This window comes from Mustela nigripes, chromosome 8, assembly GCF_022355385.1.
Source record: "Mustela nigripes isolate SB6536 chromosome 8, MUSNIG.SB6536, whole genome shotgun sequence".
Classification (NCBI taxonomy): Eukaryota; Metazoa; Chordata; class Mammalia; order Carnivora; family Mustelidae; genus Mustela; species Mustela nigripes.
Window position 1 is genome coordinate 13,222,864 of NC_081564.1, and position 142,934 is coordinate 13,365,797.

At 48.0% G+C, this 142,934-nt stretch overlaps 2 protein-coding genes across 7 annotated transcripts in view; both read right to left on the reverse strand.

The window, feature by feature from the left end:
• Positions 1-16,887: 16,887 nt before the first annotated feature.
• FBXO21 (F-box protein 21) lies at positions 16,888-71,154 on the reverse strand. Of its 2 annotated transcripts, none has more exons than XM_059408518.1 (12): positions 70,879-71,154; positions 69,843-69,978; positions 67,642-67,736; positions 60,360-60,481; positions 56,956-57,102; positions 56,514-56,650; positions 55,439-55,575; positions 46,526-46,705; positions 45,307-45,439; positions 38,158-38,348; positions 36,507-36,664; positions 16,888-21,034 (listed from the first exon to the last, which is right to left on the reverse strand). In XM_059408518.1, the coding sequence occupies exons 1-12, from the start codon at positions 71,115-71,117 to the stop codon at positions 20,850-20,852; spliced, it is 1,860 nt and encodes a 619-aa protein (XP_059264501.1). In that variant the 5' UTR covers positions 71,118-71,154; the 3' UTR covers positions 16,888-20,849. The 2 variants fall into 2 exon arrangements, with proteins under 2 accessions (XP_059264501.1, XP_059264500.1); XM_059408517.1 differs by having other exon boundaries at positions 38,158-38,369.
• A 16,830-nt stretch (positions 71,155-87,984) lies between these two features.
• Positions 87,985-142,934, reverse strand: part of NOS1 (nitric oxide synthase 1) — a 106,754-nt gene continuing 51,804 nt past the window's right edge. For 4 of the 5 annotated variants that reach the window (XM_059408519.1, XM_059408523.1, XM_059408521.1 and 1 more), the window contains exons 4-29: positions 140,776-140,904; positions 139,273-139,418; positions 137,122-137,284; positions 136,251-136,342; positions 133,393-133,534; positions 130,726-130,865; positions 128,905-129,079; positions 125,367-125,468; positions 123,912-124,106; positions 123,414-123,499; positions 120,924-121,068; positions 119,538-119,642; positions 118,910-118,968; positions 115,974-116,090; positions 111,229-111,403; positions 107,113-107,251; positions 106,593-106,671; positions 100,005-100,198; positions 98,431-98,600; positions 95,346-95,556; positions 94,664-94,751; positions 92,785-92,906; positions 91,546-91,694; positions 89,969-90,163; positions 89,227-89,345; positions 87,985-88,247 (exon numbers count right to left, since the gene is read on the reverse strand). In XM_059408519.1, the coding sequence (XP_059264502.1) occupies positions 88,232-88,247; positions 89,227-89,345; positions 89,969-90,163; positions 91,546-91,694; positions 92,785-92,906; positions 94,664-94,751; positions 95,346-95,556; positions 98,431-98,600; positions 100,005-100,198; positions 106,593-106,671; positions 107,113-107,251; positions 111,229-111,403; positions 115,974-116,090; positions 118,910-118,968; positions 119,538-119,642; positions 120,924-121,068; positions 123,414-123,499; positions 123,912-124,106; positions 125,367-125,468; positions 128,905-129,079; positions 130,726-130,865; positions 133,393-133,534; positions 136,251-136,342; positions 137,122-137,284; positions 139,273-139,418; positions 140,776-140,904 (3,453 nt within the window). In that variant the 3' untranslated portion in view covers positions 87,985-88,231. Of the gene's footprint in view, positions 88,248-89,226; positions 89,346-89,968; positions 90,164-91,545; positions 91,695-92,784; positions 92,907-94,663; positions 94,752-95,345; positions 95,557-98,430; positions 98,601-100,004; positions 100,199-106,592; positions 106,672-107,112; positions 107,252-111,228; positions 111,404-115,973; positions 116,091-117,855; positions 117,958-118,909; positions 118,969-119,537; positions 119,643-120,923; positions 121,069-123,413; positions 123,500-123,911; positions 124,107-125,366; positions 125,469-128,904; positions 129,080-130,725; positions 130,866-133,392; positions 133,535-136,250; positions 136,343-137,121; positions 137,285-139,272; positions 139,419-140,775; positions 140,905-142,934 lie in introns of all 5 variants that reach the window. The other variant, XM_059408524.1, reaches the window with a different exon arrangement.

A 142,934-nucleotide genomic window follows, 5' to 3' on the forward strand; every position in this document is an offset into this window, starting at 1 on the left:
GGGGCCCCTGTGGCCTTGCAGGTCAACAGGAACAGGAATGTGTATGTGAGGAACGGGTCCCAGAAGCAGGGGCATCCAGAAGGAGGCATCCCTCCCCGGGGACCTCCGACAGGCCAGGGCAGAATTTGAGAGCACAAAGGAGACAGCTCTAGGACTGCCCGGAAACACCCAGGGGAACCTGGTGGGCTCAGATCCTGCAGTGTGCACTCGGGGGCCGAGGAACCAGGACCCTCCAGAGAGGAAGAGTGAGGCCTGGGGGTTGGATTACAGCAAAGGCTCCCTTCCCTCTGTCTCCGTGCACAAAGCGTGGCAGAACGGGGCAGCTTTCATGCCGCTCACGCGGAGCATTTATATCCTATTCAGGAAGGTACAGCCAAAAGACCTATTACTTTGGATTGGTTTCTTGACATTCAGAAGTCAAGAACAGAATTTTCTGGAGATGCTTATCTATACCCAAGCAGCAACATGGGACTAAAATCTCTTTTTGGGAAGGGCAGGGCGGCCTTGTCTTTTGGGGGCAGGGGTGGGGCCCAGAGTCCAGGTGCAGAATGAACCAGACCAGTGTTCTCAAATTTGAATCACCTGGGGGAGCAGGTGACGATCCTAATTCCCAGGCTACACCCCAGACCGCAATTAAAGCAGGCTGGGCAGGGTGGGCAGTGCTTTCAGCCCTCAGATGATTCCAGTACACAAGGGGGTTTGAAAACCACGGTCTCCTTCCTCCCTAGCTGCAAGCTACCCACCTGGGGAGCTCTTCAGCAAACACTGGCAGGCTCCAGCCCAGGGGCTCGGAACAAGAAGCTCCAGGGGTGGGAGTCTTGGTATTGATGTTTTCCATAAGGTGCCCCCAGGGTGGAGAATCGCAAATCATGTCAACGCAGCGGCGGGATTCCTCTGCCACTGGGTACCGCGGGTGCATGGCTGTGCATGTGCGAGAATTTTCTTGGCGAGTTCTAGTAGTGTGACCTTGGACCAGCTGCTTGGCAGCTGTGCTGCAATGTAGCTCATTAACCCCATATCCCAGAGAGGTGAGTGGCACACCAGCCGTGAGGGCTGTATGACCAGCGCACCCAGGACAGCTCACAGGTGGCCTCCTATCTTTCCACTCGGGGAGCCTGTGCGGCTTGTACCGTAGGGACAGTCCTGGTAAAGGGAGCCCAAGGAATCTGGGAAGAAGGTCAGTGTGACTTTGGGCAAGTAGCTTCTCTTCTCAGGCTTTGTTTAGTAGTTTAAAAAAAAAAAAAGCAGGGAGATGAGGAAAAGCGGGGTGGGGTGGGGGGAGATGGAGGAGGAGGAAGAGGAGGTTGGAGAAGGAAAAGGAAAGATAAGGAGCACCTGGGTGGCTCTGACTTTGGCTCAGGTCATGATCCTGGGATCATGGGATCGAGCCCCGCATCGGGTTCTCTGCTCAGTAGCCAGCTTGCCCCCCCCCCCCCCCCCCCCGGTGATCTCTGGCTGACAAAAAAAAAAAAAAAATTAAAAAAAAAAAAAAAAAAAAAAAAAAAAAAAAAACCCCCCCCCCCCCCTTGGTCCTTCCTGGAAGAGTGGGTGAACACTCTGGGCTCTCTCAAAGTCAGATGTGTTGAGTTTTGAAAAGATGATGTCAGACAGCAAAACCACCCTGGTGAAGGGGAAACTGAGGCTTGGGGGCTAAGTTGCGGGGAGCCTGGATGGAAGGTCAGAGTCACGTCCAGCCACAATCACTCTTTAAATTAAATCCCCCTAAGGACCGTGACAGCATCAGGTGCCAGCCCTGTGTAGTAAGCATGTATCATGTGTCAACCGAAACCAGGAATTCCGGTGGGGCCCTGACCGAGAACTTGCAAATGGCCAGGCATAACCTGCGACAGAGTGTTAAGTCTTGTTAAAACTGTTCCCTTCTCCTTCCTCTCCCCCAGGTCCCCCAAGCCCTCCAATACCTCCAGTAAAACTCCCAGCCCTGGCAAGGGGAACCACAATTTAACCGTAGGTTGGCTTCATCTTTGTACTCTATCCCCAGAATTTACTTTGACTTCAGAAAAAGCGAGTGGTCACCCCACTGGGGCTCGGAGTACGTTCCAAGCTCAGGTGTGCATTGAGAAGAAGCGTCTGGTGCAGTGGACGGAGGTGGGGGCCTGGGTCCTTCTGTGTTAGAAGCCCCCAGGGAGGATGGACAGGCAGGGGTGAGGAGGGAGGAGCCTGTGGTCCAAATCTAAGGACCCTCCAGGGACCTGCCCTGTGCCCTCCCCTGCTGCTCCCCGCTCTTTGCCCCCATCCTGCTGGTCTGACCACCGCAGGATGGTGAGGGAGGGGAGACAGGGAAACGTTACAGACCCTCAGACAGATGGAAACTCTATTTGCCTCCGGTGTCACCGGGCCCTTTGCAGCCCCTTCGTCCAACTCTCTCTGGAGGACCGGGTGAGCCTGCACGGGGCACTGTTGCTGAGCTGGAGACAACCACAGCCCCCACCCCCAAGCTGCTGCTGTGCTCTGATGTCACCAGAAAGCTTCTCCTGTCAGCTATTCTTAGTCTGCAGAACACACCTCCGCCCGTTAGAAGTCTCTAGATTTCAGCTGCCTTTTTATAAATAACTTAGAAACTTGTAGTGTGCCGGGCCCCCATCGGTTAAGTACTTACTTCTTTTCTGCAAGATGTTCTGAGAGTCTGCGTGGGGCGCACCGACTCCGCAACCCCACCCCGCGAACCTGGTAAATACCGTGCGTGTATCAGGACGGCTCCCTCCCACTTGTGCTCAGCGTGGAACTACCCCGGCAGGACTAAGGGCTAACCGAGGGGGGCGCTGTGTGCCCAGCAGGGAGCTGGGGAAGCCCTGAGCCAGCTGGAGGCCGTTCTCGTCGGCCCGATGACCTGGGTTCCAATCCCGACTCCGACGCTCACGGGGCATGGGACCTGGGAAAGCCCCTTCGCTTCCCTTTGCCTCCAGTGTCTGCATCTGTGAAACCAGGAGGCAGGGCTGCCGTGCAGACGACAAGAACCGGAACACACAGCGGCGCTTGGAGCCGCAGAGGGGAAGCCCTCCGAGGGTCTGTGTTGCTCCTAGAAGGAGGGACTGTTCTCCCCGTTCGCACACAGGAGTCAGAGACCCCTGCCTGCAGATTACGTGATTTGCCCACACTAACTCGGTTAAGTACCGAAGTCGGATTTGAACCTGAGGCTGAGGCACACAGTCAGTTATGAAGTGCTGCTGCCCCCTAGGGCGGGAGGCGGAATCAGACCCAACCAAGTGTAGTGGGGAAGGAACTCCCGATCTGTTCCTTTCCCCTTGAGACCTTGGGCAACTCAGTACCCTCCCTGAGCCTCAGCTTCTCCATCTATAGAATGGGTTTATGCCAGTAGCATCCACTCTGCACAGGAACGTGAGGACGTTGTAGGGGGGCACCCTCTTCAGCTTCCTGGATAGGCCAGCCCCCTCATCCCCCCACCCCCGCAAGACCAACTGACCTCCAAGATGCTCTAAGGCTGGCATGTTCCGGCATCCCTCCACATCTTCCTAGAAACCTTTCAGGGCTTCCTCTTCAGTACGGATCCTGGGGACCTGAGTTGGTCGTTTGTGGGCGTCAGCATCTCCCTCGGTGGACCCCGAGGTCCTGTTGATGTCCTCGGCAGGGAGCAGGTGCCCAGGAAAGTCGGAGGGAGGCTGCTTCCCCACCTGCTCCCACTCACCACCCGCCCCCCGGGGCATTACGTACTAGCTCACTTCGTGTGGTGAAACACCATCTGGTGTTGCTCTAGGCTTGCCCACATTTCCCCACATTTGTGATGGAACACCGCAAGGCCAGTGCCCCTCCTGCAGCCACAGGGCATGGTGACAGGACCCCCAGGGGGTCCCTCGCCCCCTCCAGCGGGGCCGGCTCAATGAGCAAGGAGCTGCTCACCCCCTTTCTAGCTTTGCCAGTCCCTTGCTAGCAGCTCCCCCTCCACCAGACTGATGGGAGGGGGGGTGCTCCAAGGTGATGCACTCCGTGGGGCAAAGCCCCGTTCACAAGGTGGGGGTGAGGAGGGGCACCTGGGTGGCTCAGTGGGTTAAGTCTCTGCCTTTGGCTCAGGTCATGATCCCAAGGTCCTGGAATCGAGTCCCTCATTGGGCTCTTTGCTCAGCAGGGAGCCTGCTTCCCTCTCTCTCTGCCTACTTGTGCTCTCTCTCTCTCTCTCTGTCAAACAAAACCTTAAAAAAAAACCCCAAAACACCAAGGTGGGTGTGAGGAAAGAATGTGCCCAGCTGATATTGTGCTTATCAGACTAGAATGCATTCCCTTCACCTCGCAAGCTTTCCTTCTCCTGGTGGCTCATTGTCCAAAGACTGGTTGTCCATTTTCCCTTCTGGAAAATCCTCCTTTTATTCAGTCTGCTGCCCTTGACTCATGCTATCCTCTCCCCTCTCTGGAAATCTACAGGAGAGTCAGGAGGAACCCGGGGTGCAGAATCAGCAGAGCGTGTTGAAAGCTCCCAGTAGAGCCATGACCCTGGCAGGTGGGAAGAATCAGTAAGGGAGGAAGCTGTACTGACGGATCTGGGGATGGGGGATTGGAGATTCGAATGGGGGGGGTGAATTTTAGGGTATCCGCCGTTGGATCCAGGGAATCCAGGCTTTGAGACCACCACCCCATGTGGAGAGTAAAGGGGGCCTGGAATCTTCCATTGGCAGAGTGACTACAATTAGGATTCAGCTACGGTCCCTGGAAAAAAATCAATTCCTTCTTCCTGACCAAAGAGCACTGTGTAGGGTCCTTTCCTAGCCGGGGACCACCAGCTTGCTGCCGATGGCACAGCACTCTCCTTGTTGGGGTCTTAACGCCCCAGAAGGGTTACTGCTTGGTACAGAGAGGGTGAAGTAAAGCAAAGCTGTGGTTAGTTTGTGTTTGTTTTCTCCTATATTATATTGGAACATAATCTATGTATATTTCAAGTAAGCTCTGTGCCCAAAGTGGGGCTAGAACTCACAACCCTGAGATGAAGAGTCCCGTGCTCTACCAATTGAGCCAGCCAGGGGCCCCCTATGTGTGTGTGTGTGTGTGTGTGTGTGTGTGTGTGTGTGTATTTAAAGATTTTATTTATTTATTTGACAGACAGAGATCACAAGCAGGTAGAAGCGGGGGAAGGCAGGGGTGGGGAAGCTCCCTGAGAAGGGAGCCCAATGTGGGGCTCGAACTCAGGACCCTGAGATCATGACCCGAGCCGAAGGCAGAGGCTTAACCCACTGAGCCAGGCAGGCGCCCCAACCCTATGTATATTTTGTATTTCAAGTGCTTGAAACATTTAAGAGAATTCGGCATCCTCAAACAGGAAGGCTTTGTGATTCCCATTTTTAAATGTACTGCGTAATCCATTGTGGTCAGATCCATTTTTCCTAAATGTGGTAAAATACACATTAACGTAAAACTGATTGTTAACCATTTTTTTAAGTGCACGGTTCAGTGGTATTAAGTACACTCACGTTGTAACTGGACAGATTTTTAATTTGAAAGTTATAAGAGGCTTTTACTAAGTTTGCAAACAGTACGCTACTGTTTACGAGGACTGAGAGCTGCCATATTTAAAAGTTCAACTTAGTGGCTGCCTAAGCATTCATGAAAGACCTGGAAGGTTCTGAAAAGCGTTTAAGAGGAAATTAAATATATTAAATTCATTACTGCACTTACAGTATTTATGGGAAATCAATTACATTAAAAAAACACTTTAAAAGTGATCGTAAAATACAGTCAATTTTATAAGCAAAGTAGTGAGATTCATAAATTCAACACAAAGTTTTAGATAAGAACTGTGTTTTGAATTTGTAGTTGTAATACATAGAATATTAATTGAAAAAAAAAAACCAACCAAGAGGTCTCTGAATAACCTTTCACAAAAGACTTTCAAGAGGCCATGTTGACAGAGTGCTTTGCAGCCCTCAAGCTGTTTGTGCATAAAATATCTCCTTGCATCGAGGTTCCCTAACTTGAGTGTGCCTCAAAACCCCTCAGGAGGCCCGTTCAGATGCAGAGTTCCTGATTCAGTGGGTCTGGTCCCCACATCCTGCATTTCTAACCCAGGGGATGCTGAAGCTGCTGGCCGGGGGACAGGACTTTGAGACCCAGCACGCTAGATCCGCGCGATACCCAGAGGGGCCGGGCACCCGTGCCCTCAGCTGCTCGCCCTTCTCTTAGCTTGTTACCACTGTTCTTCGAGCCTTGATTCCGCTGGCTCTAGGACGAAAAGAACAGGTCAGTGCTGCCCCTACAGGGTAAGGTTGGGGAGGGGTGGGCTTGCAGAGTATGGTACAGAGGATTCTAACATGACCCCAATCCCCGCATGCCTTCTATGTCCTCTGTGCACCTAGCATAGTGCTGTGCACACAGTAGGTACTCAAGAAATGCTGATGTCAGCGATGCTGACTGGCCCCTGCCCATATACTAGGAACAATCAAGGGCTGGCTTATGGGGGCGCTACTTACCCACAACCCCCAGTGGCCGCGCAGAAAGCGGCTGGTCTCAGGGACTGGTTTCTCCATGAAGGTGAGGGAAATGGAGGTGCCTAGTGACAGGAGCCGGCGAGGCTGCCCCGTCTGTGCCGTTTCCCCACTCGCGGCTTGTGGAGACGTGGGATTACGGATTCTCTGCGGCATGCTGAGGGAACGGAAAGGCAGCGCCGGCCGGGTAGCCTGGTTGAGAGCACCAGCCCCGATCTGGTCCCCAGGACGGGGCTAATCAGTCCCACCATACAGGGTGCTGAGGAACATGGCCACAAGCCCATAAGCCCCGTGCCTGCCGCAGGGGACACTAGACTTGGAGTTAACAACAGCTCATCGTTGGAGGGAAGAGTCCCTTGGAAGGTGGCCTGGTGACTTTTGCAGTACGTGCTGCCAGATTAGGGACTCCTGTTCTGCTGGTGTGGCTGTCAGCCCGGTGAGGATGGGGACATAGTGGGCTCCGGGGCCTGCTAGAGGTCACTCAGAAGAGAGCACCGGAGTTTTCGTCCCCGACTGTTCTTGGGTCTTTCGTCCCCCATGGCTCCTGCCATGCTTGCTTCAGCCAGTTTCTGGAGCTAAACGCAGAGGGATTATGTGAGACGGGCTTCTCTGACACTGATAGGAGGACACAGATGGCTCTCCCCAGCTGGGGCTTGTTGGGCCCCTGGTATCTAGGTTTTTGCCACAAAACTTCTCCTTGGGGATTCTGCACATTTGGTTGGAAAGTGAACAGGGAAAGATTCAGGATTGGGCAGCCAGAGTAGGAGGAAATGTATTAAGCTGCCTTCTCTTTGTAGGAATGAACATTTATTGATATAGTAAAAACGCATTATTTCTGTTATTTAGGACCTGTGAAGGCTGCCAAGTGAATGAAGAACGCTTGCTTAATATAAACATCACAGACAAATATATGACCTCTCTTACCAAGAAGCTGGAGTTGAGCATTTCCAGGATTGGAAAATTTGGGGCTCTGGGCTGGTACTTCTGTAAATTCTTTGGGCCCTTCCCTCATGGCTGCAATGTGGCTGCCGCAGTGCAGGACATCACATCCTCTCAAACTGGTATTCAAATCAGGAAGGGAGGAGGCAGAAAGGAAAGCTCCTATCATGAGGGAGCAAATGTCTTACCAAACTCTTTTACACACGGGAACTGTGTCGGACTGAGACGCACGGCCTCTCCCAGACCAATTGCTGGCAATTGGGTTAGCTGGACTTGGCTTTAACCACCCGTAGTGAGTGCACATCCAAGGAGGGGAGGGAGGGACACTGCTGCCAGAACAAAGCTTGGGTTCTGTTTGTAAGAATGAAGCAAAAATCAGCTGTCGAGCAGGGAGTGACGTGTGAACCGTCTCGAGGGTCCTACTGGATCCTTGGTTTCATGTGACGTACGTTTAACCAACCACCAGCTCTCTCCCGAGTGTCTGGTACGCCCTGGGCATTCTGCGAAGCACACGGGGACAACCTGGGAAGGGGAGGGACTCGAAGCGGCCCAGGTGACCGGGTGTGTCATCACTGCAGGTGTGGGCAGCGCACAGCTGGCCCCTATTCTTGTAAATCATGGTTTGCTGGGACACCGCCATGCCCGTTTGTGTCGGGGTCTCTGGCTGTTTCCATCCTACAACAGCAGAGCTAAGGAGCTGCGTCAGAGGTGCTCAGGCCTGTGAAGTCTACAGTATTAACTCTCCGGCCATTCCTTTACAGAAAACATGTGTCAGTCCGTGCCTTATTGTGACAAACCTCATTATCTAAAATGCAGAGGCAGACGCCATGCAGTCGGTTAAGTGTCTTGACTCTCGGTTTTGGTGCAGGTCATGATCTCCAGGTCCTGGGATCAAGTTCCCTGCTGGACTCTGGGCTCAGCGCAAAGTAGGCTTGAGATTCTCATTCCCTCCCCTGCTCCCCACCCCTGCTCCCTCACACGCACTCCCTCTCTTTCTCTGAAATAAATAAAATCTTTTAAAAAGAAAATAATGAAATAAAATTCAGAGGCGTGCCTGCCCTCGGGGTGGCGCCCCTCTGGCTGGGAAGAGGACATGTGCAAGTAGAGGGAACAGGAGACACCCCCCATCAATACAGTCTCTGTGTCTGCAAAAGTTGGGGCCCCTCCTGGGATGGATAGCTTCTTCCCTTTTTCTTCTAAAATTATGTCTTCCACCTGATGCCAGCTTCTTCCAAAACATCATGAAGGCATTCCCCACTCAGTGCAGCAAATCCCTAGCAGCAGGGAATGCACAGATAACAGGGATCCAGCCCCTCTGTCTGCCCGTAAGGAGCTCAAAGCATTTTGGGGCCCGCAGGCAAGAGACAAAATTTCCTGCAGGTGCCCCGACAGGGTTAGGCACAGGATGCCACGGGAGCGTAGACGTGCCCTACCCAGCGGGGTCAGAGGGCACAAGGAAACGTGGAGTGGAGTCAGCAGGAGAATGTGAAACTGTGAGGTTGAAGCCGCCCTGAGGTTGATGATGCTGGGGGTAGGGGGTTCCTGGCAGAGGAACAGCCCGTGAGTGGCCCCGAGGCGGGAGCTTGTAGGGACGTCAGGGAGCCTGTAATTTAGGGCCGCTGCAGGGTCTGTGTGCTGGAGGAAGGTAAGTTGCCTGATCTCAGGAGCTGGGACCTTATCCTGCAGGCAACGGGGAAGCCACTGAGCAAAGGAGCAACTCCAGGAGATACGCTTTTCAGGAAGACCAGGTTGGACGGGGTTGAACTTGCTTAAGGCAGAGGCGGTGGCGGCCTGGACCAGGGTGGCAGCAGTGGGGACGTACACAGGACACTGGTCCCCTCGGCAGGACGCGTTGGATGACATGTGGCGGAGACAGGGGTGTGAGTTCTCCACCCATTTCAGGACTCAGCGGACCCTTCCTGAAAAGGAGGGTCCGAGTCCCCGCATAGGGTGGGAGACAGGACAGGATGTCTCTCCTGAGACCCCTCTGATTTACTCAGCGACTGAATGGCCTCTGCGTGCCTGAGACAGCCCCCGATGGGGACATGGCAAGTTGTTTCCAACACGTGGATGGTTCCAGGCCTAGGTGAGAATCAGCCAGTTTGGTCCGTAGAGGACGGGAGGAGCAGAACAGTGTCCTGAGTCTCTGAGGCACTTGCTGGAGCCGACGGAGTCCCGGTTTGCTCAGCAAACCCGCTCCCAGGACAGCATATCCGAAGGCCGGGCCTCTCTCCTGAGACTCCTCCCAGCCTGCTGCGTTCTTGTGCATCTGGGGTGCATTCCACAGAGGCAGCGATGCATGGCCCAAACCTCACAGCGGAGCCTCCTGAGTGTCCCTGGGCCACCAAAGGCTGGTGGCATCTTCACCTAAAATAAAATGAGGACAGCGAGACGGCGCACCCAGGCAAGCAGGTGGCCCCCCGGCACCTGGGGGCACCTAAAGATGGGAGACGGAAGCAGATCGTGGGGAGAACTTGTGGTCGGAAGGTAGGGCGGGGGCAGACAAAGCTCTCCAGCTGTTGATCTGCGAGGCTCCCCCAGAGAAACGACAGAAGGAGTAAACCAAGCTGGGAACCGATCTGGTTTTCTTCCGAGTCACCCAGGGCAGGAACGTGGAGCATTCCCAGTCTCCCTCTCTCTCCTTCCCAAACGGGAACACAGGTTCCCTGGAGGGGCTGGCAGAGCCTGGGGTGTGAACCAGCTGGCAGGACACGGGGCCATGGTGTGTGGTGGCTGGCCCCTTTCTGGCTCTCCGGGCGCTCCCTGTTCAGCAGAGTCCTCTCCTGGCAGGTCTCAACATGCCAGAACCCTCCATGGGATCTTAAGGTTGGTGATGCTGATTGTTTGGGGCCGCTGCCTGGCAGGGCTGACTCATGCTGAATGCACCTTACCAGGACAGTGACACGTAGCAGAGTCCGTCACGGCCAGAGGAAACTACACAGGCCGGGCCCCTCACCACGGAACCATCTGTTTGTCTCTATTACCACGTGCGCGACACTGCGGGAGACGTCGGCCGCCCCGCGGCCCGCTGCGGAACTGCTGCTCCATGCAGCACAGACTGGCAGATCTGAGACTGGGAACCGGCCCTTCTGTTTGGCCGCAACATGTCAGCCCCTGGCCCCGCACCCCCACTCCGCCCTGCCCCAAGAGGACAGCGACACCAAGTGAGGCCCCGGCCATCTCAGTGGATACCTAAGAGAAAAGGCAGAAGTCCTAACACCACATAGAGGAAACCTGAGCTGCTAAGTAACATACCCATATGCACAGAGGACGGGGTGGCATCCTGAGAAACCAGGAAATCAACAGGTGGTCCTCTGAACACCTGCGCCTGGCAGCTTCTAATCCCTGGAAAGGCAAGACGACATAGGTCCTAACGCACGCCCGGAGTCTGCCCTCAGGAGTTGAACTAACTCAGCCAAACCGTACTCACGGCGATTTTGTCACCATTTCATGGAAAGCCGTAGACATTTTTACACAAGAAGGTTGCCTTATTCCATGTGTTTCCGGGAGGATAAGGAGTTCAGCTCTACCCGGGGAGTTATCTTAATCCATTCAGGCCGCTACACCAAAATACCACAGACTGGGCTGTGGGGGCTGACACAGCAAACACTCATTTCTCACGTGCTGGAGGCTGGGAGTCCAAGGTCAAGGTGCCTGCGGATGGGGTGTCTGGTGGGAGCTGCGTCTGGCTTCACAGATGAGGTCTTCCCGCTGGGTCTTCGCATGGCGGAAGGGGCGAGGGAACTCTCTGGGGTCCCCTTTATCAGGCCACTAGTTCCTTCGTCACCTAGTCACCTCCTGAGGACCTCGCCTGCAAATACCATCACACTGGGGTTCGTGTTTCAACACACAGACTTGACGGGAGGGACTCAAACATTCCGTCTGCGGGGTCTGCGAGGAGCATGTCGGGTTCTCTGGTCAGTAGAGCTGGGAAGGGATGTGAGCCCCGGCACTCAGGAGCTGCGCCGACTTGGACGAGTTACTCAGCTTCGCTGAGCCTTACTTTCCTTGTGTATGAAACTGGGGTCATTCCAAGGACACCCAGGCATGGCGCAGAATCCAGGTTCCACGGAGCATGAGCTTTGACAGGTGGGATGTTTGTGCAAAGAGTGCTCTATCACGGGAAGGTAAAGGGACTTTGGCAAATGGTCTTGAAGCATTTGCTTGCCAGGTGTGGTGGCCACTGCGGACACAGACGGGAGTCAGTGTGAAAGGGAGTCAGGAGCTCACGCTTGACACCCCCGTGAGGTCTCCGCTCCCTGCCCAAGCAGAAGGTCAGGCTGCTTCCCTGCATAGTGGGAGGAAAGATGCCAGCCAGACTGGGCTGAATGGAGCCTCTGCTCCCCAGAGGCAGGTGTGGTCTACGCAGCTAGGACAGCGCACCTGGGGCCACTGTGAGTCTAAATCACCCACACCCCGAACCAGGTCATTCCAGGTTTGCGAGGATGGTTCCATGGGGTTTGAACCTCTGCTAGCTGTATCTTCCACATCATGAGTCCAGGCCCTGAAGGCAGATGAACAGACTCACCGAGGAGGAGGACAGTGGTCCCGTGCCCAGCCACCCACGCCAAGCACTAGAAGACAAGTGGCCCAGCTGGGTGCAGGCGTGCATGAGCAAAGCTGGAGATTTCGGGAATAATGTCCGCTTAGACCAAGGGGCTCGGCTGAGCCCCAGCACACACAGTATCCCCAGTTCTCACAAGACTCTGGGCTGGCCCTCTCAAGATGAATGCTGGGAGGAGGTCTCTAAAGTCCGGAAGCCCTCCCTTTGTCAAAGACTGTCTCTATTTTCCAAGGCTCAGAAAAACAAAAATCTCCCAAGTCTGGAAGAGGACAAGTGAAGGGAGTTGTGCTAAAGACGCATTTGCAGACGGGGGCGGGGGGGGGGGGGGGGGAAGGCATAACTGGGGGGCATGCTTAGAAAAAAACAGCCATCGGGGGGACCATACCAATGGCAGTACATCCCGAGTGCGCCGAGAAGGGTAGAAACTGAAGGCCCAGGAGAGCTAAGAGGCAAGAACATGGGAATGTCAGTGCCTCAGTTCCTCACTGGCTCATTCACATAATGGGCCGACTCAGAAGATGACAGGCTGTCAGGTTCTCTGCATCTGCAAATGGAATTGCCGAGAACCCCCCTGTCCCACCCAGAAAGAGGGCACAGCCCCAGACTGGCATTAGATGGGTCATGTTATTATACCCCAGCCTCGATCATTGCTCTTAGCCAATGCAGTCCACGGAAGCAGGGTCTTAGCTGCCGCTAATGGAATAAACAAGCCACAAGGTAGTGAATGGGCTGCCTTTAGACGGGAACTCTGCCCCCTGCGGTCTGCAGAGCTTTCCGGCTGAGGCCAGAGGACACAGCACTCCTTCTGCAGGCTCCCACTGACCCTGCTTCCAAAAACCTGCCAAAAACCTGCTTCCACTGAATTTTCTACCCCTTAGTCAAAGAAAGAACCTTTCAGAGCCCAAGTCTACAGTCACTTCGCTGTCAAGGTCACCTGGGGCAATCGGGGAGCGATTTTTAACTGTTTCTCTTGGAGAACCTCTACCTACCGGCTCGAGCTGCGGGCCAGGGTGCTCCCGGGAAACCCCAGTGGTGACACGGGTTGGTCCTCAAGGTCCAGTCTCGTCATCTTGAGGATGTGATTGTTTGTTTCTTCTCTTTTTTAAGAGAGGGAGAGGGGAAGGGGCAGAAGGAGAGAGAGAATCTTAAGCAGGCTCTTAAGTGAGGGACTTGATCTCACGACCCTGAGGTCACGACCTGAGCCGTCACACCAGTCAGAGCCTCAAACGAGGGAGTCACCCAGGCGCCCCTGATCATCACATCATGACTGGTCATCTTTTTTAAGTACTCGTGGCCCTGTGGTCGTGGAGGAAAGTGTTCTCATTCTTAGGAAAGACACGCCAGAAGAATTTAGGGAGAGGTTCCGGGTTGTCTCAGGCACCTTCATATGGTTCATGGGGGAAAAGTGGAAAGGGAAGGAAATAAAACATATGAACTGTTGAAACTTGGTGTAGGGTATATGGGTTTCCATTACCCTGTTTCACCCTTTTTTTTTTTTTTTTTAAGTTAATTTACTTCTTAGTCACCTCTATGCCCAACACAGGGCTTGAACTCACCACCCCGAGATCAAGAGTCACACGCTTTCCTGACTGAGCCAGCCAGGCTCCCCTACCCTGTTTCAACTTTTTGATGTTGCTTTTGCTTAGACTTCGGTTTAAACAAAACCGGCCAAGTGGACTGAGCAGTAGGATCAACAGGGGACAGCCCGTGGGCCTGACCCAGCCCGCACTTGTTTTTGTAAATAAAGTTTTATTGGCACACAGCCATGTTCCCTTGTTCACCAGCCGCCTGTGGCTGCTTTCTCTGCTACAATGGCAGGCCTGAGTGGTCGTGAAGAGCCGAAAAGTGCAAAATACTTACTCCCTGGCCCTTTCCAGGAGAAGTCTGCCGACCCACGCTTGAGGACAGATCATATAAGAAGTTACAGTTACACCAGATGAGTAAGTTTCCAAGATCAACTACACCTCCATAAAGCTGGAGAGGGACAAAGAAACTTCCTTTAAAAAGTCTTTGCAGGGGCGCCACCTGGGTGGCTCAGTGGTTTAAAGCCTCTGCCTTCAGCTCAGGTCATGATTCCAGGGTCCTGGGATGGAGCCCCGCATCGGGCTCTCTGCTCAGTGGGGAGCCTGCTTCCGCCTCTCTCTCTGCCTGCCTCTCTGCCTCCTTGTGATCTCTAATAGGTGGAAACTTTAAAAAATAATAATAATAAATTCATTAATTAAATGAAAAGTCTTCATGGGTTTTGGATATCTCCCCAAACTTCAAGAGGACAAAGTGCTGAAATGGTGAGGGATGAAGAACACCGGCTCGTTTTCTGTCCAAGTAAATGTATGAGGTCAGAGGATGTTTGCTGCTGGCTGGGAGGTTGCCACAGCACAGCCACGGAGAAATAACAAGGTTTTGAATGCCGAGGAATAAGGGCTGATGTTATTAGCGAGACTCTCTGTAGGGCAGGAAAAACCCTCAGAGGAAGCAATTTGGGGGTGAGAGAAACAGCAGTGCAGTCGAGTCCAAAGGCCCAGGCTCGAGTACCTGCTCAGAGCCACCTGCCAGATCAAGGCACGTAACCTCCATGGGCCTCATTATTTCCTTTTGTAGAATGTAGGGAACAATGGTCTAACACTAGCTAACTGTTCAGGAGGCCTTTAGCTTTCAAATGCTCTAATCCTGTGGGAATAGTTTCATACAAAGGTAGCTATTACCCAGAATGTCTGGCAACTGTACTTTCTTTTATTCTGCATTTGTAAGAGGCAGATGAGGGCAAAGACTGTGTAATATGTAACCAGAAAGGCCTTGAAAATATGCAGATTAGCACTTACAGGGGACAGACACATACGTCTCTTGGCACAGCACCTGGCACTAAGGTGGGCACATTAAAAGACACTCAAGGGGGCACATAGGTGGCTCGGTTGGTTAAGCGTCTGCCTTTGGCTCAGATCATGATCCCAGCGTCCTGGGATGGAGCCCCACTCCCTGCTCGGCAGGGAGTCTGCTTCTCCCTCTGTCCCTCACCCTGCTCGTGCTCTCTCTCAAGTACGTTTTTTATTTTAAAATTTTACCGAAATTAAAATTATTTCTAAAATTTTATTTATTTAAGCTTATTTTAAAATTTATTTAAATTTATTTAAAATTTTTATTTATTTTATTTGAGAGAGAGAGAGAGAGACAGCGCGGGCCTGAGCGGGAGGGAGGGGCAGAGGGAGAAGCAGGCTTCCCGCACAGCAGGGAGCCCGATGCAGGGCTCAATCCCAGGACCGTGGGATCATGATCCGAGCCGAAGGCAGACACCCAATGACTGAGCCCCCAGGCACCCTGAGTTGTACATCCAGGCGGCCCAAGATTTCTGTCATTCTAAGGGAAGTAGATGGAAAACCTGACCACGCAAGGATTCTGTAATGCATGCTCTTCCCACTGGTTCTCCCCCAAATTTCTTTCCTTTATTCTGTCAACTCCTTAAGTTCACTAAACAACTTGCTTTTAGCTCTTTCCTGTCGCCAGAAAACCCGCCATCATTGTCCTCCCCCACCCCCATCCCGCACAGCCCAACAAAGGAGAACTTCCCATGGAAACATTAGCCCACTTGAAACTCAACCACCCTCGCCACCACCCCGGCCACAACAAAAACCTAGACTGTACGGAGTCCGTTTGGCAGCCGGGCACACACACAGCAGGTTGGGAGGTGGGAGGGCTGTGTTTGGGCTGCACGGGGTAAAATGTGGGCTTATGGTCTGCAAGGTGGACCCCCTGGTGCTGCAGCTGGTCTAGGGGAAGCAGGTGAAGAGGGAGAGGGCTGACTGCCCTTTGCGGCTTACAGCAAGGTACGACATGGGGTGGGGACAGGCACGGGGCAGAGCCGCGAAGGAAATAAAGCAGACCCGTTCAAGTTCTGGAAAAGAACTTGGGCTACGATCACAGGCAGATAGGTTAATAGCCTGCTAAGTGTCCGAAGGAATCGTTGCCAGAAGATTCACAAGCTTGTAAAGATAAACAGAAGTCTGGGGCTGGCCCCCAAACCCTGCAGCAGGCGGAAGTACACGGTGCAAGATGCCCACTTCCCAGGGAGGATGCACCCCCAACCCGTCCTAGTGAGGGGACCAGGGAGGCACAGCAACCACTCTCCCCACAGGATGGTGGTGGGGGTGAAGATGTCTTCACAGTGCCTGCCCGGCAGGATCTCATCACTGCGGCTGCCAGGTCTCCGAATCCCCACCAAATGGGTACTGGGGAGGATGGGTCAAAACTTCTGGGTCATGGGGCTGGTCCCCAAGGAGCCACGCTGGATTGACCCTGGGCAGGACGCAGGCAGTGAGTAGGAGAGGCTTGGGGTGAGAGGCACAGACCAGGCAGAGCCCCCAACCTTTCCTTTTCCTCCTGGGCACAGGGGAGGCCATTCTCCAGCCTCATCTGGAGTTAGGTTGTGGGTCTGTGACTTGTCTGGTTACCGAGGCAGAAGTGACATATGTGGCTTGGCATGGGACCTCCTCTTTCCCTCCCATGGTCACCTGCTGCGGTGACTATGGACAGTGGCTAGCAGCAGGACCTGTGAGGACTCACTCCCACCGCCTGGGGGCCGTGGGGTGGCAGGAGCAAGCGGTATGTTTCTAGTCTGGGCCACTGACGCGGGCAATGTTTGCCGCCACAGCTTGACCTCACAGAGGCTGTCTCCCTGGGAAGGGGGCACGTCCTGCTGCGACGAGCGCACACCCAGAGTGGACTGGCCACTGGGTTTCTGGGTCTTCATTCCCAGCCTCCTTTGCGAGATGTGAGTGGCAGTGCCAAGGGCCATCCCCAGCCTCTGTGCTTTGACCCCTCCCGGACATGTCCCTCCATGCTCGCTCCCACACAGCCTCCAGCAGACAGACAGCCGTCTCCCCCCAACCCCATTCCCCTGCCTGGTGGCAGGTGAGCAAGAAAGTTCTTTTGTGTTCGAGCCAGAGGAAATTTTTGGGTCTATTTATTATAGAACTAGCATTACCCTAATACAATCATCGCTAAATGGCCATAATACATTTGTTCTATAATTGCACAGAATTTTATTCACCAAAGGAATGTCCTTTCCTCTCAAGAGTCTAAGTGTTAAAGAACGGAAACGTTTAGAAGTTAAAGTGGCTGCAAGGCAGAAGGTCAAACCGGTGCGAGGTAGTTGCTCAAGTTGGCAGTGGTGACCTTGCCTAGAGCGGGAGCTTGGAGATCACACACCCAGGCGTCCCACCAGCCGTGCCGCCTCCAAGCAGTACACTCCCGACCTCCCGGCCGGAGAGTGGGATGCGGGCAGGCCTACACCTCGGCGGGGACTGGCAAACTGCGGCCCATGGGCCAGACCCAGCCCACGGCCGGTTTCTTTACAGCCCTCACGCTGAGAAGGTCTTCTACGTTTATGAAAACAAAGAACATGTGACCTTCCGTGGCCCGCAGAAACACTGACGACCTGGCCCTGCCTTAGAGGGTTGCTGTGAAGAGTCTAGCTGAAGCCAGTGGCGGCTCCAGAGAAGCTTGAATACAAAAGCACAAGCGCAACACAACTGCTGACGTCTCCAGAAAGAAACCAGCACTCAGCCAAATGCTGCATTTTGTCTAGGAGAACATTCTCTCCTTTCCTCCAAAAAACTACAAACAGTAAGACATGAAGAGCTACATCTTGATTATTACGGCCACAGGATACCTCTAAATTAAAAAGTTGCTGGTAATCCAATTTTAGTTACTTAGAATATGGAGGAAGGAAAAAAGAGCATTTCGCCTTCGGATGGTAGAAGAAAGCCTAGAACGTGAACGTTTGACTCAATTTAATACGTTAGGAAAGACTGAGACATTTTAAAATTAGAGCAAGACTTCGAGTAGATATAGAAAATGTACAACTGACGGAGCAACAGTATTAATGCTGGTTTTCATGATTAAACAATTTTGCTGTGTAAATGCACTTATAAAGAGATCTATTATGAGGTTTGGGTGGAGACCACATGAAGCCGGCTGTCCGAAATCCGGTTAGACGAAGTTGTTCACACGAGACACTTGGCCAAACTGGTCTGAGGCAAACGGAGACTAGTTTTGGACATAACTGATGACACAGTGTTTCCCAAAGTACGTCCACAAACACTGGACCTTGGGGCTGCTTTGTGTGTGTGTGTGTCTGTGTGTGCGTGTGTGTTGGGGAGGAAGGTTCTAGGGGCCAAGAAGTAGGTAAGTCACGGCACAGGACATTCTCCTCTCACAAAGTCACAACGCACGACAGTATGTTCCAGGTCTGAGACCCACTGCAGCGCAGATACTGGGGACTGGCCTGTTCCTGGTCCTCTCTGCACAGCACACAGAGCATCGCTGTGGGGACGGGCGCCCTGCGTCCCGCAGCTACCACACCAGTGCTAACAACGCACCGAGAACCCGCACGTCCCGAAGTACCTGCCCTTTGCACAACACAGACTGTAACAACCGACAAGCTGCACTGGACAAGCTGCGCTGTTCGCGTGACAACCAGGGGCTCCGCCTCTCCCAGCCGGCTGACGGGAACTGGCGTCTGGGAGGAGCCGGCGGAATAAAGGTGCCCTGTGCACTCACCGACGTTATGAAAAATTCGGTAGAGCAAATGTTTGGATGTTTGGAGCAGAAGAGAAGCCAGGGACATTCTGCTGTTGTCAAGGCCGGACTTTCTGTTCCGAAACGAAATTGGGCAGGCCGCTTGTGTGGTTTCTCTGGGTAAGTTCCATTTTATTAATCATTGTACAAAAAAATCTTGGCATTCATTTGAAGAGAAAAGAAGTGACTATATCCAAATATTTAATATTTTAACATCGTGAAAGTCCTACTTTGTTGTAACAGGGCTTTTTAAAATGGAGAAAACTTTTGGAAAAAATTTTAAAAAGAAACTTATGATTTATTAGAGTACAGGAGATCCAAAACACGTTTTTAGAAAAATATAAAGTGCCCAAATACCAACTTACACAGGTGACACAGGCTTCCTGGAGCCGAATGAAGCATTCATGAAGAAACACATTTAAAAACAGTCTACATACATATTTACATTGGGTCAGTAAAGTAAAACCATCCTTCTTGGCTTCGATGTTACTCTAAGAAAAAAAGGAAATCAAACCAGAAAACCAATGGTTATAACTCAGCATGCTCCACAGTTTCTTAGTAACGCATCTGGTTAGTATTACCTCTGGATTAACTAGTTTCTCACCTTTAAACGAGAGTAGTGTTAGATCCCCGGCCTCAGCAGGCGGGGTGCTGTGAGTGGTCACGTTGCCCAGGCAGATCTAACCCATCGGGCTCTAGATCTGACTGCCGAGGGACGCCGACACTGGCGAGCGTGAACTCGGGCTGGCAGGCGCCGGCCCGCCAGACCCTCACCTCTAGTAACTGCTTACCAGCCGCCAGGTACCATGACATGGTCTCAGGTGGCTTCCCCAAACCTCGGTCATCCCAGGGCTTCCCAGGGCGAAACGAGAGGCAGTCATCAAACACGGCGTGGAAAAACAGCATGCAAATGCACGGATGGGCGGCGAGGCGGGGCCGGATCCCAGCCCCCAGAGCCTCACTCACCAGAACAACTGGGTTCTTCTCAACTCAGAGAGGAAAGTAACTAGGTCCTAACTCCAGAAGTTAGCTTCTACTGGTTAACTACGAATTAGCTAGCTTGCTTGAGAACAGGCAGGTGGAGAGTGGCGGCGTTTGGAGCTGTGCAGGAACTCGGTGCCCTCACACTCAGGGACGGAGGGCACGGAGCAAGAGCCAGTGGTATCTCCGGGACAGCAGTGCTTCGAGAAAGCAGAAGGACACCCCGCCTCCTTCCCCATGGATCAGACATTCTTTAAGACGTTTTACTTGTCTCCACCCCGCCACACTCAAAAGGGTCTTAGAGTGATTCTTATGGATGACAGGGGGCATGGAACCTCCTCTTTCCTTTTTAAAAAACGTATAAGGTTCATTATTTCTTTTTTCCGGTTACCAAAGTGAAACCTCCTTTTTAGGTTTTTGGAGACCACCGTGTGTGATTTCTAAAAGTAAACATTTTAACACCAGATTAATACTTCCTACAATAAAGAGAACCCATCACTGACTTAAGATCTAGTCATGATACTGGAACAATTCTTAAAAGGAAACAAAAAGTAGTTATTTTAAAGGGAGGAACAGTGGATGAATGTGGGAAAACCCATCCATAATGGCCATTATTATGTACTTTCTTTAGAAGATTTTATGTAATGGAACAGAAAACTAAGAATTCACAGAGAGATGAGCATAAGTGTGAGAGGAACACGGAAGGAAAAGCTATGCCATTCTCCCAAGTCAAATCAGGGAGAAGATAAAATGCCTGAAATCTGTTTCAAATATTAGAAAAAATAAATGCGGATGACTCTGATTACATTAGTCTGTTAACGTCCCCATCTCTCAGATGCTGCCACCATCACTCACCGCTTCCCCTCTGGACAAGCAACTAAATTCACGGTGAAAAGACAAGCCGCCCCGGTGTTCCGCAGAGAAATCAGAGAGAAAGTATGGCCAACACAGGACCACCCCCTTCCTGCCTGGCAAATGAAATGTTCTGAGACAGGTGGGAGACAGACGTAGGGGAAGTGAGCAGGAAGAATGACTCTAAGAGCGTCGACTGTGAGACCTCATGAAGACAGAATGTCACGAACTGTCACCACAGGACAAGCACACAAGCCATGCCACTGAACACAGTGCCGTCAAATGAATTCACTAGTGTAGGCGGAGAGCAACATTGTCTTTGCAGCTGGAGGAGAGCACACGTGATTTAGACTTGGTAGGAGGCAACCAGCACTACTGGTTAAGTGGCTTTCCTGGTGGTGTGAATCCAGAGGGATCCGTGGAGACGTCTTCTTCCGGAATCCTGTTCTCCTGGAGGACAGCAGCAGCGGCAAAGGCGCAGTGTCCTCGACCAGACGTTACTCGGCGTCCTTCTTTGCGCTGTAAATATTCTGCACCGTCTCATACACAGACTCCAGATCCTCTGGATACCGGATTTCTAGCTCTGCGTTCGGGATGTAGTGTGTGCCGGTAAACTCTGAGAAATAGCGTCCGACATCGGGGTGTGAGATTTCTTGAGGCTCCACGTTATACTCCAAGTTTTCTGTTGGTAAAGAGGCACATGGACAATTGCCGTTAAAACGGACATGGCTGTAGCATCTTCCTCTCTCTCACCCCTTTCATGTGGCATTTTGACATGGCGGAAAAAGAGAGACATGTTTATGGAATCTGGAAGAGGTAAGAGGACAATGGCAGCGGGGGGCTGGGGACGGTGGAATGGGCCCCCGCAGCTCCGCACTCAACAGAACGTTCTCCTATTCTCTGAGCAAGAGGTCGGCCCCAGCAAATCTCCAGCTGTCTCTGGAGGGCCAGCGAGCTACAGATTCGTCACGTTCCTCTGACTTGATCGCACTGACAGCCAAGTGTACGGGACCAGGACATCTGAGCCTGCCCTTTGTCTACCAGAGGTTCGACCTGGGAAGCCTCCACACTGTATGGCTCCAAGTCTTGCACCTGCCACCGTTCTTGTCTGCTAATGGAGTGCTCCCGCACAGACGGCACTCCTCCCCCTGGCTCCCTTCAATCCTGGCCAGTGTTGAGAGCCCGTGGGAGGAGCTGACGAGCGGCTCGCACCTCCAACCTGTGCATGGATGTGGCTTATCACTACTTGTCCGGTCTCCTAGGAAACCATGCTACCTCCTCTCCCTGCTAGCCATTCTGCCACCAGAGAAATAGCAAGATTCCTCTCAAATGGAATGATTACAACAAACAGATGACAATACAGGCAAGGTATTTAGAAGGCTGAAATCCTTTCACACCACTTCTCCCCTGCAAAACTTTGAAAAACAGCTCCCCCTCGGGGCGCCTGGGTGGCTCAGTGGGTTAAGCCTCTGCCTTCTGCTCGGGTCAGGATCCCAGGGTGCTGGGATCCAGCCCCTCATCAGGCTTTCTGCTTGGCAGGGAGCCTGCTTCCCCCACTCTCTCTGCCTGCCTCTCTGCCTACTTGTGATCTCTCTCTGACAAATAAATGAATAAATAAAAGAAAAACCGCTCCCCAAAGGCCCAATGAAAAGATGGTCTTGAGCCCCCGACCCAGGAGTCACTTAGCCTCGTCCCCCATGACTTGGCACCACGAGGAGCTGGGCCAGGCGGATCCTCCCGCTCTGACCCCCCGGGTGGTGTTGGTTCTGGCCAACACACAGCCACAGCCCGCACAGCTCTTCACTCGGATTCATTCCAGCGAGCCTAACACACGCAGTGCAGCCCTCGACAGCTTGGTTAAACAGGCTGACATGCCAGTCCAGGGCACAGCCCCGTCCACGCAGAGGCCATGAGTCCCCAGTCACCACAGGAACATCTCTGGGGAACACTGACTTGCCCTGATGTTGGGAGAGCCGGAAGGAATTGCATGATTCAATCTAACTTTTTTTTCCCCACAGGACAGGGAGGGATTTACAGACATTTTATGCTAACAGACTGCGGGTCATGGAACCTGCTCAGGTATTCCGGGAGCTCCTGAGGGACATGCACACAAACCTGGTGTAAAGAACACCGCACGACCGCCTTACCCTCACTTAGGAGAGCGCGTGAGAGCGGTCAGACTGCCCAATGCAGTTCCTGGGGCTCACGACGGCACATGCACTCCTCGGAAGACGAGGCAGCCCAAAGAACAAGTGACCGGTTTCCCACACGCTGAGGGAAGGGGCAGTAACGCACCACACTGCTGGACGGCGAGCCTGGAGGCCACACGTCGGGGCCGCCCTGTCCGCAGCACAACTACAGATTGCCTGCGGGGTTTGCCCCGGGGTGGAGTGGGGGGGCTCCTGCCCCACCGGCCACTGTGGCACATGACCGGGCTCCCGCTCCCAGTGCACGCACACACGCGGCCTTCCCCACGGGGTCCCTGCCAACTGAGTGAACCGTGACACGCACCAAAAGCCCTGGCCCAGGAGGCAGCCGGGACTCGAATCCCGACAGCCCGGGGCAGAGCGGAGGGCATCAGAGTAGGAGACGCACCAGAGCAGGGGCAGGGATGCAGGAGAGGGGACTGACTCAAGAGCCCACCGTGGTCCTGGCAGGGCAGGCTCTATCTGACAGTGCTCTGTGCACACAGAAGCCCGAGGTTCTTCAAAAGGGAGACGGAGTAGCCTGCAAACCCTGACTGCTACTGCAGACGACAAGATCTCTGTAGAGAACTTAAGCTCCTCATTTAGGGGTTACAGGTTTCTAACCTTCCTGCATCTGCCCCTGGCGCCCCTCCCTGAGGGCAGCACTGCAGGCGCACAGGTTGGAACCATGGCCAGTGCCGTAGCCAGGGAAGCGGCTGAGGGCCTCAGAGTCCCCTGCAGAAGAACGCAGAAGTATGGGGGGCTGGGCTCAAGTCTCTGGAGGAACTACCATTACCTGTCATCAGCAGGCAGGATGGAAATATTTAAAAAGAACTCAAGTCAGTAATTCCGAACAACAGCTCTGTTGCCAGTCTATGGAGAGCAGTGCTTCTCAACAGGGGGCTATTCTGCCCCTAGCAGAACAAAGAAATATCTGAAGCCAGATCCGGTTGTCACCGCTGGGGGCTGCCACTGACATCAGGTGGGAAGAGGCTAGGGTCACTGCGAAAGAAATGCACAGAACGGTCCCCACCACAAAGAACTGTCTAGACTAACATGCTGACAGCAACCGTTCAAAAGAATTCAGACGTATGCTTTAGCATTGTCTCTCCCGCCCCGTTTTTGTGTGTATTAAGTAGCAGCTCGAGTACTGGGAGGAGAGCAAAGTCAAGGTCAGATTTTGATCGTGGATCTGGAAGGATAATGTGAGCCAGTTCTGTGTGTGGGCCCGAGAGGCACAGACAGATCGTCTGGGAAGTCCCATGAGGGGTCAGCGGCAGCCCAAGGCAGTGGTCGTGGCCCCATGTCTGGCTGGTAAGAGGGACAGGGGCTGGGTTCTGTGCATTTATTTACCTGCCCAGGCTCCTAGCAAAACAGGAAAGAGGTAATAATAATAATAATAACATTGTTTATTTATTTATTTTTAAGATTTTATTTATTTATTTGACAGACAGAGATCACAAGTAGGCAGAGAGGCAGGCAGAGAGAGAGGGGAAAGCAGGCTCCGTGCTGAGCAGAGAGCACGAGGCAGGGCTTGATTCCAGGACCCTGAGATCATGACCTGAGCTGAAGGCAGAGGCTTAACTCATTGAGCCTCCTAGGTGCCCCAATAAAAACATTTAAAAAAAGATTTATTTGGGGGGCGCCTGGGTGGCTCAGATAATTAAGCATCTGCCTCCGGCTCAGGTTATGATCTCAGGGTCCTGGGATCAAGCCCTACAGCAGGCTCCCAGCTCAGTGGGGAGTCTGCTTCTCCCTCTCCCTCTTCCTCCCTGCTGCTCCTTCTCTCTCTCTGTCTCAAATGAATAAATAAAATCTTAAAAAGAAAAAGACTTTTTAGGCAAGAGAGCATGAGCAGGGGCAAGGGGAGTGGCAGAGGGAAACAGAGAGGGAGAGAGAATCTCAAGCAGACCCCTCGCTGAGTGCAGAGCCCAATGCGGGGTTCAATCCCAGGACCCTGAAATCATGAGATGAAATCAAGAGTTGGATGTTTAACTGACTGAGCCACCCAGGCGCCTTGATAAGAACATTTCTGAGAAGAAAAGATAATGAAGATGGTTGACTATGTATTAAGAGGGGGAAATTCACTAAATAAAGTTTAAAAAAAAATTTACCTGAAGGGGAATGAAAAAACTAAGCAATATAAAACTTTCGTGAGAAAATATCAAACAGGGCCTACTTAAAAATCCTGGAGAAATCCTAAGACCTTCCCCATTTCCTTGACATTTTTACAGAAATGCGTCTCCTTATCTTATTTTAAATATTCAGCTACCCCAGGGCTGGCTGGCTGGCTGGCTGAGCTAGTACAGCATGCGACTCAATCTCAGGGTCATGAGTTTGAACCCCAGGCTAGGCATGGAGCCTACTTAAGAAAAAAAAAAATAAAAAACTTCAGCCACTGGGTACACAAATACAGTTCTATACAACTATGGCAATACCACGTAGAGTCATCCCCTCCTGAGAAGAAACCACCAACTGTGAGTGTATCCTTCTAGACCCTCTTTTGTGAACACAAACAGAAGGAGCTAAACATAACTGCATATAAAGAGAATCTGGATTGTTTTCGGTGTACAGCGTAACTGCACACATGTACACATGCGTGTGTGCAGTATGTATGCCACACGGGAAGCATTTATCAGCAACGGGACTGACTGCAGCTTAGCATTCCAGGATTTGGACAGACCCCAGTTTACCAGGGGAGTCGCACGAATGACACCTTTGTCCTAGTATAACAAGAACACAGAGACCTGTGTCACTGTATCTCCAGTGGAAGGACCCAGGGGTGGAACTGCTGGGACATGGCAGAATGGGCACTTGAGACAGTCACAGTTTAAAACCAACAGCCATACCCCGCTCGGCAGTGGCTGGAAATGGATACTCCACGCGCACGCCGCATGTGCGGACTGCCACCGACGGCTCACGGTGGAAACCCGTTCTGAAGCGTCAGACGAAGGACAGATAGGGGAGCTGATGCTTGGCGAGGCCTACCATGCATCAAGCATCCTCTGAGGCACGTGCTCATTCTTACACAAGACACACGTAAGGACTGGGTTCTCACACTGCAGGGAATGACGGGCCTTCCAACACGGGCAGCTGACTTGATTCTGACCACCTGTGATGTTCACTTTCTGCAGTAGCTAAGAAGTACAGAGGGAAGCTGAGATAGGATGTGCTGCTCCCCGCTGGTCTCCAGAAAGTACTAAAGCATGCCCCCTAGTGGGAACAAAAGTTAAACACACGCAAGATGCTATCTCCCCCCATTTGGATTTAAGTACAATCTAACATATGAGAGGAAAATTCTCTTAATTATGTAGACTAAAACTACTTGAGGATCTCATGCATGCACGTGGCTTATAATCCACTCTCTCAACTCTCTGTGAAGGGCTTATAATTAGGGAGGCATTCATCAGTGGGCTCTACACAAGTTAAAAGGATTTCCTGACTCACAGGCTGAAAATTTAAATCAAGAAAAAATTTAAGAGCAAAATAATTTGATGCAAATAAATTAACCCAGAAATGTTCAAAAACATATTGAAGTAAGTTGGGTTTTTAAAAATATTTTATTTTTGGGGCGCCTGGGTGGCTCAGTGGGTTAAGCCGCTGCCTTTGGCTCAGGTCATAATCTCAGGGTCCTAGGATCGAGTCCCACATCGGGCTCTCTGCTCAGCGCGAAGCCTGCTCCCCCCCTCCCTCTCTCTGCCTGCCTCTCCATCTACTTGTGATCTCTCTCTGTCAAATAAATAAATAAAATCTTAAAAAAAAAAATAAAAAAATAAAAATATTTTATTTTTAAGTAATCTCTATACCCGAGATGGGGCTCGAACTCAGGACCCCGAGGTTAAGAGCTGCATTAGCAACTGAGCCAGCCAGGTGCCCCAGTATTTTTTAAATTTAAATTTAGCCTCTCAAGGTTTACGTTTGGCTAAACATGGGTTAATCTGAGCACAATTTGTCCCAAATGATTTTAACACATTGACTAAATAAAAATCTAGGAATTTATGGGAGGAGAGGCACAGAGACAGAAAACAGAAGGATAAGTGGGGAGGGAGAAAGGGGAAGGGGATGGGGGGACAGGAGGCAGGAAAGCTCTTGTTGACGGAAGCAGGGAAAACAACAGCAGTAAAAATCATCATTCTGCAGCTCTCCTATAATAATTTAGGCAAGGAGATTCAACAGATGCTACAACAAAATGAGAGACTGTGGTCATTGGGGAATAGGATATTCACAGGACGTCACAGTGTTAGTTGCAAAGGGAAAACTCCCTTACAGGATCTTAGCCAAGTGGCCAAACTCCACCTACTGACAGTGGGACATCAGACAGCAGGGGCTCTGGAGAAGATGCACGTGACAGACATGCATCTGACAAGAAGCATTCTAGCTCAAAAATATTAACCTGATCTAATCAAGCCTCAGACCTGATCGGCTTCCGGTTTACAGACAATACAGATAAGGAAACAGTGAGACAGATCCAGAATGTTAGGCAATTCCTATGACAACCGGCCTGGAGAGTTCAAAAAATGAAAGTCACATGAAAAAGGAAGAAAACAAGGTGAGGAATAAGGACCTAACGGGTTTTATTAAGAGAGGACTATGCCTTTAGAGAGACAACAGAAACCGAGTGCAGAATCATTTGTGTGAATCCTGGCTGGATCATGGCGTGAAAACAAACCAATAGCTATCAAAGTTACACTGTGATAACCGGGATGAGACAGGAGGTCAATGTTACTTGCTCTGTGTGGTGATGTAACTACAGTAACGCAGAGAAGCATCTTATTCTTAGAAGATGCGTGATTCAGTATTTAAGTCCTGATGTCTGTAAGAGTCTTCAATGGTTCAGCAAAAACCTGAAATCTCTATCTATAGATAAAACACAGACGCTAAATGCTAGTTGTTGTATCTAATGGAAGGTGTATAGGGTGCTTGAGGTTTTAACCATATTTTAAGCATATTTGAAAAATATGCTTAACTTTAAAAAAGTCATAAAAAAAGCTAGCACCTGATTAGTGACCTGCTACTTACATGCATCTCATTATCATGCACTTCCATTTGTAGGCCACTCTGTCAGAGATGTGAACATCTACGGGACTCATCACGGGACAGGCAGACTGGGCTCTGGTTGTGCTCTCATGGAGCTTACTGGGCTGAGAGCCAGATGGTTCGATGAGAAACACTGCAACTTTCCCAAAGGTGTGAGGACTCAGGAGGGGAGTGTGTCAGGGAGCTCAGGGCAGGGACAGATGACTCGATCTGAGCCCGTGGGGGAGTGGCAGTGGGGAGAAAAGAGCCTGTTCACAAGGGACAATCACCCGTGTGAAAAACATTCAAGTAGGATGGTCTCAAGGAACCACAAAGGTTGAGGGGCTGGGAACAGAGATGAGGCTGTGAGGGAGGGTCCAGGTCACCTCTGGGCCCTGCAGGGGAGTCTGGGGTATACCACTGAGAAAGTTAGCATGGTGCAGACAGGAATACCTGTAGCCCTGTGGGGAGAAGTGCCAGGAATAGCCACTAGTGGACGGAAACACAAGGGACAGACACCGAGGAGATGGAGTTGGTGTCATCTGCGGACTACCATGACCACAGAGGAGGGTGAAAGACAGAGAAGTCAGAGATGCTGCAACCAGAACTTGAGACCCCTCAGGGACTCCTGAGCATGTCCAAGTGCACAGGACCAGGGTGCTGCCTGGACACGTGATGCCGCACCAACCTGGCACACAGCAGATTCCGGGGAAACCGCAGGCCGTTGGGAGCCCTGGGAGAAGACGGACCACTCTCATAGGGGAATTCCAGCTGTTCACGTCCAAAATGTTCTGAAAGTCTCAGAATTTAAAACTAAAAAAGGCAACTTGCTGACATTACCCACAATCACTTTGCTCAATCTCAGTTTTAGAATGTAAAACTGTGGGAGAGGAGTCAAGATGGCGGAGAAGTAGCAGGCTAATAAGACTACTTCAGCTAGCAGGAGATCAGCTAGATAGCTTATCTAAAGATTGCAAACACCTGCAAATCCATCGGCAGATCGGCAGATCGAAGAGAAGAAGATAAGCAATTCTAGAAACAGAAAAACAACCACTTTCTGAAAGGTGGTACCACGGGAGAAGTGAATCCAAAGCCAGGGGAAGATAGACCCCGGGGGGAGGGGCCGGCTCCCGGCAAGCGGAGGAGCAACGGAGCACAAAATCAGGACTTTTAAAAATCTGTTCCGCTGAGGGACATCGCTCCAGAGGCTAAACCGGGGCGAAGCCCACGCGGGGGCAGTGTGGCCTCAGGTCCCGCAGGGTCACAGAAGGATCGGGGGTGTCTGAGTGTCGCAGAGCTTGCGGGTATTGGAACGGGAGAGCCGCCTACAGAGACAGAGCCGACAGTAAGCTCACAGCTGGGGGTTACCCTGAACCGGTCGCAGGCTCGGTGAGCTCGGAGCGCGGCCGGAGGTCAGGCAGACGGGAGTTACTGGGCGCTGTTCTCTGAGGGCGCACTGAGGAGTGGGACCCCGGGCTCTCGGCTCCTCCAGGCCGGAGACCAGGAGGCCGCCATTTGTATTCCCATCCTCTGGAACTCTAAGGAAAGCGCTCAGGAACAAAAGCTCCTGAAAGCAAACCGAGCTGATTACTCAGCCCGGCCCCTGGTAAGGGCGGTGCAATTCCGCCTGGGGCAAAGACACTTGAGAATCACTACAACAGGCTGCTCCCCCAGAAGATCAACAAGAAATCCAGCCGAGACCAAGTTCACCTACCAAGGAGTGCGGTTTCAATACCAAGGAGAACAGCAGAATTCCAGAGGAGGAGAAAGCCAAGCACGGAACTCATGGCTTTCTCCCTGTGATTTTTTAGTCTTGCAGTTAATTTAATTTTTTTCTTTTTCATTTCTTTTTTCTCTTCTTCTGCTAAAATTTTTTTTAACTTTTACCCTTTTCTTTTTTAACGTTTTTTAACTAGTTTATCTAATATATATATTTTTTCTTTTTTATACTTTTCTTTATTTGTTTTCTTTTTTTAATTCTTTTCTTTTTTTTCTTTTGTTTTTTCTTTCTTTCTTTTTGAACCTCTTTTTATCCCCTTTCTCCCCCCTCACGATTTGGGATCTCTTCTGATTTGGTTAAAGCATATTTTCCTGGGGTTGTTGCCACCCTTTTAGTATTTTACTTGCTCCTTCATATCCTCTTATCTGGACAAAATGACAAGGCGGAAAAATTCACCACAAAAAACAGAACAAGAGGCAGTACCGAAGGCTAGGGACCTAATCAATACAGACATTGGTAATATGTCAGATCTAGAGTTCAGAATGACAATTCTCAAGGTTCTAGCCAGGCTCGAAAAAGGCATGGAAGATATTAGAGAAACCCTCTCGAGAGATGTAAAAGCCCTTTCTGGAGAAATAAAAGAACTAAAATCTAACCAAGTTGAAATCAAAAAAGCTATTAATGAGGTGCAATAAAAAATGGAGGCTCTCACTGCTATGATAAATGAGGCAGAAGAAAGAATTAGCAATATAGAAGACCAAATGACAGAGAATAAAGAAGCTGAGCAAAAGAGGGACAAACAGCTACTGGACCACGAGGGGAGAATTCGAGAGATAAGTGACACCATAAGACAAAACAACATTAGAATAATTGGGATTCCAGAAGAAGAAGAAAGAGAGAAGGGAGCAGAAGGTATACTGGAGAGAATTATTGGGGAGAATTTCCCCAATATGGCAAAGGGAACAAGCATCAAAATTCAGGAGGTACAGAGAATGCCCCTCAAAATCAATAAGAATAGGCCCACACCCCGTCACCTAACAGTAAAATTTACAAGTCTTATTGACAAGAGAAAATCCTGAAAGCAGCCCGGGAAAAGAAGTCTGTAACATACAATGGTAAAAATATTAGATTTCCAGCAGACTTATCCACAGAGACCTGGCAGGCCAGAAAGAGATGGCATGATATATTCAGAGCACTAAATGAGAAAAACATGCAGCCAAGAATACTATACCCAGCTAGGCTATCACTGAAAATAGGAGAGATTAAAAGCTTCCAGGACAAACAAAAACTGAAAGAATTTGCAAACACCAAACCAGCTCTACAGGAAATATTGAAAGGGGTCCTCTAAGCAAAGAGAGAGCCTACAAGTGGTAGATCAAAAAGGAACAGAGACCATATACAGTAACAGTCACCTTACAGGCAAAATACAATGGCACTAAATTCATATCTCTCAATAGTTACCCTGAATGTTAATGGGCTAAATGCCCCAATCAAAAGACACAGAGTTTCAGAATGGATAAAAAAACAAAACCCATCTATATGTTGCCTCCAAGAAACTCATTTTAAGCCCGAAGACACCTCCAGATTTAAAGTGAGGGGGTGGAAAAGAATTTACCATGCTAATGGACATCGGAAGAAAGCAGGAGTGGCAATCCTTATATCAGATCAATTAGATTTTAAGCCAAAGATTATAATAAGAGATGAGGAAGGACACTATATCATACTCAAAGGGTCTGTCCAACAAGAAGATCTAACAATTTTAAATGTCTATGCCCCAAACGTGGGAGCAGCCAACTATATAAACCAATTAATAACAAAATCAAAAAAACACATCGGCAATCATACAATAATAGTAGGGACTTTAACAATCCCCTCACTGAAATGGACAGATCATCCAAGCAAAAGATCAACAAGGAAATAAAAGCCTTAAACGACACACTGGACCAGATGGACATCACAGATATATTCAGAACATTTGATCCCAAAGCAACAGAATACACATTCTTCTCTAGTGCACATTGGACATTCTCCAGAATAGATCACATCCTCGGTCCTAAATCAGGACTCAGCCGGTATCAAAAGATTGGGATCATTCCCTGCATATTTTCAGACCACAGTGCTCGGAAGCTAGAACTCAACCACAAGAGGAAGTTTGGAAAGAACCCAAATACATGGAGACTAAACAGCATCCTTCTAAAGAATGAATGGGTCAACCGGGAAATTAAAGAATTGAAAAAAATCATGGAAACAAATGATAACGAAAATACAACGGTTCAAAATCTGTGGGACACAACAAAGGCAGTCCTGAGAGGAAAATATATAGCAGTACAAGCCTTTCTCAAGAAACAAGAAAAGTCTCAGGTACACAACTTAACCCTACACCTAAAGGAGCTGGAGAAAGAACAAGAAAGAGGGGTGCCTGGGTGGCTCAGTGGGTTAAGCATCTACCTTCGGCTAAGGTCATGATCTCAGGATCCTGGCATCGAGCCCCGCATCGAGCTCCCTGCTCAGTGGGGAGTCTGCTTCCCCTCTCTGCCTGCCTCTCTGCCTACTTGTGATCTCTGTCTGTCAAATAAATAAATAAAATCTTAAAAAAAAAAAAAAAAAAAGAACAAGAAAGAAACCCTAAGCCCAGCAGGAGAAGAGAAATCATAAAGATCAGAGCAGAAATCAATGAAATAGAAACCAAAAAAACAATAGAACAAATCAACGAAACTAGGAGCTGGTTCTTTGAAAGAATTAATAAAATTGATAAACCCTTGGCCAGACTTATCAAAAAGAGGAAAAGAGAAAGGACCCAAATAAATAAAATCATGAATGAAAGAGGAGAGATCACAACTAACACCAAAGAAATACAAACTATTATAAGAACATACTATGAGCAACTCTACGCCAACAAATTTGACAATCTGGAAGAAATGGATGCATTCCTAGAAACATATAAACTACCACAACTGAACCAGGAAGAAATAGAAAGCCTGAACAGACCCATAACCAGTAAGGAGATTGAAACAATCATTAAAAATCTCCAAACAAACAAAAGCCCAGGGCCAGACGGCTTCCTGGGGGAATTCTACCAAACATTTAAAGAAGAACTAATTCCTATTCTCCTGAAACTGTTCCAAAAAATAGAAATGGAAGGAAAACTTCCAAACTCATTTTATGAGGCCAGCATCACCTTGATCCCAAAACCAGACAAGGATCCCATCAAAAAAGAGAGCTATAGACCAATATCCTTGATGAACACAGATGCAAAAATTCTCATCAAAATACTAGCCAACAGGATTCAACAGAACATTAAAAGGATTATTCACCACGACCAAGTGGGATTTATTCCAGGGCTGCAAGGTTGGTTCAACATCCGCAAATCAGTCAATGTGATACAACACATCAATAAAAGAAAGAACAAGAACCATATGATACTCTCAATAGATACCGAAAAAGCATTTGACAAAGTACAGCATCCCTTCCTGATCAAAACTCTTCAAAGTGTAGGGATAGAGGGCACATACCTTAACATCATCAAAGCCATCTATGAAAAACCCACCGCAAATATCATTCTCAATGGAGAAAAACTGAAAACTTTCCTGCTAAGGTCAGGAACACGGCAGGGATGTCCATTATCACCACTGCTATTCAACATAGTACTAGAAGTCCTAGCCTCAGCAATCAGACAACAAAAGGAAATTAAAGGCATCCAAATCGGCAAAGAAGAAGTCAAATTATCACTCTTCGCAGATGATATGATACTATATGTGGAAACCCAAAAGACTCCACTCCAAAACTGCTAGAACTCGTACAGGAATTCAGTAAAGTGTCAGGATATAAAATCAATGCACAGAAATCAGTTGCATTTCTCTACACCAACAACAAGACAGAAGAAAGAGAAATTAAGGAGTTAATCCCATTTACAATTGCACCCCAAACCATAAGATACCTAGGAATAAACCTAACCAAAGAGGCTAAGAATCTATACTCAGAAAACTATAAAGTACTCATGAAAGAAATTGAGGAAGACCCAAAGAAATGGAAAAATGTTCCATGCTCCTGGATTGGAAGAATAAATATTGTGAAAATGTCTATGCTACCTAAAGCAATCTACACATTTAATGCAATTCCTATCAAAGTACCATCCATCTTTTTCAAAGAAATGGAACAAATAATCCTAAAATTTATATGGAACCAGAAAAGACCTTGAATAGCCAAAGGGATATTGAAAAAGAAAGCCAACGTTGGTGGCATCACAATTCCGGACTTCAAGCTCTATTACAAAGCTGTCATCATCAAGACAGCATGGTACTGGCACAAAAACAGACACATAGATCAATGGAACAGAATAGAGAGCCCAGAAATAGACCCTCAACTCTATGGTCATCTAATCTTCGACAAAACAGGAAAAAATGTCCAATGGAAAAAGGACAGCTTCTTCAATAAATGGTGTTGGGAAAATTGGACAGCCACATGCAGAAAAATGAAATTGGACCATTTCCTTACAGCACACACGAAAACAGACTCAAAATAGATGAAGGACCTCAATGTGAGAAAGGAATCCATCAAAATCCTTGATGAGAAAACAGGCAGCACCTCTTCGACCTCAACTGCAGCAACATCTTCCTAGGAACAACGCCAAAGGCAAGGGAAGCAAGGGCAAAAATGAACTATTGGGCTTTCATCAAGATCAAAAGCTTTTGCACAGCAAAGGAAACAATTAACAAAATCAGAAGACAACTGACAGAATGGGAGAAGATATTTGCAAACGACATATCAGATAAAGGACTAGTGTCCAAAATCTATAAAGAACTTAGCAAACTCAATACCCAAAGAACAAATAATCCAATCAAGAAATGGGCAGAGGACATGAACAGACATTTCTGCAAAGAAGACATCCAGATGGCCAACAGACACATGAAAAAGTGCTCCATATCACTCGGCATCAGGGAAATACAAATCAAAACCACAATGAGATATCACCTCACACCAGTCAGAATGGCTAAAATCAACAAGTCAGGAAATGACAGATGCTGGCGAGGAAGCGGAGAAAGGGGAACCCTCCTACACTGTTGGTAGGAATGCAAGCTGGTGCAACCACTCTGGAAAACAGCATGGAGGTTCCTCAAAGTGTTGAAAATACTATTGCCCTATGACCCAGCAATTGCACTACTGGGTATTTACCCTAAAGATACAAACGTAGTGATCTGAAGGGGCACGTGCACCCGATTGTTTATAGCAGCAATGTCCACAATAGCCAAACTATGGAAAGCACCTAGATGTCCATCAACAGATGAATGGATAAAGAAGATGTGGTATATATACACAATGGAATACTATGCAGCCATCAAAAGAAATGAAATCTTGCCATTTGCGACAACATGGATGGAACTAGAGCATATCATGCTTAGTGAAATAAGTCAAGCGGAGAAAGACAACTATCATATGATCTCCCTGATATGAGGAAGTGGTGATGCAACATGGGGGCTTAAGTGGGTAGGAGAAGAATAAATGAAACAAGATGGGATTGGGAGGGAGACAAACCATAAGTGACTCTTAATCTCACAAAACAAACTGAGGGTTGCTGGGGGGAAGGGGTTTGGGAGAAGCGGGGTGGGGTTATAGACATTGGGGGTGTGTGTGCTTTGGTGAGTGCTGTGGGGTGTGTGGACCTGGCGATTAACGGACCTGTACCCCTGGGGATAAAAATATATGTTTATAAAAAATTAAAAATTAAAAAAAAAAAAGAATGTAAAACTGCAACCAGATATCAAGGGTACTATTTGTTTTTTGCAAAGTCATTACCATATCATAACTCTAAATTTTACATTGCATGTTTACTTAGATCTGTTAGAGATGCATTCCTGAATCTTCAACAGACACCAAATTCAGAACACCTAAAACCAAATACCCCGTTTTATCGACTCTGAAAAGCCCATTTCATTTTATGTTATATTTTCACTTTTAAATTTCTTTAAAAGATTTTATTTATTTATGAGAGAGAGAGTTAGTGAGAGAGGCAACGCAAGCAGGGGGAGTGGGAGAGGGTTCCCACTGGCTCGCTGCTGAGCAGGGAGCCCCATGTGGGGCTCAATCCCAGAATGCTGGGATCATAATCCGAGCCTGAAGGGAGACGCTTAACTGACTGAGCCACCCAGGAGCCCCTATGCGATTTTATTTTTCTTTTTCTTTTTTTTAATATGGCATGACTTCAAATTCAGATAACCTCCCTGTCGGCCCCTTGCTCTACCCAGGCACACACACTCTCCTACAAATTCCCTGTTATACTGAAGCAGATTAAGTGACTTGCAGCCTCAATGAACAGACTTTCTCTTGATTCTCTGCACAATTCTCTCTCAGCTTCTGATGAATCAACAGGAATAGGAAACTTTTGATACTTCTGAGATTTTTACACACCCAGTACCTTCATTATTGCCTTTTCCAACAGCTATGGACTGCAGTTCCCATCATGGCCACTCGAGGGGGTCTCCAAGGACGCGGGGTAGGGGGCTTGGGGCAGGGGGGCGGGTGGAGCACAACTGGAGGCCAGTCTCAGGGCACCAGAGGCTGCTAGGGTAGTTCCCCCCAACAGTGTCCACTCATTGCCCTCGAGCTCCAATAAGCCGTAAGCGCATGGCACAGGCTTATTATCCCTTCTGCCTGGAGGGAGCCAATCACAAGGCCTGGCAAGCAAGACTTTCAGGAATTTGACTGGCAAAGGTAATGACCAATCAGAACAGAGGTCGGCAACAGCCCTGGAAGAGGGTCTGGGTGTGGTGGTGATGGAGGGGAGCATCTGGGGGGATGGGGGGCAGTGAATAACCCATGGCATGGCCACACTAGGGCACACCTGTCCACGTTTAGCAGGGTATCGGCCCTGATGAGGTTAGCCATGGGACAACTGTCAACTGTCATCTCTAGATAACACTGATGACTGTGCCCACAGTATCAGCGTGCTCAAATGTGTGCTTAAGATGGGCCTACCTGGGCTGCCTGGGTGGCTCAGTGAGTTAAGCCCCTGCCTTCAGCTCAGGTCATGATCTCAGGGTCCTGGGGTCAAGCCCCACATTGGGCTCTCTGCTCAGCAGGGAGCCTGCTTCCCCCACTCTCTCTGCCTGCTGCTCTGCCTACTTGTGATCTCTGTCAAATAAATAAATAAATAAAATCCTAAAAAAATAAAAAAATAAAAAAATAAAGCATGCGCCTGCATGTCATTACAGGTACACAAAGAACTAACTACTTACCTTGGGCTGCATATCTACAAGAACCATCCTCCACCAGAACATTATAGAAAGGCTGATGATGGCCATGAGGCAGGCTGTGAACGTTCATGTTTCGGATCCACTCGTGTCCCATCATGCAGGTGGGGTCCCAACCATAGATCACACAGTTATAGCCATACCTAATTAACATAGAGCAATGGCAAATCAGTTCCCTGGGACCCTGTCACGGTAACTATGGGATGTATAAATAATGGCTTGGTTCTCCTAAGTTCATGTCCTTACAAACTTACCTGCATTTATCCCTGTTAAGCATTTTTCAGGACACTCTTGGCCCCCTTTGTAAGCCACTCTTATTTATCAAAATAGCACCGCAGTTGGAAAAGAAAAAACTTTAACCAACCATCATGGGACAACTGGTTATCCAAATGGAAAGGGTATCAAGACTCGGGCCTGAGAGCAATGCACAATGTTAGCGGGACGAAAGCCTCGATATAAAATGCAGAATTTCTAAGATAGCTTCATGACATAGGACGGGTCTAAGATTCCTTAAGCCACGTAGGAACAGTTCAGTCCCTAAGAGCAGAATCTCAATCCATTCAATAGTATTACAGGAGCCAGATCCAAACAGACTGTTAAAACATATACAGGCCAGGCCACCGGGCAGCAGGAACCCTGACCAGACTGCTGTGACGAGGTGAAGGACCGGTCTTTCCTTAGGTGCGACAAGAGGATGGTAAATGTACTTCTAAGCAACAGAGCAAGCCTATCCCTTTTAGGGACACGAAATTCAACAGCTACAGCGGGAATGACATCTGGTACGGGCCTGGGGAGGTGGGTGTGTGGTGGGCCTCGGGGAGGAACAGTGAGGGCGAACCCTCACAACGGCTGAGGCTGGGTACGGGAGCACGTGTCCCTGGTTCGCTATACTCGTCTTCACGGGTGTATGTCTGAAATTTCCATAATGAAGTTGAAAAAAAAAATGCAATAAAAGAATGAAGAATGCTAGTACCACACTAGGAATAGGTATTTGCCATGTACACGCATACAGACGCTAGCGGCAGGACACATGGCTACGAACCAACAAGAAAGGCAAATGACTCAGGTGAAAAGTAAGAATACTGGAAGAGATGCTTCATAAAAAGAAACCTAAAGGAGCTTCTTTTTGTACATTACGAGCCACTCTGCGTAATCAGACTGCAATCTGGGAAATGCACACGAAAACCACGGTGAAATACTACTTGCCATTTACTACGTAAGTAAGTGCATTCTCAACAGTGGGGCAAGAACACAGGCCAGTGAGAACGGGCACCCCCGCTCCCAGCCAGCGGGGGCTAGGGGGGCATTCAGCACAGTTGCTGTGGAGACACTTGCATCTCGCCTAGTACTCCAGCACCGCAGGCCCTACTACCCAGCAAACCCTACTCTCGACTCAGACGCAAGGGGATGGAGATGAAAAGCAGCGTCAGAACAATGAGGAAACGAGAGGGAAAAGAACCCTGCGGCTTACAGATCCTCCTGACAGAACAAAAAGAGTGGATCCGGTTCAGACCAGTTCAGCCTTCGGTGGTTTCTGCGGTGGACACTCAGACGCAGTGGCTCCTGAGAAGCATGCTTGGGGGGCACGCCGGGCGTCCTCTGCAGGCGCGGGGGGATGGGCGGCACAGGCACTCACCTCTTATGCTTCATAATGAGCCCAATGGAGTAGCAGACGTCTCTGTGCTTCTCGTGGGAGCGCAGCTTCACCTCCACGCCCACCTCCTCCTTCTTGCGCTCAATGTGCTCTAACGTGTGCTGCACCAGATAGCCCACTGCCCCGTGCTGCCCGGGGTCTAGGGTCTGAATGTGCTGGAGGATGTCAAGCACCTTCAAGACAAGACAGAAAGACTAGGAGATAATATTTTCATTTAGGCCTTTTCTTTTTCACGGCACGGGATTTAGACCTACATAACCTGGCGAAGGACGGCAAGGCGGGGCCGTGCTGATGGCCCCCGTGGTCTGTGAGCTGCTGGTCGCCCTTCAAAGGCTGGGCACTGGCCCCAGACTTTCAAATCCGACCAGCAGGAACAGAGGAGTGACTCAGAAACTCGGTGTGCTGCAGTAAGCACAGGGGAGGAGGCCGGGTGGCCACGTCTGGATTATGGAACTCTAATAGGTTCTGACAGTCTTGGTCAGTGTGGGGATTCGTTTTTTTCATACACTGAAAGGAGACGATTATAATCTGCCACTTGTCAACTGGGGGGGTAAGATAGCTACCAAGCTGCTTTGGTCCAGCTCAAGAGGACAGAGCTGCCTTTGCTGCACAAAGTGGAAGGGGCGACAGAGAAGACACCAGAGTGATACGAAGGAGCTCAGCTGATGAAGAAGGGTCTCAGGTTCTAGAAGCATACGCACTGCTTTAATACTTTAACTCCCCGTGGAACACTGTACTTCAGTGGGCAGGGAGAGACCACATCTCTGTGGGACGGGAATGACTAAGCCACTAGCAGCAGAACTGTCTGACTCCAAGGTCACGGTTCCTCCTACTGTACACAGATTCACACTCACACACACACACAATCATCCAGTGCCTGTTCAACTACAGCATTCAGCAGAGGACGTTGGACGTGCTCCTCCTTGGGGAACAGGATCTCTTCCTCTTTACGGAGTCCTGAGACAGAGCATTCGAGCAGACAGAATGACCTGGATTCTAGTCCCAGATCCATCAAACTGGCTGTCTCTATGTCTAGTTTGTATTCACTTACCAAAAGATGATTAATAACTGTCCTATTTCCTGATACATTTTGACCCAGTAAAAGTGTTGTGAAGACTAGTTATTCACAATGCTGGATGTTATTCCGAAACCTGATCTTGTCTTCCAAATCGAGACTTCCAGGATCTCAGTATTTACCGAACGCTGCTTCTCCGCGATTACTGTGCCCAGCCCACCACGTCTTACTTCATTTCCTCCTCCCAAGCTGAAGGTCGGCAGTACCATCAGCGAGGACTTCCAGAAGAGGAATCAGGCACTATGAAGTTAAGGAGCTTGCCTGAGGTCCCCGGGCTGTGAGGGGAAGGTGTGGACCCGAAGCTGACTTTCAGTATCAGGTCTCAACCACCATCTTTCCAAAGCGAGACGAGGAGCTTTTTAATCCACTGTTAGGAAAATGGACCAAATGGTACAACCCTAAGCACCGCTAATCCAGTTTCAACAAGTAGCACCCGAGTGCCAGTTTCCTCCCACATCCCACCTCTAGTAGTGGGGGACACGGACAATATGTATACTTCTTAGCTGAAAGCATGGGATTTGAATGGCGAGCTTCTATTTCCTCTGCGTGCGTATGGCTTCCCTTGTGTTCCCACACGCAGTTCCAAGCACAGTGGACCCTTGGGTTTGCACTGTGTGGGTCCACTCACATGACAACTGTTTCTAGTACAGGGCTGCAAATCTATTTTTTCTTTGTGATTTTCTTAGTAACATTTTCTTCCCTCTAGCTTACTTTATTGTAAGAACACAGTACGCTTTCATATAGCATATATATGCTTATCAACTTCTTGCTACCAGTAAGGTGGTCGAGAGCAGGCTGCTAGTTAAGTTCTGGGGAAGTCAAGTTGTATGTGGATTTTTAACCACATCAGGGGCCAGCACCCCAACCCCCCGGGTTGCACAAGGGTTGACTACAGTTAATTTTAACTGCATTTCTGTGATGTTCTGCAGACACAGCTCCCCTCCCAAACTAGCAGCCCCTCCCTGGCAGATAAGTGGAACAGATGTAACTCTTCTAAGCACGAAGGAAGTCTCCAACTCACCCGGAGGATCAGGAGATACGGTTCAGGGGTAATTACGGCCTCTTCTCCTGATGTGTGCATGACAGGGTGAAGGGAGAGGGCAGAAACAGAAAAGAGAGCAGGCTGGGGCCCTGGCGTGCTCCTGAAGAACAGCAGAGATGGTGAGCTGCCGTGACGTCTCCAACCAAATGTCCAGGCCAATAATCCCAGGAGCCCACAGTTTTGGGGGTAGAGATCTTAGAACGAGGGGTGGAGGTGTCTATCACTCACATTTGGCAACCCTTACTGTAAAGAGCCCCAGAACAAATACTTCAGGTTTTCTGGGCCTTTGTGGGCCTTAGGGTCTACGATCCAACTACTCATCTTTGCCCCCTGTGGCTGGAAAGCAGCCAGAGACGGAGAGTAAACAAATGGGCCTTCTATGAGATGTGCCTTCGAAGAACGTGACAAAGCCAAGTGGCAGAGTCTGCCGGCCCTATTCTCTTCTCCTAACTACAGGTTTCCCGAGACTCTCTACGATGCGCTTGGCTCCAAGCCTCAGACATCCATTTGTCTGTGGCCTCTGCTGCTTCTGGGGCTTTGGCCACCGGGTGCTGATGTGAGGAGCCCCTGCTGAATGCCATCACACAGCTGCCCTCAATGGCCCCAGATTGTATCAAATCCAGCACACCCCAAACTGGACAAGTCTGTCTCTGAAACAAGTCTGCTGTCCAAATACTCACTCTTAATGTGGCCAAACATTGTGGAAAAGCTGGACATCCTCTCCCTCATTATCTAATGAAGCTCTGTCACTGGTTTTTTTTTTTTGAAGATTTTATTTATTTGGGGCCCCTGGGTGGCTCAGTTGTTAGGCAGCTGCCTTTGGCTCAGGTCATGATCCCCGGGTCCTGGGATGGAGCCCCACATTGGGCTCCCTGCTTGGCGGGAAGCTTGTTTCTCCCTCTGCCACTCTCCCTGCTTGTGCTCTCTCTCTCTCGCTGTCTCCCTCTTTGTCAAATAAATAAATAAAATCTTAAAAAAAAAAATTATTTATTTACTTGAAGGAGAGAGAGAGAGAGAGAGAGAGAAGCAGACTCCCCCTGAGCAGGGAGCCTGATGCGGGGTTCAATCCCAGGACCCAGAGACCATGACCTGAATTGAAGGCAGTCACTTAATTGACTGAGCCACCCAGGTGTCCCGAAGTTCTGTCACTTCTTAATCATTCATTCCAGCACCTTTCTTGAGCACCTACTATGTTGTGGGAGCAAGGGAACACTTCACTTCACTGTAGTGCTAATAGCAAGGGAAGCAGCTACGCTCAAGAACAAAGCAAATGTGGTCCTTGTCCTTAGACAGCCTAGTCCGTGGTGAAGGCACAGTAAACAAACAGCCACGGTAAGTTCTTCAAAAGGACGAGCACATGGCTGGTGGGCCAGGGGAAGGTGACTGCCACGGAGGGACCAAGGAAGGGCTTTCTGAGGCGAAGCTGAAGCTTGGCAAAAAGTAGCCGACACATGGGACTGAGGGCTAAGGAAAGGTGTTTTAGGCACCACCTTGAGCCACGCCAAGGATCAAGGCAAGAGAACAGGGATGACTGGAGGACATGGCTGGGGAGCGGAGCACCAAAGGGGCAACTGGGAAAGCTGAGAAGCTCAGGCTGGCAGGGCCATACCCTCAAGGAACTAGTAAGCCATACTGAAGACAATGAGCCAGATTGCAAGGCACCAGGGTAGCCACTCAGAGGGCTCTGAGCACTTGAGGAAGGAAGACTCTGGCTACAGTGTGTGAAACGGGTTCAAAGGGTCTAAGGGCAGAGGGAAGAGCAGTCAGGCGGCCTCTGCAACACTCCAGGAGACAGAGCCCTGTGCAGATGTGCAGCACACATGGGGGGGTGTGGGTCTGGAGCCCAGGGTCCAGGCAGGACGTCGGTCAGGAGCAGTCAGCGTACAGATGGTGACTGGGGCAAGGAGACCCAGCGGCATCACTTCGGGGAAAGGAATAGAGTCAGCAGAAGTCTAAGAAACTAGCCCGCAGTGAGGAGCCTCTAGGGAAGAAACACAGGACAAGGAACTAGCAAGAGCTGAGAACCAAGAGCCACAGAGTCCAAGGGAACGGAGCGTTCGGAGCAGGAGCGGCCCCAGTGATCAAGAGAGATAAGGAAAGACAAGTTATCTGTGGATCTGGGAACAAGAATGGTCTCAGTAAGAAGGGGTCATTGGCTCCCTTGGCAAGAGCAGTGTGTGTGGAGGGGGAACGATCACCGTGTGCAGGCGCACGGGAAGGAGGCAAGGCAGGTGGCTGTCCCACGGCACGGTCGCACGTAGGCATAGCTGGCGCGGGATTGAGCCCTGCGGGGGAGGAGAGAGATAAGGAGGCAGCCGCAGGGGAATGGCAGAACGGCGGTCATGGGAGTGCTTTTTGTTTTCTTCTCCAAGGATGAGAGATATTTGAGTCAGTAGAATCCTGATGGCAGAGAGCAGAAACAGGGAGTTGGAGACAGAGGAAAACAGAGTGGGATCCAGTGCACAGACAGTTGCCTTGGAAAACTGGAAGGACATCTTTTCCAGCGAGACGTAGAGAAAGAAAGGGGAAGGCAGGGCCAGGGGTCAAAAATAAGCAGGAAGTCCGGCAGCAGAAAGCAGACTTTGCCTGGCCACAGGCTTCACCTCTCCCCGGAGCCTGCCTGCGCACAGGGGTGAGGCACGAGGGTGGGCTTAGACACCAAACTGCTCTCCCACAACTCCTGAGCCATCAACACCTGTACAGGTGGCCTCAGCAGGTTACCCGACTTCAGCTGCCTCAGTTTCATTATTTATAGAATGGCAAAAACCTAGCATCCATCCCACAGGGTTGGAAGGACGTGTCTGATAAGCGCCAGTGACTTTTCAAAATGAGACCATCCTACACTTTCTCTTCCCATCATGATCACAGTAGCCCTGGATCTTGGCCACAGTGACCCAGTGGACCTGTGTTTCTCAGCTCTTCCTGATTTACCTCAAATGAACACAAGGTGACTTTCCCGTCTTCCCAGTTTGGAAACAGTTCCCTTTTACCTAACAAGGCAAACTAAGGGGCGCCTGGGTGGCTCAGTGGGTTAAACCCTCTGCCTTCAGCTCAGGTCATGATCTCAGGGTCCTGGGATCAAGCTCTGCATCGGGCTCTCTGCTCAGCACGGAGCCTGCTTCCCTTCCTCTCTCTCTCTCTGCCTACTTGTGATCTCTGTCAAATAAATAAAATCTTAAAAAAAAAAAAAAAAAGGCCAAACTAATTCCAATTTTGGAAACTGATCCAAAAAAAATATTTTACACACACACACACACACTCTCATGTTCATATGCATATGTTTATGTGTATAAACCCTCGTCAGCTGGGCCTGAAGCACCGAGCTGGCCCACCTCTGTGCCACGGATAGGTGGAAATAACCTACTTTTCTGTCCTCTCAAACGGTTTCCCACCCTCCAAGGTCCAACTCAAACCCTTGTTCTGGAGAGGAGCCTTTTCTAACTGCTTCAGTGTCCCCCGAATACTTCCTCCACAGGAGCCCCAGTTTTGTTGCTCCGTCTCAGGTCGCTCGCCTAGTTCAAGGACACATACAGAGGGAAGTCACCAGAGCAGAGAATGGGCTACTTTGCACTCCTGATTCCCAAATGAGGGGGCATCTAAGTGCTTGAGCCCCAAAGCAAATGAATGGTCATGATGGGAAAAATGTTCTGGGCATAAGCAATCTGGAACTCGTTTTCGTGACATTTGCTTGGCAGGATGGCGTTCCTGGGCCATCCAAGGAGGATACGAGGTTACCTCCCCAGTGGGCAACGTGAGCGCTACACTGAGTCCGTCATCAATGTGAGAGCTCCTGCAGACTCTCCCCCAGAGCCAAGTTTCACCTTACCCCTTCTATGGCTCATGGGTAATTAAAGTACAGAATTTACTTATAAAAAACCATGCTTTGAGAGGGTCTCTACATTCTATAAATTATCACAAAATTCCTTAAAGAAAAAAGTGACAGGAACGAGTTACGTAGACCCCAGCCTCAAAAATAAAGTGGAAAAAAAAAAAAAAAAAAAAAACAACTGAACTCTGGACAAGGGGTTTCTGGGAAGTGGACGGTCACTTCAGCAGAGAATCTAGTTCCACCAGATCACGGGATGTGCTGAGAGGATATCTGCTAGCTGGACAACATGGCATTTTAAGATAGATCCCTTGGGATTTTCCCACTGATGTGTCCTTTCTAAGAACTATGTTAGACCACTGAAGTGGGGAATAGATAAGCCAGTTTAATTCTATGCAATGTGGGGTTGGACTATGCTCATGAGCAGATGATTTTATGGCGACGTCCCTGTGAGCACTCAGAACGAGAATTCTCTCGGGAGGCTGCTCTACACAAACGAAATGGATTACTAGCACATTCCCACCGCCAAGCCAGGGCATGATGGAAATGCGCAGCTGCTCCCATGCTGCAGCCACTGGGCTCCCTCCCTGCTGCACCCCCAGCTCGCGGAGGAGTGTTTCCGATCGCAGATGGCACGGTCCTCTTCAAGGGCTTGCCGCTGGCCACAGGGGCCATGAGGACACGGAGAAGCCCAAGTGGGCCCGGCTCAAAATTCAACAGCTTTCAAAGACAGAGCCAGTCCTTCAAGGCCAGCAGTGGGACCTGAACACATGGAAGATCCATTTTTTCCTTGTCAAACAGGGGTGTTTATGTACGGTCCCTTTCTGGACTACCAGCACAGCTGGATGGGGAACACTGAGAGTTTTGCTTCCCTTTGCGGAGTCGGGGTGACCTGGGGAAAACACATGTTTGGACAAGAGCAGGTGAGACGCAGAGCTGAGGCCTCATGATTCTAGGGGCTTAAGGCACAGACCACAAAGAGAAGGGGCAACTCCTAGCAGTATATGCAATTGTTTTAGAATAAAGGAGACAAAAAAGATTTAACTGAGGGGCCAAGATCGGGAGAGTGAATCAATTTATGTTTATTATTCCCCAGACTGATACAAGGATAAACTTCCCAGAGCCGCCTTTTCAAGCTAGAATTTCCCTCTCTAAGGCAAGAGCAAAGCAGCAAAGTCAAATAATTACCTTCTCTGGCCAGATTCCCAGGTGGAAGTAGAGCCTGGCTTGAAGGAGGAGGAGCTGCACCTGGTCCGGGTACATGGCCAGATAGAGATCCAACGAGTCTCTCAGGAGCTGGTAGGACTGGTCGATGCCTTCCCTGGCAGGGGACATAAATCACCATCTTATTCTGGTGCTTCTAGGCTGAGACCCTCCATTTCAAAGCCTGGGTTGTAAAAGTAATGGACACAAATGCCACACCTTTTCTAATTCTGGAACTGCCTTTCTGTTCAGTACGTCGCTACAATGATTTTAGTAATAATGATAGTCCCCAAAGAAACACAACTTTTGTATCCCGCTTTGGTGATGGGCATTAAACTAAACTTACAATCGCGTTCCCTATACAATCATCTCAGTAACCCTGTACATAATTAAAAATAAATTCTGAACACATAGAGCCCAGAGGACTCTTATGCGACAGGAGAACTGTTCTGTACGAGACCACAAAAGTGGACACATGTCATGATGCATTTACTCAAACCCACAGAACGCGCTACAAGAGAGAAGGCGAATGTGGACCATAAACTCGTTAATGACCTGGCCTTGGAGGTGCATCAACCACAACTAACGTCCCACTCTGATGGGGGACCGTGCCAGTGGGAGAGTCTGTGGCGGACAGAAGGGCCAGGGGCGATACGAAAACTCTCTGTACTTTCTGCTTCATTTTGTTATGAACCTAAAATTGCTCTAAAAAAAGAAAACCTATTTAAAAAGAAACAAAACTATGACTTCAACAACCTTCTATTTTCCCGTAAGACAAATCCCCTGACTCAGAAGCAAAATAGTTTCATACTTTTCTTATCTAAGTGATAGAAATGCATAAATCAAGGGATTTGACAAAGCACTTCGACGTGAGAACATGCTGCCCCCGAAAAATAACCTTCACCCATCTAAAATACCCTTGTTACTCAAGAATACTTTCAGTATTATGGACAGCTTGCACGAGCAGACTGCAAATGTGTCAAAGAATCACTTAGCACATCTTAAACTGGACAGCACCGTGTCACAGGGATGAGTTTCTTCCCGCAGTGGGTTGACGGCTGTAGATAATCCCAGCTGTGCCCCACAGCATCCATGGCTTCGCCAAACCCACCATTCGTGCATCAAATAAAATCCTCCATAAGGCCATCCATGCCTCCAAAGACATGCACTTGGCACGAGTGCTGGAAAACCAAGAAAACCTTACCGCTTTCCCAGGCTTAAAAGGTTTCCCACCATGCGCTGTAACACTTTCTTCACATTGACCACCCCGTACAGCGCTGCCGTCACGTGCTGGCCAATCAAGTATTCACACTCCTTCACGGTCAGCTGCTTCCCCTTCCCGAAGGCGTCTATGTAAATGTAGTCAAAGATGTCCAGGCTTGCCCTATGTGAACGGCACACGAAGTCAGCCAGATCTCAGGTCAGAGCTGAACAAAGCATTTATCCAACCACCGCCCCCCCACACCCCCACCTCTACTGAAATTAGAGCCTGAGTATGAACACAGCAGCGTTCCAAGTATTAGAGCCTTGTCTAAAGTTCAAAATCTACCTGCCCTGCTGCACAAAGACTGCAGGACACAGGTTTAAGGAACAGCACTGACGTGTGGCATCAAATACAGTTTTGGGGGCTATTAGGCCAAATTAAACCAAGTTTGAGAACAAACTAGAATTCATCGACGTGGTCTACAAGACACTCAATCCAAAGTTTGGTTGACAGCAATACTGACGGAAGGCTGAGGCCCTCTGTGCACTCTGCAGTTGGCACAGTGCCTGTGGGCTCTGAGGCTTGGGGGCTGTGATGAAAGTTACGGAGCCCTGCCCCTAAGTCTGCAGACACGTTCAGGTGGTCAGCTCGGCCTGGGAGTCTGCACCAGACCAGAGAGCAGGGCCCCGGCACTCAACCATGCCGTCCCTCCTATGAACCGTGCTCTCGAACAGGGTGGCCCACGCTGAGTGAAGCAGTGGGAGGAGGTCACACAAAGCAAGTCCTCACTGCATTACCAAGAACATTCTATGAGGATTCCTAAGAGATTCAGTGGGTCTTTGTTTCAGAGATAGTTGTTTTTTTTTTTCCTTGAGCAACTGTTCCACTTTGATCTTATGCCCACTGCAAGCCATGTTAAGAGATTTTCTCTTTGGCTTCTTTAAAAAACCCAGTCAGATTCCTTCCTAGAGTCCTACCAATATCCCTTCTGTGGCAAGACAGATGGAATGTTCCAGAAACAAGGAAGGCTCTTCAACTCTTAATATGAGTCTAGGAGAACCACGTATGTACACACAAATTTATAGGCAAAAATCCTAAATAAAGCACAAGCAAATCATACAAGGTGTTTTTAAAAATCCATATGATTAAGAAAGATGTACCCCAAGAATGAAAGGAGAACTGAACGTTAAAAATCTATTTCAACACACATAGTCTCTAAAAAAGAAAACTACATGATTATATCAGACACAGAAAGGATATTTTGGGAAAAAAAAACCAATGCCCACTTTTTAATAAAACTGAAGCAAACTATAAATTTAGAAGGCAGCTCTGATAATCCCAATGGAAGAAAATACCCTAAACATCATGCTTGATGATGAAATTTTAAAAGCATTCCACCTAGGGGCGCTTGGGTGGTTCAGTAGACTAAGCATCTGCCTTTGGCTCTGGTCATGATTCCAGGTCCTGGGATAGAGCCCTGCATCGGGCCCCCTGCTCAGCAGGCAGTCTGTTCTTCCTTCTCCCTCTGCTATTCCCCCTGCTTGTGCTCTCTTACTCTCTCAAATGAATATATAAAATCTTTTTTTTAAGCTTTTATTTATTTATTTGTCAGACAGCGAGCAAGCACAAGCAGGGGAACAGCACGCAGAGGGAGAAGCAGGATCCACGCCAGGCAAGGACCCCAATGAAGGACTCAATCCCAGGACCCCGGGATCATGACTGGAGCCAAAGGCAGCCACTCAGGTACCCTTGAATGGGTAAAATCTTTTAAAATAAATAAGTAAAGAAAGGCATTCCACCTAAAGTCCTACCTAAGACAAGGGTACCCGCTATCACTGTTTCTACTCAACTTTGTGCAAGAGGACCCAGTCAGCACAGTAAGTACAAGAAACAGAAATGTACAAGGGCTAGAAAGAAAAGAAACAAAACTGTCATGATTCACGGACAATATGATGCTCTACATAGAAAACCCAAGAGTTGACAATGAGCTCTAATAATTTATTCAGCAAAGGGATTATCAGGGGCACCTGGGTGGCTCAGTGGGTTAAAGCCTCTGTCTTCGGCTCAGGTCATGGTCTCGGGGTCCTGGGATCGAGCCCCACATCGGGCTCTCTGCTTGGCAGGAGGCCTGCTTCCTCCTCCCTCTGCCTGACTTTCTACCTGCTTGTGATCTCTGTCAAATAAATAAATAAAAATCTTTAAAAAAAAGGGGGGGATTATCAGATCTATCCCTAAATATCAATCATGTCCCTATACATCAACACTTAGTAAACGTAATTTTTAAAAACTACCATTTATAATAGCAACAAAAAATTTAAGGTTCTTAATGAATAAAACTAGCAAAAAGCCAAAGAACTCCATGAAGAACACAATAAAATCTTTTTAAGGGGTCACCTGAATGACTCATTCAGTTGAGCGTCTAACCTGACTTCAACTCAGGTCATCTCAGGGTCATGAGACTGAGCTCTGCACTGGGCTCTGAGCTGAGCGTGGAGCCTGCTTACGATTCTCTTTCCCTCTCCCCACCTTCCCTCTCTAAAAATAAGTAAGTAAGTAAGTAAATAAATAAATAAATAAAATCTTCTTGAAGACATTAAAGACCAATGTTTAGGAGGTATCGTGTTCACAGACTCATTGGTCAAACACTGACGATACCGTTCATATTCGTCTATGACTCAGGATAAGCTCTGGTGCCTGTCAATATCCATATGGGCTTCTGAAGGAGTCTGGTAAATGGATTTTTTTTTTTTCATTTATTTGAGAGAGAGACACAGTGACGGAGATAGTGTGAGAGAGAACAAGCAGGGAGGAGAGGTTGAAGCAAGCTCCCGCTGAGCAGGGAACCCGATGCAGGGCTCGATCCCAGGATTCTGGGATCACGACCAGAGCCAAAGGCAGACGCTCAGCCAACTGAGCCACCCAGGCACCCCTGCTAAATGGATTCTAGAACTATAGAAGAGCAAAAAGCTAAGCATAGCCAAGGGAATTTTGAAGAACTCACTGGGGTGTCTAACCAGCAGGTACTAGTTAATGACAGAGCTACAGTAAGTAGACTATATGGTTTTGGTGCCAGGACAGAGCAGAGACCAGATTAACAGGGAACATGGGTGGAAGTGAGGTGGAAGTGAGGACCTGGAGGGCCTGCAGCCCTGTGGTGTGCCCCCCACTACTCTCACCAGCTTCCTCTCTTTCCTGAGGACCCAGCCAGGAGGCTCAGTGTTTACTTCTGCCAGGTGCCTTGGGTGCTAACAAGTTACTTCACTGTTCAGCTGCATTGCTAGTGTGCATTTGCTGCAGCCTAAGGAAAAATGACAGTTACCACACACAACTGTACCCAGCAATAAGTTACTTTGGCAAATAACACAGTCATTAGTTTTAAATGCTTTATATCATGCAGAGATCCTTGGTGGATTATTACATGGCCATTTAAGATCATTTATGAGGTATTTAGGGGAAATTGGTTGGGTTATTTAGGGAGAGAGAATAGGCTGAAAAAGCATACTTCCCATTTACAGTAACGGAAAATGGGTGTCTGTTATCCAAAAAAGAAGTCATGCAACACATTTTTAGAAATAGATATTGGAAAAGAAAGGAAGCCCATACACACCATTTAAGGAAATATACGTATGTGATGAACTATAAAAATTTGCAGGGAAGTAAGAAAACTTCCAGATAACTGGTGGGGATCTCTGCAGAGCGGGGGGGAAGAAGGGGATAAGGAAGGATATCCAGAAGGTTCCAACCATACACGTTTTACTTCTTGAACGAGGTGCAGAAATAGAGATGAGTGGGGCACCCAGGGGACTCAGCTGGCTGAGCAGATGTCTGACGCCTGACTTTGGCTCAGGTCATGATCTCAGGGTCCTGGGATGGAGCCCCAAGTCAGGCTCCGTGCTGAGTGTGGAGTCTGCTTGAGGTTCTCTCTCTCCCTTGCCCTCCGCCCCTCCCCGAACTTATGCATGCATGCTTTCTAATAAATAAATCTTAAAAAAAAAACAAACAAAAAAACCCCTTTCTTCTAGGTAGGTCTCAGAATTCTACTAGGTGTGTAAAGCACTGGGTCATCTCAATCCTCCAAACCATTTGAAAAACACGTGCCCCATTTTTCACAGAGTAAAAAACTGAGACTCAGAGGAAGCAGGTCTGAACCCTGCCCGACTTCAAAGCTCAGGTATTTTCTATTATTCCATTCACCAAAGGATATCACAGTCACCCAAAGAACAGGATATGATTAAATAACGTTTCTTTTTTCTCTAAATGGCACATTCAATGAGAAGATAGTTCTGCCTATTTGACGAACTGTTTCTTTCAGAAAAGCGAAGCAAGCCCCAGCTGGTAAGAAATCGAGCATTTGCTTTGCACACGAGTGAGAACGTGGCCACGCGGTCCTTCCCTCCACCTCCCTGGTTGCCCTCCCCCCTCCCCCCTCCGTTCTCTGATGAGGAGGGAGGAGATTTTATGGAAGACCACAAAGTAAGACTTTCTTCAAGAACTCTTTGATCTAGATGGATTTCACAGATATATCAGAACATCTCATCCTAAAACGGCAGAATACACATTCTTTTCAAGTACACATGGGACATTCTCCAGAATATATCACGTACCGGGTCACAAATCAGGCCTCAACAAATACAAAAAGATTGAGATCATACCATACGTCTTTTCTGACCAACCACAAGAAAAAATGTGGAGAGACCACAAATATGTGGATATTAAACAACATGTTACTAAACAATGAATGGGTCAACCAAGAAATCAGAGAAGAAATTTAAAAATACATGGAAATAAATGAAAATGGAAACACAACTGTCCAAAACCTCTGGGTTGCAGCAAAGGTGGTCATTAGAGGGAAGTATATAGCAATACAGTTATACAATACATTAGAAGCAAGAAAAAATCTCAAACAATCCAACCTTACTCCTAAAGAAACTGGAAAAAGAACAAGAAATGAAACCTTAAGTCAGCAGAAGAAGGGAAATAAGAAAAGTAAATGATATAGAAAAACAAAACAAAACCCCAATAGAACAGATTAATGAAACCAAGTACCAGTTCTTTGAAAAATAAAATTGATAAACCTCTAGCCAGACTTATCAAAAAGCAAAGCGAAAGGACCCCAAAAAAATAAAATCACAAACGAGACAGGAGAAATAACAACCAACACCACAGAAATACGTCCAGTTATAAGAGAATAGTATTAAAAAATTATGTCACCAAATCAGACAATCTGGAAGAAATGGATAAATTCCTAGAAACAAAGTACCAAAATAAACAGAAAGAAAAAGAAAATTTGAACAGAGCAATAACCAGCAAAGAAACTGAATCAGTAATAAAAATAAATCTCCCAACAAACAGAAGTCCAGGGCCAGATGGCTTCACAGGTAAATTCCACCAAACATTGAAAGAGAAGTTACTACCTACTATTCTTAAACTATTGCAAAAAACAGAAAAGAAAGGAAAACTTCCAAACTGCTTCTATGAGGCCAGCATTGCCTTTATTCCAAAACCAGATAAAAACTCCACTAAAAAAGAGAACTACAGGGGTACCTGGGTGGCTCCATCAGTTGAGCACCAGACTCGACTTTGGCTGCGGTCATGATCCCACGGTTGTGAGACTGAGCCCTGAGCTGGGCTCCACACTCAGCACGGAGTCCGCCTATCCTTCTCCCTCCCCTCTTGGCCCCCCTCACATTGGTGCATGCACATGCACGCTCTCTCAAATAAATAAAATCTTAAAACAAAAACAAAAACAGAACTACATGCCAATCAATATCCCTGATGAACATGGATGCAAAAATCCTCAACAAAATACTAGCAAACAGAATCCAACAACACATTAGGAGAATCACTCACCATAATCAAGTGGGGTTTATTCCTGGGTTGCAAGGGTAGTTCAGTATTCACAATCAATCAACGTGATAAACCATAGTAATAAAAGAACAGAACCAGATGATCACTTCAGCAGATGCAGAAAAAGCATTTGAGAAAGTACAGCATCCACTCATGATAAAAACACTCAACAAAGTAGGTTTAGAGGAAACATATCACAACATAATATAAAGGTCATATACAAAAAACCCCCATCTTCAGTGGGAAAAAACAGCGATTTTCCTCTATGGTCAGGAATAAGACAAGGATGTCCACTCCCACCACTGTCATTTAACACAGTACCGAAGTCCTAGCCACTGCAATCAGACAACAAAAATAAAAGGAATCCAAAGAGGCAAGAAGTCAAACTCTCACCATCTGCAGATGACACAAGACTCTATATAGAAAACCCAAAAGATTCCACTAAATAAAGTCACAGGATACAAAATCCGCCTACAGATATCTGGTGCATTTACATACACCAAAAATGAAGCAGCAGAAAGAAAATTAAAAATCAATTTCATTTTTAAAAAAATCAATTTCATTCATAATTGCGCCAAAACAGTAGGATACCTAGGAATAAACCTAACCAAAGAAGTGAAAGACCTGTCCTCTGAAAACGATAAAGCACTGATGAAAGAAATCAAAGAAGACACAACGAAATGAAAAGACATTCTGTGCAAGAATCCATTTGGTGGGGCACCTGGGTGGCTCAGTGGGTTAGGGCCTCTGCCTTCGGCTCAGGTCGTGATCCCAGGATCCTGGGATCGAGCCCTGCATGGGGCTCTCTGCTCAGCAGGGAGCCTGCTTCCTCCTCTCTCTCTCTGACTGCCTCTCTGCCTACTTGTAATCTCTGTCAAATAAATGAATAAAATCTTTAAAAAAAAAAAAAAAAAAAAAAAAAGAATCCATTTGGCAAGAATAGCCAAAGTAACCATGAAAAAGCAAAGCGAAGCTCGAGGCATCACAATTCCGGACTTCAAATATAGTATAAAGCTGTAGTATCTCCAAACAGCATGGTGCTGGCATCAAAACAGACACGTAGATCAATATAACAGAACAGAAAACCCAGAAATAAACCCACAATTACATGGTCAATTAAACTTTGATAAAGCAGGAAAATATCCAGTGAGGAAAGACAGTCTCTTCAACAAACAGTGTTGGGAAAACTGAACAGGAACACGCAAAAATCAAACACAAAAATTCAAAATGGATGAAAGACCTAAATGTGAGACACGAAACCATTAAAATCCTAGCGAAAACAGGCTGTAACCTATTTACATCAACCACAGCAACTTCTTTTTAGATACGATTCCTGAGGCAAGGGAAACAAAAGCAAAAACACACTACTGGGATTTCATCAAAATAAAAAGCTTCGGCATAGTGAAGGAAACAACAAAACCAAAAAACAACCTATGGGATGGGAGAAGATACTTGTAAATGACAAATCTGATAAAGGGGTTAAGATCCCAAACCTACAAAGAACTTATACTGGGGCACTTGGCTGGCTCAGGGAAGTGTGCGACTCTTGATCTTGGGGTTGTGAGTTTGAGCCCCTCATTGGGTATAGAGATTATTAAATACAAAAACAAACAAACCAACAAAACCTTAAAAAACTCAGCACCCAAGAAACAAATGATCCAGCTACAGGATGGGCAGAAGCCATGAATAGATGCTTTCCCAAAGAAGACATCCAGATGGCCAACAGACACATGACAAGATGCTTAGTATCACTCATTACCAGGAAATGCAAATCAAACCTATAACGAGCTATCACTTCACACCTGTCAGAACGGCTAAACTCAGTAACATAGGAAACTACACGTATTGGTGAAGATGTGGAAAAAGGGGAAACCCTCTTGCACTGTTGGTGGGAATGCAAACTGGTACCACTGAGGGAAACAATATGGAGGTTCCTCAAAAAATTACAAATAGAACTGACCTATGACTCAGCAACTGCATTAGTACAAAATTAGTACAAAAATACTAATTCAAAGGGATACGTGCCGTCTGATGTTTACAGCAGCTTTATCTACAACAGCCAAACTGTGGAAACAGCCCAAGTGTCCATCAACAGATAAGTGGAGAAAGAAGTGGTATACTTATTCACAATGGAATATTACTCAGCCATCAAAAAGAATGCAATCCTGCCACTTGCAACAATACCGATGGACCTAGAGAATGTAAGACTAAGCAAAGTAAGTCGGTCAGAAAAAGACAAATACCATACGCTTTCACTCATATGTCAAATTTAACAAACAGAAGAGCAAAGGAGGGGGAAAGGAGGTGCAAACCAAGAAACAGACTATTAACTACAGAGAACAATCTCATGGTTACCAGAGGGGAGGCGGGTGGGGTGTGGTAGGAAGGGTGAAATAGTGATGGGGATTAAGGCTTATGGTGAGGAGCTCTGGATATTCTACAGGAAGTGCCAAATCCCCTGAAACTAACACTACGCTGTATGTGAACTAACTGGGATTTAAGTAAAAACGATAAAAAAAAAAAAAAAGCAACATTCCTTAAAACAAAACAAAAACCTCTTTGATCTGTTGTGCTTTGTAACGAGGGACTTGGAGATCCACCTGAAATGCCGAACTCCTAGTCCTACTCTTTTTTTTTTTTTTTTAAGATTTTATTTATTTATTTGACAGACAGATCACAAGTAAGCAGAGAGGCAGGCAGAGAGAGAGAGGGAAGCAGGCTCACTGCTGAGCAGAGAGCCCGATGTGGGGCTCGATCCCAGGACTCTGGGATCATGGCCTGAGCTCAAGGCAGAAGCTTTAACCCACTGAGCCATCCAGGTGCCCTCTATCCTACTCTTTATACATACTTTGAGAGACTTGTAAATTCACGTGCAGCTTTAAGAAATAATACAGAAAGATCCAGAGTGCCCTTCTCCCAGAATCAGAGTCCTGACACGGATGGCCAAGGATCGGACAGCTGGCCCATCCCCGTGCTCTGGTGAACCTCTGTTCAGTTCCTGTGCTTCCTCTCACCACCACGGGAGTGAATCCTGAGGCCCAGTCGCGACATGGCCTAGTGACTCACCCTTCTGCACCTTGGCACCACCTTAACAAGAAGTGACTGGGGAAGTTGACAGGCTCCAGTGGGACCCCCAACTGCCGGGCAATTGTCAAGTAGAGCAGAGACATGCTGATCGGGATTCCTGTTCTGCGAATCAAAACCTAAAGGAGAAAAAAAATCCTTCAGCTTCACGGAAAGGAATCGCACCTCATCGCTCCTACCATGTAAGTGCTATGGGGCACCCGCTGTGCACTGGGAATGACACTAGGTTTTCGTGGCTTAAGTGGAGGAATATTTGATTTATTTAGATAAGGGGTCTGCAAACTGCAGTCTGTGGGCCAGATCTACTCCACTGCCTGTTTCTGTATGGGGCCTGCATAAGAAGAGTGTCAACACTTTAGTATTTTAAAAAAACAGCCAAAAGAATACTATTCCATGACACATAAAAATTACATGAAATTCAAATCTCCGTATCTGTACAGGAAGTTTCAAAGGAACACAGCCACACTCATTTGTTTTTGCATTGTCCATGCCTCCTTTCAACTCCAGCAGCAGATCTGGGCATTGAGGACACACGGCCTATGGCCTGCAGAGCCAAAACCTCTGACCCTTGACAGAGAAAGTTTGCAGATCTGGGATTTAGGGGGTCTGTCTTCCAAAAAGAATAAAAGGCCATTCCAAGGAAAGAAAAAAAATTAGGGTAGCACAGAGGGCAAAAGAATAGATTTGAAAACGGTGCCGAGGACAAAGGACATAAAAACTAAATATCAATGATACAGCAGGCCAAGTTTCTTCTGACCCTTTGAAAGGCCAGTGCAGAAAAAAGACCTGATTAGTTTTAACAGTTTTGTGTTTATAAGACACAAACTGACCAAAGTCAGAGAAATACCTATTTCCAGACAGAAAATGATCTCAAGGGTTTTCACACAGAGTTAAGGAATAAAAATCCAGAGCAATATCCTGATGGTAGAGGCAAAAATGAGTTTCCCTGGGCACTGAGAGATGAAAAGACAATGCATTTGCCCTCAAAGATGACACAACTGGTCAGAAATGAGCTGAAAAAATATGTATTGTTCTGTTTTAATTCACCCACATTTACCTGGTGCATGTACAAGTTGAGGGCATTATAGTAATCCATCCGGTTCCCCTTAAACTTGAGCTGGTCGTAAAGGACATAGTTCATGGCATCCAACACCTGGCTCTGGAGTTCTATCTCCATTATCATGGAGGATTCGCCTGAAACACAGAGATCTACTCTGAGGACACAAGTACTCCCCAAGGTGTGACCATCGCTCCAAACAACCCGCACCACGAAGACACTAGCAGTGTCCCAACAGGACCCAGCAGGTACTGCCGGTCCAGGGTGGAGAAACGAGTATGAACTCAGAAGTCTTTTCGCATCTCCCGGTGAGCACATGGTAGCGTCACTAACTGCTTTTCTGGTGACGTCAGAGCAACACCCTGCAGAGCTTCTCAAATCAACCAATCGCTCTGCTAGGTTCTCTTTTGCAAATATGGCTGGATCGAAAGCAATTCCACACCTGCCTTGAAGGCCAAGCTGGGGTGCCGGCTGTTGATGCCCCGGAGGGTTTTGCAAACGAGCTCCACGATGCTGTCAATCTGGGCCTGGATATCTTTGAGGCTGATGTCAGAGAGAGGATTGCAGTACTGGTCAATATATACAGCACCTGAAAATGAACAGGAATTACTGAATAAGCTATTTTTTTTTTTTTAAAGATTATTTATTTGACAGAGAGAAATCACAAGTAGACAGAGAGGCAGGCAGAGAGAGAGAGAGAGAGAGAGAGAGAAGCAGGCTCCCTGCTGAGCAAAGAGCCTGATGCGGGACTCGATCCCAGGACCCTGAGATCAGGACCTGAGCCGAAGGCAGCGGCTTAACCCACTGAGCTACCCAGGCGCCCCTGAATAAGCTATTTGTACCCTTTCCCTCGCAGTTGCTCATTCAGCCCAGACACCGAGGGCCACAGTTCTTTGCATCATCTTCCCAGGTAAGCTTCATTCGTGGAGGACAGACCTTGCTGCTAGTACACGGAGAAGGAGTCACATTCTCACAACAAAGGAGTTTAAACACTTTATTTTTAAAAAATAAACCAGGGGCGCCTGGGTGGCTCAGTGGGTTAAAGCCTCTGCCTTCAGCTCAGATCGTGATCCCAGGGTCCTGGGATCGAGTCCTGCATCGGGCTCTCTGCTCAGCAGGGAGCCTGCTTCCCTTCCTCTCTCTGCCTGCCTCTCTGCCTACTTGTGATCTCTCTCTCTCTGTGTCAAATAAATAAATAAAATCTTTTAAAATAAATAAATAAACCAAATCCTCTCTCAAAGGTTATGGACTCAAAAATGGGCATGAGACAAATCATGTTCCCATATTCTATTACAAAGAAAAATAAATGCTATAAAGGAGCTCCTTCCAGGAAGTCTGAAAACATAATGGCTTAAGACAATCACTTTACTTAAAAAAAAAAAAAAAGGTTGAGGGGCACCTGGCTCGATGGTTAAGTGTCTGCCTTTGGCTTGGGTCACAATCTTGGGGTCATGGGACAATCTTGGGGTCATGGGATCGAGCCCCGCATGAGACTCCCAGCTCAGCAGGGAATCTGCATCTCCTTCTCCCTTTGCCTCTCCCCCTGCTTGTGCGCTCTCTCTCCCTCTTTCTCTCTCAAATGAATAAATAAAATCTTTAAAAAAATTTAAAAATTGAAACCCTCAATGAGGGATTTCTACAATTTGTACCCCTCAAAGATGAGACAGTGAATGAACTTTGGAGAGGAGACAGTACTTTCAAATCAGAGAAATACTGACACTCAGCCAACCTGCTGCTGAAGACTTAGACAAAGTAGACCAGAGACATAGTCTCTGGAATCCAGCTTGGTTCTCTACTGCCTTAGGCAATTTTCTAACCAGATGCCAAAGGGCTAACTTGATTATTTGGTTATAAGACCTTTTCATTTGAGAAGCTGCAGTTATGACTTTTTTTTTTTTTTGAGTCATTTTAAATTCAAGAGGTCAGGTTCTTGATCCCCTACTTACACTGCAAGGAGCTGAAAGCAGGCATCAAGAGAGCCAGTCCCAGTTTTGCCCCTTAGCTAGTCACGGACTCCTGGGATTTCTTGGGATGGTTTCCTCACCTATTGCCTGAAGTCCAATCCATCCTGATGCTATGATTTCTAGACTGCATTAGTCCTATCAGATTATTCTTGTTAGTCTCCATGGATCAAAACCCTGGAGCTGACTTCCACTTGCTCAACAACCTTCAATGGAGCACTGATCTGGATGAGTCAGTGAAAATCGTACTATTACTTCATATTTGGAAGATGAAAAAGAAGTCAGTCTTCATAAATAAGCTACAGAAAACAAAGCCTGTCAAATCATTCCTCACTGGGAAAAAACAGATAGGGGTAATTCTCCACTCCAAGACACACAGGAGAAGATTCCGGGGTGGTGAGGCTGTTGGAGTTTAATCAACTGAAACAGATTTTTCACTTCCTTCCGGATGATGAGACTTTTACAGCATCAAGAAGAACCTGCACTAGGCAATGTGGAGTACACAGTGATCAGAATCATGTTAAGGTCAAGGGACACAAGAAACTTCATGATGAGCTGGAGAACAAATAACCCACACTGTGCCGTGGTTTACTAGTCAGTGCTAAGGCACGCAAGCCTCCTGAGGCGAGTAAATCTGCAAGCGTTGCAGTAATCAGCAGAAACGCAATGGAAGTTTAAATCTGAACTGTACTTCTGCGGTCGAGCAGGATTTAAGAGGGAATTCTAAGAAAAATGAAAATACCACTAATGAAGATAAGCAGCCAGGAGGGGAGGACAATGATCCGGCTGGAACAAAGGGGGTGTCCTGGAGACTAACAGGCAAAGGTTTGGGCGAGGGATCCCAGATTATGGCAGTCACTAAAAAGCAGGCAGAGTTAATTAAAAAAAAAAAAAAAAAAAAAAAAGGCCAAGTTTCAGGTAGGACCGGCGCTAGGTCTCAGCGGCCTTGAGGCTTAGGAAAGCAAGTACTGCTTAGAAAGCGGCTGCTGGGAGAGGCGGTGACAGCCCACACGACCACAGGAATAAAATGGGGACACAACCATGCCAGCACTGGAAAGGAAGAAAACTGAAGAACAGGGTAAGTCACAGGGAGGAGGGAATGAAAGTGAATGAACAGGGGCGCCTGGGTGGCTCAGTGGGTTAAAGCCTCTGCCTTCAGCTCAGGTCATGATCCCAGGGTCCTGGGATCGAGCCCCATATCCGGCTCTCTGCTCAACAGGGAGCCTGCTTCCTCCTCTCTCTCTCTGCCTGCCTCTCTGCCTACTTGTGATCTCTATCTGTCAAATAAATAAAATCTTAAAGAAAAAAAGTGAATGAACAGTCCTATCTGTACTTCATAACCGTAATTTATGGCAGGGCTTATGCAATACACTAGGAATTTAAATTAGTTTAAAAAAATGAAGTCACATTTTGTTCTTGTCTGACTTAGCAGGAACGAAGTTATTCTGTTTGTCATGTCTGTCCACTCGACTTCTTTCTCCTCACTTCTTGTCATGGACATGCAGACTCACTGATGCACAAGAACACTGGGTCCTCATTCAGCTCCAACCAGGGAGGGGAGCTGAAGGGATCTGCCCGAAGTCACACGGAGACAAAACTGGACAAATTTATTTCTGATTTGGAAATGATGCTTCAAAGCTCAGAAAAAGGGAATTTAACCTCATTAGCTCAGTTATCAGCCTCATGCTTTGAACCAACAATACATCTTTAGAAAACACTGTCTCTTTAACTGACAGCCAAACACTGGCAAAATCTTAGCTCTGCAGTTAGCAGTTCTGCCTGTCTAACTGATCAGACTGTAAAATCCCGCCCTCAAGGATGGTCTCCACTACTGTACTGAGCGACAACTCAGCTGCTAGTTAGAAGATCTCTGTCAGAGCCTCACCTTCAAGATACGATTCATAGTCATCAGGCTGCTGAAGAAATGCCTTAAGGTTATTTAAAATTTTCTGTTGGCGTAGGTAGTAGAGAATTTTTTTAGCGTAGTATTTCCAGGTCAAAGCTTTTCTGGAAAACAAACAAAAATAAGTCAATGAGAATCAAGATACTAACACCTTGATTACCTTAATTTTTATTTCACACTGATCATAGGATGTAAAGAGCCTACTTAACAAGAATAATATAATTGCTTCGTGATCACACAGCACTTGTTATCATGGAGGCAGACAGCACAATTTACGACTTTGCATCTGTCACTAACACTAGATTATTCGTGCTGAAATCTAAGAAACACTGACCTGTTCGGCTTCAGATTGACTAAAAAGAAATCCAGGAGAAACCTGAAAGCCGGGGCAGCTGGCTGAGGCTCACGAACCGGGGTGAGGTATCTGGAATCCTTTGCTGGCCCCTGGGCACCTGCCTTAGGGAACACAGGCCTTGGGCTAATGCTTTTCTCTTTCTATGCTTATTCCATGGTGATCTCATCCCATCTCACGGTTTCAAGTATTATTTCCATTATTTTCCAAATTACTATTTCCACTATTATTTCCAGCCCTCAGTTTATTTTCCAGTATGCATTTCTGCTCTAAACTCCAGATCCGTATAACCGACTGCTACTCCACATCCCCACCTGGGTGTCTGGTGAACTCCTTACGCATGTGTCCCCTCCCAGTCACCCCCCCTCAGGTAAAGGTAATCTGCCATTGCAATTAGGCTAAAAACCTTGTAGACCTCCTGGCCTCCTTGCTCGCTTGCTCTCAGAGGCCACATCTAACCCATCCACCTGTGCTAATCGATCTATCTTCAAAGTCTACCAGACATGTGAACACTTCTCAATCACTCATCTAAGTCCCCAACATCTTCTGTCTGCGTTATAAAAGCACCTGAACTGAGCTCTCAGCTTCAACCCTGCCCCTTCCCAGTCTCCCCTCCACACGGCGGTCCAAATGCCTCACTGAGCATGCTAAGTCACAGCATGGGTTTTCCACTTTGCTCAAAGTAAAAGCCCCAGTCCTAACGATGACCTAAGAGGTCCTTTAAACTCTCCCCTCATGGCCCCTCTGACCTCAATTCCTGCTCTTCCCTGCCTCCTCCAGGCCTCTGGCCACACCGCTTCCCTGTCGTTCCTTCACTGCGCCTGATGGTGCTCACTTCAGGCCTCGGCACTCTCAGCTCCTCGACGACAACATTCCCTCCCTGGGGATCTGCACTCTGCACCCTCGCCTCCTTTCAGGGTTTCATTCAAATGTCATCTCGAGTTAGGTCTTCTCCTCTCACCACCAAGCCAAACACCCCTCCTTGATTAGTATTTGTTTACAGCAATTCGAATCTTCTAATGTAATCAATCATCTTAAGTTGGTTAGTGACGATCTCCCCCACTAAGAATGGAAGCCCAATGAAGACAGGGCTTTTTGTGTTGTTCACTAGTGTATTCTCAGTGCCTGAGAGAGAGCCTGGTACACAGAAGATGCTTAATACTTGCTAAGTAAATGAAATGCGTCACCAGATATTCCAAATGCACACATGGATCATGGGAAATAGGAGGGAGACTGATTAGTTTATCAGTGTGGCTTCAGAAATACAGAACTCTCTGGAGCGCCTTGGTTGCTTAGTCGCTTAAGCAACTGCCTTCAGCTCGGGGCATGATCTCCAGGTCCCGGGATCAAGACCCACACTGGGCTTCCTGCTCAGTGGGGAGCCTGCTTCTTCTCCCTCTGTGCTGCCCCTCTTCCCCACCCTGCTTGTGCTTTCTCTCTGGATCACTTTCAAAAAAAAGAAATCTTTAAAAAAAAAAAAAAAAGAAAGAAAAGAACGACAGAACTCTTACTCTTCGGTTAGTAAATGAAAATCAGAAGAGCTAGGTTCCACTAGCTTTTAACCTTTGAGTTGTAAGGTATGCCAATCTAGAAAACTGCATGAAACAAACAAACAGCTTCATGAATTAAGCTCAATGCACAATAAGACACACACCCTCATATCCACCCATCAGGCGAAGAAACAACTTTGCAGACCCCCCAGAGCCCTCCAGGGCCCTCTCTCCCATCTACAGCCATCACAACCCACACCTCCATGCTCACGATTGCCCCACCAAACGTATATCCCCGAACACTCTAAGTCTAGCCCATTTTGAGGTCATTCAAGTCTCTTAATGCATGGGATCCCCCTCCATCTTTTCTTTCCCTTGCACTTGATTTGTTGAAGAAACCTGGTTGTGTGACCTGCAGTTTCCCACAGTCTGGAATTGGTTGATTGCTTCCACAAGGTATGGTTTCACATGTTCTTCTGTCTTCTGAATTTCCTGTAAATTGGATGTAGATGCTTGATCAGATTCAGATTCCATTTATTTGGCAAGACTACTTCACAGGTGGTAGTGAAGTCCTTCCATCAGGAGGCAATCATGCCTTGGCTGGCCCTTTCGGTGATGTTAGCAGCCACTGCTCCTCAATGCCCAGGTCCATTAATTCATTAGAAGTTGCAAAGTGGTGATATTCTAATTCCACCATCCTTTCTTCATTTATTAGCTGGAGCATTTCTATAAGGAATAATCTCCACTCATCTACTATTTGATTCCCCCAATGGCACAGTATTTAGGAAAGGCAGGATAACCGCTTGTGTCTTTCCTTTTGTTTTTCAAAATAATTTGGATTCTTATTATCCTCCAAAGGTGAACAATCAGTTGTTCCTGAGTATTATTATGAACTAACAGAGCTATACACAGTTGGTGTGATCCAACCCATCCCAGTTATTATTCACTCTGCTGCTCAAATCACATCTCTAGCCAATGGAAGCCTCTCCATGCTGGCCCCTGAACACTTAAAACATGAAATATTGGTACTTCTACTGATATCTGGTTCCAGACTTCCAAGATGCTCCAGCCTCATCTTTTTACAATGACCTGGAATCAGACCTAGAATCAGCCCTTTCCCCAAAACCATGGCTTCTTTTGATGGGAAAGGGTGTATCACGATTGTCTTCTGGGTACTAGGGATCACCATTTCTACTGGATTGGTTATTGTTTCTAGACCTTTCTAACAGACAGAAATAATAAATCTAGTGTATCTATATGTGTGTATCCACATACACACCCCTACATATTTTTAACCATATCTCGGGAATTCATACCGACACTTCTAAATCAAATTCAGAACTAAACATCTTCTGTTTTGTGTCTCTAACTTTTTTTCTTGCAGGAATATCCAACTTCTCCAGAACACCAGAGATGAATTAGAATACTACCTAGGTACTCGTTTGCTTTATTCCACATCTCAGAAGCAAACACATGCCCAGCCTCAGAATAACAAGACCAGTATTTTCATCACCTTGATGAGTACTAAAAACAGCTAAATATTTGTTTCCATTCTCCCCTATTCTCTGCTCATTTCTTTAACAACTGTCCTAGATCTATACTGGAAACGCTTATGACCATTACATACAATACTTTCGACCCTATTAACTAAGCAAATACATATTTAATGCTCACCATTAGTCCTTGTGCCAGTGTCCCTCTGGTTGTTTTGGTTGTTTGAAGCTCATTTTCTACCACATTTCTCCTGAAGGACTCAAAAGTCCCCAAGTCCCCGCAAGCTGGTTAAATTTGTCTGCAGCCTTTATACTTGAAGTCAGTTTGGCTGGATATAAAAATCCTTGGCTGACATTTCTGATCCTTCAGCATCTTAAATACATTACTCTTTTTTCCTCTGACATAGTGCAATTGTTGAGAAGTTTGATGATACTCTCATTCTTTTAACCTTGTAAGTGACTTCGTTTTTTTTTGGTTGGCTGCCCAAAAGACTTTTCTGTCTTTAAAATCCAGTAGGTTTACTGAAATATGTCTCAGTGATGGTCACTCTGGGTCATTTTCTCAGGCACAGCATATGCCATTTTTAATAGGTTGTTTCAAATCTTTATTGTAGATGCACTCTTTTTAAAGATCACAAAGAACACCATAAATGCAAATTGTTTTCAAATATTGAGATTGGTGCTTCAGCATTTATGGAAAACTATCCTTCCTTCCGATGCTTTCCATATTTGCACAATAAGCACTTGCCAGGAATGAATACAAACACGGTCCTTCAACAAAACCAGCATCCGAAAATATTTTAAAATGTGAGTATTCCTTTTTATTTAAAAATAACAATTTTAGGCTCAAAATATGTGTCAGGCCAAGAGGTAACATGTCTATGACACTCACTTCTAAAAAGATAGTAACTGGGGACGCCTGGGTGGCTCAGTTGGTTAAGCAGCTGCCTTCGGCTCAGGTCATGATCCCAGCGTCCTGGGATCGAGTCCCACATCGGGCTCCTTGCTCAGCAGGGAGCCTGCTTCTCCCTCTGCTTCTGCCTGCCATTCTGCCTGCCTGTGCTCGCTCTCTGCCCCTCTCTCTCTCTGATAAATAAATAAAATCTTTAAAAAACCTTAAAAAAAAAAAAATAAAAAAAAATAAAAAGATAGTAACTGTGTTTTTTAGCTGGCTGCACATGTTTAGTCATGTTTACCAGTCTGCTAAGTAAAAAAGTCAGTATTTCGTTGTTATTTAAGATTTCCTTGCAGAGTGAATTTAAAGATCTACAGGATTCTCAGCCCTTTGGATCTGCTCTTCTGTGAATGTCCTCCTCTTTTGTACCTTTTTCAATTTCTTCTTAGAAATTTTAAGAATTTGGGACACCTGCATGGCTCAGTCATTAAGCGTCTGGCTTTGGCTCAGGTCATGATCCCGGGGTCCTGAGATTCAGTGCCACATCGGCTCCCTGCTCAGCAGGAAGCCTGCTTCTCCCTCTCCCACTTCCCCTGCTTGTATTCCCTCTCTTGCTGTCTCTTTCTCTGTCAAATGAATAAATAAAATCTTAAAAAAAAAAAAAAGAAAGAAATTTTAAGAATTCTACTGACTTCTTTATGGTTTCTTTGGTCAAAAGAAGTTTATTTTTTATTGCAAAACTCTCTGTCTAGGGGTGCATGGGTGGCTCAGTCGTTAAGCATCTGCTTTGGGCTCAGGTCATGATCCCAGGGTCCTGGGATCGAGCCCTGCATCAGGCTCTCTGCTCTACAGGAAGCCTGTTCTTCCTCTCCCACTCCCCCTTCTTGTGTTCCCTCTCTTGCTGTGTCTCTGTCAAAAAAAATTTTAAATCTTAAGAAAAAAACAAAAAACCCTGTCTATATTCTTGTATTGTTTCTGTATCATTGGTCTTAGTTAAGTAGGTCTCCCTAGATTAGACACAAAGTTTGCTATTTTATTGAGGGATTTTCATGGTGATAATTTTTAAATTTAGGTTATTTAATCTTCTGGAACTTAATTTTTGTATATGATAGCAGTTCTACTTTCTTCTAGATGAATATTCAGTTACTTCCAATAACAATCACTATATATGGCACCTTTTCCCCTCTGCCTTTAAATATATTAAATTATGTTCTATGCTGGAACACGTTTTTGAATTCTTCTTTATCACTGATGTAGCTCTCAACTTCTAATTAAACACTGTTTTGGTTATAGCGAGCTTCATCTATGTCCTATTACCTAGTGATGCAAAATTTACAATGTGATTATTTAAAAAATTTTTTTCCGACTTGTCTAGTGAATTTATTCTTCTCAGCATATCATCCAATTAAAACAAAAAAACTCTTTTTGGATCCTAATTGGAATGGCACCAGGGTTATGTGTTAATTTTAGAAGAACTGACATTTTTGTAACGGTAAGTCTCCCCAGTCAAGGGCATGCTATCTTTTATGATTTTCATAACATTCTATAGTCTGACCTTGGACATTCATTCCCAGGAGCCTATTACTTAGAAATTAGACCACAAAAACCAATATCCTCCACAATAACATAAGATGGAGAAGAAAGTGGTTGGTCATCAACAGTAGGATAGTTAAATAAGTTACAGTGTGTACTGTAAAATAGTATATAGCCATTAATAAAGTGAATTTGACGTTTTATCAGTTGATTAGATTTCCACAAGGTAATGCTGAATTAAAAAAAAAACGATACAGAAAAGCACCTATTTTATGATCACAATTCTGTGAAATAAATCATCTCCCTCCATTCCCATATATACTGATGTGTATGAGCACGTCAGAACATAGGCTAAGCTGTCCTCAGTAACTACAGGGGTGGGACAGGGAAAGCCAATGCAAATGCAGGGAGTGGGGAGGAAGAGAGAAACAACGTAAGCAAGAAAAAACAAAGTCTGCACTCAACATCAAATCAAAACTAAAACAACCAATAAACTTAATATATTTGACACTACGTTTATGTATTTGAAAGTATACTCATATATATGTAAAAAAGACAGGTCAGCTTTTATTTTTAAGGCTGCACAATACTGACTATTAGATCATACTCCAATTCATTTATAGATAAACCAAAATAGAAACGGAAAAATGACCTCTGCATCTGAACTCATCCAAGGCCTAGAATAGTGGCACATCTTACCTCTCCCCTATAGTTGTTCCACTGATAGATAGCTCTCTCTCTTAAACCCCTTTAAAAAGAACAAGGAAAATATCCTACAACTTGTTTGTGAGATACTGCACAGTAAGCTCTAAGGGAGATGCTAAGCTAGCCTTCTTATCTTCTATCACTAATAGTTTCCAGAACTTTCAGAGCAGAAAATCTTTTTCATAGGTATGTCAAACTGGAAGCCAGGTCATCTTTTAGATAAATTGGAAAATAACCTTCGCAGCAGAAAATATGAGACATAAAAAATTTTAAACAACAAACAAAAGATGGTGGATTCTTCTTGATCAGAGAGAGAGGTTCAATCAGATGCCAACAATGTTCATGGCCAAAGTAAGATTATTTCTTAACGAAATTCAGAAATCATAAAAAAAAAAAATCCTCCATTAAATTAAAACATGCCTAATTAATTTTAAAAAATCCATAACAGACAAATTTGGTGATGGTAGGTGGAGAGATCATAAAGGAAGGGTAGTTTATATTACTAAATGACATAATAGATATGAGTGCCGAGCACAGTATTTACCCCATAGCAGGAATAAACACGAATTCTCTTTTTCTTCCAAAAGGATTTTTGTAAGGTTTCTTTAAACATCAACTGTCTCAGTGTATTAACATTATTTATACAGAATTTTTTTAAAAAATATAACTATAGCAAGACACGAAATATTTGGAAAACATATCCCAGGGTTCAGCCACATACAAATTACAGCAGTTAATTCTGGGCATTATTAGAATGAACAAACAAAAAACAATCCCTGCTAAAACCATGACTTACCTTCCTTCCATATTTAGGATGCACACCAATTCATCCTCAAAAAATATCTCGGGTCCCTCAAGATTCTCAATGTCACTAAAACCGTTACAAGGGACCTATGAAGGAGACACATACAAACAGGCCTCAATAACAGGCAATGAATAATCTGTCACTCTCACACACAATTCTGAGTTGCAAACAGAGATGCTCAAGTGCGTGGAAGCAGTAACAGCTGTCCTACACTAGCCTGCACCACCCACCATGGGTGGAAAGTAACATGGGGAGTAACAATAATTTGTTCAGCTCTTACTGCCAGTTGTAAATTAATTATATTTTCATGGTCTGGAATTTCTGAAATTACTCAGAGTACTAATGTGAGAAAAACCAGCTCTGAAACAAGGATTAGAAATACAAAATATCATAATTTACAACAGTGATTTCATGCAATTTATGTTGTACTCAAGCTGGAGCAAAGGGCCAGAGAGAAGCCTAGTACCTTGGGCAATTCACTTAACCCACTGGGCCTGTTTTCTGCGAGGTAAATTAAGGTGGTGGTACCAGTGAGCTTTAAAATTCTATTACTTCTCCCATTTTGTTTGAAAGTAGGCAGGAAATTTCATATAAACCTGTGTGCACGCAAGAATTTAAGGGTCCTGAGCCAAAGTAATCATCCGCCCACAGATCAATCTTAAGTCTATTCCTGCTATGTTCAAAGTCCTTGACATATTTCTAATTAGGCAGTCATACACGGAAAGAGGGAGCTAAGGAAAAAAACACAATAATTCATCATTATTACACAAATACACAGGCTGTTAAAAATGCACACAAAACCAGCTGGACTAGAATTAGAGGATGCAAACTAGTAGGTCACAACCAAGTGCGTCAAAAACATCTAGCACCCAAATATGTGTGTACAGACATTTTGTATCAGTTTTAAAATGTGATATGAATGCTTCTAGCCAGGGCAAGGCTTATCCAGAATAGAACATCAATTCTGTCCACCTTCGTATCAACAAACACTGAGTGCAAAAACTACTTAAAAATAAAATCTTAAAAAAGAAAGGAAGAGAGTAAGAAAAGAGGAATTAATCTTCAGTAAACCAGGGTAGTAAAATAAATCAGGGGTACCTGACTGGCTCACTCAGTAGAGCATGTGACTCTTGACCTCAGAGTCCTGAGTTCAAACTCCACACTGGGCATACAGTTTACTTAAAACAACAAACAAAAAAACCCCAAGCCCCCAAAAATAAATAAATCAGACTGGCTTTACTTCTAGGTCCTCAATCAGAAATAAATGTATGGGGTGCCTGGGTGGCTCAAGACTGTTAAGCCCTCTGCCTTTGGCTCAGGTCATGATCCCAAGGTCCTGGAATAGAGCCCCACATCAGGCTCCCTGCTCAGTGGGGAGCCTGCTTCTCCCTCTCCCTCTGCCATTCACGATCTGCTTGTGCCCTCTGGTTCTGTCAAATAAATAAATAAAATCTTTTAAAAAATAAATAAATAAATTTAAAATAGTAACGTGAACTATGCCCCAGAATTATGAAAAGTTAAGAATCTTAACCTAATAAACTTCTGAAACACTTTGTGGGAAAACAAAAATAACTACAAAAAAACATGCATTTCAGCAATAATAAAAAAACATAAAACAAAAAACTTTTCATGGACAATGAATGCAAGATCATTTAACTGAGGGAGTAATAATTCTGATTTGCAGATAGCTTCTAATCCTCTTGTTAACTTAAGAAACAATGCTATTCACTACTGGTTAGTTAGAACCTGCAAAGCCAGAGAAGAAAAACCGTATGAATTTCGTCAACCCTTCTGGGAAAACAACTGGGCAAAAAATCTGTAGTGTTCGATCGCCGGTGATCTCCTAACTCAAGCAGAGGCTGTGAAAAATACGTTTAACCTCCTGGAGGAGAAATAATGCTGATCTGGATTCCCTCTACATTGTGCGGCAGGTCCCTCCCTCCCTCTCCACTCCCCATTCTCTCTCTGGCTTTAGAAAAGTAAAGCTGGCAGGGACAAATGGCTTCGTGTTGTTGGGACGGGAGGAAAAGGACACAATGACTCTTGCGGCCATCTAAGTGAGTCAGGGATTGTGAGAGAACTGAAAAAGGAGTTATCAGAAAGAGCTAGATGAGCTAATGCCTACAGACCCAGACCCAGACCCAGACCACACTAGCAGGCAAAAGCGGGGAGCTACATCAACGGATCCTTACGTGCTCTGAAAAGAACCTCTTTGAGAATGAGGCTACAATCTTCCGGGCTTCTAACCCAGCTTTTTGCCGAACTTTATACTCCTCCAACCAATTGACGTAGTCGGTGGGGCTGTAGTGTTTCATAAGGGAAGGCCACCTACAAGGAGAGAAAAACCCTCTCAGCTTAACAGAGACTCAAAGGCAGACACAGGAATCAAAGGCAGCCTTGAGAAACAGGGCAAGCACTATGGTTTAGTGGCACCAGGGGCCCCGGCGGTGGCCCTAGTTCAAATCTCCACCCGGCACGCAGCTCGCGGCGTGACCTTGGCGTAGCAGTAGGAATGGCTCTGTCTTCACTCCCCATCAGTAAAATGGGGACAGCTGCAGCAACAATAACAGGGACCACAAGGGCTGCTAACATTGATCGCGCGCCTCCCAAGGGCCAGGCCCTGCGTAAATGCTCCTTACACATCATCTCATTTAATAACCACAGTGAAAGGTAGGTCTGATGATCACCGTAGAAAGTCGATGAATGAGGCTCAAAAGAAAAGGGAAGTCGCTAACCTCCCCACCAAGGTCATAAGGCAAGTGTGCCACGGCCAGATTTATCCAGGGTCCCCACACCGAAATCTGTGCTCTCGGTCCGCAACCCGGGAATGCCGCGTCCGCTTCCTCCAAGGGCTGTTAGGATCACGGCATCGCCAGATCCATGTAAACATTTTAGCTCGGAGTCGGGCACAAAGAAGCGCGCAGGATGGATCCGCGGCGATCCTAATCGTCGTTACCCTCTATGGCGGGCCCCGGCTGCCGGGCGCTTCCCGATGCGAATTTGGGCAGCGGCGGGTCCGCGCGGCGTGGACCTCAGGGGCCCGGGGAGCCGGCGGCCTGGAGGCCTTTGTCTGTCGGTCCGCGGGCAGGGGTCCTGGGGTGGCCTCCGGGAAGGGGGTCCGCGCGCGGGCTGGGAGGCGGCGGCGCTGGCCGGCCAGGCCGGGACCCGGGGGGCGCGGGGCGGGGGCGCGGGCGGCGGGGTGGCGGGGCGGCGGGGCGGCGGGCTCACCTCACCCGGAACTGCTCCTTCCACACCTTCCCGCTACTCTGGCACAGCTCGCGCAGCCGCCGGCAGGTGCTGGAGACGCGGCCGATGTCGGCGGCCGTCAGCGAACCGCTGCACAGGATGTACTCCAGCACCTCGCCGGGCAGGTTGACTAGGCAGCTGAGGCCCGCCGCCTCCGGCGCGGCCTCCTCCGCCAGCGCCGGCACCACCTCCATAGCGCTGTCGACCACTGCTGCCGCCATCTTGTCCGCGTACCTGGGCCCGTCGCGCGCGCGCGCGCCAGGGCGCCCCATTCGCCCCGCCTACCCGCCTCGAGGGGCGGGCGTACGGATCGCTCCGCCCACGCCCGTGGCCACACCCTCTCGACCCGAGCTGCTGGCTGCGGGCTGCGGGCTGCGGGCTGCGGGCTGCGGGCTGCGGGCTGCGGGCTGCCCGTTATAGCCCGCGGAGGGAAACCCGATCTTGTCAACTGCGCGGTGGGTCCCGCAGCGGCGAATCGGGGTGTGGAGGGGGCCGGGTGGGGGCGTTGAGGGGGTCATAGCAGCTTCCATCTTGTGTGTCCGGAGCGCTTCCTGTGCATGAGCTCAGCGGTCCTTCCCAATAACCCCAACAATTCTTACCTCCCCGAGTTACACATGGGGAAACTGAGGCTCAGGGATCTAAAGGGCCTTGCTCAGAATCCCGTGTACTAGATGTTAATTCAGAGCCACTTGACTTCTGCTTGACTGTGCTCTAAACCAGTATGCTGTAATAACCGCTAATTTAATATTCTTGAGTGGGTGCTGTGCCAAGCGTTTTTCATTTCTTTCTCCTCTAGTAGAACCCTCTCTGTTGGATTCTGTAATTAAACCTATTCTACGAATACGGAAACCAAGTCTCATAAAGGTGGAAGTCTCTGGTTCAGAGTGACAGATACAGAAAGTGATAGAGCCTGGCTTTGAACCCTTAAAGCAGGAATTACCATCCAGGTAATTCAGTGCCTGCACCAATACGCTTACTACTACTAATTATTATTATTAGAAGCATGCAGGATGGATCAGCAGCGATTCTATTATTATAATAATATTTATTAAATATACAAAATCATTAAACATAATTATCATTATAACATAATTGTTATTATTAAATATTTATAATATACAATGTATATAATACATATATATTTATTATTAATAAATATGAAGTAAATATTTTTAACCGGAGCCCTGTGTTGTGTGCCTCGGGGATACAGATGTGAGTAAGATGGTACCCTTGCCCACGGGAGCTCAAAGTCCAGTTGGGGTCAGGGTCTGCTGTCAGTACAGGGAGGCTCACTTACTGCCCTCAGAAATGAATCTGAAATTCCTGGGACGCCTGGGTGGTTCAGTGGTTTAAAGCCTCTGCTTTGGCTCAGGTCATGATCCCAGGTTCCTGGGATCAAGCCCCACGTTGGGCTCTCTGCTCAGCAGGGAGCCTGCTTCCTCCTCTCTCTCTCTGCCTGCCTCTCTGCCTACTTGTGATCTCTGTCTGTCAAATAAATAAATAAAATCTTTAAAAAAAAAAAAAAGAAATGAATCTGAAATTCCTTACATTGTTGCAAAGGGATAGTCCCCAGTTTACCTCTCCTTATCTATTTGAAGCCATTCTTTCCTTCACTAGTCACACCCCAGCCAGCCTGGTCTCTTTCCTTCCTCTTCTGGCCTTCACATGTATGCCTGGAATATATTTTGTGCTAAAATGACCTCCTCCTAGCTACTTCTCCTCTTCCTCCAGGGCTTGGTTTAACCTCTCCCGATGACCTCCTTTCCCTCAGCGCAGCCCCGCTGCCCCAGACAGGATTCCTTCCCAGCACTTTTCAGTCTTGTCATTACTTACTGAATTAACATTGAACTGTTCCACCTTCGTCTTTCCTGCTAGATCAAAAGCAACTTTAGCATCAGGACTGTATTTGATTCACGGGTGGGTGTCCCGTGATTTGGCTCAGGCCCCCTACATAGCAGATCCTCAATAATTAATTACCTGTTATTTGCAATTGTCCAACCAGCTGTTTAGCTAGAGCAGGTCAGACTTTCTGAGGGAAAGCCTCTCATCTGTAAAATGGGGATATTAAGAAGAATGCTGGCCTCCTGGGATGGTCATGAGAATTCAGTGAGTACATTGACGTAAAGTGCATAGCACAGAGGCCTGACACAGGGAAAGTGCTGGGTAAAAGGGTGTCGTGGGGGAATCGGGAGATACTGCTTCATGGGTACAGGTTTTATTTTGGAGAGATGGCAATATTTTTGGAACTAGATGGAGGAGGTGGTTGCACAACATTGTGAATGTACTAAATGCCACTGAATCGTTCATTTTTAAATGTTTAATTTTAGGAGCACCTGGCAGGCTTAGTCAGAAGAGTGTGGGACTCTTGATCTCTGGGTTGTGGGTTTGAGCCTTGTATTGGGCATAGAGCTCACTTAAAAAAAAAAAAAAAATGAACCGGGGCACCTGGGTGGCTCAGTGAACAGTTAAAGCCTCTGCCTCAGGTCGTCATCCCAGGGTCCTGGGATCCAGCCCCACATCGGGTTCTCTGCTCAGCGGGGAGCCTGCTTCCCCCTCCCTCTGCTGCCTTTCTGCCTGCCTGTGATCTCTGTCTGTCAAATAAATAAATAAAATATATTTTTAAAAGATTTTATTTATTTAATGACAGAGAGAGAGATCAAAATAAAATATTTTTTTAAAAAAGAACTAAAACATTTAATTGGATGTTGTGTGAATTTCAGCTCCATAAATTTGTTCAAAAGGGCATTGCAGCTTGCATTAGTCTGCTAGCACACCATAACAAAGCAGCCCAGATTGGCTTGACAGAAATTTATCTCTCCACAGTTCTAGAGGCTAGAAGCTTGAGATCGGGGTGCAGGCAGGGTTAGGGTCTTCTGAGGCCGGTCTCCATGGCTTGTAGATGGCCACCTTCCCCACATGGCTCTCCCTGTGTCCTCATCTCCTCTTAGAAGGATACCAGTCCTCTTAGATTACAGGGCCACCCTGATGACTTTAAAGACCCTCTCTTTATTAATTTAAGTGGTTTTTTTATTATTATTTTAAAGTCATCTCTACACACAACATGGGGCTTGAACTCACAACCCTGAGATCAAGAGTCACGTGCTCTATCTACCAAGCCAGCTGGGTGCCCCAAAGATACAGTCGTATCCTGAGGTCTTAAGGGGTTAGAGCTTCAACGTAGGAGTCTGGGGGTAGGAACGCTGCATCTGTTGCTGCTACCACAGTCATGAAAATAGAGAGGTTTAGAGCAGCGCCTGGAGTGTGGCAAATCTGGGACAGAATCTGGGCCTTCCCTCCTGAAAATCCAGTGGCAGAGGTGGACAGTGTTCACCAAGCCTCTTCGGGAAATGCGGGGTCCTCACCTTCTCCTGGGTCTCCCTCTGGGTGGCTGCTGTTGGGGGGGGTGGGAGAAGGAGGGGTGCCTTGGGACCTCAGCCACAGCCTTTCACTCTCTCACCCTGTCCACACCTTGAGCGATGATCCAAACCTACTTCAAATGTTCACACTCTCTCTGTAGCCCAGTTCACTCCTCTGAGATCTAGACGTGCTATCCTACCTGCTCACCTGACATCCCCTTTGGGTCCCTAAAACTCACTGTGTCCAGGAGAAAACACACAACCTCTAGAAACTTCACTTGTCCTCTCCCAGTGGGTCCTGCCTTAGGAACGGCTGGCCGTCCATCCATTTCTGCAAAACTAGAACTAGTGTGAGTCTCCTTGGCGCCTCCTTGTCCCTCACCTTCTACATCTGAATGCCCAATAGAGGTTAATTTCTCTGCGCCTTGGTTTCCTCCTTTATAAAACGGAGATAACAACAGATCTTCTTATTAAATCAAACAGTGTTTATTTGTCAGTTACTTTGGGCCTCATAACAAATAAACCCAACACCCAACAGCATAAAACAACCTTGTTTTTATGCTTTTGATTTTGTGGACCAGGAACGGGGAAGGTCTTTGCTGGGCAGCTCTGAATTGGAATGCGGCGGTGGTTCCAGATTCCATGCTCTTAAACACTGAGTGTACTTACCTCGGTCAGATCCTACAGTGCTTGAAAAAGGAGTTGGGATCTTAAGTGTGCTGAGAAGCCCTCTCCATACTCAAATGCCCAAACAGAGGTTGTGTTCTCTCTGCCTGTTTCTTTGAGAAAACTTTTCTTGCTTCTTTTTTTGTTTTTGTTTGCTTTTGGAATAAGGAAGCAATCTTCTTCTCTAAAAGATCACTCCTAGTTGTTATCAATCTGTCTCTTTCTGTTTCCTTAGCCACGGTCCCCATCCATGTCCCCGGCATGGCTTCTGAATGTTCCCTGGGCTTTCTCCCTGGCTCAGAGAATGTGAAATCAGCCCCAATAACACTCAGACTTTGGTAACCAAAGTTTTCAGCCCCTTAAGTGGAAGGCAGACCCCAGATTTGCACAGGTGATTGGAAAGCTGTTCTCATGAACAACTACTGTTTCCTCATCAATGCCACCCAGACCCTCCTTCTTCCTATTGCATTTATTTATTTATTTATTTATTTATTTTAAAGTATGCTTCACAGCCAAGTGCAGAGCCCAATGCGGGGTTCGATCCCACCACCGTGAGATCAAGACCTGAGCTGAGATCAGGAGTCGGATGCTTAACCAACTGAGCCACCCAGGCGCCCCTACCTTCTCCCATTTCTGATCAAAGATGACCAAGATGCCGTCAGGGGGAAAAAATTAAAATCTCCTAAAAACCCAGAAAAACCTCTCCACAATTCTAGAAAAGAATAGTTTTAATGGTGAAGCATTAAACTAGATTTGAGGCACAGCACAGGAAATCTGCTAACAAGATTACAAAGACGAGAGAAATCCCCCCTTTTCATATACAGCCAAATACTGACTGCATCCCACACATGCTCTCGAGATTAATGCTAACTTATCCTCATGTGGAAGGACCTGATTGCATCTTTCCTAGTTCATCCTAAACTCACTTGGTAACTGCGGTACACATTGTGCTAGCTAATTGCCTTTGTCTCAAGGAAATAATAAAACTTCTCATCTCAACCAGCTTGGAATGCGTTGCTTAGGCTAAACCCTCCACTGCCCCAGGGAGTTAAGGACATGAGCTTCCTTGGTATTTACATTTCAAAGAGATGTTTCTCAGGCCTCTAAGGAAAACATTCCTGGGTTGTACTACTGGCAAGAGGCTTGATGGGCGCTTAAAAAAAGATTTGCAGGGAAGTCTGGGTGGCTCAGTCAGTTAAGCACCTGCCTTTGGCTCAGGTTCCGGGATTGAGCCCCACATCGAGCTCCCTCTGCCCCTCACCCTGCTCATGCTCCCTCTCTCGCTCTCTCTCTCAAATGAATAAAATCATATTTTAAAAAAGAAAAGAAAATGTGATGCTAAGTGTCACCCTATCCTATAGACATTTCTTCAGACCAAAGAGCCCCCCTCTCCCCCCAAGCATGCTTAACCTGCTCCCTTAGGCCACCTCAGTCACGGGGGTGATGAGACCTTCCTCAACCGCCTTCTTTCTGTAAACTCTCCGTCACTCCGCTGTTTTTCTCCAAAATTTCTTATCACCATCTATCATTAGGACATACTCCTTCAAAAAAAATTACTGTCTTGGGGCGCCTGGGTGGCTCAGTCCTTAAGTGTCTGCCTGTGGCTCAGGTCAGGGCCCCAGGGTCCTGGGATGGAGCCCCCCACTGGGTTTCCTGCTCTGCGGGAAGCCTGCTTCTCCCTCTCCCATTTCTCCTGCTCCTGTTCCCTCTCTCGCTGTCTCTCTCTCTCTCTGTCAAATAAATAAATAAAATCTTTTTTTTAAAGATTTTATTTATTTATTTGACAGAGAGAGATCACAGTAGACAGAGAGGCAGGCAGAGAGAGAGAGAGAGAGGGAAGCAGGCTCCCCGCTGAGCAGAGAGCCCGATGCGGGACTCGATCCCAGGACTCTGGGATCATGACCCGAGCCGAAGGCAGCGGCTTAACCCACTGAGCCACCCAGGCACCCATAAATAAATAAAATCTTAATAAAAAAATTTACTGTCTCTCTTCTTCCAACAGAATGTGAGTCCTCTTGGTTGACCCGCGGTGTCTACAAAAGGGCTCAACCCATAATAGGTCTTCATTATATTTCTGGTGGAGAAGGGGTTCACCTTGTAAATGCAAATCAATTGAGCTGGTTGTAAATTGCACAGGGGAGGGGCGTGGCGCACCGGGGTGGCTCAGTGGGTTAAGCCTCTGCCTTCCGCTTGGATCATGATCTCAAGGTCCTGTGATCGAGATCTGCATGGGGCTCTCTGCTCAGGGGGAGCCTGCTTCCCCACGATCTCTCTCTGCCTACTTGTGATCTCTCTCTCGGTCAAATAAATAAATAAAATCGTAAAAAAAAAATAAATAAATTGCACAGGGAGAGGGGAGAATGAATGTGACTCTGGAGGGTCAGAGGGCAGCCAATGGTAGGCTGAGTAACAGCCCCCAAACACATCCACATTCTCACAATCCCAGCGCCTCTGATGGTACTAGGAGTCGTGTGCTTTCTTCCAACACCACCAAGCAATCCTCCAACATTAGCGGGGTATCCTACAATTCAACCCAGTTCCGACACTGTCTACCTGGATCCAGCGTCAGACCCCACAAGTTCAGGGCTCAGAAGGGCCAGACTGCCCCCCTCCCCCACTTCAGCCCATACTTAGAAGTGGCGGTTGTTGCCTGCGGTTCTGATTGGCTGCAGAAGTTTCCAGGACCCCTTCACCAGTTTGATTGATTTCCTGGAATGATTCACAGAACTCAGAAACATTTCACTTCCTAGATTGCTGGCTTCTTAGAAAAAGATGGAACTCGGGAACAGTCCGATGGATGAGAGGCATGAGGCAAGGTTTGGGAAAGAGGCCTTAGAGCTTCCATGCCTTTGTTTTTTTTCCTTCCATCTTTTTGAGCACAGAGCCCCAGGAGCTCGCCAACGCAGATGCTTCCGCATCCCGTCCTTTTGGGTTCTCATGGAGGCTTCCGTTACAAAGGCCGGACTGATGGACTCATCGACCATTGGCAATGGATTCCACCTGCAGCTGCCTCCTGGCTCCGCGGGTCAGGAAAGCTGGGGTGAGAAGTTCCAGCCTTTGATCATGGGGTTGGTTCTCCTGGCAACCAGCCCCATCCCCAGGTGCTTTCCATAAGTCATTCACCTAAACTCAGATGTGGTGAAAGCGGTTTGTTAGGAACAAGGAGAATTTATCGCTCTTATCATATTAAGAAATTCCAAGTACTGGGGCGCCTGGGTGGCTCAGTCGGTTAAACCTCTGCCTTTGGCTTGGGTCATGATTGCAGGGTCCTGGGATCGAGCCCTGCATCGGGCTCTCTGTTCAGCAGGGAGCCTGCTTCCTCCTCTCTCTCTGCCTGCCTCTCTGCCTACCTGTGATCTCTGTCAGATAAATAAAATCTTAAAAAAAAAAAAAAAAAGAAATTCTAAGGATTTTAGGAACTCTGTGCAGACCGCTAATGTATTTTTTCTTTTTTAAAAAATGTATTTCTTTTTTTTTTTTTAAAGATTTTATTTATTTATTTGACAGACAGAGATCACAAGTAGGCAGAAAGAGAGAGAGGAGGAAGCAGGCTCTCCGCGGAGTAGACAGCCCGATGCGGGGCTCGATCTCAGGATCCTGGGATCCTGGGATCATGACCTGAGCCGAAGGCAGAGGCTTTAACCCACTGAGCCACCGAGGCACCCCTGTATTTCTTATTATAAATCACAGTACCACAGTTTCCTTACATGGCAAAAGGGACTTTGTAGTCGTAATTAGGTGAGGAATCTTGAGATGGGAAAATTTTCCTGTGCAGCCTGGATAGGCCCAGTATAATCACAAAAGTCCTTAGAAGAAGGGACAGGAGGGTCAGAGGCAGAAAGAGAAGGTTGACAAGGAAGGCAGAGGTGGAAGTGAAGCTGGTCATAAGCCAAAGAATTCAGGGAGCAGGGCTCCTGGGAGGCTCTGCCTTCTGGGTTAAGCCTCTGCCTTCTGCTCAGGTCATGGTCCCTACATCTGGCTCTCTGCTCAGCGGGGAGCCTGCTTCCCCCTCTCTCTGCCTGCCTCTCTGCCTACTTGTGATCTCTCTCTCTGTCAAATAAATAAATAAAATCTTAAGAAAAAAAGAAAAAGAATGTGGGATCTTCTAGAAGCTGGAAGAGGCAAGGAAGGGGATTCTCCCCTAGAGCAGGGGCAAGAATCAGAAACTAACGCATATTAAACACACGCGTTGTATCAGTTTTCCATTGCTGCTGTAACAAATTACCACAATTTACTGGCTTAAAACAGCTCAAAGTTATGATCTCCCTGCGCTGGGTGTCAGAAGTCTCTGATGGGTTTTGTGAAGTTAAAATAAAGCGGACAGCAGAACCGGGACCCCCAGCAGCATGACCCCAACCTCGGCTGCAGCGATGCGGTACGCCAGGGACATATGTGCTTGCTTGTTACTCAGAGTTCAGTGGCAAGAGGTAACAAATATATGGAGGCAGATAAAACATGCGCGTGTGCACACACACACAGCTATTGCACACCAATACCTACATGCCAAGCAATGGGTACAGACAGCTGAAAATGGTTGAATCCAACCATTAGCAAGAGAAGTGGGATTGGCCTTGGAAGGGAGGGGGTGGGCTTTCCAGTTAAGGGGAGTAGCAAAAATACAGAAGGGAAGTAAAAGCTACCTTTAGAACCATCGGGGTGAACCTGCAGACTGGACGTTGGCCTGGAGGCGTGGAAGACAAGGTCATTGAGAAGGCTGCCTGCCTCGGCCAGAGCATGCGCTGAATGCTGGTGGGAGGGGTTAGCCCTCCTCCCCTGGTCCCTGGTGGCACTGATTGCCTCGTGGAAAAAGCATGACGGTTAAAAGAGGTATTTCAAGAGGGCAATCTCGGGGCAGTGTGTGTTTTTCAAGGAAAGCGAAGCCACCAGCTTGAAGGAAAAAGGAACAGGTGTCTCTCTCTCCCCACAGATTCGCCGGCAGCTTTTCTGCTAATAACTGCATTTCCATTAGCCACTCTTTTCAAAGCCTTCAAACCCAAACTGATTCAATTACTGCCTACTGTTTGATCGAATACGACCCCTTGTATTTATGGGGGGGTGTGTCTCAGAGCCTTTCCTGTGCTTCGTGTCTTTCCCCCACCACTTCCCTGGGAGACCAGAAATGGGAGCAGACGGAAGAAGGGTTCATATTGAAAGATTTCAAATTCTTGGAAACTGTAAGGAAAAGCAAAGAGACCAAGGCTTCTAATATCAGCTCCGAGTTCTGGAGGAGGGAAAGACTGAGAGGCAGAGAGACCAAGAGACAGGTCACCCCCACCCCCACCATCCTCAAGTCAAGCAGTACAGAAATATTTGTTTTTGTTTTTTGTTTTGTTTTTAAATCACTTCACTAATTACTCAGGCTTAATTGTCTGTTATTTGATTAACTTAATCTTATTTTCCTCCAGAGGCCATTGCTAAAGTGATTTCCTTTTAGTGATGTGGGTTCCAAGCTCTCTATCAATCCACTGATTGTAAATTTTTTTCCCTGCTTTTGTTCTCCTGGTGATTTTGCCAAAGGTACAGTGAGGGAAAAAAAAAAAAAAAGGTGCATTTTTACTATTTAACTGATGGTGAGGCCCCTATTCTATATTGACTCCTAGTCACTCAAAAATCCGTTCTTTCCCCTCCCCCACTTGTTTTCCACCCTTTCTTTGGATTTGTGGTTGGGAAGGTTCTTTTTTGGTGTAAACTGGGATTCCCCCCCCACCTGGTTGCCAGGCAACAGGAGCCACCCCAATCAGATGCATAAAAGTGTTAAATTGTTCCGGCCACCTCTGGAGGCTTGGCCAGTTGAAAATCCGGTGCTGGTGGGTGGTGGTGGGGGAGGTGCTGGTTAAAATGTCTGAAGTTGGACTTTATCCCCAGTGAGCACTAATGGGCAGCTAGAGGGAGAAGCCCAGGAATTGGCTTTTAAAATTAGAGTCTTCTGTGATGACAGGTTGTCTTAGGGGCCTAAGGATCCCAGGGCTGAATAGCAAATGGCAAATTAGATCAAGAGGGAGCTGTTTGAGCTTCAAGGAGAGAGAAAAGCGGAGAACATTCGAAGCTAGATGTTAGTTTATTTACTCGTATTTACTCATATATACTTCTATCCTGTTCTATGTGTGTTGAATTAAATGAATATTAATTCATTTAATCCTGTTGCAATGCAATGAAGTTGAAACAATCACAGGCTACTTGACAGTGAAGAAAGGAAGATACAGAGAGGTTGAGTAACTCCTCCCATGTTGCACAGTGAGGAAGTGGAGGAGCCAGGACTTGAACTTCAGCAGTCTGGGACTCTTAGCAGCAGCCCCAGGAAGTGGTGAGGAAGTGGAGTTGAGTTGAGTTGGACAGTCTGGGTTCGAATTCTACCTCTAACATGTACTAGTTATGTTCACCTTGTACAGACTCTGCTTGATCTCCTTGTGCCTCAGTTTCCCAAGTTTTAAATTGGAGATTGGGTAATGATTTAGTAAGTTAAATTAGAGATTGAGTAATTTAAATTAGTTAAATTTGAGATTGAGTAATGATACCTAAGTAGTCCCATGAAGACTGGCATTTTTTTTTTAAAGATTGTTTTTATTTATTTGACAGAGAGAGATGCAGCAAGAGAGGGAACATAAGCAGGGGGAGTAGAAGAGGGAGAAGCAGGCTTCCTGCTGAGCAGGGAGCCTGATGCAGGACTCGATCCCAACAGTCTGGCATCATGACCTGAGCTGAAGGCAGACACTTAACCACTAAGCCACCCAGGAGCCCCTGAAGACTGGCATTTAGTCACTCTTAGACATTATTTAACTTCTATGGCGCAGGATATAGCAGGAGACTGACAGGGTTCTCTCATTCTACCCCATCTCTGACCCGCCTCTCACATTTGACCTTGGGCCAGAGGCTCAGGGATGGGGTGGAGGAGGCAGGAACCATAAACGGGGAACGTCTGACGTTGGGTAAATTATTTTGTAACTTCAAAGGCTATCTGGTGGTTTGTGCTTTTTGGCCAGGAAATAGGTGTGAATGTCAAAATGGTCACAGCGTCCAAATGGCCATGTCCAGAAGGGCATGACAAAGCCCTGGGGGCGCCCAGCCCCTAGCTGATCCTTTTGTACTCACCACCCTGTCAGGGCATTTGGGGTCAGCTCCTCTTCATCTGTCCTGCCAGTGCTTTTGAGGCCAGCTAGGAATTAAGTTTTAGAGTCCTCAGGGTTGTGTAGATAGGAAGGCAGGACTGGGGGAAAAGATGGTACAGTTTCTCTGGGGCCCATTCAATGGATGCAGCTGTTATGGGGACAAAGGTGCTGCAGGCAGGATGGAGAGGAAGCTGAGATGCTCCACTGGGGTCCCGAGGACTGAGGAACCATTCCCCAGCCGCTGGGAGCACCCTCAGCAATAAGCCCTTTGGGGATGACTTCTGATGCAGAGAGCGGGCTGGTCCAGGGCTGAATAATGGAGGGCTATGACACCTTCAGAAACCCCTCAAGGTTGGCTGACATTTCTACTGCAACAATATGGCGGCTCAGCCTCTCCCTACCCCTCCTTCCCAAGACCACTTCCCAATCAATTTCCACCACCTGGCTCAGGGCGGGTTTCCTGGGGGCCCCTGACTGGCGACAGTGGGCACAGGTGAGAGAAATTCCCACCAAAGCAAATGACAGAACACAGCCAGTGAAGTCAACTCCACTTTTTAATATTTTAACCATAATGCAAACAGGCATAAGTAGACTTTTGTTGAATTCCATCGAGTTAGAAGAGGAGGACAAGGCAGAAGGAGAGCATGCGGTGAACACAGCTTGGACAACCTCGCGAGGAGCGTGGGGCGGGTGACGGTCCTTGGAGGAAGGTGCTGGAGTGCACAGGACACTGGGCGGACATTAGCAGCATCGAGAGCTCAGAGGTAGGGGGATGTCCGAATTTCTGACTCTGCGTGTATGTGTGTGTGTGTGTGTTGACATGTGACAGCCGCTCTGCCCACCTCCCCACCTCCTCAGCCCCGAATGGAAACCCACTGGCACAGCAAGGAGGGATGGCCAACTGCGTTCTCCTTCTCTCTCTCTCTCTCTCTCCCTTCTGGGAAATCACTGCTGAGCCCAGAGTGGATCCTACGATCACAAGATAGCACAACACAAGGAAAACAGAGCAAGGCGGGGTGCACGGCATCGGGTCTCCATGGGTCATAATTAGAGCGATGCCAAGGGCACAGCATCTTACCAAAATGGGACTGTCATCCTTTCCGTCTTGGGAGGAAATTTGTGAAACAACATTTTCATCATCCCCAGCCCCTGAAACCTTCTCCAATAACAGAAACACAGCTGTCACCCGAGGGCTGCTCTGCTGATACCAGAGGGTCCAGGATCGAAAGGCCTGGGGCAGCCAGGATAGATTCTTTTGCTCCCAGGGGACATGTCACAGTGGTGGGGGTACGGTGGGGAGGGACTGCTGCTGGCTTCTGGTGGGTGGAGGCCAGAGATGTCCCCAGAACAGCCTCCACCACAAAGAATTCTCCAGCCCCAAATACCAATAGTGCTGAGGTTGGCTGACCCTGGACCGGAGCCGAGTCTGGGCACTTGGACATCCTGGAGTCATTTTCTAGAAGACTATGGAAAGCAGCATCTGCAGGCAGCTTTGCTCCTTCCTGCCAGGAACACCTCATTAAGAACAGTCTCTGTCCTGGACCAGACAGACACGCCTTGCTTGTTCAGAGCTATTCAGATCTTCCAGGACAAAACACACTCAAAAACAAACTAAGGCATGTTGACCCCAGACCGCCTCCCTTGCACGATTGCACGTGGCTCTGACAAACAGTAATCAAGGAGAGCCCCAAGACCCATGTTCCAGGGTGAGAGTTAACCTAGGTCCCCATGCAGGTCATCTTTTGGGAAGAGGCAGCCTTTGTCACCTGAGGTGGGGACTGGGAGTGGATTGAGGACAGGGAACATATGATAGAAAGGGCAGAGACCAGGCTGGTGTCAGCCCCAAAGGGTCAGATTCAGGTTCATGGAGACCATCTGTGTTGAGTTCCGGGGGTGGGGTGGGGGAGCAGGGCTTCTCAGATCTGTCTTCCTCCATCCTTTCATTCTTGAGCCAAACAGGACATTTGGATGCACGAAACTTTACAAGGGTTGGGAAACTTCAAGGTGTATGGATAAGCCCTATAGGACGCCCAGATGAAGATTTCTTTCTCCTTGTCACCTGTAGGCCATCTCAGATTACCTTGCCAATTCAGACGGAAGGCTTTGTGGGTTAGGTGGGCACGGTGACATGCTGGAGGTCAAGGCAGTGGAGATGCAAATATACAAGGTAACGGTTGGCTTCACACAGAAGCTTAACCCCATAGTTTTCCCAACGGCATGAATGGCCAGAGCTCCAGGGGTGAACCGGCCCAGACATCTGGCTCGCTCATCTTGGCAGAGGGACGGTTTGCCAGTGATCTGGGTCAGAAAAATCTCACTTGTTTTGGACTTAGGGCAAAACCTGACCTCCTTTTGGAAGTCTAAAGCAGGTGGCTGTTGAGAATGTGCTTGGCAAGAAAATCCTTTGTTCTAAGGCCAATGTCTAGTTGGCCTGGGGTCAGTTTTCTTTCCGTGCATCTAGGCCTGGCTGGACTTGGAAGGATGCACCCTGTTGGCTCAGGGAGAAGCTGGCTTATCATATCAACAACAGCAAACTCCTCTTTCCCTCCAGGCTGTTTGGTGCCTCCCCCTCCCCCCGGACTTTCCTTTCTTAGCCTAGAGATAAGACTTCTGACTTTCTCCTCCCCAGCAGCGAGGTCTTCAGGTCCTGATTTAATAACTGCGGCTGGTTCAACAGACCAGCTGTCCACGTCCACACTCTGTCCTGCAGCCGGAACATTCTTTCCCAAGCCCAAGTCCAATGACTTTATTTTTCCCATTTGAAAAACATTCCCAGGGATGCCCTGCCGCCTTCCAATTAATCTAAATTCCTGGACATGCGCTCTTCTGTCCCTAACACCTGCTCCCGGCTCACCTGCCCAGCATCTGGCTCAGCACCTTCCAAAGCTGTGCCAGAAGCAAAGTGCTCCCTTCTGTGCCTTTCCTCTCACGCTTCCTCCTTCCCGGAAATCTGATCTCCCCAAACCTGTGGTGGGATCCACTCATTTCTCAAACCCCAGACATTTATATCCAGTCTACGAGTTGTGTGTCTACATACCGAGATTCTCATTGCCTACAAACCAAAACTGTTCTGGGCTCCGTATTCTCCCTTGTACCTTCTGCATAATTATTAGTGAAGTGGAAAAATGAAATTTGAAAGCTTCAATGGGCCAGGTACCATAAGTGGTTGTTTTATGGGCATTATCTCATTTAACTCACTTTGCTATATAAGTGGATATATAGACTCAGAAAGGGTACATCACCAGCCCAGGGATGTCCGTGGAAACGGGGGAGGGGGAAGAGTTAGCATTGGAACTCAGGCTGCTTACAAAGGCTCCATTTTGGTGGGTGTGAAGCATTTCCCTGAACCGAAGGATAGCTGGCTGTCTCCCTGTCTCCCTCCATAGAAGTTATGCGGGAAAAGACTCCTCCGCTCAGGGAGTTTAATTAGCTCTGCTTCTTTCCTAACACAAGGTGCTGGCTCTGGATTCACAGTGATGAATGGGGAGGGCGGGGGCATAGCCATGTCAGCTTCTGCGGAGGGGGAGGTCTCCTTACTCCTGGCCAAGCTCCCTTTTGTTAAATGGGGTTGGAGCCACTGCAGGGCAGTCCAAGGTCTGTAATCTAGGTAACTCCCAAATGCCCAATCAATCTTACTTTTCTGCTCACCTATTGTGAAACCAAATTTTGCCCCTGGGTTTGGGCTACTGGGACCGAAATAAAAAACCACCACAAGAGGGCAGCATTTACCCACCCTGCATCAGAGCCAAACCCTAAATCAGGACTCCACACTCTACCTCTTCAAAGGCTCCTTACAGGGAGGTTTTTCAGAACAGGGATTCCGGCAAATGAGAGAAACACATCAGGCCAGCCTCCAGTCTTCTATCAGGGAGTCCTGAGGCAGCCAGTGTTGGGTGTTGAAAGGCATTTCTTTTAAAAACAAAAATCTTTCTTGGGAAGAAAGGATGCACTCCGATTCTGGGATCACTGCTTTGGACTCCTGGGTGCAAGGAGATGATGCTTCCATCTGCCATCTGCGAGCCTGCTACTGGAGGGGAGGGGTGCATGGCGGAGGTGCCCGGCACACAGGAAGTGCACAGGAGCACTCTTCGGGGATGGAAAAGCACTCACAGGCAGAGGTTGTCTGGAGAGGGAAGCACGGATACGTTCCTCCCCGAGTGAGGCTGGACACTGCAGTTCAGGGGCTGGGGAGCAAGGGCCCTCTTAGCAAGTGTCTCTAAAGGGCTCAAAAGGGTTGAAAGAAAGCCCCCGTGGGGGAAGCTGCTAGGAGCCAGAATCGTGTATAAAATGGGCGTCGGGAGTTCCAGATTGGCAGAGTAGGGTAGCACGCTGAGTGCCCAGGCTTGGTCTCCTTGCCATGGAAGCCCCAGCCAGAGGAAACAGGATTAAAGGAAGGCTGGGAGGTGGTAACTGGAGGCAGCCCAGCTCCGCATGCAGGGGGATGGGACCCCAGAGGGAGGGGGGCTGCCGTGGAGGCTGGAGAAAGGCCTTTTGCCTTTAAGAATCTCGGAGGTTGTCCCTTCCTGAGGACATCTCTTTGGCACTCCACGTCCTAAGGCTCTTCCAGAAAGGGCTAGGGCACTTTCTCTTTGGCAGGCTCCCCAAACAGCATCAAGAAATACCCATTGTGCCCTACAGAAAGGCGGAGCTCTCTCTCTGGGCAACAAAACATAAAACAACAAAACAGAACAGCCCACCCGCAGAAGGCTTCCCCTCCAACCTCCAGCAATTTCTTGGCTCTCTCCAGGCCTTCCACTGATTTTGAGCACTTGCGGGGGGCGGGGGCTCCCAGCCCATTCATCCTGATGGTGGGCACAGCACTTTACCTCCTAGGGTTGGGGGAGGGGGGAAACTAAACTGACCCTGATTCCCACTGAAGATTGTGTTGCCCACTTTTGATCGGAGTCAAGGTTCATTTCTTTGGCAGAATTATTTTGTCAGGCTAGGAACTTGGGAGATTGCTTTTAGAAGGCCAGGAGTATGAGGGCCAGGCCATGCCCTGTGGTGGTCCTGGGGAGGAAGCCGCGTGACGCCTCATGATGTCTTCCCTCTCACACTTATCTGCTTTAAGGGCCTTCTGTTATTTCCTTCCCGGGGTGGAAGGGCCAGCCCTATTTGGGGCAATAAAAAAATAGCAGTGATAATTCTTCCTTGAAACTGTTTCCAGTCTCTACCACTCTAAAGGCTGATCTATTCAATCTTTTTTCACTTCATAAATTATAAAAGGAAACTGAGGACAAGGAACTTGCCCAAAGTCACCCGGTGGCAAAGACAGGATGATTCTTACTTCCCCATACTCCCTGGGACATTACTTCCCCCTCTTGTGGATGGGATGGTCCGGGGAGGGCCAAATCAGGTGATCCTGTCAGGGGTGGGGGGGTTGGGCTGGGGAGGAGGTGTGTTTAATCCACAAGACGGGTTAGTTTCCCAGGGAGGGCTCCACTAACTGGTACCAGAATCTAAATGCAACCGATTCTGTGAGCCCCTTTTTAACGGAGCACCCCCCCTTAATCATCACACTTGCTTCCCCCTGCCCTTTGTAACCAGGACAATGAGGGTGCCTCCCAGTGTTTCAGGGATGTGAGCATAGACAGAAATTACGGACGTGTGGAGAACCAGGGCACGGTTCTTGGCACTGAAAGTCTGCAGGCCACACGCTGCCACAGGCAAGGGGACAGATGGAGACCCAGGCCTGTCCCACATGTGCATGCATGTGCACACACACACATACACAGACACACACACACACACACACACACACGACCAGGACGTCATCATAAAAAAGGACAAGGGGGGTCTTCAGCAGCAGAGAGACTGGCTCAGAAGACCCTCCTGACCAGTCCCTGGAGCCTCTCCGGGGGAACCCCAGAGCCACGGCCACGTTCCAGTGATGTCATGCGCCGGGGATCTGCCCTCCTCGGGAAGAGAGGGAGGGGGAAACAGTTTTGTAAGAGCCACTGTGGATTATAAAGGCATTGCATTGTAGCAGGACAACTCAAGGAGAAAACCCAAGAGGGCCAAGGAAACCACCGAGGGGCAAGGACCCAGAAGAGGAAAAACCACAGCGACAGGACGAGAGGGACAGCAGGGGCCACGCGGGGTCCCGGAGGGAAGGTTCAGCAGTGTCCACGCTTAGAAAACCTGCAGCCGCTCCGCGGGGGTGCACGGGACAGCCCCCCTGCCATCCATCTGTGCAAGAGGATCCAGTTAGGAGCTGAAAACCCTGTGGGAAGACAGGGCGGGGAGGGGGTGGGCAGTTAGTGTCCTGGAGGCAAAGCTGAGCTGTTTCCTTACAGAGCCACAGAAAAGCCACTAAGCTCTGGGTTTCACTGTTCCTTCCTCTGCAGGCTCCCCGCCTCAGACAGCACCTGACCCCTAGCTGGGCTCGTCTTGAATGAACGGATGAACTAATGAAGGAATGAAAGAGTGCTTGCTCACCAACACACCCGGCCATAAAGAGGGGCAAAGAAAGGGGCTTTCCGACAGCCAAAGGGGTTGGAATCTGGAAGGTGAGAAAGCCTACCGGACACAACATATGTTTTGTATGCAGACGGAAAATAATGAGGCTGTTGAGAAATGGGATGTCTTCCCTACGCCACCAAAAATGAGACAACCCAGTTCCTACCTAATTTAACATAAAGGGCACACGGCGGTGGTTTGCAGGCGGTCTGTGGGCAGGCGTGGGTGAGTGCCACTTCCGACCCGGTTGAGAGGTCCCGGCCTTAAGGGGAGGTTTAACTAGTGAGACTCAGTCCAGTTTTGTGGTGCCTCAGACTGTTCCAAGCAATTTCTAGAGGACCAGTGAGGTTGTCAAAATAATACCGGTTGGGATCTGCATGGATGAGAACAGTCTGCGCAATTTGGGGGGTGCGGGAGGTGCTGTAAAAAGGCTGGGAGCAGCGGCTGGGGATACACCTTCCTGAAGACTGGAGACGTCATTCCACTAGGGGGCGCCCCAGGCAGACTCAGGGATCAGAAGCCAGGGCTCAGAATCCCCTGGAGGGCCCCTTAAAAACATCAACCAGGGTTCTCACTCCAGAGTTTTAGAGTCAGCAGGTCTGGAGCGGCCTGTGAATTTGCATTTGTAGCACACCTTCCACTGTGGGAAAGCCAGGGCAAACAAAGACAGACATCCCCCAGCCATCAGCACTGGGAAAAGAGGGCTCTGCCCGCCCCTCTCCCCAGGGATGGAGCCAGCTTACTCATCAGTGTCTTTTTTGCTCTCCTCAATGAAGGCAATGGATTCAGATCTAAGGCGGTTGGTCACTTCATATGTTCGCAGGGTGACCCCGAAAATATCCTCATGGTACCGGTTGTCATCCTGGGGGACAGAAATAGCCTTCAAATGCCAGCCAAAGGCAGGAGAGAGACAGACACACTGACAACCTGGAATGGAATGTCCTTGAAAAAGATGGGTTCTAAACAAACAAAGAGCCAGAGCCCCCTGGAAGACCTCTTTATTCCCAGACTGTGCTTCATAAGACCCCATGCCCTAACCCTCCAGGGCTTGGGGTCTCACCAGCCCAGGGTGGCAAAAAACATTTCAGTTCACATCCGAACTGGCACAGCTTGGACAAATCTTTTTGTGCAGTACTCAACCTGGACAACTGCACAGGACAGTGCTGCAGCTTAGTTCTGGGGGCAGGAAGGGTCGGTTTAGGAAGTTTTCTATCCAGTTACCCAGTGGTCCACCCACCTGTTATTTTCACACACCACAGCCCCCATCCATATTTAATACATGCACCTGCACACCCAACACCCAGTCCTCCTCCTCCTCTCTCATCTATGGTTGGGGACCACAGGTATCCTCTACCTCGAGCCATAAATGGGAGAATGGGAGCAGGTGGGGATGTCATCATGGCCCCTCTAATCACTGAGACAGGTGGGGTGAGGAAGAGGAGACAGGAACCGGATGCTGAGAAAGGGATCCAAGAGGCCACTCACCCTCAGTCTGCTGATGAACACGCCCGCATCCTCCGCTGAGAGTTTCCCCTGCTGGGTCATGATGCGCTGGATGGCTTTGAGGACATCAGCGGCCATGGTGACGTCCCCGCAGACATAGATGTGGCCCCCTTGCTCCTGCAGGGCTCGGTACACTGGTTCTGCTAGCTGTTCCTGCAGGATGTCCTGCACGTACTTCTGCAGGGGGCAGCAAGAGCTGTGAGAAGGAGCTGGATCCTGGGCAGCAGCACACTACCCGCCCCCGGGACAGCAGAGCCTGACATAGGTGACCCAGGGGAGCAGGAGGAGCGAGGAAGAGAGGGAAAGCTGATCCGAGCGTGTGTGAGTGAGCTGCCCCTGTGCTGGAGCCCAGCAGGGCTGAGGACCCTGGAAAGGGTCATGCGGAACACGCTCCAGAGCCATAACCCAGTGGGGCATAGGGTGGGTTCACAATCTACCCACTCCCTGTCCGATGGCCAAAGGTCCCCCAGGGTGTTGACCCCTGTACTCTGATAGATGCTGGCTTCAGCCTATGCTGGGGTGCCAGAGAGGCAAGACAGCAGGAGATGGGGGAGGCGAGGGGCTCTCAGCTTTCACCTGTGCAAAGCCTGCTGCTGTACAACAGCTGGAGTAGAAGGTGGGCTAAGAGAAAGTGGGGTAGGCACGGGGGGGGGGGTGTCCAAATCAGCCTCTGGGGGATTTGCCCTATCTGTTCAGGATGCCTTTCACTTGTCTAGGAAACTCCCCTGGGGTGAGGCGGACATGCAGCTGGTAGGTCTTGGCACGGCTGTCCTGCTTGTAAAGACACTGGGGCACTTCCACACCAGCTACCAAAGAGCCCCTGCCCACCCGCTGACAGCCCACCCCACCCCAGCTCTCCCGGCCCCTTTCCTGGGACCCCTCTGGATCTCCCCCAGATCCAGGAGGAGCACGCTCCAGCCCCACGGCCTGTGTCCGTATTTTGACTTTGTGCCTCTTGGGGACTGTTACTTTTTTTTTTTTTTTTTTAGTTCGTATTTTAAAAATATTTGTATTTTGGTAAGATACGGAAATCATTTCATGTACCATTCAACCATTTTCAAGTGAACAATTTAGTGGCATTTTGTGCACCACTATCTTGTGCAACCAGCGTCCTATCTGGTCCTAGAACTTATTCATCACCCCCAAAGGAAATTCTGTACCTAGGAGCAGTCATTCCCATTCCCCTGTCGCCACAGCCACTGGTAACCCCAGATCTGCTCTCCGTCTCTACGGAGTCGGCTGTTCTGGATAGTTCACATAAGTGGCATCCTATAATATGGGCCACTAGGTATTTTAAACTGATATTTCTATGCTCCTGCTTCCTGAAGCACAGACAGACGCCCCAGAGGAGAATTCAGACTAGGTGAGGGGGTGCCCAGGGGGGTGGGAGCGCTTGCGCGTACAAGCATGCGTGCGCATGCGCGTATCTGGGGCTGCGGGGCGGGGACAGTGCACGGCCCGGGGACAGTGCACGGCCCGGGGACAGTGCACGGCCCCGGGACAGTGCACGGCCCGGGGACAGTGCACGGCCCCGGGACAGTGCACGGGCCAGAAGTTACCTTTGGTTTGTCTGGCTCTCGGGAGTAGGCCGTGTAAAGTTCTCGGAAGACCCCCTTGTTCTTGGCCTGCAGAGTCTCCTCTCTGTAGATGTGGTCTGTCTTGGATTGCCGGCACCCGAACACCAGGACCATGGGGCAGGGGCTCATTCCTGAGGACCAGAAAGATCTCACGTTGCTCACACCTCCTCAGATGCCCGATTTGGGGGGGGGGGGTGGCTGGTGGAGCCAGGAGAGGGCGCTGGGAACCTTCACGCGTGCCACAGGGATAGAGCACACGAACCCTGGGACAAGTGGGGTCTATGTATTTGCACACATGTACACCCACGTCTACACGCGCATGCCCCTGCTCACACCGAGCAAAGTCGGTGAAGGGTGAAGGGTGTTCAGATTTTAGCAGACCTCCTTTCTCTGGGTCTCAATCCCTCCTGCTGCCCCAATGGCTACTTAGCAGCCCACCCCCCACTACTGGGTCATGCTGAAAGACCAGACCATGGAGCCAGGTTCAAATTCCAGCTCTGTCTGAGGAGGAGAACTTGGCTTTCTATGTGCCCATTTCCGCAGGTACAGAGCGCAAGTTATCACAGCATCTACCTGCTAGGGTTACTCTGAGACCTAAAGCATTAGAGCCCAGTGAATATACAGTGACTCCTTCATCCATGTTAGCTATTCTGCCAGAATGACTGCTCCATGGGGTAGCTTTTTTTTTCTCTCTTGCTGTGTGTCTGTCTTGTCTAGTGCTGTCCCTTGACACCTACACCGATGCTTGGCATTTATTAGCCGCTCAACAAATCCCTGGCCAATGCACACCTCAGCTGTGGGTTTCCTTCTCTCTCTTCCCGAAGCTGATCTTCTGTGTATCTCTCACACAGCAAAGCCTGCTCTGGAATAACAGCCTTTGGGACAATCCCATAAACATACACACATTTGATAAGGCTTAATGTTTACTCTCCTAGGGCTGCTTGAATTTGCAGAGGGGTCCTATCTTAACAAAGAAATGTCTTCTGGGGATGGAATTTCGGGCCCTAGAACAAGCTATGTGGGAGACTGGTTGGGACAGGTCCTTTGAAGCATAACCATGAACTTCAGCCCTGGGTCAGGTCAGTACCATGAGCCCCCTTCCCTCCGCCAGGGAGAGAAGCAGGGGAGAGAGAGCTCCCTCATTCCTCCAAGTGGCTGAGACACAGGTGGGGCTGCCTGGGCAGGGTGGACATCGCTGGGCTGCTGAATTGCAACACCCACCTTTGTGTTGGATGTCAAATTGCCGTTGTTGCCAGAAGCTTCGGAAAGGGGCAATGCCAGTGCCTGGGCCAATGAGGATGCAGGGCACTTGGGGATTTCGGGGCAGGTGGAAGCTGGGTGCTCTGGAGAAGAAGGAGAGAATCAGAGGGCTTGCTGCGCTCAAGTCCGATGAAGGGTGGCTGGGTCTTTGGTAGACCAGAAGGCCGTCGCAATAACCCAGCGGGATTGCACTCTCCGGCTGGGGTCGGGTGCCCCTTATCAGGGTGACAGGCTACATGGATTTGGGGAATTCCCAAAAGAGGAGGTCCTTGGGGTCTGGCTGCCACTCCAGTTCCCAATTTTCCTCATTGCTGAGCTAAGCCACAAAGGGCAGTGGGATCGTTTCAACCCAGGGTTTCCAGACCTCAGGACTGCTGACAACATTTGGGGCTTCACACTTCTCTGCCGTGGGGGTGTCCTGTGCATCATAGGCTACAGAGCAGCACTCCGGGTCTCCCACCTCCTAGAGGCCAGGAGCACCCTGTAACTGGGACAAAAATCTCTGCAGATGTTGCCACGTGTGCCCTGAAGGGGAGCACCGCCCTGTACTGAGAACCGTGGATTTAGCCCACAGTGAGGCTAAATCGGGGAGCAGATTTCATCGTACAGAAGAATCCCCAGGCGGTGTTAAAAGTACACAGTCCTGGGCAGTGGAGCAAGTCTGGGCTCAGGACCCTGCATTTTTGAGACACCGCGGGGGATTCTGACACTCAGGGCAGGTGCACCATCCCATCAACACCCCAGTCTCAACAGCTGAGAAAAATCAGCGGTCAAGACCACAGCTGAGGTACAGAAGTCACTGGCTGACATAGCAGGACCCTCCAAGGGGCCCACGGGCTCAGCCAGAGCCTCAGGGTGAAAAACATTTTGAGCTGTATTTTTTATCTGATGGTGGTAAGGACACATTCAATGAAATCTACCCTCTTCACAAAATTTTTAAGTGCACGATACAGTACTGTTCATCGTAGGCAGGAGTGTCCTTTAAAACTGAGCTTAGGGGGTGCCTGCGTGGCTCAATGGGTTAAAGCCTCTGCCTTCGGCTCAGGTCATGGTCCCAGGGTCCTGGGATCGAGCCCCACATCGGGCTCTCTGCTCAGCGGGGAGCCTGCTCCCCCTCCCCCCTCGCCTGCCTCTCCGTCTACTTGTGATCTCTGTCAAATAAATAAACAAAATCTTTAAAAAAAATAAAACTGAGTTTGGACAGCAGGGGTTGGTTGGGGGGGACGCCTGGGTGGCGTCTGTCTTCAGCTCAGGTCATGATCTTCGAGTCCTGGGATGCTTCTTGCTCAGCGGGGAGTCTGCTTCTCTCTCTGCTCCTCACCCCGCTAGTGCTCTGTCTCCAATAAATAAAATCTTAAAATAACAAAAACAAAAACAAAAAAACCCCAACCAGCTGAGTTTGGGAGGAAGAGCTCTGATTGAAGGGATGAGGGTTTGGATCTTCCCCATCTCTGAGACAGCGGGAACAGATAGGGTAGCTGGGAGACAGCGGAGAGAATTTCCGCTGGTCTGCAGATTTCAGGAAAGCGAATGCTGCATTTACTGTGTTGTCTACTGTACCCCAGCCTCTAGCACAGTACATGCACTTGATAAATATTCATTGCATCGACCTGACTTTGACTGTGTGGGGTGGGGCGGGAGGAGGTACCTGCTTAGCTGTTGCTGTGTTGCCCATCCCGCGATCCTATTAACTTAACATCTTGGAGGGATACAAGAGTGTTGATCTCCATTCCGTCTGACTCAGCCATCTCTCCAGAACCCATGAGGCTGGTCCACCCAGACCAGCTCACGAGTACACAGATTTGGGACAACTGCTCGTTTCTCCGCATTTGCCACTCACCCTCTCACGAAACACGGGACTACTTCGTCAGCCTGTATCCGGTTGAGCCAGGAGGAGCACACGCCGTGGTGAATTGGTCCTTCTCCATCTGGCAGAATAATCAGGCTGGTCTGGCGCGCCTACTGCCCCCAGGTTTCCCCGCCACTGGCTCCCCCCTCCCTCGGGTGCGGAAGCTCACAGCCCTATGCCAAGTTTCTGCCTTGGAATTCCCTGTCTGGATCCCTTCCTCTGAAGGGGAAGAGGGAATGATGAAACCCTGAGAAACTGCCCAGGATTCCCATGGGGGAGGGTGGGTTGGATTCAGACCCCGCCTACTGAAAAGGTCTCGGTCAATGTGATCCCAGCGACTGTCCCAGTCCAGGATCCGGGTCTTGGAGCTCCCTCAGGCACCATGCATTCTAATTGCTTTATCAAGGAGGGAAGATATGGAAGACAAATGCTAGGAGACAAAAGCGCTCTCAGGCTTGGGGAGCAGAGGAAGCTTTCAAGGGCACATCTTCCTTCCCTCCTGATTCTGCACAGGGTTGGCTCTGCCTAAGGGGACAGTTTCCCTGTCCTGCTTCTTTCCCCAGTTCCTGGCCTCGAAGTGGGTCTCCTCTCAGGACTTTGGGATATGGCAGCCCCGCAGAGGCCCCCGGGGGGCAAATGCAGACCCGGAGGCTCTCCCAGGGCCTCTGCCCACCTCGGGTGCGGTAGGAGACAATGGCCACGGTGAGGTGCACCTCGTCGGGGTACATGTCTGGGGAGGAGCTGATGGAATAGTAGCGGGGCTGCAGCAGGGACAGCTGGGTCAGGAGCAGGGTGGACGGCATCTGGATGGACGGGAACTCCTCCAGCACCTCCACGATGGTGGGGTTCTTGCCCCATTTCCATTCCTCGTATTCCTGTAAGCCCTGTGCCAAGGAGAGGGATGGAGAACTTACACCCTGCTCTGGGTACACACTTCCAGTGGGGGCAACAGAACATCCGGGGAAGAAAGTCAGGAGAGGGCGCCGGGGTGGCTCAGTATGTTAAAGCCTCCGACTTCGGCTCAGGTCATGATCTCGGGGTCCTGGGATTGGGTCCCGCGTCGGGCTCTCTGCTCAGCGGGGAGCCTGCTTCCCCCCTGCCTCTGCCTGCCTCTCTGCCTACTTGTGATCTCTCTGTCGAATAAATAAATAAAAACAAAAAAAAAAAAAAAAAAAAAAAAGAAAGTCGAGAGAAGGAAGAATACCTAACACTCACACAGTAGTAACTCCACACCAGGTCTTAATTCTTACGACTTTATACAATAAGTAAGACTGCTGTCCCTATTTTATAGCAGGGAAAACTGACAATTACAGAGGCTCTTTGGCTTGGAGGCAGTGATTCTGGGTTTGAATCTAGGTCGGGGGTGGCAAAAGGTCAATGTGGCTTACTACCTATTTGCAGGGCTCATGAGCTAAGACCTGTTTTTACATGGTTTGTTGGGGAAAAGGAGAAAAAGAAGGATACTATTTCATGACACAAGAATGTGATATGAAATTTGAATTTCTGTGCCTACAAATACGATCGGATTGGAACCCAGCCATGCCGACTCACTTAGGTAACGTCTATGCTGTTGGGCTATAAATGGTGGAGTTTAAGGGTTGTGATACAGACCTCACGGACTGTGAGCCTAAAATATTTACTACCAGGCTCTTTATGGAAAAAGATTGCTGACGCCTGTTCTAGGGGGTGTGAGCGCCTAACCATAATCGGTCCCGCCATATGCAAACATCAAGAGAGAAGCACTGTGGAGAGAGTCATGATTTGGCGGTATGGAATGCAGACCTGGGACCTGTGAGTTTGCACACCTGGAGATGCATCGGCAGAGAGCATAGGTCAAGTTCAAGATGGTGAATGACAGCCCCAAAGGAAAAGGTTCGAGTGTGGAGGCCCACAGTCAGGGTTTGTGGCCAGCAAAACTCAGCTGCTACCAGGGAACAGAGAAACTCTCTGGGGCTTTGGAATTGTGTTTTCCTACTTCGAAGCTACTTTGGGCAGACCCCGATTGCATGTAAGAGGCTCAGATTTTGAGGAGTAAAGTACTGTATTATAAGTATGGTATAATAAAGCTTTCCTCCATGTCCCTCAAGATCATTCTTGCCTTATTGATAGGGTATGGCATCCTTGAGAACGTGCCTCCCAGACCTCCAGCCTCACTGACCTCGAGCTGCAGGGAAACCATCAGCCAAGAGCCTCAGGAATTGCGCTCTGAAATGGACATCCACAGGAAACAGACATGGTTCACCCGTGCTGGTCCTTCCTAAGGCTGTGGCTGCAGCTCCGGATGTTTCCACTCACACATCCTTCTCTGTCCTGCACTCAGAGTCAGACTGGTTGGAGCTCTGATGGTTCTCCGTCTTGTCAGACTCCTGCCCATTTTCCCCTCCCACGGGTGTTTCCCTTAATCAAAATCCTTGATCATTTAATCCTACCTTGGAGTTTCTGCTCTTTGGAAGAAACGGGCTAATATGTACAGTTTATGGGCTAAGGCGTACAGTTTATCAAATTCTACTTGAAATTGTCCCATGAAATCTCTGGTCCCTCTAAAAGTAGCTCCTCCCTTTAATTTTAATTAAAACTTTAAAGTTATACATGTACATCATGTACAAAGGTAAACAATTCTGTGACGTTTACTGATGAAAATTAATGCTCCACTTCTCCAATCTGTTCCCAGTTCCCCAGAGTGAATTACTTAATCTAGTGTTCCTTTTCACGTCTGTTTTCTCATGTCTAAATATAGCCGACCCTCCAACAACATGGGTTTGGTCCCATATTGGGTCCACTTATATGCAATTTTTTTTTTGAGGAATATAATAGAAGACTGTAAATGAATTTTCTCTTCCTTATGATTTTCTTAACAATTTCTTTTCTCTAGCTTACTTTATGGTAAGAATATAGTATATCATACATAAAACAAGCAAAATATGTGTTAATCAATTGTTTATGTTATTGGTAAGGCTTCTGGTCAACAGTAGGCTACCTTAGTGGTTAAGTTTTGGGGCAGTCAAAAGTTGTATGTAGATTTTCTACTGCACAGGGGGTCAGCACCCCAGTTCCCACATTGCTCAAGGGCCAGCTGTAATATACATTCTTTGAAATTAGTACCTTCCTGTCTTCCCATCATTCGTCTCTCTCCTGGACAGCAGAAGAAAGCTAAGCCATCCTTTGCTGATGGCTTGCTTAGCGGGGAGGAGCCCCCACTGGGAGAAGTGTGGGTGGTCCTCCTGGGTAGGAATCATACTGAGCAAAATTTTGTGGCAGGTTGGGGCAAGCGAGTCCTAGGTTTCAAAGCAAGGATGGTAGAAATGTTTGATGCATTTTACCATCTGAGGGCTTCCTCTATCTTGCAGGTCCTACCAATAGCTCCTTGGTGTTGGGAAAGGCCTCTCTCTAAAACAGGGCACTATGGGATTCTTTTTTCTTTCTGTTCCTTCTAAGCATGGGCTCAGATGGAGCTAAGGGAAGCTCAGGAGTTCCCAAGGAAGGAGGAACAAGAGTTAGAAAAGGAATCTCTACCGGCCCAGAGAGCTCCGAGATTCAACAGGGCGACCGTTGTTCCGTCAGACCTTAGTTAGCACGAGGGGAGATGGTGAGGACAAGCCAAAATGGACTAGCCAATATGGCGTCCCCCTGCAAACGAAAAACGAGGAACTCTTGCTCCACACTGCCATCTTCTGGACAACTGTTGTAACAGCTATATCGCTCTCCAGGGACCAGGACAGGAAAGATGCCCTGGGGGTTGTAGGAAGCCAGGGACCCACCTTGCTGAGGACCAGCAGACGCTGCTTCTCCTTCTCGCTGGTGGCCAGGGAGGCAAACTGCTGCAGCTGCAGCGGCGTCGGGGGCGTGGTGATGTCCAGGTAGTACTTGAAGGCCTGGAAGATGGTGCAGGGCGGGAGGCGGTGCTCGTCTGTCCAGTTACTGATGACTCCTATGGAGGTACAATGGACATGAGGGGTGGATGGGGGGAGGAAAGTCTGAGCTCCAAGGGCTTGGGTCCAAGTCAGGAAGGCCAGATTTGTTCCTGGGGTGGGTGAGCCAAGCAACCCCTTGGCTTGTCACCTTCCATGTCCCACATCTAGACCCAGGCTTCTCAGGACCATGGGATCACCTCATGCACGCAAGGAGCAGATCCAAAATCAATTGTGCAAATTAGTTCAAAAATTAAAAACATGAACCAACATTAAAATAGCATGAGACAGTCCATCTCTGGTGTTTTATGCAGTGAGCCCCCCACTGAGCACGAGCTAGGAGTCTATTTTGGTTCTGTCTGCCCTCTCATGGTATTGGCCTCTCAAACCCCTAAGTGGGATTCCAGCATTTAAAATGACAAACATGCCTAACACTTTGCTAGCACTTTCTATATGCCAAGTGCTATTCTCAGCACTTTATATTATTAACTCACTTAGTCCGCACAACAATTCTAGGTGGTGGGTGCTATTTTTATTCCCACTTTGCAACTGAGAAAAAAGGGAAGCACAGAGAGGTCAAGGAATCTGCCCAAGGTCACACAGCTCATAAGTGTGAAGTCAGGCAGTCCTGTCCCAGATCTTGTTCTAACTATTACGCTGTACTCCCGTATAATTTTCCATCGGATATAGTCCTACACACAGTATCTGCTTTAAGGGGCTCAATCCAAGATAAAAAGTGTTGCTCCAACACAAAGGAAGAGCCGGCTGGGTTGGATTTATTAATATAAAGAATTATCTCCCCAAAGCGGTATCTCCCAAAGGACTTTTCAGTGGGGCTTTGACCGCATGCTATTTCCACACTCTGCCCTGACCATACACTCCAGCTCCTTTGTGAAGGTGACAGGTCACCATGTCTTGGGCTGTCAGGTGGTTACTGGTTACCGTGGTTACTGGTACCTGAGCCCTGAGCTCACCTGTGCCTCCTGAAATGAAGCCCTGAGGCCTATTTGCCTTTAAAATTCTTCAATGAGAAGGTCAGGGATGGTCCCTAAAACAAACTGGAACCCGATCTAATGATGACTCAACCTTGAGAGCGCCATCGAGTTGCATGTAGTGCCTCTTGATTTTAAGAAGAGGGAGGGGTACACATCGGCGGCTGTTCATTGGTGGGCAGTGAGGCGGGGTGATGGACGGCCGAAGCCCCTCCCCCCAGGGATGCTATGGATGTCCTAGCATCAGGGACACTGGGTCAGCCAGTTGGGCCAAGGTGGTTCAGCCATGAGAAAGGAGGAGTCTCAGGAAGTGACAGAGACCCTCGTTGGAGGTGACAGAGACCCACTCTCCCCGACCTGGACTGGCGACTGGGAAGAAGGATGGGTCTCCTTTTCCCCAGACACCGGGGCACCCCAGCCTGCCGTAGGTACCCAAAGCTGTGTTCCGCTCCTCCAGCAGCTCCACCTTCACCAGCTGGTTGACCGGGGGCGCGTCCTCCAGCCGCTCGATCAGGGCATTCACGAGGTCCTCGCGGTTGCCCGGGAAGACGCCCAAGTGGTCCCCAGGCTGGTACTGCAGCTCCTGATTCCCGTTGGTGTGCAGACGCACGAAGATGGTTGATCGGCTGGAGGGAAAGGTGGGGAGCAGTCAGAGAAGAGTCACCAGCTACTGCTTCCTTTCTTTGCTCCTTTGTCTCTTTTTGTGGTTGCAATCCCCCTCCTTTCCGTTCTCCATGAGGCCCACGCCAGGAGACCTCTACCCCCATCATTCCACACCATGGCTTTTAGCAGGTCCCCCGTGAGCTTCTCTGCAAATCCAATGCCAATGCCATGGCATTCATCTTGCTCATGGAACCAGCACTGCACGTGGCTGATCTCTTCCTCCTCAAATCCCTTCTCCTGGGTTCTGGCACCCCAGCTCTCCCAATCTTCATTCCTTTGGCAGTTCCTTCTCATCTCCCCAAACTCTGGGCACCAGAGCCCCTCAGGGTTCAGTTCAGTCCTCAGATTCCTTGCTTTTCTACCTTCCCAAACCACCTTTCTCCGTAGCACTGACCGGCGTCTGCCTTCTTGTGGAGCTTCCATCATCCTGTGCTTCGTGGTCTGCCTTCCCCCGCCTCCTGACCCTCCCTCCCCAACCCCAGCCTCCAGAACAATGTAAATTCCACAGGGCAAGGAATCTATTTTGTCCACTGCTCTCTTTCTGGCAAATAGGATAGTCCCAGCACGTAGCTGGTCCTCAAGAAATATTTATTAGACGAAGGGACCTCAGGCTCTCAGGGTTCACCAGTTGCCAGAACAGACTGTGTTTTCATTACTAACTGGGGTTCTCCCAGGAATCAGGACCCCACTGGAGCCAAGGCAGTGGAGTCTGCAGTCTGCATCATGCCATCTCTCCTGGGAATCCCAAGCTCTGTCCCCCCTTTGGTAAGTATGTGTGTGTGTTGGGGGGGAGCAGGCTCCTTATATTATCACCTAAGGGAAACACACATTTGGTCTTGGTTGTGCAAAAATCCACCCATATAAATTTGAGAGATCTAAGGAGAAAACACACAGAGGAACTGATTTATTTATGATTTGCCTGATCCTCCCCTTTTCCACTGGTTTTTGTATTTTAAGGGCAGGATTTTAAGGGCCCATGCTAAGGGAGGGCAACAAGAATGAACTCTCAGACTCTATGATCATTCCGGTCCTTTAAAAGGTTTTAGAACAGACCTACTGCATTTTACACAATGCCTGAGAACTTGGGAGCTGATTACGCTTTTGGTAAATCAGATTCTTTGTCCTCTTTGGGTTCCGTCGGCATTTCAGAATCTTTTCTTTTCTTTTCTTTTAGATTTTATTTATTTGAGAGAGAGCGAATGAGAAGGGGGAGGGTCAGAGGGAGAAGCAGGCTCCCTGCTTGGCAGGGAGCCTGACGTAGGACTCTATACGGGGACTCCAGGATCACGACCTGAGCTGAAGGCAGTCGCTTAACCAACTGAGCCACCCAGGCGCCCCTAGATCTGCTTTTCTTCATTGCCAACTGGTTCTCAGTAGAGACACTTCATATCCAACATGAAGTTTCTACGTTCTCCATGGTATGTAAATCAACACTTGAATAGACCAATGGGACTCGCTATATAAAGTAGTCTCTGGCACACCCAAGAACCCTTTTGTGCTGCAAATAGCCACCGTTATTAAAAATAGTTGTGCTAGCACATTTACTTTTTTGCAAGTATTTTCTCGAAGCAAGGCAAGGCACCCCTGTCCTTTGTATGGTGGGGAAATTGGTGGCTGACATTGGGAATGATGGTGTCAGGGCCTGGGGTCCCATTCTCCTTTCCTGGACAGATTTTGCTGTCCCAGGGGCACTCATCTTGTCAATTATACAGACTTACACGACTGATTCTGGTCTGAGCTCATGTGGGTTCCTGGTTCCTGGAGAGCAATGACAACCACCAGCTCCTGCCTGCGCCAGGGTTGGAATCTAGCAGAGGCTGATAGCCAGCAGGGGGCGCTGTGGGGCTGCTAATTAAGGAGCCTCCGGCGCCAACCACAGAAGCCTTTGAAAGGGCCCCACAATTCCCACTTTCTCCCAGATCATCATGATTCCTTTCCGAAGTATATTTGCCTCCGTTCTTCTGGCCGGTACAAAATAGAAATGTGGAAGACCCGAACTTGCTGAGCTGGCTCACACTCCCAGCCATTTCCCCCAAGTTCTCTTGAACATGACATACGGTGGTCAGGCAGACAAGGGGCAGGAATGGGGAGGCAGCCGGCAGATACGCCAGGTGCCCCAGGCTCTGCCCGTGCCGGGAATTTAACCAAGGGGATGTTGCAAGCCTCTGATCAGGCATGGCTTGCTGAGACCTCCCAGGGATGAATGACTGTATGGCCTTGGAGCACCCTAATGGGCTAGTCTTTGAAGCCTTGTGGGGGAAGCAGATTCCCCTAACCCTTTCTCAGTAGCACTAACTTGGGAGACCAGTTGTCTCAGTTCTGCTGGGGGTTTGTAAGTATAGAATTTTGTAAGTTAGTTGTGTGTGTGTGTGTTTAAGCTTGGGACACATTAAGGTCATTGAGAAGGATGGGGAGAAGGAGAAAGGACAAAAAGGGGGCGCCTGGGTGGCTCAGTGGGTTAAGCCGCTGCCTTCGGCTCAGGTTATGATCTCAAGGTCCTGAGATCGAGCCCCACATCGGGCTCTCTGCTCAGCAGGGGGCCTGCTTCCCTTCCTCTCTCTCTGCCTGCTTCTCTGCCTACTTGTGATCTCTGTCTGTCAAATAAATAAATAAAATCTTTAAAAAAAAAAAAAAGAAAGGGCAAAAAGGGTAGTGTGGGAATGTAGCAGTCATTGTGGCCCCTCCATCCCAGACTCCAGAAGCATAACAGACAGACACAGACACATACACACACACGCATGTATGCTCGGCAGTGGCTCAATGACAGGTTCACGGATGAAACAAGAGTCAGTTAATGTTCAGCATCAAATGGAAAAAAGAATACTCTTTAATGAAAAGAGTAAACATTGTAAGTTTCATTCGTGCAGCAAATTTGTAGTGAGTGTTGGGCCTTATTCTAGGCACTGGTGAGACAGTGATGGGTCTGGGGTCCCATTCTCATCGACTGTACTAGTTTCACTGAGGAACAACTTAAAGAGGTCCCAGAAGGATGGGTGGGTGTTGATGGGTTGGGGGCAGCAGGCCCAGTGATTATCAGATAGGACGGTCAGGGAGCCTCTGAGGTGATGGGACATTTGAGGAGAGATCTGAACAATGAGAAAAAGGGGACATGCAAAGACCTGTTTGGGAAGAGTGTTTGCATGTGCAAAGGCCCTGGGGTAAGAAAAGGTGTAGCATATATGGAGAAGGGAAAGAAGGCTGGAATGTTTGGAGAGTGGTCAACACAGATGTGGGGGGGGGCAGAGCTGAAGAAGGAGATCAGAATGGTGGCCAGAGCCCACTCATACCATCAATGAACATGGATTTGCTCAACGCAGCAGCTGTAGGTCTGAGATGAAGTTGAAAGTCAAATCCCAGAGGACAAGATGAGGGCTGGACATGCAGTGTAAGGGAGGGAGAGGAGGCAAGGAAGATGCTTGAGGTTTTGGCTTAAGGCAACTGTTGATGATCTCTGTTGAAATGGGAAAGGCTGGAGAGAAGCAATTTCATCCAGGGAGCAGTAAGAATCAAGAGTTTCCTCACCAAGATCTGTCCATTGTAATATCCCACCACTGTCCACAATGCCCCAACACTCAGGACCCCTTCTGCACCTCTACTCCTGCCAGCCTCTGCCTCGATGTCCCTCCTCTCCTTCCCTTTCTAAAGCCTACCATGCACTTCTCTTCCTCCCGAAATGCAGGACTCACCGCACCCATTACCGCTCCATTATACTCCCTGCTGTGTTGTTTGTTAATTGGTGTACCTAGAGAATGTATTTCCTGGCCAGGCAATGACTGTGGTCACTTTTATCTTTGGTTGTGCAAGGATCACCCTCAGGAGGTGGTTTACTTCCTCTTAAGCACTTTGCTTGCAATTAAGTATCTGGGAGGCGGGGAGTAATTTGTGACATCTCGCTTATAGCCTCCTGGCCCAAACAGCTTGATTTTGGGCCGACTTGGGTGGGGGAAAACAGAAGCATATGAGGCTTTTTTTTTTTTTAACTCGATTATCCCTTAAAACAAACCAACGACTTACAAAGCTGGAGATGGTAGTAAGCCTGAAAATAGGTCATGCTCCAGAGTGTGCTTCCAAAGAGAGAGAGATACCTACATACAACTTGATCCTTTTTGTGCTAATTCACGACTGATTTTAATACAAGGTTCTCGTCCCTAAACCTGTTTGAAACAGTCTCTTCTAAGTCACTCAGCATAGAGTCAGAGGCCCTTTCCAGAGGTGAGTGGGGGTTATTCCGGGACTTTGGTCCAAGTTAGCATCAGAACATTTGCAAAGGACCTTGCTTTTTATGTACCATGGTGTAGGGAGTAATTTTTGTTATTTGCTCTTTCACGGTTTGTTGCTGAAGGAAATTTCCAAGGGTTCTTAGTCACTTCTCTTCCATGTTACTGAAGTCATCCCTTTCCACAGGGCAGAAATGGGAAGTAAGGATGTGTATTTCAAACACAAGGTCCCTCTCTGTATCAGAGATCCCTATGCTCCTGAATGCTGCATATAACAAATTATTCAAAGGGTTTAATTTCCCAACCCATTTCTTTAATGTTGGAGGATCTAAGAGAGTACATGAGACCTTGGGGGCTTCCTGCTGCTGATAACTCCATCAGAGGTCTGACATCCACGCAGAAAGCATGCATACTAAATGTGTAGGTGTTTGAAGCTGGGCCGGAGAAGGAAGAGTAACGGGAAAGTATGAGATACTGGTTGCCTTGTGCACCTCGTCGTTAATATAGCAGCCTTGCAATGGTCTTGAGGACACCTGGGTAGCCATTCAGCATGCTGACTTTAGAGTTGGAGAACCGAGTCTATGTGACCTTGATAAAGTCACTTGCATTATCTACTTGTCACTTTTCATATTTAAAACATCGATGATGGGGGCGCCTGGGTGGTCAGTCAGTTGAGCGACTGACTCTTGATTTCAGCTCAGGCCATGATTGTGGGATCAATGTGGGATCACCCCCACATTGGGCTCTAAACTCAGTGGAGATTCTGCTTGAGATTCTCTCTCTCCCTCTCCTTCTGTCCCTCCCTGCCTAAAATAAATAAATAGATCTTTAGTGGGGCAGGGTGGGGGGGACCAAAACCAAAACTTCGATGATAATAGTCCCAACTTCCTGGGCTGGTTAAGAGTTCTGGGAGATTCCTCAGAGAGAGACACAAAGCAGGGCTCGGCACACAGAAAACACTAGAGAAATGTCAGCAATGTGTAGAGATACCCTTCTTGTTCTGTGTAAGGAGATGGGCTCGGAGGACCTGTATGACTGGCCTGCGGTCACACAGCTGGTGTGCGACGGGACAGGGGTCAGAACCCAGGCCTGTTCAGCTCGCAAGCCCACTGACTGTACTAAAGAATCAAGATTTCAAAAGCTCAACATGGGCTGTAACCGGGATGTGAAAAAAGATGCCATTCTCTAAGGATCAATGCAAAGGACTTCATGAAGGCTAAAAATCTTATTTACAGAAGTCGAGGGACAGAGAGACTTGGTTCATTCACTTTGACCACAGCAGCAAGGGTGGAAGCTAAATGGGACAGTGGCATGGCCACCAGGACAAAACCCACGATCTCAGGTGGGATCACTGTGTCCTGCTCAGGTCCAGGGGTAGCTTTAATGGCCCCAGTGCATGTGGTAGCTATGACAGATTCTCTGTGTGCTGTGACTGGGTCTGAGAATGACACTGGCAGCAGGACAAGAGTGCGTCCTTTTACTAAGGTGAAAGGCTTGGGAAACCCGGTCTTAGGAAGCACAATTTGAAGAAATCAAAACCCAGGAAAGACTGGTCCTTGTCCTTGGCTATCAGCAGGTCTCTCATTTGGAAGAACGGAGTTTGTTTTGGGTGTCACCTGAGGATAACTGAGATCAATGCAGAGAGCTAGGAAGATGCCCTTTGGTTAGAGCAACAGCAAAATCATGTCTAACAATTAGGACTCTGAAACACAGAGTGGGCTGCCTGGTAAGGTAATGAACCTCCTGTCATCCCAAAGGAATTTAAGCAGCATCTGGGTAGCCAGTTTTCGGGACTCTAGAGAAGAATTACCCACAAGGAGGAAATGTTCTCTGGCTAGGATGTTCTGGTACAATGAACATTAGCAGTTCGACAAGGGTGTGGTCTAGATTAAAAATTCCTCATACAACCTTTCTTTTTCTGCTTTCCACGACGATCTGTCCTTTCTTGGTCCCTCTAGGGGGCTTGGCAAAGGGAAGGTGGGAAAACCTTGGTGCAACAAAGCAGCAGGGGCATCTCAGTGGTACTGGGGATGGTCATGGGAAGCCAGGCCTCTGAGTCAACCAGGGCTCCTCCCCGCAGGTGGGTGGGGGGCATCTGGAGCACAGATGGGAAACCCTGAGCCAAGCAAGGTGTTCCTACCTGGATTTAGGGCTCTGAAGGTTCTGACGGCTGAGGAGTCGAGCAGCCGAGACCCGCTTTTTGTGGACATTGGATAGACCTGCGGTGAGAACAATGACAGTCTCCCTGAGATGGGGTTAAAGCATGGCCAGTACAAAGCCTCCAGCTTCTCCTGACCCTCTCTTCACACTTGCACTGTCCTCTGGAGTGAGGCGAAGAGATGAAATAGAAGAAGTTGGGTGGGTTGGGGGAGGGCTGCGGATAATGGAGAAGAGAAGGCAAATCTAGTTGAGCCTAGCAGAGAAGAACAGTTTCAGGGTAATGGCGCCACGCTGCTGGAGGGAGAAACATCCAGGCGCAGGTCGGCTGGGTGTGGGGCACTGGCCATGTATTTATTTTCAGAGGACTGCCCTGAAGAGAGATGGAAGCCATGACACCCAGCTTCTTGTGGCACCTTTTGGGTGGGGGTGAGGGCTCCTTTCTCCCCCAACCCACATGCATGGCGGGCCCTGCATGCCCCCCAGAGGTTGCGGAGAGGTACCTTGTGTAAGTTCTGGAGCTTCGGCCACGTAGGTGAGGCGGAACTTGTTCCTCTTCCAGCTGCGGTCGTTGCTGATGAGGGAGTTGTTGGCCTTCTCGATGTTGACATCGTCTCCCACACAAAACACATCACAGGCTGCCTGTGGCATATGCAGGGCTCTCGGTGACCTCCTAGGCATGGCCTGTATTCATCCATCCGTCCGTCCATCCATCCATCCATCCATCCACCCAACCATCCATCCATCCACCCACCCATCCATCCATCCATCCACCCATCCATCCATCCACCCAACCACCCATCCGTCCATCCGTCCATCTATCTGTCCATCCATCCACCCATCCATCCATCCATCCACCCAACCACCCATCTGTCCATCCATCCATCTACCCATCCACCCATCCATCCATCCATCCGTCCACCCATCCATCCATTCATCCCTCTATCCCTCCATTCCTCCACCTACCTACCCTCCTTCCCTTCTCCTCTCCCTTACTTCCCCCCTTTCCCTTTCTTATTTCCTTCTATCCATCAATCCATCCATCCGTCTTTCCTTCCCTCCTTCCTTCCATCTGTCCATCCAACCTTCCATTCTTCCATCTATACCTTCCCTTCCCTTTCCTTCCTTCCTTCCTTCAATCCACTCACCCGCCCAACCACCCATCCATCCATCCCACCACGGACCGGCCAGCCATCAGTCTATCCACTAATCCATCCTATATGTTTTGAATGCTGTTGATATGCTGGCTAGATCAGCTTTACTAATTAATGACTTTAAGATTTAACCTCTAGGGGTGCCTTGGTGGCTCCGTGGGTTGGGCCTCTGCCTTTGGCTCAGGTCATGATCTCCGGGTCCTGGGATCGAGTCCCGCATCAGGGCTCTCTGCTCAGCAGGAAGCCTGCTTTCCCCTGCCCCTCTCTGCCTGCCTCTCTGCCTGCTTGTGATCTCTGTCAAATAAATAAAAATCTTAAAAAAAAAAAGATTTACCCTCTACTTAGTATGTAACTTTTATGTCATTTATTCCTAAAACCAGTATTTGTAGAGGCCTAACATTAAGCAAGAAAATAAACACCTTAGGAGCACCTGAGTGACTTGGTAGATTAAGCCTCTGCCTTTGGCTCAGGTCATGATCTCAGGGTCCTGGGATCAAGTCCAGCATCAGGTTCTGCACTCGGCAGGGAGCCTGCTTCTCCCTCTCCCTGCCCCCCCCACCCTCCATTTGTGTTTTCTCTCTCTCTCAAACAAGTAATAAAGTTGGGGCACCCGGGTGACTCAGTCAGTTAAGCATCTGACTCCAGCTCAGGTCATGATCCCGGGTCCTGGGAGTGGGCCTTGTGCCTGGCTCCTTGCTCAGGAGGGAGTCGGCTTCTCTCTCTCCTCCTGGCCCTCTCCCCAACTTGTGCTCTCTCTCACGTGTGCTCTCTCTTTCAAATAACTAAAAATCTTTAAAAAATAAGTTAAGTCTTTAAAAAAAAGAAAATAGACACCTTAGAACATCCTAGCTATCTTAGTCTAAAGATTTAAACACATTAAAAGCAGAACATATTGAATGTTTGAACATCTCCCTATGAATTTTGCTTTTTTTCTATTCTTTTATTTATTTATTTATTTTTTGGGCCAAGTTCATAAGTTCTCTGACTTTAGTAATCCTAAGAATTACCATTTCAAATTCAGGTTTTTGGGAAAAAAGCCATGGATAATTGTTTTTTTTTAGGGAGACAGAGCACGTGAGCAAGGCGGGGAGAGGCAGAGGGAGGAGGAGAGAGAGAATCTCAAGCAGACTCCATGCTGAGTGCAGAGCCTGATGTGGGGGTCTGTCCCATGACCCTGAGATCATGACCTGAGACAACACCGAGAGTCAGATGCTTACTGACTGACCCACCCAGCTGACCCAGTTCAAGAGGTTTTTAAGGGTAGCTTTAACCACTTTTTGGCTGTGTGTCGATTTTCAGATAATCTAAACATCCATCAGCTGATGGACAAAATACGATATATACATACAACAGAGGATTGTGTGGCCGTAAAAATCAATGAAGTACTGATAAATAATACAATGTGGATGAACCTTAAAAATGTACGAAATGAGCCAGTTTGAAAAGACCACATACTATAGGATTTCGTTCACAGGAAACGTCCAGGAGAGGCAAAGCTACGGAGATAGAAAGTCGGTTAGTGGTTGCCAGGACCGGGAGTTTGGTGGGAGTATGGATGGGGCGGGGGGGAGATAGCTAAAGGGTACAGTAGCTTAGTAACAGGCCCTGCGTCTGGGGTGCTCAAAGTGGCCGATCGAAGTCAAGAACCATAGTGACCTCAAGGTAACAGGAGAAGTTATCACCATTTTCCTTGTCTAGGGAGAAATGCAGAAACAGGCTGATGGACACAGCCTCCCCCCACAGATATCCAGATAGCCCAGGGCCTCAGTTTCCCCCTTTTTTCCCTATGTGCTTCTGCATGTAGGATGGAAAGTGCCAAAGGAGTGACAGGAGGTTGCCTGGTGTCCTTTCTTCTGTGGCGGCTTGAGAATGTGGCTCCACACATTCCGGCATGGAGGAAGGAGCGGGTGGAGGTGGTGGGGTCGGTACTCAAGGCTCTTTGTTTTTTTCCAGGATAGCCAATCACATCATGTCCCCCATGCAGATAGAAGGCCATTGTTCATTATTCTCCTGTGACCTCATATGTCTAGAATCGTGCCATCCAATAGGATGTTCTATCATGATAGGAATGTTCTGTGCTGTCTCCTGGGATGACCACTAGCTTGGGACTACTGAGTATGTGAAATATGCAGCCAAGGAATGGGCTCTTTAAGTAGAATCTATTTAATATAGATACTAAATAGAATTAAAAACTAATTAAAAATGATTAAAATTTTATACATCCATTATGGTGTATAAAATATATAAGTAATTATTTTATGCAAGATAAATATATTTATGCAAATATGCAATATATAATATTTCTGTCATAATATACAGTATTTTATATTATAATTAAACATTTTATTATTTCTATGTATATATATACAGACATTTTTCATGCAATATAAAATTCATCATTTTAAAATGTACTAAAATGTACAATTCCATGGTTTTTAGTGTGTGGAGAGAGAGAGAGAGTGCAACCACCACTGCTATCCAGTTCCGGAACATTCTCGTCCTCCCAGAAGAAGCCCTGTACCCATCAGTAATCATTCCCATTTTCCATTCCTCGAGAGCCCAGGCAACCACAAATCTAATCTCTGTATGCATTTGCCTGTGCTGGACATTTCCTATAAATGGGAGCATAGACCTTCTGTGCCTGTCCTCTTTCACTCTGCAGGTTTGCAAGGCTCATCTGTGGTGTAGCAGGTGTCAATGTTTCATTCTCTTCATGGCTGAATCACATTCCATTACCTAGACATACCATGTTCACTTGTTCATTCATCCTGTTGAATGTGAATTCATGAATACTGACATTTAAATTGCATACGGGTTGGGGCACCTGGATGGCTCAGTGGGTTAAAGCCTCTGCCTTCAGCTTGGGTCGTGATCCCAGTGTTCTGGGATTGAGCCCCGCATTGGGCGCTCTGCTCGGTGGGGAGCCTGCTTCCTCCTCTCTCTCTGCCTGCCTCTCTGCCTACTCTCTGTCAAATAAATAAAATCTTAAAAAAAAAAAAAAAAGCACACAGGGCTAGTGGCTCCCATATTGGTCAGCGAAGATCTAGCACAAGAGGGAGAAGCTTGTCCAAGTAGACAAATCGGAGACCTGAGCTCCAGGATGAGGCATGGCCCCCGGTGTGGCTACCCAACTTTATGTTTTTGGCCTACTTGTCTACCAAATGCAAGGGAGGAATGGATTCTTCCCAGCTCTGAAATCCCAAGACTATAATTTTTTTTTTTATAGATTAAGTCTCTAACCATAATGAAGGGGGTTGGATTCTGGATGGAGAATGTGTGTTTTAAGACCATCTAAACCCATCTGAGTTGTTGACAGCTGTATCCTGGCTGGATACATGAGGGAAATACCAGGGGTTCTCTCAAGTTTCTTCTATTTCTGATGGTGTCGGTACTCTGTCTTTGGAGGTCTTGAGGGTGGGTCGTGAATTCTCCCCTTAGGTCTCCAAGATCTGGGCCGGTGGTTACCTTGAAGACCTTCTTGGCCCAGGTCCTGAAAGCCTCTTCTTGCCCACAGAGCTCATCCCCTTCCCTCATCTTCAGGATTCTCTCTCCTCCCAGCTCCTCCAAGAGGGTGTCCACGGCATGTCCAAAGGCGCAGAAGTGAGGGTAAGCCCGGGAGCCAAGGCCAAACACAGAGAACCTGCCAAGAAGACAACAAAAGGTCCGTGTTAGGGGACTGTGGGGCGTGAGAGGGTACCTGGTATCATGGACACTGTGTCCCCCTCCCCAAATTCATATGTTGAAATCCTAACGCCCCAATTGTGGTTGTATTTGGAGATGGCACCTTTAAGGTGGTACCTGAGGTTAAATGGTGTCATAAGCGGAAGAGATGCTGATAGCACTCTCTCACTCTGACGGTGGAGAAAAGAGAGGCCATGTATGGGCATAGCAAGATGGTGGCCATCTGCAAGCCAGGAAAAGAGGCCTCACCAGAAACCAATCCTACTGGCACCTTGATCTTGGACTGCCAGCCTCTAGAACTGCAAGAAAATAAGTATCTGTTGTTGAAGCCATATACTCTGGTATTTTGGTTATGGCAGCCTGAGCAGACTGAGATATTTGGTTATCTCCAGAAGGACTGTGTTTAGCCCATGGTGATCAGATGTCCCTAAGCCCACCTGGGGAAGGCCATTTTAAAATCTGGGAGCCCCTGGGGCCTCTTCTTATCTCCTTCTAGTTCTCTGTTAGCTTCAACGATCCTCGGGAGAAAATTCCCAGTGGTCCTAAGGAGGATGAATTAGGGATAGTGAAAACCCAGAACCATTGGTTTAACTTCTCATGCATCCCTTTCTAAGCCAGAGAAATTAGTCTACTTTTTTGGGAAGGCTTGAATTCTATCATGGACACAACCAGATGAGTTTTAAGTACAAAGGTAACGAAAATCATAATACAGCAGTCCTCAGGGTCCTATATTAATGAGGAGATCAGAAGGACTTGTCATTAACACATCAAATGTTGTATGTTAACAAACTGGAATTAAAAACAAAAACTTAAAAAAAAACCCTCACATCAAACGTTGGTGGGTAAACAGGTTCTTCTAAAAGGGGATGAAAGGTTTATCCATATGCAGCTCCGCCTCTTGGGATGTCTATGAAATTCATTTGCGTTGTTAGGGCGCCTGGGTGGCTCAGTGGGTTAAAGCCTCTGCCTTTGGCTCAGGTCGTGATTCTGGGGTCTTAGGATCGAGCTCCGCATCGGGATCTCTGCTCGGTGGGGAGCCTGCTTCCTCCTCTCTCTCTGCCTGCCTCTCTGCCTACTGGTGATCTCTGTCAAATAAATAAATAAAAATCTTAAAAAAAAAAAAAAAAGAAATTCATTTGTGTTGCAAACCCTCTTCACCTAGATACCACCAAGAAGGTGGGTGTTTGAATCAGTGGGGGTCCAGTTAATGAGATTTTTCCTCTCTGTTAAGGTGGGCTGCCTTGACTTGAGTATGAGAAGGGAAGGGCTGTGTCTCAGATAGCCGCTCTTGCTAGTTTGCTGTCCTAGAGACACTTTATGTCACACTTACAGGGCTCGGTCCTGGCTGTGGGTCTGGACCTCACCGGGACCGGAGTGACATGTTGGTGAGTGGGACAGGAACACCGCACCCCACTTTTTTCCCGGGCTGGAGTTTTCCGCTGCAGACGATCATCTCGGACAAGCCCAGATGTGGGGCTCTGTAAGTTATTTCATGGGGGCTCTGGGTCTGAATCTCTTTGTTTAGGATGACGGGGTCAATTTGGCTAAAGACTGAAATGGGGCATGTGGGGAAGGAGGAGGGGAAAGGGGCTCCCATTCTCTCTGTCATTGGAGAATGCACTTGAGATGGGTTCAGGCATCTCACAGATCAAGTGAGGGTTAGCAGAGGTTAACATCTGGGAAGGAGCACTTTTGCCCCAAGCCAGGCCCCTTAGCTTCAGCCCAGTGGGGATCAGAAATTCCCAGCATCAGTCATGACTTGTGGTTACGGTACTTGTTCCTCAAACATGCAATATTTATGTTCATGGCATCTGCCATACCGACTTCCAGTGATACTATTGTTTCCTTATTACTGCTGTTTAACTTGCTCTTAATTTGTACTCACTAGCTTATCAAACCCACCTGTGTTCACTAACAGATGGCTCAGGCGATTCATTCATTAGTATATTTCCTGGTACACCTGAAGCCTGCAGCCCAGTTACTTTCTAGGCTCACGTTTCCACCACGATCTTCCTATTATAAACCTCCAAACCAGGAACTAGCAAACTGCTTATACATGGGGCCAGAGAGTAAATATTTTTAGGTCTCTAGGCCAAGAAGCAAAATCAAAGCTATCATGTAGATACTTATGTGACAGACAGAAAACAAATTCCTGCACATTTTTATTGACAATAAAAATTTAAAAACATTTTTATTACACTTACTAAGGATCATGTTTTAGTACTATGTTTACTTATGAGGATTTATCCTCATAAGTATCCCTTCCCCTCATGTTTGAGGGGGAGGGATAGCATTTTGCTTCATTGGGATTCAACGGTAATGTTTCCTATCATCGAGTGAGTTGCAAATGTTCCACTAGAAAAACCATTCCCAGCTCATGGGTTGTGGAAGAGTCCACAATGGCCAGGCTGAACGCACCTGCGGGTTGTAGCCTGCCAATGCCTGCCCTGAGCCGTGATAGATTTAATATGGGAAAAGTGGGTCTGGCCGTCAAAGTACAAAACCGATGTTCAATGTCAAAACTAAAACAATGCACTGATGTCAAACCCTGTGGAATGAATAACACCAAGGGTGAACCCTTGTATAAATTATGCATTTTGTGTACTCATGATGTGTTGGTGTAATTTCACCCATTGTACCAATGTACTACTCAGGATGGAGATGGTAGGGGTGGGGGAGGCTGTTTTTGTTGGCAGCTGGAAGGAAATCGCTATATCTTCCTCTCAGTTTTGCTGGGAACCTAAAGCTGCTCTAAAAAAAATAAAATCTATTAAAAAGGGCACTGCTACAGACAAAAGGTTGATATCCACGATCTATAAAGAACTCCTCAAACTCAACACATACAAAATAGATAATCATGTCAAAAAATGGGCAGAAGACATGAACAGACACTTCTCCAAAGAAGACATACAAATGGCTAACAGACACATGAAAAAATATTCATCATTAGCCATCAGGGAGATTCAAATCAAAACCACATTGAGATACCACCTTACACCAGTTAGAATGGCCAGAATTAAGAAGACAGTAAACAAGTGTTGGAGAGGATGCGGAGAAAGGGGAACCCTCTTACACTGTTGGTGGGGATACGAGTTGGTGCAGTCACTCTGGAAAACAATGTAGAGATTCCTTAAGAAATTAAAAATAGAGCTACCCTATGATCCTACAATTGCACTACTGGGTATTTACTCCAAAGATATAGATGTACTGAAAAGAAGGGCCATCTGTACCCCAATGTTCTTGGCAGCAATGGCCACGATTGTCAAACTGTGGAAAGAGCCAAGATGCCCTTCAACAGATGAATGGATAAGGAAGATGTGGTCCATATATACAATGGAGTATTATGCCTCCATCAGAAAGGACGAATACCCAACTTTTGTATCAGTATGGACGGGACTGGAGGGGATTATGCTGAGTGAAATAAGTCAAGCAGAGAGAGTCAATTATCACATGGTTTCACTTACTTGTGGAGCATAAGGCATAACACAGAGGACATTAGGAGAAGGAAAAGAAAAGTGAATTGGGGGAAATAGGTGGGGGAGACGAACCATGAGAGGCTGTGGACTCTGAGAAACAAACTGAGGTTTTGGAGGCGGGTGGGGGTGTTGGGAGGGCCTGGTGGTGGGTATTAAGGAGGGCACCTATTGCATGGAGCCTTGGGTGTGGTGCAGAAACAATGAATCTTGGAATACTGAAAATAAGAAAAAAAAGGCACCGCTGGACATAAAACTTCAATATCTAGGACCCCTGTGATGGGAATGCATCTACCAAGCATTGCCATGAGCAGGTATGAGAAGCTTCGGTTAGCGAAGTTCAGGAAGATTTGTAACCAGGCCCAGATGTTCGGCTTACATTAGCCTTGTGTTAACTAACATCGGCAAAACCAAGGATGTGACATCCAGTTTTCTTTCTCGTCGAAATGAATTCACAACTGTTGAAAAACAAGATATCTGTCTGTGTCCTACCTAAAATGACTTCTTGGTATGTGACCCCTGTACTTTGGTAAACATGGGGTTGGGTCCATGTTTTTTGCATCTGACCACACGTTAGAGTCACCTGGGAAACTAAGAAAGTAAAAGGCAATACTTGCGCCCAATTCTAGATGAACTACATCAGAATCTCTGAAAATGGGGCTTGGGTATTGGTATATTGCAAGCATCTCCAGATGATTTTGATGTGTGTGCAGGGTTGAGAGCCACTGGCACACGGCAGGGGTGACTTCAGAAGCTTCTATCAGGTGTAAAACATATCACCGGGAAGCGTAGCTCATTGAGTAATTTCTAGGGACTAACAACCTTCAGCACACAGGATGATAGGCTGAGATTTGGGCGATGGAGCTCTGAGAGGTGACCGGAGAGCCCAGCTAGTGTGCTTAAATAGGTCAGGAGGAGTCACTAGACAATGACAATACAACTGGTTATTCAAGAGAAGGTTGGAAATAGAAGGGAGACGCCCTAACAAAGAGCTCACTTTGCAACTGAATCCAGCTCACCAAGATGTCTTCCCTGATACCCTCAATCCTTGCTCACCTCACGTTTGCCAGGGGTCCAGCACTCTCAAAGTTGTCTCTGAGGTCTGGCCCGTCACCCGACGATTTATGGGAGTCAGAATACGAGGAAACGCTATTGAATCGGACCTTGTAGCTCCTGCCAAAACAGAAGAGAGCCTGTGAGTCCTGACTTGGAACCCCTTGTTGAGGTAGACACCCCAAAGGATCTTCAAATGACCAGTCCTGTTTCTAGAACTTTCTCTCGCATGTTGAGACCATAAGTCGTCTTCTTCTTCTTCTTCTTTTTTTTTTTTTTGAGACCATAAGTCTTCTATGGACTCTTCCAGAATGGATCAACTTACCTTCATCCACCATGATGATAGCTAGTCATCTGCACATGATACCACTTGTATTTAAAGGGTTTCTGACCCCACTCAACTCAGGAATCTTGAGAGCAAGATGGTCAAAATGATTTAAAGGGGGAAAAAAAGTCACAAATAGAACAGACCATCCCCTAACCATTAGACCAAACTTCTTGGCTTGCCAAATTGTGATGAGCACACAAACCCTTCCGGGATGCTGCTAAAGGGCAGATTCTGATTCAGCGGATCTGGGCAGGGTGTGAGGTTCTGCATTTCTAAGAAGTACCCAAGAGATGCCCATGTTGTCAGTCCCCAGACCTCAGTCTGAGTAGCCAGAAGCTAAGTCAGTCTGAGCCAGTCAGCTAAGAACTAACTTGTGCTGCCCGCTATGGTAGCTCTGGGTATTTACTGAAACATAAAGTTCAATGGATTCAAAAGAAACACAGTTAAGTATTCTGTTCCTCGCTTGTACTAGTCACGTATTGAGCGTTCAGGAGCCACATGTGGCTAGTGGACGCCATATTGGATAGTACAATTGTAGAACAGTTACACCACCCTAGAAAGTTTTCCTGGATTATGCCAGACAACTCTCATTCAATGTTCTCTCTCATCAAGTTATGGACCTTGGACGTTTCAAGGAGCTGTCACATTTCCCATTTCAAGAAATGTGGAAAACGTTCTAGCACTGGGACATGGCATGAAAAGAGATTGAATCTTTTATTAAACTCTTCTGAAGGGGATTGAAGGGGAAGGAAGATGTCACTGGACGCAGACCTCAGCATGAGAGGCTCAGGAGCCTTGAGACTTCAAAGAAAGATCCAGTCTTCCTGTTCTCCTCCAAAATTGGGAAGTGTTGTTTTCAGGCAAAGAAAAACAACAACAACAACAAACAAAACATAAAACAAAACAAAATCCCGAGACCAGAAAACAAAACAACCCCCCCCAACAAAAGCCCAACACCCAAACCAAAACAAAACGATACCCCGCAAACAAATCCAAGAGCAAAAGACAAAAAAAGACACTGCGTGTTCTGGCAGGCAGGGCTTCTGAGCTGGACGTTCTTCAAAGTTTTCGTTCCAGCATCAGGAAAGTTCTAAATATATGTAAGTGTATTTTCTGCCCTAAAATAGTCTCACATTGAGTCATTTCTGCAAATAAGTCATGCAACATATCAGGGGGTGGCTGTGTTGTTAGTGTGGGAGGGATGGTTAATGCTTGTGGGTTAAAAATAACGGCACATGTATTTGTATGAGGTTTGAGGTTTTTCCAACCACTTTCCTCTTTGTTTTTATCCTTTGATCCTCTCAGCCGCTCCCAGAGATGGCTGGGGCAGAGATGGTTTCTCCCCATTTGGCAGATGAGAAAGACTGAGGCCCAGAGAGGTCAAATGCCTTGCTCAAGGTTGCATGGTGAGTTAGTGGCACAGCCTGGGTTAGGACTCAGGTCTCCCTGAGATGCAGGTGTGTGGCCTTGGATGCTTGGGCATTGGGCACACCCACCCGCATGCATACACGAACACAGGGCACACACGCCCATGTACACAGCACACACACACTCTACCTCTGCTGGCTGTCACGGGCTGCAGCCAGACCACGGACTCCTGGGTCACCTTGGGGGAGGGGAGGCCCTTTACGGGGAAAGAAATGCAAGGGTTCCGGGTACCTAGAGGGGAGAACAGATGGTGCCCTCTCTCTCCCTGAAGGAGGGGTGAGGGGGAGCCTGTGATGGTCACCTGGAAAGGGGAGGGGCAGGGAGAGCAAGGACAAAGATGGCTAAGCAGGAGGGATGCAGCTATCCCTTGGGAATGGAGCGTATGTGAGCTCGGCAACAGGTACTTTGCTAAGGAGAAAACCAGGAGAGGTTTTCTGTGGACCAGGGTCTCTAAACACCAGTCAGCTAAGGCATTTGCTCTGCTCCGTGCTGGAGGAGACGCCGTATCGGGCTCCTTGAAAGAGAGCTCGGCACGCACATGCTTTATGTTCTCTGCTTTATGTGGGACTTACGGCTTTGCAAGGGTACTCGTGATGACAGGCCACCTCATGAAATCTCTTTAGAACCCAACCCTGCATTGGGACGCAATTTCACCACGAACAACCGTGGCTACGGTTTTTTGTTGTTGTTGTTTTCTTTTTGTTTTTTTGTTTGTTTGCCTTAGGAGGTATCTCATCTTCGGAACTCAACCTCTATACTAGCTAGAACTCCACAAGGAGCATCCCATAGAACAGTTCTGGGGAAAGAAACTCATTTCCGCTGATTTCAAATGTATGTTTCCAAAGTGGAGAGATAATAAGAACCAGTGTCCACGGTTCTGAGTTTTCAAAAGATGCCCACATCTATTTTCTCTCTGGGTTCTTACAAGTTAAGAAGTTAGGGCAGGTATAACAAGTCCTATTTGATGGAAAAAGAAACTGAGGCATGGGGCAGTAAAGTCACCCAAGGAGCCAGAACATGAGCCCCTAGTGATCCCCAGACACCCACCAGCTAACATTGCTCACAAGGGGACCTTAAGTCACAAAAACCAGCCCACACTCAAATGTGAACCCCAGATGCCAAAAGACAATCTTCAGTTACCCACCCAAGTATGTGACGTGACCCTGGAGGGTCATTCACTTACTTCCTTTCCTCGTGCACAGAGTTGGGGTGCCTCATTTCCATCAAAGCACAGCCGAATTTCTGGAAGCCAAAAGAGATGACTGAAACATGGAGTGGGACTTAGAAACCTGGAACAGGGTTGGGCATCCGGGGTCCTGGCTGACACATCAGGCACATGCCTGAAGCCTCTGGAGGCCAGGATGCTAGAGACAATCAAGGGTTCGGGCTGGGCAGCTGTGTCTTCCACGTGTGTGGGTACACGTGGAAGGACACGCTGATGAAGCGACTCCAGGTGTGGACCCGCTACCCCCAGCACACAAATCCCCACTGTGGCTTTCTCTTTATAAAAATACCATCCCCGCTTCTCTTATCTGGAGCAGGGGATGTCAAAGTCCTGATTGGGGTATTTATTCCAAAGCAGCACAGCTCACTCAGGAGAGAGCATTTTCACTGAGGATTGACTCATCAGTAGACATCATGGGACTGAGGTCTTGGAATTGTCCAATCTTTGTGGAACTTGGATCCAAACAGAAGTCATGGGATTTTGAGGCTCTGGGAGGATTTCCAAACTGGCAGGTGTACCTTCTGCCCTCCCTCCCCACCCCCACCCCAATGGAGAACATGCTAGAACAGGTGGAAGGTAATCTTACCTCCCCATTCTCAGGGGGGTCTCCATTGCCAAAAGTGCTGGTAACCACAAGGACGAGAGTTTCATGTTCCAGATGTACAATGTCATATTCTTCCATGGACATCACCTAGGTGGGTGAGGATGAAGGAAGGGGGGAGAGGAAGGGAGAACGTGACAAGGAGAAGAGGTGAGAGAGAACAAAAAGTGATGGGGGAAGGAGAAGAGAGGCAGAGGAAAAAGATGAGTCATCTTTGGAAGTCATCTCCTTTGGAAGAAGAATCAAAAGTTCTGGGTGTCACTATTTCAATGGGCTCGAGTGGGTAGAACTAGAAGATTTTTGGCAGTGTGGGGCCTTTTAATGGTCACAGTGGCCTGAAGGACCATAAAGAACCTGGGAGCGATGGTGGAAGGGGTTGGTCGCTAATAGAGAGAGATCTTGATTGAGATCTTTGGGCTTATACCTAATTGATCCTGGAATCTTCTTGACCACATTTAGACTGGGAATGGCCCAGTTGGCTCTGACCAGGTCTGCTTAAACAACTTGCTAATCCTCCCTCCACCAGCATGGGATTTGGGCCAAATAAGTCTGAGATCCCTGTTCTAAGGAAGATTATTGCCCTATATCTTAGCATGTCTTGAGCAACGTTTCTCTAAGTAGGTTCTGGGGAAACCCAGTCCCCTGAAAGGCCCCTTGAAAATGTGAGCCATGAACAAACATGCTTATATTCTAACCCCTTTTCATTTGGAGATTAGAATACAGTAGACCTTGAACAACATGGGTTTGAACTGTGTGGGTCCACTTATACGTGCATTTTCCCCAATAAATACGGTACAGTACTGTCAATGCATTTTCTCTTCCTTCTCGTTTTCTTAATAACATTTTCTCTAGGTTCCTTCACTGTAAGAATAGAGTATATAATACATACAACATACAAAACAGGTGTTTATCAACTGTTTGTGTTATCATTAAGACTTCTGGTCAGCAATAGACTATTTTAGTAGTTAAGTTTGGGGGGAGTCGAAAGATATATGCAGATTTTCAGCACCCCGACCCCCCATGATGTACAAGGGTCAACTGTATGGACTTGCTAATTGAAGGCTCTGAGATCGAACTGTTTTTAATGCAGAGCTTTCCAAACTCACCCCAGAAGATTTTCTCATAAACCCTCTAAGATTTGGCTCTGAGATGGGGTTTCATTTTGTGATTCCTGGACTCTCCTGGAAGGACAAGGGAAGACGGGCCTCAAAGTCCCCTGCAATTTATGCAAATATGCATGTGTATGCCGAAGGGCACCTCGAGATGCCCTTTCATTCATTCTCAAAGGTTCTTCTCTGTTGACCTCCCTCCTTCCCTTCCCAACTGTGTTCACCATGAAGGGCCAGGGAGCTGGCACTACCCCCTACCCACCTTGGCATCAAAGGCATGTTTGAAGATCTCACACAAGGTTTTAGCATAGGCCTGCGACTTGCCCGTTTCTGTGGCATAAAGGATGGTAGCCTTGACCCTCTTGGCCATTGCTTGCCCCATGAGCTTGGCTGAGAACTTGACGGCTCTGGGGAGAAGAGGATGGAGAGGAAAATGGGAAATGTAGAAAGGAGGGAAGATGCTAGACTGGGGCTTTTGGGCAAGAACCATGATCCCTGAAAAGTAGTGGGAGAAAATTTACTCTCTTGATGTTTGATGGTTTCAGGGACACTAGAAGCCTGAGTCTAGCAACATATTGACCTCTTTATTAAACTCTCCAGAGCAACTAGTCATGAGCTAACACAGTTGGTTAGTTTTGTTAGTTTGTTGCTTGGTTGACCAATTCTAGTCTTGAGAACCTTGGTTTGCCAAGCATGGCCCCCATATATGATCCTTCATTCATTCATCAAATGTTTGTTGGGTGCTAACTCATGTATTGGGCAGAGTTATATGAGCTGAAAAATATTGACATGTAGCTATCATGAAGCTTTCATTCTAGTATGTGTGTGTGTGTGTGAGAGAGAGAGAGAGAGAGAAAGAAAGAGAGAGAGAGAGAATAAATCACTAGGTATTGAGTTAGAAGGAATTTAGAGGTTTATAAATCCACAAAGGAAGGACTTAATCAGGCTGCATCTTCAGGGTCTTGCACAGAGCCTGATAGCTAACAGGCACTAAATAAATATCCATCGAAAGAGGAAATGAATTTTAAAGATGCTGTTCCTACCAAAGCCCTGGGGAGTTTGAATAGCAAGGCTGGGCTCTTTCCAGTTAAATGGAGAATTCAGAACCTGGGTTCCTTCCTTCCTGTTGATGAGGGCATAGGGGTGGCAGACAGGCAGAGGCTCAGGAAGGCCTGGGCTCACCTCCTGAGCCAGCATCCCTGGTCCAACGAGGATCCTTAGCGTAGGCAAATTGTTAATTACCCCCACCTGGGGATGATTGGTGGCAAATACATTTTTGAGAATCAGGGAAACCACCCACACTGCAGGAGGACCCCGAGCTCAGGGGGAGAAACAGAAAAGAATAAAAGGTGTCTGGAGGATTCCCTTTGAGTGATTGGAGCATAAAAAAGCATCTATAATTAACTACCATTGTTTCTATCCCACACTTAATGGTGCAATTAATGTTTTAGATTTCTTCCTCCTTTTTCTTCCCGAAACAGTTGAACTGAAGTGAAGCCCAGGGCTGCCCTCCCCGAGAATATCTGTGATTCTCTTGTTAGAGAAGGAATGGTTGCTGATGTGTTCTTGTGTGGCTCGAAGATGGGGATTAGGTGGAAGGAATGAGAGGGGAGGAAGACAGAGGGAGCGAGATGGCATGAACCATGTTAATGGAGCCAGAACCTAGGTTTGCAGTCACCAGGGCCTGGCTTCTGGGGTTCATGGAATGGATGGCATCTGTAGGGATTGCACCCTGAGAGTGTTGGACCAGAGAGTGCTGATGGAAGAATCGCTCAATGCATGCCCAGATCCTCTGCCCAAAGGTTAACTCCAAACAGGGGTCTGTGCTGACGGAGTCTGTGGAGTTCACTTTAGGAGAAGGCTGGTCTCCCCATTGGATCATCTCAGTCACCCCCTACCTCATTAATCAGCGGGTCCCTTGGTTGGCCACACATTCTCCAGGAATTATTACTCTTTGGTGGCTTGGCCCATAACCTCTTTCCCTCCCTCCTTTGCTCAGTTAAGTCTCTTCATCTCATTCTTCAGCCCAATTGTCATCTTCTGAAGGAAGCCCTCTCTGACCTCCCAAAGTCGGTTAGCTCTCTATATGGCACCATGAATCAGCCCTCAATGGCACTTGCAATGTTTACTGTATTTGTGTGATTCTTGGAGAATGAAGGGCTGTGAGCTTTGACAGGAACAACATTGATCTGGCTCATCAGGCATCACTGGAGACCAGCAGAGTGCCTGGCACAAGGTGGACCCTCAGTATTCATTTCTTGGCCAAATGAATGAATGAATGAATGAATGAAGGAGTCATGTTAGAGTTCAGCCCTGGGTGAGAGCCCTCTTGAGTTGGCTCATCCCAGTTCCTCCCACTTCTGGTTTCAGTGACTTCCTGTTGATAGCTTGAAATTGGCCATGGAGGAGTAGTTACATCATGGAAATTGGCAAATGTTACAAATCTACATCATCATTATTATTACTAGAACCACTCTTGTTATATTTTGGAGAGCTGGCTTATCAATAGGCCACTGCCCTTCAGACAAGAATTTAGGACATGGAAGTGAGGAACGTGAGGTTGGGAAGGACAAAAGTTGAAGCAACATCCATATCTCAGACCCTCAGGCAAAGAAGGCATGAGGGGGTCAGAGAAGATGGAGAAGCCACATCACATGAGGGGTCAGAGGCACAAGCATCTGCCGAGCCTCCTCTTTTGGGACTCTCTGAGTTTGGAGGCACTTCTATTCCCCACCCACTTGAGGTGACTTACTCTGCCAGTTTCTTGAAGCCGATGGCTCGCCGCTTTGTGGGGGTCCCATTGGTACCTTTCCAGACGTGGGTATTCCAAGGCTCAGGCTGGGAAGAGAGGACCATGGTCAGTGCAGTGAGGAAGTCTAGTTCCCCTTAGGGGACATGCAGGACTTCCTGGGTGCTTGTGGTTGCCCATCTATGTCCACCTTCAGTCCTTGAAGGGACTGATTCTGCTGCTGGTGTACACAGGGATCTTTGTACAGAGTGGCTGGTCCAGTCTCCCTGCATTGTCCATCTAGACTTTCCACTCAGCCCTCAATCCTTCTCAAACACTCTCCAGAGGACCCCATTAGTCTCTGAGCTAGAGCTGTGCTGGCCAATATGGTAGCCATCAGCCACATTGGCCATGGCACCCTTGAGTGCTCAAAGAGCAAGTCTGAATTCAGAAATGCTTGAAGCAGAACATGCATCCGAAATATTGAAGATTTAGCACCAAAGAGGCAGAGAGGGGCAGGACCTGGTATTCGAAGGAGGGGGTGAGCCGATAGTTGAGCATCTCCTGGTGGAAGACTGGGGTGATGCTGCCGGACATGGGGGGCACAATCCACACCCAGTCAGCAGGGCAGCCCCCCCGGCAGCGGTATTCATTCTCCATGTGCTTAATGAAGGACTCGGTGGCCGAGTGGTGGTCAACGATGGTCACTTTGTCACTCTGTGGGAGGAGAGGGGACGGGGAGTCAGGAAGGAAAGGAAGCTGGGTTATTTCAGGACTCCTGTCCCCATCGAGCAGTGTTTGCCAGAGGGGGTCCCGGAGATGACATGAGGCCGTGTGAAGTGATTCTCCACACGTCCCTCTCAGTTGTACCCAGGGGAGAGTCTCCTTTTGGTGCGAACCCGTTTTTAACGCTTCTCTTGCCAATTTTCCTCTCTCCTTCCTCCCCCACCGCCATTTTTCACCAGAGAGCAACCTCAGGCAGCACTGAGCCAGAATTTAACAACTCTGTATTGTTTCCCTTGTGTTTATTTGCTTATTAATTTATTTAATATTATATTACCTTCTATTTATGGCAACTGATACTGACCCTCCATTTATAGTGCTGATATAAAATCCTCTTAAGCATTTTTAAGTACTCAGGAGGAGTTTATTAAAATTAAGACACAGAAATTGCGGTGGAGGTGGGTGGATTGCCTATCTAGGTAACCCACCCCCTGGGGCCCGTGCTGGTTGGCTGGTCTGGATTTGAACCTTGTCTGAAGAGCACTTTCCCTCTCTGTCCACAAAACCTCCCCTTTCCGCATCTTCCTTCCTCAATTCCTCATCCTGCTCATATCTCTCCTATCTCTGGCTCACTGGTCTTCATGCCAGGCCCCCAGCCCACCAAACTGCGCTCCATCTTTCTCAATGACTCCCCAAAACCCACTCCTCCACACTTAAGACAGAAGAGGGAACTTCCTTCCCCCTCATGCCAACACAACATCCCTCCCTGGGATGTTCCTGCGTGTGCCCACTCTCCCTGAGCCTGACATGGAGGCCCATGGTCCATATTCATATCTACCCATGACTTGATCCATTCATTCTACAGCCATCCTATGTAATTCCACCTACCACTGATCCACACATTCAGAGGGACGATATGCTTCTGATAATGAAGATGGGTATTCGTGTCCGTTATGTGATAGTCTGAACCCCAAAGAGGTGGCAAGACACAGAGGATGCCTGGCGTCCCAATTCCAATAAATCATAAGCAACAAGTCCCAATGCCCCTCCCCCCACCTATTCATCTCTTCCTCAAATGGTCTCCACCCAAGTTCCAAAACGGAGATCAAGGCATGTGTGTTGGAAAGTAGAACTTGCTGGTGAACAGATCTCCCCACTCCTGGCAGCCAGGTCTCTTGACCTTCTGTTCCAAGCCTCTGGAAGGCTTTAGTGCCCCCTGGAGATGTGCCAACCAGGGCATGTGCCCTGCGCTACCTGGAAGCTATAGAGAACAGCAATGTTGATTTCCACCAGCGCCTGATCCTTCCACAGGGAGGATGTCTTCCTCATGTCCAAGTTCATCTTCTTGGCCACTTCCTGGAACAGGAACGAAGCACAGACTCACAGGCTGGGCCCCCACAGGAGAGACAGGGCTACCAGTGAACTTCTTCACCAAGTAGCCAACTCAATGCCAGGCTGTCAAACTCACTCTAAAGACTTTTCTATTGAGAACCTGCTGGTAGCAAAGCTAGAGTGACTTGGGTGGCCATTTTATTTTTGAGCTTACCTTCTAGTGAGGGAGAGAGACAATTAATATTGTGATAAATGCTAATTCCTAGGGAGAAAATAAGACAAGGGAGGGCGATGAAGAGGGGTGAGGGGGCCAGACTGAGCCAGGGTAGTCAGGAAAGACCCACTGTGGAGGTGGCATTATCGGGTGAGACCCGATAATGATGAGACCAGATGATGAGAAGCAGCAAGATGATATCTGCAGGTCTATGGAGGGAAGGTTCTAGGCAGAGAGAACAGTCCAAGTGCAAAGACCCTGAGGTGAGATGAGGCTTGTACCATCTAAGATATAGAAGGAAAGCCAGTGTATTTGAGGGGCGGGAGCAGTAAGCCAGGGGAGTTGGTGGGAGAGAGAGGCAGGACTGGATCGTGCAGGATTTGGGATAAGCCTAGGAGTTAGGATTTCATTCCAGATATCATGGAGAGGGTCTTTGGAGGGTTTTAAGCAGAAGAGTGGGTCTGGAAGTGACATCATCTGCTTTCTAGAAGGAAAAGCTCTCCACTGATCCTGCTCTATGTCTGGAGAGTAGCCATGCTTGGGACCCACATTGCAGGGGCTTTGAGCTCAGGGAAACACCTGCCTTGAGTCTATCTGACAGATAAGGAAACTGAGGCTCAGTGAGATCCATAGAGCCATTTGGCCTTGGAGCTGGGGCCCAGGCAGGGGCCCAACCTCCAACACCCGAGAGCAGCTACCCAGCTAGCTGACTGCCTTGGCTATAATGGAAACAAACCAGCTCCTGACGTGTTACAACTCGAGCTGAACCAGGGGCTGATGTCAGGAGAGGGGAAGACCCAATGGCAAATTCATTAATTAGAGCTTTGCTTTTCCTTCCTCTGTCAATTCTAGTCACTTGTGGGAGCCCAGGTCTCATTATGGGGCTAGGAGGCGACAATTTCTCAGGTTTGGGGAAACGGCTTCCCAGCCCGGCTGTCAACATTTGTACATAACAGAGATCAGACTGGGAGGGCTGGCGCAGGAGTGTCTCATTTAAGTTACTCCGGGAGGACTGCCTACAATGGAAATGTAAGCAGAGACCTCGAAAGCAGATCTCATATTAATCCATTCTTTGCGGCTGGGGTGCTAGGGTCTGCTGTGGTCCTTTGGCAGTGGCATATCCACAGAAAGAAAGACATTTTCCGTTTTCCATAAATACCTACAAAACTTGAGTTATCTTACGAGAGCAAAGTGTCTGTGGCCATGATGTTGCCATTGTAACTGCCCCACCATTACTGTGGTTACAAAAATGGAAAGCAGTTGCAGGAAAAAAAAAAAAAAAGACTCTATGATTTAAAAAAAAAAAAAAAAATCCCCAAATGTGATTGGAGTCACATCTATGGAAATTGCCTGAAACATCTTTTCCTTTCCTGCTGTAAGTTTGTAGAGATCAGTGGCTGCCCAATAGAATCTTCTAGGGAGCTTTGAAAAATGCTGGTATTGAGGCTCTATCCCTGAGCAATTACATCTAAATCCCAGTGAGTGGCACTCAGGCATAATATAGTCCCCTAGGTAATTCCAGTGTGTGGCAAGGCTGAGGACCCCTGGCTTCCGTTTCCAAGCTAATACCCATGGGATTTTTTTAAAAAAATTGAGACATCGTGGGCATATAACATTGGTGTGAGTTTTAGGTATACAGACTTAAGGTGCTGGTTTGATACATTTATATGGTGCAATATGATTACCACTGTTAGTTAACACCTCTATCATGTCACATAATTATTATTTCTTTTTCTGTGTTGGGAACAATTAAGACCCAGTCTCTTAGCAACTTTGAAGTTTATAATTCAGTATTGTTGACTATAATTACTCTTCTCTGCATTAGATTTCTAGAACTTATTTATCTTTCCACTGCAAGTTTGCACCCTGAAACGTCTCCTCCCTAACTCCCCCACCCACCAGCCCCTGGTAACCAGCATTCTGTTCTCTCTTTATGAAATTGGCCTTTTTAGATTCCACATACAAGAGATATCGCAAAGCATCTGTCTTTCTCTGTCTGTCTTATCTCACTTAGCACAATGTCTTCAAGGTTATCCATGTGAATACCCATGGACTTTATTTTGTTATTATTTTTTTAAGATTTTATTTATTTATTTATTTATTTGACAGAGAGATCACAAGTATGTAGAGAGGCAGGCAGAGAGAGAGGGGGAAGAGGGCTTCCCCACCGAGCAGAGAGCCTGATGTGGGGCTCGATCCCAGGATCCTGGGATCATGACCTGAGCTGAAGGCAGAGGCTTAACCCACTGAGCCACCCAGGCGCCCCTATTTTGTTATTATTATTTCTAAAGATTTTACTTATTTATTAGAGAGAGAGAGAGAGAAAGAGAGAACAGTCATAGGCAGGGGGAGTGGCAGAGGGAGAGGGAGAAGCAGATGCCCCACTAAGCAGGGAGCCCGATGCGGGGCTCAATCCCAGCACCCTGGGATCATGACCTGAGCTGAAGGCAGACACTTAATCGACTTGAGCCACCCAGGCGCCCCACACCCACAGATTTTAACAACAGAAACCTAATGCTCGATTATGAGTTCCAGTCTTGCTTTATTTACTGTGTGACACAGGCCCAGTGCTTCACTTCTCTGTTTCTCTTGCCTCCTTTGGAAACACCGCCAGCCACGGCAGACAGTTGTTAGGAATAACAGTTGCTGGCAAGACCACAGCTATCCTGAGGCATCTGCCAGATTCGAGCTCCAGACGCTACCCTAGCAGCCCTTAGTAGATGAGGATGACTCAGCCAAGGAGGGAATCAGACCCTCCACAGAGACGTGCATATGCTGACACACCAGCGCCAATCCTCCTGCCTTGTTTTTCAGGAAAGAGGCAAGAAACATCCCGAGTTCATGGGTCATTTTCAAACCATTCTAATAAAAGGCTGTGTAAGCCGGATGGTTAGGAACTTGGACTGTAAGTCAGACTGAGTTCTCATCCCCACTCTGCCACTGGCTAGCTGGGTGACCTTGATCTTGTCCTCTAATCTCTGAAAGACCTCAGCTTCCTCACCTGTGAAATGGGGATTATCAGACGCAGAGGCAATACACAGTGCTTGGCACAGTGCCTAGCTCACAGCCCCTGTGCTGTTCCCGCCGCAGACAATCTGGGATTACCGGGGGGTTCACTCGTGGTGCAGCCTCTGTTCTAACCTCTTCGGGTTTCCAAGAGCCAAAGCTCGGACGTGGCGACAGAGCGCTGGGCCCGCCCCCTCTGCCTCCTGCCTGCCCATTGCGATGGCCAGGGAGGGACCTCACCTCCAGGATGTTGTATCGAGAGTTGTCACAGTAGTCACGGACGCCGATCTCCGTGCCCATGTACCAGCCGCTGAAGGGGCAGGCGCTGAACTCCAGGCCGCCAATCTCCAGCAGCATGTTGGACACAGCGGGGAGGCCATACCACTTCAGGCCCAGATCCTTGAACCACTCAAACCTGCGAACAGCGACACGGCCCAGGTCACCATGGGGCAGGAGACTCTCAGGCAGACGCGTGGGTGGGGCAGTCGGAGTCCGGGGATGTGGAAATGCCAGCAGCCTCCTGGGCCTCGCTAGGTCAGTCCCTGACCCCTGGGCTCCATTTCAGACCAGTAGGATCGCCGGCTCCAGAGCTGGGCCCAATGATACACATTTTTAACGTGTCTCCCAGGTGATGTGGAGGAACATGCAAGCCTGGGAGCCCCTGTACTGGGCTGCCACTGATCTCCCGAACCCATTCTGAAAGCTAATTCAGGAGGAAGGGAGTCTTGCCAAATTCCTTCCTACCCCAGGGCCTTTGCACGGCATGTCCTTCCTCCCGGGATCCTTTCTCTTCCTTCTGTGTCTGCGCAGCCCTTACCTAACCTTTAATTCTCAGCTAAATTATTGCTTACTCTGGAAGCCCTCCCTGATGCTCAGTTTAGGCTGGGTCAGGTGACTTGATGCCTCTGGGGATCATCCAATTTCTTTTGTAGCACTTTATTAGAATTAAATATTTATTTAGGTAAGAGTATGTGCAAGTTCTCCTTCTTGGGATGGAGAACACCATGGAGGCAGCGACCAACTCAGCTATGAAGGGCTGCACAATGCCTGGCCCAGAGCAGGATTCATAAACCATGTTGATGGAATGCATTGATGAATGTAGGCCAGGTTTCACCGGGAAGATTGGGTGAGTTCCCAGATACTGGGCAGTGTCAGGAGCTTCAGGAACTTCAGGGGCTCCCTCTCCAGGGACGGGACGAGGGTGAAGTCCTTGGGTGCAAAATTTAAGACGGCTCTAACAAACTCAGTAATCAAGACCAGTACTTTTTTTTTTTTTTTTTTTTTTACATTATATTCTAAATTAACTCCATGTTTTCCAAACAAAATCAGTACCCCCCCCCCCAAAAAAAATCCACAATAAACCATCAAAACTTTAAATAAAGACAGGTCTCACTTGCACAGGCATGGCTCACCTTGCTTGCTTTACCTGAATTTCAGCCCTGAACTGGATCCCGCCTTTACTTAAAATTTTCACATAAACATTTAAAAATTAAAGTTTGATAAGTTTTTTGGTACAAAATTAATTTTTATAAAAAGATTGCATTAAAATAATATTTGGATTATTGAGTTTTTTGCCCTCCCCACCCCCATTTTGCCTCCAAGGTCAGGGTCTCACTATGGATTTCCTTCACTCTCAAAGTGTGAATTCTGCTCGTGCTGCTGGCCCGGCTCTTATAGTTCCTTCCTGGCTCCAAATTCCTTCTGGACTTGACCCACGTCAGGTCACATAGTTTTAAACAGCTCTGTTTAAAATGAGTGCCCACAACAAGACAGGAGGTGCTTCTGGCTTTCTGGAAAGCTGGAAAAAGGCTGGAAAAGGGCAGGTCCCAGTTGACTGCATAGGAGTGGGGTGAGGAGGGAGATTATGGCTCAGAAGAGATGGTCATCTCCTGGCTGGTCAAGGAGGACTTACTGCTTGGGGGAATCCACTGTGAGCAAGGAACCAAGACCCACTTTCTGCCTCTGTCTGGGCTAGAGGGAGAGTTAGGGGCTTAGGGAGAGGCAGAGAGGGGCACTGGGTGAATCCTCCCCCACCTCCCTCCCCCTGCCAGTTCTTCTTACTTGGGGTGCCTAATAGGCACTTCCAACACCAGCTCTGGGGGAATCTGGAACAACTCGGGGTCGTTGCCGTTGGCCTGGAGCAGGAGTGGCAGGACGTCGAAGCGGCCCCTTGGGGGTTTCCAGCCCTGCTGGACGCAGATCTGCAACCAGAAGTGGCCAGGTCACACCACCTCCACTGCTACCGTACCCCAGGCTCCCTAGCCACAGCAGCGGGGGGAGGAGGCGCAGAGATCCCAGTGCAAGCCAGCCAATGGCACTTTCCTCTGGAGGCTCTGGGCCAAGTTGTTCTTGTCCACTAGGGACTCCCGGATGGCAAGAAAGGAATCTGACTGTTTTATCTACACACCACCCTCAAGCCCAGGGTCTGGTACATCCTAGGTACTCACTCTGGAACTGTGTGCATTGGGTACTCTGAGATAGAGAACCTACCACATTTGATGAGGGTGGAATGATTAGAATTTGTGCATAAATGCATCTGTTAGAGCAGATGTTGAATCGAAATATAAAGCAAGCCACATAGGTAATTGAAAATTTTTTAGTAGCTACATGTAATTTAATTTAATTTTTAAATTTTAATTGTTTAAAAAGATTTTACTTATTTACTTGACAGAGAGAGACAGAGTCAGAGAGGAAACACAAGCAGGGGGAGTGGGAGAGGCTTTCCGCTGAGCAGGGACCCCCCTCCCCATGCAGGGCCCGAACCCAGGACCCTGAAACCATGACCCGGACTGAAGGCAGACGCCTAACGACTGAGCCACTGAGGTGGCCCTTAAATTTTAATTTTTTAAATAAGATTTTATTTATTTAAGAGAGAGAGAGAGAGAGACGAAGAGTGAGTGGGAGAAGCAGACTCCCTGCTGGTCAGGGAGCCTGATATGGAGCTCGATCCCTCATAATCTGAGCCGAAAGCAGATATTTAACCGACTGAGCTACCCAGGCTCCCCTTTAGTAGCTACATTTAAAAAAGTGAAAAAGGAGCCCAAATATAAAGCAAGTGAAATAATTTCGATAATAGGCTCATTTAAATAATATATTTTAATTTCAATAATATTAGATTACTAATTATCATCATAATTATAATATTTATTATATCAATATTAACTTACCAATATTATATTAAATACAGTACCAATAGCAATATATATATATTCTAATAATATATTTAACATTTACGTTAAATATGTAATATAGTTATCCAATATATCAAATATATATAACATATAATTAAATGTATTAATCATCATTAATGTCATGATAAATTCTTAAATACATTATTAATATTACTATAATAAAAGACATTTAACAAATGTCAATACACTTATTAATTCAATTGGTATATTAATTTTTAATAAATATAATAGTCTAAAATTATCTACAATATTATTTCAATATGTAATCAAGATGAAAATTATTAATGAGCTATCTTCCACTCTCTGTCTTGTTCTCAATCTTCGAGATCTGGTGTTACACTTACGACACACCTCAATTTGGATTTTTCTGGGGCTCACCAGCCACATGTGGCCAGGGGCTGCCCCACTGGACAGCACAGGGAGAGTGGGTTTCAAAAGACACGGTTATGGTTATGTTTGGGGTGTTTCTGTCTGCAGTGTCCATAGAAAGAGGAAGCACGAAATCAGGGGCTTAGGAAAACACGGGCTGTCAGCAAGGTTTCTGGAGACAGAAGGGGAAGAAGATGCTGTGGCATTTCTGTTCCGGTGGCCAGGAGGACAAGGTCAGCCAACTTTGCAGTTAGCGCTCAGCCAAGTGGAGCCGAGAGTCTGGCTGAGTCGGAATCGGCACAGGTGCAACTCCTGGTCGCCCTGGTTACAGCCCCTTCTCCTCCATAATAGTATTTTAATAAGAAAAGCCACATGCAAATGAAGTCAGCTGTCTTGAGGGACTGGAGAAGCATTTGGTCTTGCCAGCTCTGTCCTGAGGGGCGGTGTTTGACGAAAGAACAGAGATGAACTTCAGCTGGGGATGAGCGGGTGATAAGTAAGAGGGGAGCTGGGCTGTGTGCCCAGGAGCATGGGTCTGCCTGCGGTGTCTCCTACGGGCACAGGTGCGAGAAGCTCCTGTGCATTTCCTGTGCTACCTGTCTGCAGCCCCACAGATGGGGAGATGGTGGTGTTCATTTTCCTGCCAGCTTTTATGAACTGACTTGGGCCACCAGAAACTGGGGTCATCTTGGTACGATGCAGAGACAAGCCCATCCAAAGAAGGGCTGGGTAGGTAGACCCGGGTAAACGGATGAATGAATGATAGGAGTCTGATGTATTACCGGGCTCAGAACCGGTATGCGTGTCAGCTCCTCTCCGGCTCGTGGGAGGCAGATGTGGACTGCATGTCCAGCTTTCTCTGTGCTCATTTGGTGGCTTTGGGTAACTCACTGGGCTACGGTGAGACTCAGTCTAGTCATCTGGGAAGTGGGACAACAGTTCCTATCATGAGAGCTGGGGGAGGTAATGGATGAAGATGACCAAATGGCCAGCTGGAAGGGCACCAGACGGAGTAGGGGCAGCCAAAAGGAGCAGGAGGTCTGGAGAGGAGTCAGTGGTACCCCACTGGCCGCTTTCCCTATGACGATCACATTAAAGTAAGAAAAGGTTGTGGATGAAGCCAGTTTGGGGGATTTAGAGCCCAGGCGGGGGCCACGGGGGCACATACCTCTGTGAATTCCACATTGGCTGGGTCCCCAAGGATAGAGCCATCGGGCTGCTTGTAGCCGGCATAGCGGATGAGCTGGGAGTTCCAGACCCGGAAATCGTGCTTGCCGTCGGTCCTCTGCGGAAATATGGTGATGGCAGACCTGGGGCGGAGAGAGGGGGACATGTGCTGTCAGGGTGGGGCTTAAGCCTCACGGACTTGCTGGAAAGGGTGTCACCCAGTGCGTGAGGCTCAGGATGGATGACCTCTGTGCCAAGGTCCCCAAGGGACCACAGAGCTGCTGTTGGAAGGGAGGGACTATGTCCTGTCCCTCCACAGGAGCACTGGTCTGAGGCAGGGTGGAGGATGGGAGGTCCCACGCCAGCCTACAGAAAAGCAAAGATTGCTGCCCTAAGTGGAGACTCAATCACTCTTGACGTGGGCTAGTTTCCCAGGGGTCTTTGGCAGGAGGTGATCTGCGGAGAAACAATGTGGGATCCTCCTTCCCTCTAAGAGCCACCACTGATTCCCAGTTCCAGTCTCGCTCTTATCTCCAACTTTAACTTCTCGCCCCACCCGCCCACCCCCAGTACCATTCGGAAGTCTACACACCTACAGCTAAGAAGAACCCCTAGTGCTTCCCCTGCACTCCTATTTATTCGCTTTAAACGAAAACCGGAGATCGCCACTGGCCTCGCCTACCTAAACAGGTAGCTAGGAGACCATATACCGTTATTACATTGCAGGAAGGTGGTGTGCTCTGGGGAGCACCTCTGATGGGGAGATCAGCAGCAATAGAGAGGTGTTATGGAGGTTTCCTCACCAAACTGAGACTTCCTCTTTAGCATCATCAGAAGGATTGAAAACAATAGAAAGGAGAATGACTTCTTCACAACGTGGTTCAATGTGAACTCATCCCAGGAGCTCCGGCCACCCTGACTCGTCAGCGCCATCTGCGGACTCAATCCCAGGCTAGGGGAGCCGCCACCCTGGCTTGTGTCCACGTGAGGATCATGGGGCAGGTCTAGCCCATTGCTTAGAGATCTCCTCCTCTACACATTCTGCCACTGCAATATGGCCCTGCTGCCCATGTTGGCGGAACCCTTCTCTGCTGTCATGTGCCCAAATTCAAGGCCGGACTCAGATTCACTTCCTCTACAAAGCATCCCGTCTTATCTGTTCCCAGGGCCACCTCCTTTCTGAGTACCTGTGGGTCTTACCGTGTGCCTAAGACTGTATTTCAGTTACTACTGCAGGGAAGGTGCATTGCACCAGGTGGGGATGAGTCTAGAACGAGGGCTGAAGGTAGGCGTCCCACGGAGCCAAGAGTGCTCTCAACAGCAGCCTAGCAAGGGCGCCATATTGGAGATGAACACAGAATGAGTCAAACTGACAGCATTCCCTTCAGCAGTAAAACACGCTGCTGTTTCTTTGGTTGAGCACCAGATAAAGGGTGTTTGTGTAACATATATATTTAAAAAGCGTGTTTAGAAACACCAGAATCACACTCAGCGGGTGGAATGCTTACTCTGTGTGCGGGAACTGAGACCAACAGGAGAAACAGAACCCATTTATGTCTCCTAAACATAATTTCACTGAATGGCAGATTGAACGCCTTACATCTCCCTCTCCCTCCCTTCTTCTCCTTTGCCTGCTTCTTCTGTTATGGCTAGATTATTTCTGTATATGGTATACATTCTCTGCTGGCCTTCCTATCATGTCCAGATGTGTGGTTGTCAAAAAAAAAAAAAAAAGAGAGAGAGAGAACCAGTTGAATATTTTCTTTAGGAGAAGATCTCAAGAAGCCCCACAATTAATAACTAAAAAAAGGGGAGGTGCACTGTCTGGCTTTTGGTGACCCCCCCCCCCCAATATTGCTTTGTAATAGCACCATTTAGAAACTACCAGAACAGCCCCTAAGCTCCTGGAGGACTGAGACCTCACGGGGTTCTCCTTTGACACTCAGGATATAGAATACGGTTCTTTGATGTTCTCCGAGCTTTGAGGTCTTTAGGAAAAGATTGAAAGACCGATTCCCCAAGCAGGCTCCGGGCTTCTGTTAGAGCCTCCTTCCCCCCTGGCGGGCTCAGCTGGAACGGTGTTTCCTTCTCAAGGAAGGGACATGGCCAGAAAAACTCATGCTTCATGCAAGCAAGCCACTATGGGGATGAGTTCAGTGCAGGGAATCTGCATCTCCTTTCAGAGACTCTCCCTACAGTGGCACACCGGGACCCACCACGGGGCTGGTCCTCAGCAGCTGGGACCAGATGCTGGGCCAGAACCTGACAGGGCAGAGGCCTGACAAGTAGAACTGGCCAGCCGCAGGGCCCCAGCCGTTCCGTCCAGCAGCAACTTGCCAGCGCGGAAGCCACCAGCCCACGCGGAGCCTCCCTGCCTTAGCCTGCTGCCCGGGCCATTGTTCTTTGTTTGGGGCGAGAGGAGTCCAAGGTGTGGCTCGGCTTGGTGGAACCTGAAGGAGCCATGCCCACAGCGACAGGAAGAGACATTGTCTTTTAAATCCAGGAACATTCTAAGACAGCCCCAGGCTACCGCAGGAGCTGGTGCAAGCAGGTCACCACTGGCACTGGGATTTTCCGAGTCCTGGGAATGGGAAACACCCTTTCCTGCCCTTTCCACAGGGTTGATACCAAACTGTGGGTTGAACGTGATTTTGGCCGCTGCAGCTTTGCAACCCATGCAAGAGTCCCAAGAGACGGAGTATGGCAGGTGGGACAAAGCAGCCAGGACACCTCTCCCAGCTGGGCACCTCTCCCCGAGAGGAGAGGGGGAGCATTTCCTCGGCAGGCGAGCCAACTCCAGACCCAAGGGTCAATGCTTTGGGGACATCAGACGCCTCTCCCGCAAGCTGGCAGGCTCACCTGAGGTTCCCTTTGTTGGTGGCATACTTGATGTGGTTGCAGATGTAGTTGAACATCCCGTGGGCCGTGGTGCAGTCGCGGGCATCAAACACCTGCCAGGGGCACGTGGTGAGAATGGGTGCCTCCTCCCTCCCTCCTTGGCTCCCCCAGGGCAGCCGAGGAGAACCCAGGGCCCACTCCACCTGCTGTCCCACTCGGAGAGCGAGCACTCTGCTAATGAGACCTGGGCGGGTTGGGTTTTATAGTGTGTGTGTGTGTGTGTGTGTGTGTGTGTGTGTTTCTCTATCCTAATAACCAGTCCATCAAACCAGGAAAACCCCCCTGAAAGCAGGCATGGTGTGTAGGTACAGGTGGCTACAGGATGGTGAGTAAAGGAGAGACTTGGGTGGGCTGGATATATTTCCCGCTGAGTTACTAGGGATCAGGGATTTAAAAACAAAACAAATAACAATCAAACAAACCTCCCTTGGTCTTGATAACGAAACTACCTTCAATTTCAGACTATTCCTGTGGGGTGCGGTGGGGGGGGGGTAGAAATTTTAGCAGAGGATGCAGAATCTAATGCTTTCAGTGAGTACACAGAGAATATAAATCAGAGAGTAGAAGGAACGCAAAAGAGAATGGTAGGGTCTGTGGTAAAGTGGAGAGCATAAGTCTCACCGATAGATGTGCAAGTTCCTTTAAAAAACAAAACAAAACACTGTGTTGGCTCAATGAGACATGACTATGAGGCAGAGTCGGTCATGACCTGAGAATCTGGGCCCCTGTGACCACCACCCACTATCTCGCTGTGACTTCCAGGTACCCCTGGAAAGAGCTGACCCTTGGTAAGGCTCTTCCCTCCCCACCCACCAAGGAGCTCACTGCCTACCTGCAGCTTGGACCACTGGATCCTGCCAACGCAGCGGGACGCATTCCGCCAGGCGTGCTTTGCCCCATAGATGAGCTCCGTGTCTTTGAGCTGGTAGGTGCCCGTGGTTTCAATCTCTTTGTTCACCTCTTCAAGCCTCTCTGTGTGCGCTTTGGAGCCAAATCTGAGTGAGGAAGGAAGGGACATGGGAGTGTCACCTTCTCTCCTGAATTAGGGGTCAGTGGAAGGAGCGAACCATTCCAGGAGGGCAAAAGCCACAGCAAGTCTGGGCTGGTATGTGGACACAACGTTCAAGCACAAGCAGACTGCGAACTCAGATGCCCACAAAGGCCCAGCAGTGACCGAACTGGCTGGGTGGGGACTATGGCCAGCGGGCGAACCTACGTCTAGTTCAAAGGGGGTAGCTAGCACTCTGCTGGCAGGAATGGGGGCCCAAGGAGGCCAAGTCTCATTTCAAGAGAAACTAGAAATCTGATTTTTATTTTTCTGTATCTATTTATTTATTTTTAAAGATTTGATTTTTAAGTAATCTCTACATCCAAGGTGGGCCTCAAACTTATAACCCCAAGGTCAAGAGTCATGTGCTTCACCAGCTGAGCCAGCCAGGTGCTCCTGGAAATCTGATTTTTTTAAATTTATAATTTAATTTACTTTTGATTTATTTTTAAATATTTTACTTATTTATTTGATGGAGAGGGAACACAAGCAGGGGGAGCAGGAGAGGGAGAAGCAGGCTCCCTGCTGAGCAGGGAGCCAATGTGGGTCTCAATCCCAGGGTCCTAGAGTCATGACCTAAGGCAAAGGCAGATAGATGCTTAAGCGACTGAGCCACCCAGGAACCCCTGGAAATCTGATTTTTAAAGAGAACTCTTCTAATTTTTAAACGATGACAAGGAATTCAATTTTAGGAAGTTGAAAATATTATTATGAAAAATTTGGGGCTTACAAAAAAGTATTGAGAATAGTATATATAATGATCACCCAGGCCTAAGAAATAACAAATGAGAAATATTATAGTTCCTTGGAAACAATGTTCCCATTATAACCCACTTTCTTCCCAAAAGTGTCTCATGCTTTCTTTCTTTCTTTTTTTTTTTTAGATTTATTTATCTATTTCAGGGTGTGAGAGTGTGCGCGTGCACATGCTCAAGTGGGGGGAGGAGCAGAGGGGGAGAGAATCCCAACCATACTCTGTGCTGAGTGCCGAGCCTGATGTGGGGCTCGATCTCACGACCCTGAGGTCACGACCTAAGCTGATTCAGGGGTCAGTCGCTCGACCAACTGAACCACCCAGGGAGCCCCATCTCATACTTTTCTTTATATATTTGTCACATGTATAAATATTCCCTAAATCACGTACAGCATTACTCTATTATGTTTATTTATTTTTTTTAAGATTTTATTTATTTATTTGATAGACAGAGATCACAGGTAGGCAGAGAGGCAGGCAGAGAGATAGGAAGGGAAGCAGGCTCCCTGCTGAGCAGAGAGCCCGATGCAGGGCTCCATCCCAGGGATCACAACCTGAGCCAAAGGCAGAAGCTTTAACCCACTGAGCCACCGAGGCGTCCCTACTCTGTTATGTTTAAAAAGTTTATATAAAGGGTGCTACCCGGAATGTATTATTTTACAAACTTAGTCTTTCTTCCTTGTGGTGTAGTTATTTGCAAGCTTTGTGCCCATGAACATGCTGGGTGCTGACTGGCTCATTTTTTGCAGCTGTATAATATTCCATGACTTGGAAAATACCACCAGTTACTCAAACATTCTCCTGTTGAAGGAGTTGAGGTGCTTTCCTGTTGGTTCTTTGATTTTAATTTTTTTCCCTGCTAATAACAATATTTTAGCAAACATTTTTATGTATGTCTTCTGGTGAACAAGAGAGTTTCTTGTGAGAGTTTCTTTAAGGTAGTATGCCTAGACATGGAATTACGTGAAATGCTTCAAATTTAAGCAACGCTTTGCAGGCCAAACAAAGACATTTCTGGGGGCCAGATGTGGCCCTGGAGCCACCAGCTTTCAACTTGTGTGTGTGGAGGGCAGAGCCTTCATGATTAGGTCTTGGTTCAGCTATTGTAGTGCTGGGGCTGAAGTCTTTGTCCTGGTACTCGGTAATTGACCCCCGGGGTCCCAGAGTCAACACACACTTGCCTTTTAATTGACGAGTAGTACTGATCAATGAACTCTTTGGCGAGAGGGAAGAGCTGTTCTTTCGTGCGGACGTCTTCAGGCCTTCGTATTTGCTGAGAAGGGAGCATGATGGAGCCCATACAGATGTGCTCGGTGCACCCTGTTTCCTGGAGGGAAAAGAGAGAGTTGGAGGATCGCTTGGTTTTAGCACAAGGGGGGCTGTGGGCCTGGATCTGATGTTTGTTGTGGAGTTTATCTGGCCTTTAATTCCCAGATGGGATTTCTCAAGTACCAGCTTCAAATAATTGTAGGATGCGGTCATCAGTTAAGGGGAAGATAGACAGGGGTTTAAGGTTCTAAAAATGTTTGCTCTACTCAACGAGGGGAAGAGGGGCTTTCTGATTGGCACTCCCCGGGAATCAGATTCACTGGTACCTAAGTACTTTTTTGATTCCATGTTGATCATGGAATCGTGTACACGATTCATGTTATAGTCACTCATTCAAACACATCTGTGGGACGCTGACTGCAAAAAAGTAGCCCCAATTCTTCTGTGCCCTATAGTCACACCCTTTGCAGTATGACTTAATAGCAATTCTCATTGAGGGATGGAGTCTAAATCCTCTTTCCTTGAATGTGAGCTGGTTTTAGCCAATAGAAAACGGCAGAGGTGAGGCTGGGTCCACCCCATGCCTAGGCCTCAAGAGGTCTCATGTGCTTCTGCTCATTCTCTCTGAAAACCTCGCAACCACCATGGGAACAAGGCCAAGTTAGCTTGTCGGAGGATGAGAGATCGCATGAAACAGAGTAGAGTTATCCTAGTTGAGGTCACCGAGACCAGCCCACCCACAGCTGGCCTCTCAGGTGGACTGCTGATGCTTGAGATCAATTGAGACAAGACCACCAAGCCAATCTGCGGACTTTTGAAAAATAATAAGTGATTGTTATTTTTAAGCCACTGAGTTTTGGGGATGTTCGTCACACAGCAAGAGCTAACCAATACAGTATTCTTCCAAGAGGGTCATTTTCAACAAAAGTGTAAAGCAACATGTTGCCTGGCTGGCTATTAAAAAAAATATGATACAAAAGTTCAGCTGACACACAGTGAAAGCAAGGAAGGGCTCGTTCCATATTTCATTAGTGGTCAGGCAGTGAAAGACAGAGAAAATGTGTTTGGAATGAGCAACTCCTCTGCTTGGATTCTTTTGGGTTCAAGGTACCCAATAAAATATTAATAATATTAATACTAAAAAATATTTAATAATAAAAAGTATTGCCATGAGTGAGTCAGTAGCTATCAGCAGTTCTCAAATGAGAGTGGATTTCCCACCCAGGGGACACTGAGTGATATCTGGAGACATTTTTGTTGTCAGAACTTCAGCGGGGTGACTGACATCTTGTGGGGACAGGTCAGGAGTGATGGTAAACCCCCCACAGTGCACAGGACAGTCCCCACCACAAAGACTTAGCCAACACCAAATGCAGTTAGTGTGAGCTGGGTCTACATTCTGCTGGCATACTCACCAGTGTGCTCTTAAGGTGAAGGGTGTCGGTGAGAACCACGTCAGTCTCCCAGTTCTTGACCTTGAGGAAGCGGGGGCACTTGGAGGGGCTGCCATTCTTTGTGGGAGACTGTTTTCCCGAGGCAGGGGGCTTGAGGAGAGAAGGAAGGATGGGACATTAGACAGGGTCCTGAGGGCACTGGAAAACTGTCTCCACGGGGATGGGGAGTAGAGTCGCTTTTCCTGGCATCTTTCAGAGTCACTAAGTATCTGCACAGAGTAAGGACTCATTCTCCCAGGGTGATGCATGCAAGGTGGCTGGGAACCTGGTCCCTCTGTCTATGCAGAAGGAGGCACTGTGAAAAAGCCTTCTGGGTTCTGTTCTGCAGGGAGGGGCCAGGAACTCAAAGGTGGCCTCTCTGGTGTCTAGTACAGGTCCCAGCATATAGCAGGACCTCACTGAATGTTTGTTGAATGAGGGAATATCCAAGGGACGCTGTCGGCTTTTCTGAATGGTACCAGCTTTCAGGGCTGAGGAATCAAACCTGAAGCTAGGTCAAGTTTTTTGGATGTTTGGGCTTTCCTGCTACATACAGTCCAAACTCACTACTTCTAGTGAGTACTAGGAAAACAGAAAAGATTCAATGAGAAAGTTTTGAAGCATAGAATATTTCACCCAAATTTCAGGTTTCTGCCTTTCAAAAATGCCAAGTGAGTCCCTGCCTCAGGGCCTTTGCACTGACGGGCCCCTCCGTGTTGAACAATTTCAGCCCCCCATTTGTCTTCACTTCCATATACAAAATGCCCAGCCAGCGGTGGGGGATAAGTCCTGGCTCGCCAATGTTGGCCTGTCCAGTTTAGACCTCATTAATAAAGATTACGTTCAGTCTGAGGTGTTTCTGAGTAATTGTCTACCTGCCTATGCATCAGACAAGCGTCACTCAGTCAGCAACTGGAAGGGAGAGGCAGCAGGCACACCCTGCCATGTCAGCTGAGCGAGAGAGGGAAGACAAGCGAGTGTGGAGTGACAGTCATGCCAAAGAATGGAGCACTGCACAGTGACCTTAAGGCAGGGTTTTCACACATTCAAATGGTATTTATTGAGCACCTACTGTGTGCTAGGCATTGTTAGGCACTGGGGACACTGTAGTGAACAAGACAGAAAGTGCCCTGGCACACTGATAGGAGAGAAGTGGAGATAAATCATAAGTAAAGCCATAAATGAATGACAGAATATCAGTTAGTGATAAGGATATATGATGATGAGAGGAGAAAGGCAAGTGCAAAGGCCATGAGGTAGGGATAAGCTTCAAAGGATCAGCAAGAAGGCCAGTGTGGCTGGAAGTGTAGGAGTGTGGTTAGCGCCAGGAGATGGGTCCTCATTTTTTTGGCTTGGGAGAACTCAGGTGGGTGAGGAAGCTATGAATTACCATTTAGTGGGCTGAGTCCAGGAAAGAAATCATAGACTACACCGAAGGGCTAATACTGAAAACTGGCATTCAAGAAGCACTTACTATATGTCAAGTAAAATCTTATCATGCCCATTTTACAGATGAGGAAACTGAGGCACAGAGAGGTTAATTAGGTTGTCCGAGGTCACACAGCTAGTACACTGGAGCCAGGCATCGAATCCTGGCAGTCTGCCCTGCAAACCATGTCCTCAGCTGCTAGACTCTCCTGCCTCTTGGCCTCTTGGTCATTATGCATAATTCATTCATTCATTTGTTCATTCATTCATTCAGCATGTGTTTATTGAGTATCTCCTATGTTCTAAGCAAGGCTGCAAGGGCCAGGGCTACAGTGACAAACCAGACAGAGGTGATCTCTGTCCTCAGGGAGTTCAGTGTACATTGCGGGGTGGGGGGAGGGACGACAGTTGTCACGGTCATTATAACCAAGTGCACGGTACTATAACGTGGGATGTTGGCAGTGTATAAGGGACTGTGGAAGCACATAGGAGAGGCACCTCACTCAGGGTATCTGACTCCTGAATCAAGACCTGAAGGGCAAATAGTTGTTAATCAGGCAAAGAGAGAAGACCAAGACCTTTTGGTCTTTTGCAGGCCAAAAGACCAGCCTATGCAAAGGTCCTGAGGTGAGAGCATGTCACAGCCTCCAGAACCGTGCAAGTGATAGCAGAGAACACATGGGAGGTACCATGACTCCCTGCGGTGGCCAGAT

What these genes read in the sequence shown, in the direction of transcription:
- FBXO21 (XM_059408517.1), bottom strand. Translation starts at nt 71,117, where the DNA reads ATGGCGGCAGCAGTGGTCGACAGCGCTATGGAGGTGGTGCCGGCGCTG. An exon ending in TCAACTTGTACATGCACCAG is followed by an intron (nt 55,576 to 56,513) that starts GTAAATGTGGGT and finishes TTTCTCCTTTAG; the next exon opens with GTTTTGATTCGCAGAACAGG. An exon ending in TGGGAATCTGGCCAGAGAAG is followed by an intron (nt 38,370 to 45,306) that starts GTAATTATTTGA and finishes ATTATCTCCTAG; the next exon opens with TCTTTCTGTCTTGTCTTGAA.